The sequence below is a fragment of the Barbus barbus genome (genome assembly GCF_936440315.1).
Source record: "Barbus barbus genome assembly, chromosome: 20".
Classification (NCBI taxonomy): domain Eukaryota; kingdom Metazoa; phylum Chordata; class Actinopteri; order Cypriniformes; family Cyprinidae; genus Barbus; species Barbus barbus.
The window spans coordinates 8,838,362-8,982,540 of NC_136748.1; the positions used below are offsets into that span (position 1 = coordinate 8,838,362).

The window sequence follows — 144,179 nt, forward strand, 5'->3', positions numbered from 1 at the left end:
TTAACAACTTTTGGATACTGATCCAAAACTGGAGAAAGATCACCGTCCCACATGAGGATACGTCTGTGAACGTTCTGCTTCCCCCAAACGAGCCTTACCTCTTCAGATACGTGTGACAGTGAAATGGTAAAATGATGAGCTCTAATGAGCAGACTGAGGAAAGGGTGAGCAGAGGCTTTATCCAGCGTTCAGTGTTGACAGCACCGCTAATCCTCGCCACCTGCTCAAACACACAGACCTCCATAAACAGCAGCAGCAGCAGCGCTCACTCACACCCGCCCTGAGGCAGCCCTTCCCGCGGGAGCCTATCGCTGCTCCGCCGCGTCCCGCACTCGCTCCCGGCAAACGCTAATCGCCATGCAAAACAAATACTTCTCAAATGTTTGGAAAAGGCCGCGCTGTTTGCACCAGGGCCTAACAAAATAATTTTTACAAGCTATCCAGTTGTGATTAGGGCTGAGAGAATTGAATTTCCCTGGCAGTGATCATATTCATATTAGCCTAATTAATAGTGCTGTTTAACTTAGTCTGTTTGTCGTTGTAGAAACGGCACATTGTGGCTCAGTTCAGCTCTGAAGCGTTTCTATCTCGCTCGGCCTTTCCTGGCCGTGACGACCGCACACATCTTAAACACTGCTGGGCGGTTAAGCTTAGCAGTTTTCTCCCATTTTGTCTTTTAAGTCGCGGGAATAATTTTCCTCCTTTGGGAAGGCATTACCCTAAACCTTCATGGTTAAGAATACACGATGAGTCCTTGAGAAGGGTCTATTTTTTTAAGTCTGTTCCATGAAGAACATATATTCTATATAGGCTATTCTCCTTCATGCACTTCATTAATAATACACGTTCACTTAACACTATAGGTTGATATGGACTGGGAAATGAATAACATATTCATATGAAATCTCTGAATGTGACATTTTTGAAATCATGCTTTTATTCAAAATTGAAAATTAGACTGAAAATATTTATATACAAATTTAACTGATTACCAATTAAAACAATATTCCCAGAACACATGGCTGGGAAAATAAATGCAAAAATGGCAACATCTGCTCAAACCAAAGTAGTGAAATTATTTGAAATTCACCCATATGTTCACTTTATTATTTAATTATATTTTGGATCACGTTTAATCTCATTTATTAAGATATGATTTAGAAATGAAAATGTACTGCATAATAGTAACCTAATAACCCTCTGGCTTTGGAACCGACCTCAATAAAACAAGTCACATTGTTTCACATTTTATTTTTTGGAAATAATTGATTATAATGAGCAGCTTGTACACACGAATCAGCTCATATAGCATCATTTTGACATAATTCATTTTTGAAATCAGTACAGTATAACGGAATCAAGAATCAGACCATCTAACACCTAGGTCATTTATAGAGGTCAAAGATCTTGACCCCTGCCTCTTCATCAGAGGTTAAGGGTTAGAGTTCAACTCATATGACATTACTGCATTCAACACATCCCTGTCACATGAAAGTGGATTGGATTAATGGTGTGTGACTGGTGATAATACCCACATTTCTAATCACTGAGCTCCAGAAAATCTATACAGATGTCAGAATTAAAAAAGCCTAATTGAGAATCAGATCGTCAGTCCTTAAGAAAAACAACAACAGTGTCACCTGAGCCCTTAGAAACCTCATACAACTATCAATGCTGCTTGCCTCATGTATTTTTTTTTTTATTATGTTAATGCTATATCAGTATATGCAACTTTTAATTCAATTTTAGTAAGCAGTATGTTATAACAGATGCAATATTTTTCATTTGCATCTCCGAAATAACTGTTGTTCATGTATGAAGTTATATTTTAGCATCGGAAAGGTCAGCTTTGCAGTGCAGCATGAAAATGAAACCATTCTATTGTTTTTTGTTTTTTTTTGGTTGACAGAATTCAGCCTTAAACATCTCTAAATTAATGCACTCGTGTTTAAAACCATTGAAGATGGCATTTTTAAGAGTATGAAATGATTTTAGAACAAAATTCTCTTTCAAAGCATGGCAACATTTGTATTGTTCAGCTCAAAACAGTAATTGTCTTCTCTTTGAAGCCCTATGTGTGCACAAGAGCCTGAGTGAAATGAGCTGGACAAACTCACTGATCCAGAGCAGCGTGCAGAACCACCCCTTTCCTCCATGTAGAGCCACAGAGGATGGATTTGGCACAATCAAAATACAAGCAAATAAAAATGAGTCTCTTGACCACCCAAGTCCAGTGGCAGAATCATTCGAGTGGCCCACTTCAGTTCATCTATCGGAGATGATCATCCTCTCTCCATTAGACGCTCAAGACACAGGGGGAAAAAAAAAAAATGTACAAAACAGCCCTCTACCCTCATTATATATCCTTTTAAAATTATATCATAAACAAAATATGAGCAAAACACTACGCTCGCATTAAAACCTGCAGATAGAACAAATCGCGCAACTTAAAACTGAGCAACCTGGGAAGTGTTGGGCTTGGAAACAGTTGCTCTTTTGTTCATTTAACACAAAGTTTAATTTCCACACCAAATCATAGACAAAGACAATTCAAAAGCCACTCAAGATTGGCCACTTGTGTTTCTCGCAGCTCTGAACAGACGGCAGTTCTGTAGGCTGTGCGGTTATTGGGCAGCCCTGCCAGTCATTAGCTGAAATGCCGTCCCAGTCGGGCTGAGCGATAGTCTACTCTCAGTTGGACGAAAGCGTGGAGGAGGTTCTTGTCAAGGTTGGTCAGCTGCTCTCCAGAGCACACCTGTTTGAGGTTGTCCGGGGCAACAACCAGAAGGTTGCACAGAGCATGAAGCGTGTCGAAGAGCTGGAGCACAAGAGGAACCTGCGGAGGATTGTCATGCAGCTGTTAGTCTAACACTTTATACAGTATGCATATTATACTGCATATAGTTGGAGAAGTAAAAACGGTTGAAATTATCCATTTGCCAATGAAAATGGATAATTTTCCCATAAGTATTGACTTTCAGAGGTTGACTATTTCCTAAGCAAGACGTTTCATTACTGGTTGGATGCAGGGGAGAAACTGATTCAAATTATCTCATTATTGGTCATTTTAATTCTCTTTAATTTAAAAACAAACAAAGATTTTTCAGATTATTTGAAGAATAGAAAGTTCAAAAGAATAGCAATTATTTGAAACAGAAACCTTTTCTAACATTATAAAGTCTTTACTGTTACTTGATCAATGTAATGAATCCCTGCTAAATAAAACTATTTCTTTAATTAATTAATTAATTATTTTTTTTAAATCTAAAAGTATTAAATGAATGTTTGTGTAACACCAATTTACACAAAATATTAAGAAGCAAAATCTGTTTTCAGTAATTAATTGCATATATTTTTGGCCAATAACCAATGAACATTATAACCTCTTGGTGCTTGAAAGTTTGTGAACTCTTTAGAATTTTCTCTATTTCTGGATTAATAATGACCCAAAACATTCATTTTCACACAAATCCTGAAAGTAGACAAAGAGAACCCAATCAAACAAATGAGAAAAAAATAATATACTTTATAATATCTTAACATATCTTGAGTGGCAAAAGTATGTGAATCTTTGCTTTTAGTATATGGTGTGAATACTAAAAGCATCCTTTTCCGCCAATAACTGCAGCTAAACGTTTCTTGTAACTGCTGATCAGTCATAACAACGGCTTGTAGGAATTTTAGCCCATTCCAAAAACTTCACTCCCCATTTAGCGCGGCCACAGAGTTTAATAAATAAATTAAAAAAAGTTAGTGTTCATGCTGCCTTGAAATTTTAGGTTTAGTCAGTTCCAAGTTTTCACTAACTTCATATTTCAAGTTGACTAAGCTTAAATTTCAAGGCAGAAACAGTGAGACAGTTTTTTTGTTTGTATTTTGATGTGAGTCTAAATCGTTCGAATTCGTTTGTGCTCGATTTGTGCCGTTATACTGAACATATTCCCCCTAGGAATAACAAATATATGCTAATTCAGGGCACTCTCTGTCCATGCCAAGGCTCCGTTCGTTTGTACTAGATGCCATTAAAATGAACATTCTATTCATTTCTCCTCCGTAAAACATTACAAGTATCTGGATGAAAAGTGATGGCAGGCAAGCCGCTCGTCTGTCTAGTTTGCAAATCTGCTGGTTTACAACGTTTTTCTACATTGTATTGCCAGTGACTTCAAGCACCAAATCCAAAATTTTCATTTTCTCAGAACAAGCAACTTAATATCACATATTCATGTTCTTATTTGTTGCTATTTATTCTCATTTGTTACAAAAATGCAACATAGGACTAAATTAACTAGTGTATATTAAAGTAACAAATATCACTGATTCATAAATAATTTATACCAAGGTATAGCTTACCAACAAAACTATTTTTATCCTTTAAAAGCATGCAGGCTCTTTAAATGTAACAACGTTACTTTGTACATTTTTATATAGCTAGCAAGTAGTCTGACTTTACCATGTTTGAGCACTTTTTCTGCAGTCCGTTATGTCCTTTTTGTTTTCTTATGCAGTGCGATAAATAATCGTTTGTAAGGGGGACAGAAAAACTTTAACATAATATTATAATATAACAATATTAGCTGTTAAATGCAGTAATACCATGCAATTAGTTACATATAGCCTATAGATAATGGCATATTAAGTGCTTCTGTTTTCCCCCCTTTAAATGGGCCTATTTAAGAAGAATTTTTGTTACAACCAGGATCTCTTTTCACGGCACAAATAAACGCGGCATTTGGTGTGAAGACCGCCTGGAATTTAGGCTATAGGCCCTATATATAACCTAATTAATATTACTATTAAGGAATATTCGTGGGGAATTATAGGCCTAATGTTTAATATTCTAACGGCACAAATCGAGCACAAATGAATTAGAACGATTTGACTCACTGTAAAAAAAAAAATTAAAATAAAAAAAAAAACTGTCTCACTGTTTCAGCTTAATGCTGCCTTCAAATTTAAGCTTAGTCAACTTGAAATATGAAGTTAGTGAAAACTTGGAACTGACTAAACCTAAAATTTCAAGGCAGCACGAACACTACATTTTGTTTTTATTTATTAAACTCTGTGGCCGCGCTAAATGGGGAGTGAAGTTTTTGTTATAGGCTATTTAAGAAGAGGTCATGGTTATTGTTTCTTTTAACGGCACAAACCAGCACAAATCGAGCACAAACGAATGACACCAGTTTTGTGCGATTTAGATGAACTGGGGTGGAGAGTGACGTCATAGCTCCCAAAAATATTTTGGTTATATCTAAGGAAGGAAAATAGATACAGTGTTTGTTTTAACGGCACAAGCGAACTGCGCTGGTTTGGAGTGATTTGGGCAACATGGGGTGGAGAGTGATGTCACACGGTCAAAAAAGAATGTTTAATATCTCAAACACCAAACCAGCACCAACGTTCGATTTTGCAGCACAAATCAGCACAAACGAATGGCATAGTTTTGGTGATTATTTCTTTTTATGGGGTGCCAACTTCACGGAGGTCCATTCCTCAGTACAAAACCGCTTCAACTCTGTGATGTTGGTGGGTTTCCTCCTATGAACTGCTTGCTTCAGGTCCTTCCACAACATTTCAATTGGATTAAGGTCCGGACTTTGACTAAGCCATTCCAAAACATTAACTTTATTCTTCTTTAACCATTCTTTGGTGGAATGACTTGTGTGCTTGTGGTCGTTGTCTTGCTGCATGACCTATATTCTCTTGAGAATCAGTTCTTAAACAGATGTCCTGACGTTTTCCTTTAGAATTTAGTGGTATAATTCAGAAATAATTGTTCCATCAATGGCTTGCCATAGGCCACCCTGGCCCAGAAGCAGCAAAACAGGCACAAACCATGACACTACCACCACCATGTTTCACAGATGGTTTAAGATTTTTATGCTTGAATGCAGTCTTCTCTTTTCTCTAAATATAACGCTTCTCATTTAAACCAAAAAGTTCAATTTTGGTCTCATCTGTCCACAAAACATTTCTCCAATAACCCTATGGCTTGTCCACATAACCTTTAGCAAACGGCAGACGGGGAAGCAATGTTCTGTTTGGAGACTAGGGGCTTTCTCCTTGCAACTCTGTCATGCACACCATGGTTGTTCAGTGTTCTGCTGATGGTGGATGTCATTGGACATCAGCCAATGTGATAAAGACATTTAGTTGCTTAGAAGTTACCCTGGGTTTCTTTGCAACCTGCCAACCTCATGGACTATTACAAGTCTTGCTTTTAGAGTGATCATTGTTGGTCAACCACTCCTGGGGAGGGTAATAGTGGTCCTGAGTTTCCTCTTTTTGTACACAATCTGTCTGACTGTGGATTTGTGCAGTCCAAACACTTTAGAGATGGCTTTGTAACATTTTCTAGCCTGATGAGCAACAACAACTCTTTTTCTGAGGTCCTCAGAGATCTCCTTTGTTTGTGCCGTGATACACTTCCACAAACATGATCAGACTTTCATAGATCCCTGTTCTTTAAATAAAACATGGCATGTACTGACACCTGATAGTCACGTCACTGATTGAAAAAACCTCTGATAAGATGGACTCTAATTTCACCTTCAAATTCACTGCTAATCCTAGAGATTCACTTACTTTTGCCACTCACAGATATGTAATATTGGATCATTTTTCTAAATAAATAAATGACAAAGAAAATATTTTTGTCTCATTTGTTTGATTGGGTTCTCCTTGTATGCAATCATGTTTGAGCTTCCATTAGAACCAATAAGGTTGGTGCATGTCAAGCACTTACAGTTGAGCTTTACTGTATTTGATAAGCTCTATATGTGACCCTGGACCATAAAACCAGTCTTAAGTCGCTGGGGTATATTTGTAGCAATAGCCAAAAATACAGTGTATGGGTCAAAATTATTGATTTTTCTTTTATGCCAAAAATCATTAGGATATTAAGTAAAGATCATGTTCCATGAAGATATTTAGTAAATTTCCTATCGTAAATATCTAAATTTATTTTTGAATAGCAATATGCATGGCTAAGAACTTTAAAGGTGATTTTCTCAATATTTAGATTTGTTTTGCACCCTCAGATTCCAGATTTTTAAATCGTTGTATCTCAGCCAAATATTGTCCGATCCTAACAATCAATACATCAATTGAAAGCTTATTTGTTCAGATTCAGAAGATGTATAAACCGATGTCGGAAAATTGACCCTTATGACTGGTTTTGTTGTCCAGGGTAACATATATGTGCACTAATCAATGCTTATACGTGAATAAAAGCCTAAATTAAATCTTTCCAGATCTCCTATTCAAGTAATCCTGTTTCTTCAAGACTTTGATTAAACTGCAAGATTAAAATAATTTACTTTTGCAATGTCTTTATGAACCTTTTGAAGCATTCATTTTTTGGGGAAATGGACATGACAATTAAAATAAATAAATAAAATTACAATGCCATGAGGTTGCAAAAATAAGACCTTTGACCTCTCCTTACCTTGAAATCTTTGGCTGAGCGGCGGTATTCTGCCACATCACAGATGGCTAGCATACCACCCATGGAGCTGTAGCTGAACTGCTGCAGGTGCTCGTGGATCAGCCTATGGAACCGCACTCCCAGCTCAGTCAAAACCGTGTCCACATTTTTACCATCCATGGACCGCCGCACGCGTTCCACTTGCTTGCTCACATAGGCACACACCTTTGAGCACGCCTTGAAGAAAGAGCACAGGAAAGATGACATTAAACAGAAAAATCAGGCAGAATATGGCTACTAATACTAAAAATACTTCTAAAGTGCGTTAATGTTATTCAGAGAATCTTTTCATTGCACTAATATAAGATTAACAAGACAATTATTATAGAGTACAAGTTCTTACTGTAGTGTACTGTATCATGACATTGTTCTCGTCTTCTGGCTTGAAGTCTGTTTTCTTCTGTTCAGTTGCCAGAATGTGCTTCATCTGGCCTATCATGCAATTTAGTGTCCTAAAAACAAGGAAACATAAGAAAAGGTCACAGAAACTGCAGTTAACGGCAATGGTGAAGTCAAAGACGCACTTTGATTAAGACGAAGTTCCATTAAACAGTTTTCTGAAGTTTTGAACCAACCGATCAATCCCGGTGTCCAGCTTCACCTCCATCTGTTCGATCACCTCTTTCTTCTTGTGCAGGCACTCCGTCAGCTTAGGAGAGGAGCTACAGGGGTTAGAGTTCAAACACATGTAATGGTAAAGACACCAGAAAGTGGTTACAAAAACAAAGAGACAGAAGGTAGTGAAACAAAGTCGGTCAAACTTACCTAATAAGAGGCATAAGATGATCGTTAAACTGCTTGTCAAAGAGGTGAAAGATTGTGTTGGCCTGCTGAACCACATCCAAAAAGTAAAGGTTGGCATTTTTGGCATCCGCAGACGGGATGGCTGTGCAAGTCAAAAAAGAAAGTACTGGCATGTAAAAATCCATTTCAGATTCATTCATTTGCTTTCATGTGTTTGATTAGAGGTGGAACTAACGCTTCCTTCAAATCATGTAACAATGATCATATTTAACTCTTGAACAGAATCACAATGTTGTAGTGAAAATGAACTCTCATTGCCTCTTTTGACTTGATTTTTGTGAACGCAAAGCACTACGGTTCACTTACACGTAATAATAGTTTAGTACGTAAACCTATTGGCACACAGCTACACCGGAACACACTTGGGGATGAAGGAATCTTCTTCCTGTGGTCGCCATGTATAAAATAACCTCAACATAAACCATGTGACTCATGACTAGCTGACAGACTAAACTGAACTGCACAAACCAACCACTCTGTACATTTATTTTATTTTAAAACGTGTAAATAAATTACACATCTAATGAGTATCATTTGTTTTTTATTATGTTGCACATAATTGTGTCAATTTTACTTCAAACTCGTTAAACCAAGGCTGTAATAGCTTTGCATTTTTTTATGTTTTTCAGAACATTATAGTTTTTAATTTAGTGTTTATAGTAAGGGATAAAAGGGGGAAACGTGCATTTTGTGTAATGGACTGTATACAGTATCTAGACTCCCTTAATTTGTAAATAACAGTTCATAGAAATTTCAATGATTTCTCATGGTGTCATGGAGATCATTTGGTTAATATTTTTCTTTTCAGACTGATGCAATAATAAATCATTCAGACAATCTTGTGAACTTCTCTGGTAGGAACCACCCAACAAAACAATTTGCTTTCAAGCGAGTTTAGCTTTATATAAGAGCAATATCGATCTGATTAAATATGTTAGAACAGAGCATAACTAGAATAACCTACATTCACAAAATAAATTTCCATCACTTGACTATTTTATTAATTCCCATGACTTTTCCAGACCTGAAAATTCCGTGATATTTAGGTTTTTTTTCTAGATGGATGTTTTTAACCATTTTTTCCTTTAATTGCCCTGTGCCTTGTGTTTGGCTTTTCTTCATAATGGTAGCAATTCTCATAATTTTTGCAGCATTTTTTTTTTTTTATGAAAAGTTTTTTAAATGTCAATTTCAACCTTTTTCATTTAGTTTACAATCACAACCTTAATTTGGAAAAAACAGTAATTACATTACATTATTGTGCAACATTTTATTATGAACTGTTCTGTGTTTTAGATTGTGTCTAACGTACCTGACAGCCCAATCTCAAGGGCGTAGTCTATATGGTCCACACACAGATACTCCACCAAAAGCAAGAAAATGGAGAAGGCATTTTTTGGTAGATCTGCTGGGTCTGACAACTGCAACAATAACAGAAAGAGGGTCTATTATGCCTATGTTTGCAGCTCACAACTTCCAACAGAAACAAAAGCCCAGATATGTTTTTGTACTAAAGCAGTGCTTAAAATTCTTATACCTTGTTGCATCTCTCAAAGGCATGTCGGGTTTCCTGCAGCAGGTTGACTACAACCTCTTGTGAGAGCAAAGTCTCTCCATGTGTGTCAATACTGGGTCCCAAAGGCAAGTTAGTGCGTTGTCGGATCCTCTCTTTTAGCTCCTGGATGCTGTCAAAATGTGTAGAAGAGATGGCAGTAACAGTAAGAAATCTATCAAAGACATGTATTTGACAAAACACCTCTAAGCTTTCAGAGTAACTGGGAAAACCAAACAAACCTATAGTTTCTCACCTTCCAGTGCCTACAGGTCGTTTTTGGTGGTTCTTAGAGTCGTAATAGCGCTGAAGAATCATGCCACTGCGGCTTTGCAGATATTGTCGCTCCATGTCTATGTAGCTCTCCAGATAACAGGAGAATATATTCTTTATCAGTTTAGATAGAAACGTGTGCTTGTCTGAGCCCAAGTTAAAGTCTGAGAGTTTAGCAGCCAGTGCCGTTGTCCTAAAAACAAATGGGTTATAACACTTCAAAGCTGGTGTTCAGTAAAGCACATTCATTTCACATATATTTGAGACTTTGAACCATTTCAGACAAGACAAAAACAGTGTTTGATGAGCGCAAAGCCAACCATTTTAATAATTAATAATAATGAAAAACTGATTGATACCGTGTATAGAGGTCATAGAGGTTCTTGAGGTATTGCTCCACATCAGAGTTGCGGGTCTCATCTAGTCTTTCTTTGACATGAGCCTAAAATCATAAAACAGACGATCTGAGCCATTCCCACATGTATTTTTGTTAGCGCTCTTTAAGCACCAAATGTTTCTATTTACAACATGCTTTTTCAGCATTGATCATTATAGTCAACCAATCAACAAACTGTAAACAGGATGTAAATAAGAGATTTATTGTGCAGGTAGATAGCTTTTATAATCATAATGGGAGTTTTTGTGAGAATGCAGAGCTCACAGAGCTCGCGCTCAACTGAAGTGATGGTAACTGATGGGAAAATCTGATATGTCAAAATAGATCTATGCATCAAGTCTTGGAGTGTATAGGCAGATTAATTGAGCCGCCACCAGATTTTTGTGTGTTCTGAAGAAAAAAAAAGAGAAGTAGTACCCGTGTAAAACTCACAGCTGTAATGCTTAGATATTTGCTAGTGTTTGCTACTGTGTTCTGGTTAGTTGTTTATAGGCCCTCCCCAAGTTTGTATTATAACCTAGTCCCTAGATATAGCTTATGTCCCACGTTTAAATCTACAGATTATTTTTTTTTCTTCTTTAAATCGCCCACCAGGCAAAATTTCATTTGTTCACATCCCTTACATAAAGCATGAGCAACAGCTTTACCAAACATAGTTATACCATTTGTTCATGTGTCCAAGTGTTACGTACCTGTATCTTATTCTCAAAGATGCTCTGAATGAGTTTAGCCATAACAGTCTCTGGACTGCAGAAAACCTCCCCAACTTGTTTATTAACCCGCTGACACAGAATTGCAATGTCTTCAAATACATCCGTCCGCATGTACGCTCCCTACAAACACCAAAAGACACTGGTAGTACAAACACTGGGCCTAAGATAAAGTTTACTCTTGAGTCTTGGCAGATAAATAAAACACTAAATAGTCTCAGATTCAGTCTGGTACCTCTTGGCATTGCTTGATGTAGACATCCACACAGTGAGCATAACCCTGTAACAAATAAGATAAGAATAAGAAATAAGAAATTTCACATTATACAACAATGTCCAAAATAAAACTATTATGATCCTAAGGGCTCTTCACTGTATCTCCCAACAGACCTTAAAATGTAGCAGGACTGCTGCCACCTCACGCATGCGCCCAATCTCTCCCCTTCGCTGAGCTGCTGTGAACTCCTGGATCAACTGACGCTCAAGGTCATGATATTTACCTTTCATATAAACACAGGGCTTATGTTAACATTGCACATTTAGCCGATATGTAAATAACATTGTTGCCTTGTTTAGTCTACTACTGCTTACTTGCAATCTTGGCCTTGACATCAGAAAATCTGGAGAGATGCAACAAGGAAAACAAGCATGGGAAAGAGAGAGAAAAAAGGAGGTAATTTAAAACATTTTCTTTTTCCGCCCAAAACACTACAGATGATCAGTGAGAGAATATCAGAACAAAAATGTTTGAACTTTTGCTTAGATCTCAGACACAGTCAAAACAAACTATGTGAATGAAAAAGTTTTCGCCTGTTAAGTTTTGGCCAATGCATTACCACATGTGCTTGCTTTGAATTTTGCCTGTTGTATTTTCTTCAAGCTGAAGTTAAAATATTGCAAAAGGCAGATTGGAGAGGTATTTGGAAACCTGTTTGACGTAGAACTTGCACATTTCAGTGTGTGGTGCAGAACTTGCATATTTCAGATTTAAGCCCAAAGTATACTTTGATTTTTAGACGTACACTAGGGTTTACATACAGTGCACTTGCATAGAATTAGCCATCAAAACAGGACGCATATAATTATCATCCTTTTCAAATCTAAAATCAGCAAGCTTTTTTTTGGTGGGTTGCCGGGAAGTAATATGTTGATGGCGCAGTGGATAAGACACATGCCTTTGGTGTGAGAGACCCGGGTTCGAATCCACTGTGAGACACCAATGTGTCCCTGAGCAAGACACTTAACCCCCTAGTTGCTCCAGAGGCGTGCGACCTCTGACATATATAGCAATTGTAAGTCGCTTTGGATAAAAGCGTCAGCTAAATGAATAAATGTAAATGTAATATATGTGACCCTGGACCACAAAATCAGTCATAAGTGTCAATTTTTCAAAATTGAGATTTCTACACCATCTGAAAGCTGAATAAATAATCTTTCCATTGATGTATGGTTTGTTAGGACAGGACAATGTTTGGCTGAGATACAACTATTTGAATATCTGGAATCTGATGGTGCAAAAAAGTCAAAATACTGCGAAAATCACCTTTAAATTTGTCCAGATGAAGTTCTTAGCTATGCATATTACTGATCAAAAATGAAGTTTTGATATATTCACAGTAGGAAATTCACTAAATATCTTCATGGAACATGATCTTTACTTAATAGCCTAATGATTTTTGGCATAAAAGAAAAATTTATAATTTGGACCCATACAATGTATTTTTGGCTATTGCTACAAATATACCCCAGAGATTTAAGATTTGTTTTGTGGTCCAGGCTCACATATGCGCTGCTGGTTTTACTGCTGCCGAGTGAAGAGCGTCAGTGAATGAAATGTCACAGTTTTGCGTTTCGCTGTGAAAGTAGCTAGATTTATACTTTCAGTTCAAATGGAAAATGAGCGGTTTAAACTTATTTACCCAGCGGATTTTTTATTTTGGTCGTATCTGTGCACTTGCTCAACACTTATGTGCACCCTTGGGAATAGCAATAGAGGGCAAGTGATGTCAAGTGCTAGTGTGAGAGGGTTAAAAGATTCCTGCAACTTTATTCTAAACAAGTACTGAGACATTATTATTGGTTATAACTAGGGAAGTCAACGATTAATCATTTAAACGATTAAAGATGGTCGATTAAGCAATTTCATTTTGGGGTGCGTGCGGCTCATGAGCAAAACACGTGCAAGCGGCTGTGAGTGACAGTGATGGAGCTGGATCTTTTGCAAAAAATAATTCACTAATGTACTAATTACGCTATTAATGTGATCCAAACTTTAAAAGTACATTAAAATAGAAACAATACAAAGTTCTTCAACATGGAAAGCAATAGAAATTTAGTAACTGTCATGTTTAATTATAATTCCCCCAGATAATTGTTTCATATCGGGCACTGCACTTTGACATGGCTGCAGGACACGAACAGGACATAATTCATTCCTACAACTTCTTAATTCGTTCCTACGACTTATTAATTTGTGACCACGGCCCATGTTTCATTAATTTGTTCCATTGATAACCAATGATTTAACCACAAATGAATTAGGAACGTAAAAGTCGTAGGAATGAATTCTTAATCTATGGCCTCAAAATCTTTTATTTCCTCCCCGCCTGTTTACCACAGTACGAGAAGCGAAAACCGTGATTAAAAGTGAATGACAAGAAAATAAACCTGCAAAATTAGAGGATGAGATGGTGAGGATTTGGCAAAAGAAACATTAAATATTAGGCTATTAAATTTGTCATCAACCGGTAAAACAGAACACAAAGATTTGTACCTCACTTGTGTCATAATGCTCACGTAAAAATGTTTCATATGAGCAAGTGTGTTTTGTCATAGCACCGCCGGTGGTTGGAAGCGGTTCACTGACTTCGTGGCACAGCCCCACGCGCCATTGTTATATTTGGGATTATTTTATTTTAAATTACGATAATGTCAATTGCAAACATTGCGAATGTGTTATAAATACAACAATAATATAATCATTAAACTATATAAAGAGACGAATTCAGCAGATCATAATCACATCTATTAATTTTACAATCCTGCTACTAGCCTGTTATTTAGACTAAAAAATCCCTTTAATTCGGGTGAGGAAGCTCGCATTTTGAGTGGCATTTGCACATCCTGTCATGCCGGTGACAATATGCCACTGCAAAAGACGCATTTTGCAGTATTAATGTTAACGATTAATTGATCGTTAATTTAAATGACGATCGATCAAGGGAATGATCGAAAATTGACATCCCTAGTTATAACATCTGGAGAGAAACAGCACAGATACTGAACAAAGATGAAACTTTCTACTGTGCATGCCTTGAACGCCTGCATACTCTAGTACACTATCAAATGGAGTATACTTTGAAAGGTTATGTGTTTGCCTGTATGCATACACTAAGCATACACATTAAAAACCAAAGTATACTTTGGCTTTCAAAGGGGAAAAAAGGGGAAAGGGAAATGGTGTGTGGCCAAGTATGGTGATCCATACTCAGAATTTGTGCTCTGCATTTAACCCATCCAAGTGTACACACAGTAGTGAACACACACCCGGATCAGTGGACAGCCATTTATGCTGCGGCGCCCAGGGAGCAGTTGGGGGTTCGGTGCCTTGCTCAAGGGTCTCATCTCAGTCGTGGCATTGAAGGTGGAGAGAGTGTTGGTTATTCACTCCCCCCACCTACAATCCCTGCCGGACCCGAGACTCGAACCCACGACCTTCGGGTTACAAGTCCAACCCTCTATCCATTAGGCCACGATTTCAACATGTCATCAGTCACGGGGCATTTCAACATGTCATCAGTGCTGTTTATAATCTCTTGTACAGCAAAACAGGCCTAGAATCCATCAGCAGGTTGCTTACCTATCAAACGGCAGCTCCTGAGCGATCAGGTGCAACTTCTGAATGATGTCTGCAGCTTCTTTTATCTGTTTGGGATGAGAACAGACCATGGTGAGAGTGAGAAAACGGTCACTACAGGACAGGCACCTCAGCACACAAACAAAGGCCAGAGGCAGCTCCCTTAAATTGGGGGATCGGTTTACGGTAAATCTGTCCCTCTCGCGTATGTCCCTCACTCTGCTTGTCCACCATGAGGATGATAAGAGTTAGCTCAGCCCCGCACACCTGAACCTCATCATCATCAGACCTAAACCCCTGTCCGTCAGCCGCTGCCCAGCCAACACCTTATGCTCACTCATGACTATTAAGTCTAGGACTACGGCTAATCACTCGGTAAATCACCTCCCATAATCTGTCCCCATAGGCAGGTAGGCAAAAACAGGACCCTGACAAGAACCCCCCACCTCTCCCTTCAAGCCCGATGGACGAGGAGAAGAAAAAGGCGATCTGAAAGGCCCTGACGTCCACATATCCTCTGTTCCCACTCTCCTTTTCCTGCCTGCCTCAGCTAACATCATTATTGTGCTCCCGTGAGGTGGATCCATCCCTTTTCCGCTCTCCTCGCCTAGGTTTTTCCAAGTATCTGTCCCCCAGCTAAGATTAGCTAAATCCCATGTAAGTGATGTAGCCGTCTCCCAGCAGTAGGGGGTTTTACCGGCGCTTGTCTCCTCGCTGCCTGGGCCCGGCCCTCCCTTTCACAGGGATTAACCCAGCCTTCGTTCCTTCCATATTATATTGAAAAGTCTGGCGGGTATATTCCCACATGGCTCTCTGGAAGCATGTTGGTGGCCTTATGCTAATAGCATCAGAAGATGTAAGACTTGCCACCCAGGGTTGGTCACATCATTACCGAGTGACTTGAGAGATTAATTTATAAAGTGGCATTTCCAATTAAGATGGCATACATCAACATCTAAGCAGGCCATATATATTAGCCTCAGGCATCCATGCTGGCAGTATGCATCACTGTTGCGAACGAACAAAATTGTATCGGCTTTTGTTGCAACAGTTGCTTCGGTTACAACTTCAACATGGACCACTGTCTAGAAAGTCCAGTTTTCCCCAAAAATCTGAAATCTATAGACAACATGGATATACACCCACAGTTACTCAACTGAATCTGGCCTGTCATGGGTAGAGTTGCATCAGCTGTTCATGAGTTGTTACTTAAATTGGAACATAAAACCCATGTTAAGGGTTAAGTAACTACTAGCTAGTTTGCAACTATGTCTGTACATAATTTTGTTGCACCATTTAGTTCTTAAAGGGATAGTTCACCCAGAAATGATAATTTTGTCATCATTTACTCACCCTCATGTTGTTCCAAACCTGTATGAGTTTATTTCTTACATTGAGCATAAAAAGATATTTTGAAGAATGCTGGTAATCAAACAGTTGTTGGTCCCCATAGACTTTTACATTATTTTCCCCCTACTATGGAAGTCAATAGGGACCAACAACTGTTTGGTTCTTCAAAATTCAAAAGTATCTTCTTTTGTGTTCAACATAAGAAAGAAACTTATACAGGTTTGAAACAATATGAGGGTGAGAAAATGACAAAAACTTTCATTTTTGGGTGAACTATTCCTTTAAGGAAGAATGTAGCTAGTTTGCTGTAAGCTCTTTGTAAAGTAATGCAAAGTCGCATAATAACAGCATTTACCTTCAATGATCCAATAGCAGCCTTCAAATTGTGCATGAATCTCAGTTTATCCTGTTAAAGTTGATTTTAACTTCAATTTTTTACAAGCGTAATTAACAGTAAAAATAAGTTTCCATTGAAATATGATACTTAAGAGTTGTATATGTAAATAAATTCAAAAACTGTATATGTAAGGAGCAATAAATAAATACTAATATAAAGCATAAGTGGCATTTACTAAAATTGATTTTATTTGATATGCACAATGCACACATAGGTGTGGTGTTTAGATCAAGTCCATGTTGAAGAGTTACTAATTCACATAATGTTCTCTTAAAATGTAAAATAGTGTAAATGTCAACATTTTCATTTATGTCTAAGTGACTTGAAATAATGCAATTCCATCACTGTGTTTTATTCCAACCCTGATGTTTTCGTAAATATTTAATTTAAAAGCAAAATTATGCTAATATATTAGTGCATGTGTTATAACGTAGTGACCCTACACGTCGCAACTAACTTTCCCACAGCTGGTGCAACTGGCCCCTCATTTATTTATTTTTGTCCTCTGATATGCCTAGTTATGAATAAATAACCAGTTCATCAGCCAAAATGGAATAATCTCCCACAAATGATGACGAAAAAGAGAAGCAATACCATATAAACATTTTACAACACAATTAACTGTTGTACGTCTGACGCCACATGACAACTGAATTTACTCCGATCATGCACATGATTCTGAATGATGTAGCTACACTTGAAATTAATCTGACTTTTTTCCTCACAGAAAATCAATGAAAATATAGCCCCATATGGAATAGTAGCCCTTTGCATCATTTGTGGTTTGAATGTGGTCCTCTTGGCTTCTGAAGTTGAGTACTTAAGATGTAGTATTACTAGGCAGTCTTATCTAAATCTGACCTTGTCAGGATTGTTGAAGACATCACTGCGCAGTTCTCCATCCAGGAACTCGTTGAAGTATGTCATGAGTCTCTGAGCCTCCACTGCCCTCTGTCTTGGAGTATTAACACCTTCTAGCTGATCTCCCAGATGACACACCTTGGTGGCCACATAACTGATATGTTCATCCAACTCCTGGAAGTGCTGGAAGGCTACCTTTGAAATAAGCATAACAAGAAAGTGAAGGTTAAATGTGATACATTCATAGTCACGTGTAATATAATTCATGGTGAAGTAACACAAATGGCTAAAATAAGTGCAAAATGTAAAAGCCACTGACTTGGTTGCTCCTCTGAAGGTCTTGGACCTTGTGGGCAAACTCCTTGGCTTCACGGTGACATTGCTGCTCCAACTTCTCCACCTTCCTTTGAATTCTTTCATCCAGCTGTTTTAGCTCCTCAATGTGATTCACAAACTCTTCCAGCAACCTGGAACCAAAGACATGACATTAAAGAGCTGCAGGCAGCAAAGCACAATTTCTGTCTTGACAAGCATTTTAAATACTTTAAACTCATTAAAGGGAATAAAACACTACATGTTTGTAGCTTTTATTTATTTTTCCCCTGAAGTCCACTTAATGTCATTCTTGGTGTCTTTCAGCTAAAACCTAATTTAGTTTCACAACACCTCTGTAATGTATTCTTAAACTTGCAAGTGTACAGTTCATGCAATGCATGCATAGCCTACTTAATTATGCAACATTACAACTATCATATATTACTCCATAAGCTTTGCAAGTAGGCTTAAACATAACATATGTTTGCCTTGTAATGGATAATAATAAATGCTTGGTGTCAACACTTTATTTCTGAGTATGCATGGACAGTACAGTATAAGTATGCTGAAAAAGGTGGGTTGATAAATCTGGGCGGTCATATGTTAGTGCGGTGGCAGTTTTGACATAACCGTGATGGATTCTGAATTACCTATTTTTGAAGCTTGTTTAAAAGTTTGGGGACAGTTAGTTTTAATTTTTTTTAAATTAACTTGCATAATGCATTCACTTGATTAAAAGTGCACGTAAAGACTTTTATTCCATTTAAAATAAATACTGTACTTTTGAAGAGTAGCGTGTATGTACAGACCATATTGAACACTTATTTTAAAAGCACAAGGGAAGTCCTGTTTTCCATGTTACATTCCTTTCTGTGTGTATATGGTCTCAATATTAAAGGAATGGATGAGCTTAAATATTATCAACATGGCTATCAGTCGATTAAATTTATTAATCTAATTAATTATATGATGTGTCGATTAATTAATCGCAAATTAAATTTGACTGTGACAATACCCAGATAAATTAAAGCCATTATTGTGTTAAATGAGAAAGTATCAAGTAGACATTACAAATTGTATCTGTAGAAAGAAAGATTTTATTTGATTCAACAAAATTTATTACACAAACATTCAGGCTACAATGGCCTAACAAATTATGGAATATAAAAGAAGATATTTTGAAAAACATCTCAGTATTTTTTGTTCATACAATGAAAGTCACTGCAAAGCAAAACAGCTTTGTTACCAACAGTCTTCAAAATGCCTTCTTTTATCTTCCACAAAAGAAAGATTAGAAAAGACATGAAGGGACATGAGTAAATGATGACAGAATTAAAAATTTTGGGGGCAAACTATCCTTTTAATGTTTAAAAAAAAAAATGTTTATATGAAATTATACTCCAAATAAGAAACTGAATCTGCAAGCAGGTGGTGGTAAATGTCTTTATGAGTAATTAATTCGATTCGTTCAAACGGCCGATTTATTCAGGAATGAAGTAAACGGCTCACTTTATGAATAGCCTATTGAATCATTGGTTCACATGATTCGCTCAAATTGCGGATTCATTCAGAAACTAAACACCGCTGTGGTGCTTGGCGATGCACAACAATTCTGTTAAAGGGTTACTCCACCTCAATTTAAATTTTGTCATTAATCACTTACCCCCCCATGTTGTTCCAAACCTGTAAATGCTTCGTTCGTCTTCGGAACACAATTTAAGATATTTTGGATGAAAACCGGGAGGCTTGTGACTGTCCCATTGACTGCCAAGTAGATAACACTGTCGAGGCCCAGAAAAGTATGGAAAGCATCGTCAGGACAGTCCATCTGCAATCAGGGGTTCAACCGTAATTTTGAAAGGTACGAGAATACTTTTTGTATGAAAAAAAAACAAAAATAACGACTTTATTCAACAATTCGTCAGCGTAGTGCTATTTTGGAGAATATCCGCTGGACTGAAACTGCGTATGCAGTTGTAAAATAAAGTTGTCATTTTTGGGGTTTTTTTGCATACAAAAAGTATTCTCGTACCTTTCAAAATTACGGTTGAACCCCTGATGTCAGATGGACTATTCTTTCATACTTTTCTGGACCTTGACAGTGTTAATTGTTTGGCAGTCAATCGGACAGTCACAAGCCTCCCGGTTTTCATCCAAAATATCTTAAATGTTGCGAAGACGAACAAAGCTTTTACAGGTTTGGAACGACATGGGGGCAAGGGATTAATAACAATTTTCATTTTGGGGTGGAGTAACCCTTTAAGCACTCGTGTAATATTGCTCTCGCTGCTCTTGTGATATCGCTTATTCTATGACATAATATTAGACAAAAACATACAGGGGCATTTTTGCACCACTATCTAGAATTTTATGGTATAACTGCATTTATGGAGTTTTTACCCTGCATCATATTTGTCAACAGTCAACTGTATGAAATGTAAGATGACGTACAGATCAGAGGGCGGCGCCAGTGTGTTAACTGCGATACAATATTTCAATCGTGTTATTTTTTATAACTAATTAACGCATTAAACTAACAGCCCTAGTTATTAATCATTATATTTTACTGATTTACTACCATAGAGTAAAAAAATCTGGATTATTATTATTTCAATCGTGACAACTCTCGGAAGATTTTAGCATGGTGATGGATATGACAAAGTTAATGCATTTGATCTTGGCGGAATAGATCTGCTACATTGCTGCTGAATTGCTGCTGCTGTTGATTATAGCTGTAGTTGTAGATTATTGCTGCTGCTGGAAGCAAGTACAGGAATTTACTACTGCCAATGCATATGGCGATACTGTGCCATGAGTATTTAAGATATACTGCTGCTGCACAAATAGTATATAAAATAAGCTGTAGCAGATCTATACAGGTGGAGCTGGGGAAGGTGGAGGGCTTCAGAGATACTCTGAAAGCGTGCTGCAGGAATCTCAAGTGAATAGTACTAGCTAGCCAAATAAAGCAAGGCATTAAGCTCATTTGCTGCATATGCAGCATGAACCAATCAGCTTGTGCCAAGTCGTTTAACTCTCTGAATATCATCAGTTACGTTAACAACTCGTCAGCCTGCGCCATCTAGAGTTTCATGACTGAACTGTATTATTATTTCCCTCCAATTCAGAAATTTTAATGAAAAAAAAGAAAAAAAAAAAAAAACTATTATTAACTATTATGTACTATGTCTAGGTCACTACCCTAATAAGCAAATTTGAGACAATAAACAAGTCAATTCATTTAAACATATGGTCTTGCTTTCATAAGAATGATGTTCTTAACATACTCAAATAATGCTGGATAACATAAATCAATCAGATATGGGCTGCCAAATGCTCAGACAATTTGTGTTCATTTGCAAACTAATTGTTATGCAGACAATATAATTTATAATTTTCCCAAGTGGTCACACACTTTTGGATGCCACTGCGTGTTGAAATCTGTTCATATGGCCTACGTGGATACTAGTCACTTGCCAAGTTGCCAAAAGAAGGAGAATCGCTGACAACCAGAACTCTGGAGTCATTTCCATACATGAAAAGTACACTAGAGCGGAGGCTTCAGTGAGCGTTCCAAAGAACACTCTTTGTGTCCACAGAACACTGAAAAACGGCCCATTTCACAGTCTGATTTGCACGATGTAGGCTTATGTCCCAAATTAAGTTAGCTTGGCTAGCATGTAATCTGTGAGGAAATGTTATATAAAACCTGACCAATCATAGGAAAATGCCTGAAGCTCCGTTCCCAGATCCTGAAACCAGCTCAACGGCAGGGATCAGTATATGCTGGGCTGAGATTCATTTATCTTTCATGAATGCTTCCCCAAATAGATGCTGGAAAAATCTGAGAGACTGATCTCAAACTGTGAAGCGAAAAAGCATCCAGGGAGAGCATCTTATTTGTTAAGATCACATAAGCACTTACCTCGGCAGCAAATAAGCTAATGGCCTGTTACCATAAATTGTGGTTCTTGATAAAAAGTGTCTCTCTGCACTGTGCGTGTGCGCGTATATTTAGGAAACCTCACGCATGCAACCAAAAGCTTCGTCAGCTGCATTTCAAAGAACTTGTAGGACAGCAAAGTCAAAAGCTCCAACTCAGCAAGTTTGGATTCTCTGGGTGGTAGCAAAACATTCTGAAGTGATGAGTATATAATCTCATATCACCGTAATTCCCTAAACGCTGCTGGCAGCTTAAGTTCTTTTTCCTCTCCATCTTTTCCCCTCAAATTTGTTCTCTTCCATCATTTGTAAGTCAATGGTTTGCCCAGCTCACAACAGCCTCTTCATGGTCGGTTATTTGAGAGCTTGGTGTAAAATTTGGGGTGATGTTTCTGCTCTGGCAGTCAAAAGCACTTTTGCTGTGTCTGTGTGTGTGTTAAAGTAAACTTCTTGTCTTTTTTATGCTTTTGTCTCTGACAGTGAAATGACTATTATATCTGATAGTCAAACTTCAACAAAATGATATGTTGAGATTACATCCATACTATAAATTTATTAGAAAAGGAACTTCAAGTTTTTGGACATTTTTGAATTTCACTGCATTAGAAAACGAAATATCTGTGGCAAAACAAGTGGCATTTGCAAATAAATCATTTTATATGTTTTCTCTCAACTAACTTTACTAACTACGCTTCAGCAGATGTTTGAAGTCAGTTAAGTTCTCACAACCGGAGTTCATCATGTCCAACATTTGACAATCGCAATGTGTCCAAACTATTTGTCTTTATTTTAAACAAGATATCGTTTGTTTTATCCATTTAAACTTTTTATTTTACCTCATTTTTGTGCAATGTTTTGCTTAAAAAGGGTTTGTGGTATGCTATTTCTTTAAAATAATCTCTACAACAACAAGTTTAAGTGTGGTTTAGGCTTCTAAATATTTTCTTGGGCCAATTTATGTATAACTAGACCCAGAAAGAACAGAATATGTCTGCATATGTTTGCTTTACTTTAGAACAAATATGTCAAATTCATTTAAATAAAATGTGCTAAATAGAGCTATTAAGACTATTAGGATCTTGCCAGTCTCTAAAAGCATGAAATTTTCCTTAGCATTTTTAATAAATGAAAAATGCAGTGAATGTGCGGCACTTTGGGAATAACGGATGGTCCAATCCTACAGAAATCAGTGTTTAATGCGTATAAAGAAAAAATTTATATTTATATAATGCATACGCAGCACTAACACACTTATATAAACAGTCTTCTTAGGAATTTAAATAATGCAATAGTTGCAGAGCTGAAAATGAATACAATCTAAAAACTACACTACCAATCAAAAGCATATGCACAATTACTAATACTTTATTAATATTTCTTCCATATTTTAGAATAGTAAAGCACAATGAAAACTACGAGATCCCATCGTATTCACCTCTCTCTCAGTCGACTACAGTGTCTATCAAAATGGGTTTATAGCATTAAATAAAAATGTTAATTCAATCTTATATTTCAGCTTCTATGACGTAGCCAACATTACAACTCGGCACACTCATTACCAATTTCATGAGCTGCATCCTAAGAATCTTTTTGTACAGTATTGAAGGGGTTGCCATCTACACTGAGACCTTGTTTTCAGTTACTATCCCATACAACTCAACCATTTCAAGAAGAAAATCATGCATAAGCAGATGTTTGTTTATCTACTAAATTAATTTCAAATATTTAAACTTTAGATCAAAGGGTATTTAACATCAATGAAGCTAAACATGCATTAAAAAGTCAAGTTTTGTATGTTTATGACAATTATAAATCTTTTGAGACTCACTTTTTGGGGTCAAATGCCTCTGCACCTCCTTTGGAGCCTCCTCCAGGTGTTCTCCATGCCAGTCTCTCAATATACTCATCAGCATCAAACGGTTCCTGTTAAGATCACAAAAATAATAATGAATAAGCAGCAACATGTAATTGCTAATGGCATGCACAGATAAATAAGCTTTGATAAATGACCATCTGGACTGGTTTAGAGAATCGGAAGAGTTTGTATTAATAATTTTAAATGATAACTGCACAGATCGTCTGACAACACAACCCAGGACAGCTGAGAAGAGTATTTATGTGGTGTTTAGCTTCTCATGAGTGCTAGCGTTAACATTGCTGTCTGCATGCAGCAAGTCATTATACGTCGACACTGAACAATGTAAATACTGCACGCGAAAACTGACTTATATGAGTTATGAAAACAGCTTGAGCTGTAACGCAGACCGTGACATCTCCAGACAAAAACAGACCTAACGTTACCTCGAATAACTGAGCTGTTGTAACGTTAGCCATATTTCACAGCGCCAGAAAGCAAAAGATAAGTCCGCAAATACTCCCTAAAACGGCGTAGTCTCGAGACTATATTTTGCTCCTTGTTGTTTATATCTGTTCTGAAAACAATTGCTTCCTGCATCCAGCTGCCATGACCGGGCCGGAAATAGAAAGAAAGGATACGGGGTGAGGGCTATGCGTTTGAGAGCAGGTCTGAGATCAGCTTTGATATTCTACTCCAATGTCGTTTATAAACAGCGCAGTTTTTACGGCTGATCCTGCGTCAGCTCCGTCTCAGCGACCCGACCACGCCCAAAAATGTCACATGATCGTCGACAAACAGGAAGAACGAGCTGTCACATGGGAATAACATGACAGAGGCGAGTTCCTTTATTTTGCTTTCATTTCTTTAAACATGTTATGTTAAGATCTTTAGCTTATATCGGTCACACACTATCGAATTGTGAAAAAAAACAAAAACAAAAAAAAAACTAAATAATAAAAAAAACATTTTCGTCGTACCGAATGAGCTAATAATTGCATACTTCACTATATGTTTGGCATATTAGACTAGTCCCGGGACAGAAACAGCATCATGAGTATACGAGCACTATGGGTTGTCTCACAAGAGAAGGGTGAATCTGGAAAAGTGCTGTTTTCCAGGTAAGGACATTTTCTGTGAAGGAATTTTAGCGTATTGCATACTGTGAAGTATGTACTCTGATTACTCTATTTTAAGTAGCCTTTTAGAATATCATACTAGCATACTGCTATTACCTTTTCTGCATCTGTACCTTGTGCCTGCTGTACAAACACTATACAGTACAGATACAAATTTTCTGCATGGAATACTTGGATGATATACTACATTTGCCAAATTGTGGAGTATACAACTGCCAAATCATATGATAGAAATAGAAGAGTAGGATGCTATTATGAATTCAATCATAGCTGCATAATGCTTGTTTATTCAGTACAATGTATTACAGTTTACTAGTATGTAAGTACTCCACTCCGAACGTAGCTGATAAAACAGCATGCAATATGCAGCAATAAACATTGCAGTTGTATTCTACTCTGTTGTCATATTATGACCCTGGTCCTGTCCCAATACCCACACTTCGGTCTTTGCACTTATCTGCTTCCGTGACATATTTCCAGTGTTTGGCCCAAGTGTTTAGGTGTGCATGAAGACCACAAGTTTACACATTTTGAATACTTTGCACTTTAATATAAACTTCTCTTCAGTAGTTCCTATGTTACTGACGGCACACAGTGCAATTAAGATTTACTACCAAATTATATGTAATATGCAATTAAATCTTAAATCGGGTGATTTCAGGGCACATGAGTTCTTGAACATAATGAATGATGGGATATGCTTAAGGGCCGTTCCAAGAACGATAACGTTAAAGTTTTAACTATTGTTCAAATTCTATGAGAATAGGGAAGTCCACACCATAACTATAACAACAACTACTAACACACATTATATCAAATTTTCAGAACATTGTTTTTTTCCATTTGATGAATGATAAAAAAACATTTGACCGCTAGAATCAACCCGAATTTCAAAGCAGCAGATTACATAACTGGCGCATGCTTATTATAAACAGAATGTTATTTGTTGTGGATGCAAATATATTTATCGTTATAGTTATCATTATAGATATTGTTCTTGGTGTGAACGGCCCTTTTAACAGTAATATTGGTATTACTGGCATACCAATATTAGCATACAAATGGCCCTATAGCAGTAATTTTGGCACTGATGTGATATTGGTTAAAGTATTAGAGATGGAATTATTTGTGAAGTGCACTGAGCTTGGCATTTTTCCTGAGACAGTTTTGCGTGCTACTTCCAGTCTCATCTCACATGCACACACTCTTAAGCGGCCAAGACCGCAGGTGTGGGTATTGGGACAGGCCTATTATTACACTGTGGGTGGAGCCCACTGAAAGGCAAGTTGAACACATTGCATTGTGGGATACAGTACGTAGTAAGCAGTCTGGGTTTTCCATGAAAACAGAAAATGCAAGCTCTGCACAGCGTTTAATTGGAATGCTTTTCCCAGCATAGTCAATTTGTTATTTTACTTTTGTTATGTTTTTTAATTCAGGCGATTCCCAACAGTTGAGCTCCGTGCCAAATCCTTGGCTGGAACTCAGTATGTGGCCGTTCCGGAGGACCGCGTCATACCCAAGCTTCTGCTGACAGAGCTGGGCCTGGTGGATGCTGACAAACCTTATGTAGAAGTACGGGACGACTGCGCCCGTCAGCACCGCTCACCGGCTGTGGAGCTCCGTTTGGACGGCCCGGGTGGGAGAACCCTCTGGCCCTTGCTCACGGTCACTCAGGGAGCGTTAATCCTAGCCTGCCTTCCTCTAGTGGAAGCACCTCCTGAGCCTCGGCCACCTCTCCCCAGCCTGGCCTCGGTCTCTCAGGGCTTAGCTCTTTTGTCAGGCCTGCAGGATTTCCTTTGTGGCCCTGGAGGTAAACCAGAGCCTGATGTGCTGGCCTCCCGTTTGGCTGCTCTTCCCTCTGTGCTCCTACAGGTTTGTCCTTTGGGGAGGCCACTGGACACCCCTCCTCCTGCTGGATCAGTGCCTGCTGCTGTGGCTCCAAGCCCGGGGGGGGCTCAAAAGCAGCCAGCCTGGAAGGCAGGGGTCCATCGAGGCAGGGCGGTAGTAAGTGTGGCCCTTACCGAGAAGGTGAGGTCTATGCAGTACGGCAGGAGCAGTCAACAAGATATCTGGGATGTGTACGGCATGGTCATGTGCAAAGTTAGTCCCCACTGAACATATAGTTTGATTAGTGTTATACTGGGTTATAAACTTGTATCACATTTTTGACTTTGAATGTTTTTCAGTGTGAGGTTGAAGGTGTTCTACCCAATGTGACCGTCACCCTCACACTCCCACCCAACGGTTCGCCCCTGCAGGACATTCTTGTCCATCCCTGTGTGACGTCTCTGGATGCAAGCATTCTTACCGCCTGCAGTGTGGACGTGAATGATGGTTCCGCCTTTTCAGGGCCATACAAGTTCCCTTTTTCACCACCTCTGGAGCTTTTCAGACTCTGTAGCTACACCTCACAGGTAAAGCTTATTCTGGCAATAGTTTGTCTTTTCCATTCAAAAGTTTGGGTCTGTTTTCTATTTGAATATATTTTAAAATGTAATGTATTCCTGTAATGGCAAAAGCTGAATTTTCAGCATCATTACTCCAGTCTTCAGTGTCACATGATCCTTCAGAAATCATTCTAATATGCTGATTTGGTGCTTAAGATTTTTTTTTTTTTTGAATCGTCAACATTGATTTTTTTTTATTTTTTTTTTTTTGCATTTCTCTGATGAAAGGAAGGTTCAAAGAAGCAGCATTTGTTTGATTATACATGACTTGACTATCACTTCTAATCAATTTATACATCCTTGATTCCTTTCTGTATAAAAGTATTCATTTCAAAACAAAATTTCAATATTTCAATATTAAAACAATATTTCAAAAACAAAAACTGACACCAAACACCTGAACAACAGTGTGTGTATTTTACTTTAATTCTCTCTCATTATGGTACACACACACACACACACACACACACACACACACACTAAAGCTGTAATATCTTTAACTAACTTGGCCTTATAACTCTTTCTGAGGTACCTGTGCCACCAATTCTTGGCTCCTACCAGCTGAAGGCAGAGGAGAATCATCTGAAGGTTAATGTTGTCTTGAAGCTCCATGAAAGTGTCAAAAACAGCTTTGAGTACTGTGAGGCACACATTCCATTTTTCAACCAGTAAGTTACACAAATTTGTAGTAAAGAGCTTAATTTTGTATTGCAGATGTGTTGGGTAGTGTGCAGATATTAATCATGGCTCTTTAAGTAGTGGTCTGTCTTTAGCTGGTTCTGTATTGCTGTGCTTATAAATAGTACACTGGCTGTTGTAGTGTCCCTGTACATGCCTCTTCACAGGAATCTAATGGGAAGTGTGGAGGTCAAAGTGAGCTCAGGACAGCTTGAGGTGTCTAAAGAGAAGAACCTACTGGTTTGGGTCCTTGGTATGTCTGTTCATGATATTTCATTTTGATATTTTTATTTATTATTATGTATAATTATATTACTGACATTTGTCTTTTTACCTCCTCAGGTCAGAAGTTTCCAAAGTCCCGTGAAGCAACACTGGAGGGGACTGTTCATTTTTCAGGGACTGTTGCTGGACCGACAGACCCTCTGTGCACAGGACTCACTGCATATATAAAAGTGAGGATGAATTCAGCATCAACTGATTTGTTGTTTATATACAAATATATTAAGACATTTGTCACTGTATTCTTTCTAGCTTTATTTCCGTGTGCCAGATTTGACTCTGTCTGGTTGCTGTGTGGATCAACACTCAGTGCAGGTTTACTCATCTGCCAAACCACGCATTATCACAAGTGAGTGTTTCACTGACAGCCTTGTTATTGGTAACCAAAAATAAAACTATTAAAATCAGTTTTGTTCATTTAAATAAAATAAAATATAAATATTAGATGAAAAACGTAAATAGAAAAATGTCGCTTTGGCAACTAACTGAAATAAAATGAGCTTAAATTGAAGAACTAAAATGACTAAAACTAAAACTGAAATAAAAATATATAAATGCAAAATAGAAATATATTAGTGCTGTCAAACGATTAATCGCTTCCAAAATAAAAGTTTTTGTTTACATAATATATGAATGTGTACTGCGTTTATTTATTATGTATATATAAATTAGTGCTGTCAAACGATTAATCGCGATGAATTGTATCCAAAATAAACGTTCTTGTTCTTCATAATATATGTGTGTATAATGTCTATTTAAGATATTTAATATTTAAGAAAAATATGTTATGTTTATATATTAAATATATTTATATATAATATAAAAAAAAGAATATAAATGTATATACATGTAAATATTTTCAAAATATATACTGTATGTGTGTGTATTTATATATACATAATAAATATACACAGTCCACATACATATATTATGTAAACAAAAACTTTTATTTTGGATGCGATTAATCGTTTGACAGCACTAATATAAATACACACACATACAGTATATATTTTGAAAATATTTACATGTATAAACATTTATATATTTATATTTTATTTTAGATATAAATATATTTAATATATAAACAACATATTTTTCTTAAATATATATATGCATGTTTTTGTATTTATATATACATAATAAATATACACAGTACACACTCAAAAACCCCAAAACAAAAACTTTTATTTTGGATGTGATTAATCATTTGACAGCACTAAAATATATATAAAAAGCTAGTATGAAATATTCATAAATACTTTAATAGTATGTATAAAAATCTAAACTAACACTGATGATCGCATGTTGAAATAAGTACACAAAGGCTTATTGACATGAAAAAAAAATATTGAGTACATCAGCAATGAAAATGAACCTATATACCTTTTTTCCCCTCTTAGCACGAGAGCTGGTCTCCTCAGAATATTACATTTGGAACTCCACGGGTGACGCCCCGGTGTCCTCTGGACTCATGGTGCTGTGACGGCATCTCATTAATGCACATCGGCCTTAATAAATCATTGTAGATATTAAACAAGGATCAGGCACTGAATGATATTCTGTATGGAAATGCTGCTGTCATATAGTGTTAACTTACATTTACAGTCTGACTTTCATATATCGGTGTGCTTTTTCTGTCAAAATATGAAATCCTCAGTGTCTCAGAATGTGTCTTGAGTGCATACGCCTCCTTTATTTAGCTGGAAATGGGCTGATATATAATGAATGACTGGTCGGAGAGCCATATATAATATATTACTATTTTTCAGTCATACATATCCTGTTTAGTGATTAACTATGGTTTTTATACATTATAATAAGAAAGGTTTTTATCTGCACCATTTTTAGTCCAATGCTCTTTCATCTTCACTAATATGAAGTAATGAAGAATTAAAATTCAATTAACAGTTCTTTCAATTAGCTTCTGGGTCCCGAGTGTTTACTGGTGTTCAAGCTTTGGTTTTCCCTATTAGCTGTTCAGCTGGTTTATATAGAGGCTCCTTGAGCTCACTCACAAGAGGACTTTGGCCCTGTGTTTGTTTAATGAGGCTGAAAAGAGTGCATTTTTTTGGGAGAGAAGGAGAGAAGGCAATTGTTGAGGAGAAATACCAGACTGGTATCCAAAGAGGTTCTTAATTAGTTTCCAAAGTGACCCATAGAGGTCCCACTTAAGATTGTCTCGGTCTCTCTCCTGCCCAACAAAATCAGTTAATGGAGACTTAAAAATACCAGTCATCCAACTTACAACGAAAGGACCCTTTAATTCTGGTCTTTTATTGTTACAATGGGAAATCAGTTATGCAGCCTATGATGTTATAGGACGTATCTGCTTGGCTAAATGTAATAAACCTAACCAGGTGCATAAATTGTGTCACCTTAAATACATTGCGTGGTTCTGGGCAGAAAGCCATTTCTGCATAGATATAAATAGCAGCTGAGTTGCATTTGGCTGTCAATTACGGCTGAGAATTCCCATGGAGAAGACAGCAAGATGATGATGGTTCAGCTGGAGCCACATAAGAGCTCTCCACTGAAGCAAACCTTTGTCTGAGAGATTAATTGTCTGCCACGTCTACTGATTGCCTTGCTGCGTCTCTGTAAGAACAAGGCAGAGCTGCATTCTCACAAGGATTTCCTCCTTAGAGCACTGAGTGTGATCAATCTTATGGCTGAAGCAAGTTTCCAATAAGGTCCTCTTCATTTGCTCCATGCGTCTGTATTCAAAGAGCTTCTCAGAGAATTCCACACTTCCTCTTAGTCTGACTAGCTCCTGACCTGGTGACAATCGGGCCATTCCCCATCATACAGTAATTCTAAAGGAATGTGTTCACTATTCTTATTGGAATTTCTACAATAATTAGGAATCAGAATCTAAAAACAGATGGTTGATTATTTTATTTTAATATTTCGTCCTATTGGATATTATGTGGTCTTTATTGCATTGAAATGTCTTCCATCACAGTTGAAGAAATAACTATAATGTTTTTATTTTTAATAATTAAATTACTAATTTTGATTAAAAAAATATAATTGAGATATTGAGAACTTTGTGATCTAATATTGTTTTGTCATGTTGAAATTAGGGTTATGGTTAACTAAAACTATAAGACCAAAAAAAAAAAGGGAGAATAAAATAAATATAAACAAAATAAAATATAAAAAAAAATTCAAGATGACTCAGTGATTTATACTTTAACTTGATTTGTTAAATAAATAAACTACATAGGCATATAAAAAAACTAACAGCTAAACACAATTAAAACTCGCAAGATAGTTATTTTACTAAAAAAACACTCAAACCTAGTATAAAGTGACTTAGTAAAATATAATATTATCTCAATTAGCCTATAGCCTACTAAAATAATAACATTTACATAAGAAAAACATTCCCATTAAAATCTTTTTCTTCATTTTCTTCTTCTTGAGGATTTTTGAACAGGGTAATTCAAAAACAAAACATGTAAATGTTTACAATTTAATAGAATATTCTGTTCATTTTGTACCGTTATCTACTGAATTGGTCAACTGAACAGACAATACTATTTCATCATGCTGTAGTTATTAAAGAGTATTATTTCACATATATTTTCACATATTTTTCTGTAGCATACTATACATAAAGTATTTTTAAAGATCGCACACAATGAACACCCACGATGTGTCCTGGGGCAAAGTCCCCATAATTTGATGTATAGGTCCATCTAGTGGCTCTTCTTAGAAATAGATTTAATACATCCCAACTTACTTTTTCTTTCTTTCTTTCTTTCTTTCTTTCTTTCTTTCTTTCTTTCTTTCTTTCTTTCTTTCTTTCTTTCTTTCTTGCCAAAAAACATGGTTACTACTCTTTTACTACAATAAAACCATGGTTAATTTTCGTAAGGGAACAAATTGCTGGCTTGGTCGTGTGATGTCAACATACAGCGTCCATGAGTTGGTTGAGTGTCATTTTTGTCAACTAAACAAGGCTGAAATAAAAAAATTATGAAATAAAAGATCAGAATTTTTAGGAAAATTACAAAATGGCAACAGACTGAAATAAGTAAGTTTACACCTCAAGAAATACTAAAATAAAAACTAAAGCTAAATAGAAATATTAAAATAAGCATGCTAGCCTAATAAAATGACAACAGAATATGAAAATGACTAAAACTTAAACTAAAATGAAAAAGAAAACTGAAATAACAAATTGATAATTTATTCATGCTTTAAAAATAAATAAAAATAATGAATAAATACATAAAAAGTGCGCCTTTAATTTGTGTGAAAAGTGATTAAGGAAGTATAACCGATGTCTATCTATAAATTAAAAACTCATTTTCCCAGCATCCTTTATTGCAACGCGCCGACATGGTGTCGTAAATCATCCGCGCTGCTTTACGGCAGATAATAGGCCAGTGTGGAGTGAATTGAGTAATGGCAGGAACAGACACGAGATAGTCCACGAACTTCACGTTGTTTTTACATTTATCGGGTACCAGCAGCCTGACGCACGTCTGTGTTTGTCGTCGTTCGCTGTGAGAGGCTGATTCCGACCCCGTTTTTCTGTCATCATAGTAACTGTATGCAGTGGAATGGCTGAAGTGCCGACTGGGCCTAACGCACTGCCTTCATCCCCGAGCGAGATCACAGGACTGCCCGTGGACGGGTGCACCTTACTGGGCACCGATGAGGGACGGGACATCATCAGCCCCGGCCTGGGACACCAGCACGCCTGCGACCACAAGGCGATAGTCAAATCCAACCAGAACAACCTGCATCCTAATGCATCAGCCGCCCAGTTCCACACAGCCCAGCTGAACGGGGTCCAGTGCAACCACACTCACCTCCAGAACCACGTCCAACAACACCGGCCGCCCGACAATCAAAACGCCGCTTCCGATCACCGCTTGGACGGCATCGGCGAAACACAGAGCGATCACACGGAAAACAACAATTTCACGAGAAGTAAACGATGTAGTGATATATCACAGAGCCAGTTGCCGCCGAACAACGGGATAAACTGCACTGATAGCATGACGATCACGGAGAGCAGCTCTTGTGGACTGGAGAATGATGTAAGTAGCAGGACTGGTTCGGGGGATCAGGCTCGAGCGGCAGCGCTGGTGGACGGGGCTGAGTCAGGCCCAGGCCCGCAGCGCGCTGGAGTAGATCAGCAGGCGGCTGACAGCGCTCCGGTGGCGGGGATGTCGAGGCTAACGCTGGAGGAGCACGACGAGTCCATCCGATACGTGAGATACGAGTCTGAGCTCCAGATGCCCGATATCATCCGACTCATAACTAAAGACTTATCTGAGCCCTACTCCATATACACCTATAGGTACTTTATTCACAACTGGCCTCAGCTCTGCTTTCTGGTATGTATCCTGTATGTATCCTGTCATTCGGTTATTCTTGATGAAGAGATCAGTAGCAAAGCCTTCAAAATCATCTCTCAAATAACAAAATAGCCAACATTCGTGTATAAAATATTGCTGATTGATTAGCTTTTTCGTATCTCATGTGCATCCGAGAATAGTAGGGTATTACCATTGTTTTGGACACATGCCATGTTACCTTGACTGAAATAAACATGTTACTATAGTAAGTGTCCACAAAAAAGAAGTACAAATGTCTTTACCATGGACTGTCTCAAATACATTGTCATTATATAATCATTTCCAAGAACAATACACTGTTTATTTTTTACATTGAGAACGTATTTTTAAATGTTTGTCCATTTTTTTTCTCTAATGTCTTATTGATTTTAGTGATGACCTGCCTTTACTCCTTGTAATATTTAACCACATTGAACACACACAATTTACAATGGTTTTACTGTACAATTATGTTTCATACTAAACAAACTATTACGAGAAAGTAAATTTTGACGAGCACCTAAAATCAATCATAAATCATGCCAACTGATGGCATGATCTGCCATCAGTTAAGTTTCATCAATATTAGAGCCTCCAGCATCATCTCTGTTAATCAAAATTATAATATGGCCATGGTACAGTTATGTAATATCGTGGTCTAGTGATGTATAAAATTATACTGTTTGATTAACATCTTGGTATATCTCGTATTTAAATGATATTCCAATGTACATCAGAGAATAGCATGATATTACCATGGTATGTGTCCAAAACACGGCATGACCATGTTACCGTAACTGTAATAAACAGTCACGGTAACGGTATAAATATACATTTTGTTGCATGCTGTGCCTCAAAACATGACTAAATAACCATGTCAAAGAAAAAAAAACATTGTACTGTTTGTTTATTGTATTTGTATTGTATTTTTTCAAATGTCATATTGTTTAAAGTGATGGATTTAGTCCATGTTAAATGTAACCACATCATTAGACGCAGGATTCTACTGTAGTAACACTAAATATTATTTTATTGTATTTTTTGCAAAAATGTTTCATATTAAATCTGTTGAGGGTGAGGAAGTATACTTTCGTAAGAGATGAACCGATGACTACAAACAAGTGTCATGGTACTCCTCTGTTGTTGTTTTAACAAAGTGTACCATGCATTTTGGACCAATACTGTGGTAGGTTAATCATTCAGTACCGTAGTATTTCTTCAGTGCTTATTTTATGAGTGATTTTTTATTACATTGACAGAAGTCATTGTAGTTTAATAAAAAACATAGTTTGTTTCACAGAAACCATAGTTACATGAATCTAACCATGGTAATGGTTTTTCCTGTGGTTACTATGGCCTTCTTTAAAAATACTGTGGTGACTATGTCAGAACTATGATACAGTCAGGGGTGTTAAAGAGTATTTATATCTTTATGAACACAACAAGGTCAGGGTGGTGTAATTAACACACATTGAGCCTAATAATAGAGATATTTGTCGTTGTTTTGCTCATAGTTCACAGCCCACAAGAGTAACTGCAGTGTCTTTCTGTGATGTGTCACAGGCGATGGTTGAGAAGGACTGTGTCGGTGCCATTGTGTGTAAGCTAGACATGCATAAGAAGATGTTCCGTCGCGGATACATCGCCATGCTCGCTGTGGACTCCAAATTTCGCAGGAAAGGCATCGGTAAGAGCCATGCTAGCGTTGTAACCCTCATCTCAGAATGGCAACAGAAACAGATCTTTTTATAGGACACACATCTGCTTCAGCTCATGGATACATTTAGTGTCTTTGAACTGCTATGAATCAAGGGTTTGCCATTCTGTGTCAAAGGAGCCTGATCATTCCATGTGCTTTTTTCATATTGTAATATTTACCATGTTCATCAGGTATTTATAATACTTGGAATGTGTTATGAATTACTGTACTTATTCTTTGTTAGGCACCAACCTTGTGAAAAAGGCCATTTATGCTATGGTGGAGGGGGATTGTGATGAGGTAAGAGATTCATCTTGTGAAGATTTCACACTATGGGTGTGTTTGGAAAGGAACTACTACGTACTTCATACTACACGGTAGACTTAGAAGCATGGATTTTCCCAGACTAGATTGAAAATGCTTTTTTTCTGAATTTTGCTGAAATTGTTAATAGTATTTTAATATAAAAAAAAATTACCGTCATTTTAAAATAATAAATGAAATTTATAATCTAGTGCGGTCAAATCGATTAATTGCATCCCATATTATGTAAACACAAACTTTTATTTTGGATGCGATTAATCATTCAATTTGACAGCACTAATTCATAAATGCTTTAAACTGCCTTATGTTACATTATTGTCATTTGGATGTTTTTCACTTATCTCAGAAATAAATGCAATTCATTATTATATATGTAATTATGTAAGTATTATACCAATTTTAAGCAGCATAACTGTTTTCAACATTGATAATAAAAAGGTTTTTGAACACCTTGATCAGCATATTAGAATGATTTCTGAAGCATAATGTGACACTGAAGACTGGAGTAATGATGCTGAAAATTCAGTTTAGCCATCACTGGAATGAATTACATTTTAAAAACATGAAAAAAATAGGGTAAAGAAAATTCACATGCTATGCTCCAACTTGAGAGTATGTGGTAGTTTCAAATATGCCTTTCTTGTAAGAGTGTACTTCAAAACCTGTACTATGGCCATTTTGTTTACATGCTTTGTTCTTATCCTTAGGTGGTGCTAGAGACGGAAATCACCAACAAATCAGCCCTGAAACTCTATGAGAACCTGGGCTTTGTCAGGGACAAGCGGCTGTTTAGATATTATTTAAACGGAGTGGACGCACTTCGGCTCAAACTCTGGCTTCGCTAAATCAAACTACGGGGTCCCTCACCTCTTTCTCCATCCCTTTGGCCTACTCTTCCTCCGCCCCAGTCCTCTGGCTCAGATCACATGACTTCCCATCAATAGAAAGACACTCGACCTCTGCTGAGCCACAAAGGGCAAACTCTGAGGGAAAATTTCAACCAATCATAATAAAGTGTTTTAAGAACTTTTTGTGTGAAAGAAAGAGAGGTTATTGCAAAAAAGAAAAAAAAAGAAAGTCGGGTACTAATATGACACTGACACAGAAAAGGAAAAGGTGGTGGCTTCTATGCTCAGGTGTCAGTAGCCTGACGTAAGACCTCCGTGTGTTTGTGTCGGGCGGTGGAGATGGGCTGGGCCAAACATGTTGATGGCATCGGCGAAATGTATCATGCCTAAAGCAAACAATGCACCACACCTTTGTTGTTGTTGTTTTTTTGTTTTTTAACGAACAATCACAAACCGAAGGATGGAAATGTGTTTAAACCGACTCAGCTATTCAAGTTTTTCTAAAAGAGGGTGCACAGGAGCATTGCAGGTTGCAATTGTTTTGTAGCCTGCTGCTTTTGCATAGTTTTTTTTGTGCGTATGGGGGTCTGTGGTTTATTTTATGTGTTTAATTTTGTGTTTTGGAAAACACCGAGCAGAGCTTTGTCCACTTTAGAAGTTTGATCTATGGCAAACTAACACACAGATTGAGAAACACTTTAACCTGAATGCTGCGAAGCAGTACAGATAGCACCTCTGCTCTTTTAAGTTGGTCTTATTAGATCACAATATGCCATATTGGTTTATGGTTTATCTCACCATACAAGTTATGTCGATGCTTCTTCATGAGTGTTTAGTACAACTAAATTGAAATGAAAATGAGTTACTAAATGGGCCTAAAAGAAGAGTATTTCCTATTTTTTAGGACTTTTTTTTCCCCCAGAGTCATCATCATAGATTCTCCCTTTTCATGTCTGATACAGTGTTTGGATATTCAGATATTCTGACCTAGACAAATGAACCTCAAACGGACGCACTTCTCATTTTTGCACTGATTAGAAGGGGTGTAATTCCCTTGTCTGCCACTGTGTTAGTGGACCAGTAGGGGGCAGAATACAGATCTCACCAGCTCAGTTGCTCCAATGGACTCATGCAAATAGTTGCTTTAAAGTCATGAAACAGATTTATATGCAACATGATATTGTTTAGAGGTGTTTTAAAATTTAACGGAGGAAGTTTCTGGAGGGTGGCGATTTTATGGGTTTGTGTTTAACAGTAGTGTGCTGTGGCAGGTTGTACCATCACCACGTTGTATGTAAGTGTTTCTATGTCATTGCCAATAGACCCCCATTTTGCTTTGCTGCTGGCTCATGAGTTGTTCTTGGAAGAAAACCTTTTTGTTTTTTCAAGTTTGGAGTGGGAAACAAGTTTTTTTGATTTGCTAAATGTACATATGGAAGTTTGATTTGTCGTTTTTGATTGTCATTGAGAAAGTTCCCCATAGAGCTGCTGCTCTCAGTTGTGGAGACTATGGATGGGTTGCTTTATAAATTTGCGCTTAAAAACAGATATTTGCTGATGGATTTATGAGAAGAGGAATTTATGCTTTTTTAAAAAGAAATATTGCATTTTTTGTTTAGTTGCGTTTTTTTAAGCCCAAATTGTAGTACATCTCCCAGAAATGTAATGTCCCATCAATCCCCTTTGACGCATCAGACCGTGTGCTGTCTGTCAGTAAGGCTCAGGTGTTTGGTTTGTGTTCAATTCTCCTTTCACTTGTCAGGGGCTCCTTTCAAGGTCCCAGTGGTTATTATCAGCCAACTTGTCTTTGTTAGGACTTTATTCCTTTTGATTTGTGGACAGTCGATGATAAAATGGAAATGTGAGAGCCTTTGAGTAGTTCAGAACCATCAAAGTCAGTCTTTAGATTGCAGATGTAAATTTAGTCTGAAATCAAGGGATAGTTTAGATTCACCTCATCATTTACTCACCCTCATATTGTTCCAAACCTGTGCAGTTTTGTTTCCTGTAAAGATCTTTTGATAAATCAGGTGTTTTTGTCCATAGAGTTAAGAGTCGCTTGGGTTCAAAACAACATTGGATCCCACTTATTGTATGGACCAAAGCAGTTGAAACGTCCTTCATAATATGTTCTTTAATGTTCTGCTTCAAGAAGAAAGTCATACAGGTTCAGAACTACATTAGGGTGAGTAAATTATGGCAGTTTTCTTTTTTTGGTGAACTATCCTGTTAATAAAATTCAAAACCTTTCACAAGGTGCCAACCTTGACAGACAATAATGCATTTCTGGCTGTCGACCCTCACCATTCAGTGCTGCCCATGTTTTTGTATTGGATGAATACTAATTGTTTAAAATTGTGGTTGGCATGTTTTTTTGCACTGCCAATATCTGACTTTTATGGATTATATTACTGTAAGCTGTCCATCAAATGCTATGGCCATTTAAAAGCTTTAGACCGAACAGCTGGCAGGTTCTAGCTGTCTAAGATCTCATATTTAGATGATGTGGACACTAATCTGACTGGCTTCTGTTTTGGGGAATTATTCATTGATGGGACTAATTTTGAATCTGCACTTGTGGCTAATTCTCATCCCTGTAAACGCTGGAGTTTGTTGTAGTTAGTGTTACTCTTGTACTTTCAGCTGATTTGGACAAGTGAGACCTGCTCCACAAACATAGATCCATTTTGTTGGGGAAAGAGCAACTGTTTGCATGTTGAATACAATTTTCTCCACCCTTCTTTCTCCCACTTTCACCCTTGACAAAATGTCTTGCAAAAGTTTCTTTGTTTTCAAGTGGACAACAGACCTGGTTTAAAAATTATAAATAAATTATTTGATTTTTAAGCAAATGTTGTAGCTTGTTCTTTCTGAAAGGAGAAATGGGGACTTGACATTTATAATTAGTTGAATTTGTAATGTAATGATTTCCATTTGATTGATTGAATTATGTGGTTTAAGGTAAAGTGTGTAATTTATGTGTCAATCAAGCAGAATCTGTTTGTATCCAAACATAGTTTTTTTGTTTGTGGGCAGAACCACGTTTGGTTGAACAATAGTAGCCATGCAGGGGATGTTTTGAACTTGTTTGCAACATCATTTTTAAGATGATTTTTGATGCTGCTAGTAGTGCAGCAATTACAAACTTGACCTTTAAATCTTGCTTACTCCAGTAAAAAAAAAAAAAAAAGGTCATCGCAGCAAAAGTGGCAAAGTTTTACATTAGCTGTACTCAGATTTAGTATCTTTCGTTATTTATAGCATCAGAGGTACTTGATTATGCATGGATGTTTATTTGTAAGTACACTAATTTAAATCTGTTAAAATGAATGTTTGTTGTCAAGAGGACCACAGTGTTTAACATAACTGCACAAGACCAATTCACATGACAAGCTTATTTTTTATTCCTCAGACTACATCCACTCCTGTTTTACAGTTAAAATGCAAATGTAGCGCAATGATTTACATGCTCTGACTTTAAGGTCTTTAGACACCCGTTTGTTTTGCATAATCATTATACCACATCATGTGTAACAATTGTTTTATGCCAGTGTAAAGTTTATTTGTATTACTTTTTCATTAGTTGTTTGATGGTTAGCCACTTCAACCTTTGATTTTCCTGATGGTTTTATTTAAAAAATGCAAATCTTCCTGTTTTTAGGCTGGGGAAAAAAAGCATTGTGGAATGACTTTAACATATAATAATGATAATGATCTAATGACTTAAACTTCTGGGATTCTGGCTCTTGGAATAGTTGTACTGTCATTTCACAAGAAGGTCCCCAAGTTTGAGTCTCTTTTGAGTCAGCAGGACATTCTGTGTTGAGTTTGTTCTCCCCATGTTGGTGTGGGTTTCCTCTATTTTTGCATTTGATGTTGTTTGATAGGAATTGTTACTTACTATTGAGACTTTATTGCAATGATTTTAAATTCAGTTGAGATATCTGACATAATATGACATAACATTGACTTTTATATGAAGTCTTTAGAGCCATGGGCTGTTTTTAGATAAATCGAGGGGTTTGACCAACCATAGTTGAACAGAGGTTATTTATATATACAAATCATCCAAACACCTCATTTCTAGCCATTTCAAATATACATTTGATTAACATATAGCTAAATATTATTAAAACTGGAAAGAAATGAAAGATCCTTCTTTGATTGTCAAAATATTTCACAGAAAAGAACAAAATACAAACATAAAAGATATAGAGTAAAACAAAGTAGCCTAGAATAGTCAGTGTATTAAACCAAAAATGCAACAATAATAATAATAATAATAAAAAAATCAAGGAAAGGCCCTAATGAAGAAATCTGTTTCAAGATATTTTTTAAAAGTGCATAATGATAACTTTTGACAACGTTTAATTCAGGTGCAAAAATAATTCATCGTCATAAAATATTTCAACCCAAGTACACAATACATGTATGACCACATGAACTTTAAGAATCATATACTTTTTTTTTTTCTTTAGATAAATCGCTCAGAGGGGTTTGACCAAACGATTAGACAAACTAGTTTTTTTTTTCTTATATATATATAAATCATCCAAGCACCCGATTCCTAGCCATTTATAATATACATTTGATATGACTAAATATTATTAAATTGTAGAGAAATTCCAGGATCAGTTCCTTCTTCGCGTAGGCCTAGTATTTTCATCGGGGCAGTCGTAGAAAAATCTGATTGGTTGATAACTTTTGACGTTTAATCCAGGTGTGAAAATAATTCATATCTAGTGCAAGAGCACGGAGAGATGTGCGAGTGCACAGGACAAAGTTTGAGCGCGCACACGCACACTTAAGCGAGAGGAGAGACACGTTTTAAGTGCGCGCAAGGTTTTGTGCGAGAGCAAAGGAAATCCGCGTGCGAGCGGGGAGATTCGCGCTCGCGCATTATATTAATCTACTTTCGCTCTACAAAAATGCGCTCTCGACATTTGGCAGTAAAATAACGCCATACCTGAAGCGCTCAAACAGGCTCAAGCATCACCACAGAACAAGCTAATTTGTAAATTTGTAAAATCAGCAGCCCAGGTTACGCTCTCATTCCTGTTAAAGAACTATTCCAGATTAAATTCCTCCAATAGCTATAGCTAGAAATGTAACAATCAAAGTGTATCTGTAAAGCACTATTGACTTGCACTTGAATCCTGCAGACTCCACAGGAATTATAAGCAGGTATGGCCTGCTTGCTTGCTACAAGTTATAGTAGTTGTGATAGAGGTGTACGACTGTAATTACATTTCCCTATCATTTATGAACCGAAGGATGAGTTAATGTTGTCTGAGTAATAGATAACATACCACAGATGCAGTACAAATTAGATTGAAACATTCCTTCATGTGCACTTGTGCTTGCATCTTCTTAGACTAACTGTGCTTTTTGGAGTCTGCCTGTAAAGGCCTCTTGGTAATTTCCCATTCTTCCTGTAGATATATTTTCATGGAGGAACCAAAGGAATGTCCATACTTGTTTTCACTATGCCAAAGTAACATCATGTTTGCATTGCAATTCCTCTGCACAGTTCCTGTCACACCTCTGTCCAGATTTGTTCTGCTCCTTGGAGAATTCAGGCAATTCTTATGACAACATTCCTTCCCCAGACCTCTATATTTCTGGTCTTCTAATTCCATTTTCCATTAATTGTTTGTCACTCAGTGTGTCTCCCACGTTTGGCTCTGTCACCTGTGGACTTGGCTGCAACAGCTCCCTTACATCCAGAATCTGTCCTTCAGACTCATCCCAGAAGATGTTTTGTTGCATTGGCCTGGACACAAGACGAACCCTCTGTCCTCCTTCCATCTCATCTCCTTCCACTGTTACATAAGACAAGACTTCAATGAGGTTAAGTACTCAACCAAAATGGAAAGGTCCATTTGGGCAATTCAAAAATGGGTAAAACGATTGAACTAAGGGACTCACGATAAGAGGTGTACACCCTCTTCTGTTTCCCTTGACTTTCCCTAAAGCACCTCTGCTGAGCTTGCCGCTTCTTGGTTGCTTGGCAACTGAGCATCGTCTGTGCATGCAGGAGACCTTTCATGTTTCCCTGCGAAGGTTAAGAATGCTCGATTGATCCACCTAAGAATAGCCTCAATGTGTTAATGTAATTCCAAGTGGCATTTGTACGTAGTTGCTAAAATCTTGTCAGGACACTTCAAACATTTATGAAAGCCTCAGTAGTCAAGCCTTTGGTTTAGAGATTAAGAGACTGAGATATGGCTTCAGTGGATCAAATGTACAATTAAAGGGGTCATATGATGCGATTTCAAGTTTTCCTTTCTCTTTGGAGTGTTACAAGCTGATTGTGCATAGATAAGATCCCCGAAGTTGCAAAGACTAAAGTCTCAAAACCAAAGAGATATTCTTTATCAAAGTTAAGGCTCTGCCACTCCACCCTAAAACGGCTCATTTAAACACGCCCCCACATGTCTAAGTCATGATGTGGAAATATTTGCGTAAGGTGTGGTTTCAGTAACCGTAGTAGTGTGGATGCACTGTTTCAGCTGGCCAATCAGAGCAGACTGCACTTGTCGGAAGGAGGGACTTTGTAGAAAACGAAGCGTTTGAGAGAGGCGGGGCATAGAGGAACTACAATAATGTACAGTATTTGAAAAATAATGTGTTTTTTGAACATTAAAGCATGTCAACATATTCTGTTACACCAAATACACAAAATAATTATCTTTAAAAAAGCATCATATGACCCCTTTAAAATTGGAAAAGGTTAGTTTCAAATGATCTGAGAATGAGAATGAGTTGGTTGATGGTGCAAGATCTCTCCCAGTGCCTGGGATTTCCAGCGTGTGGAGAAGGGATCTACTCCTGGTCCCCTGTACCCTAATGATGGATCCCAGAGTTGAAGGTAACAAGGCTGCACCCCAACATACTTTCCACTCCAACAACACAGTAATCAGATCTATTGGGACCACAGGGCAAGGCTCATTGCTCACCAGCTGTCAGTCTTCTCCCTCTTTATCTACATGTTTTAGGCTTGAAAAACCATCACAAACTTGGTTCCTGAGTTGTCAGAGACTCCCTCTTTATCTGACTGCACCTCTATTTGCACGCTTTTCTATACAAAATGCAATATAAAGATCAGTGTTTCAATTACACCAATGTTCTTCAATGTGCTTGTAATTTGAGAATATTCTGCATGGGGGTCCTGAATTATTTTGCAATATCAGCTGGCTGTATATTAGGAGTTCTGAACTCTGGCTCTTGAGGTCCACTTTCCTGCAGAGTTTAGTTCTAATCCTAATCAAACACCTGAACAAGCTAATCACGGTCTTCAGGACTGCTTGAAAGTTACAGGCAGGTGAGTTTGATCAAGTTTGGCGCTAAACTGCATTAAAGTGGATCTCAAGGGCCAGAGTCGACAATCTCTGCTGTACATTATCCCTTACGTATATCTTCAAACTATACAACACTATCCCGTCAATTAATTTAACTGTAACTTTGAGAAGGTTCTTGCAAGAAGTTTTCTTTGAATGGGTTTGGTTTCATGAATATGTACCTGTAGTGTTTTGCTTGTGCCACAGTGCCCTCCCAGGCTGGGAGTGGAATAGCAGTGGACAGGCCCATCTCTCCATTCCCTGTCCTGACAAGAACAAAATTTATTATATTCATTAAAAGGAGAGGTATTAGCTATTCTCGGATTTACCCTCTTTAAAATCAACTTTAAAATGATCAATTCTTTCAAACAATTTAGTGAAAATGAAAGAACATATTGAAAAACCTCAGACTCAGTTTTGTATGTCTTGCATGCATGTTTGCCAGAATGCACATCAGCCCCTATAGCAAGGGTCGTTGGTTGCCATCCCTGTGAGTTGAATGCTCATAATTAGAATCAAAATTAAAATGAATGACTTGAAAGCAACTATACAGTACGTTCAGACCTTTGCTGGTTGTGGTGGATGAGACTTAATAATGCTGTGACCAGTTTTATTACAGACACTCTGAGATCCTGTTGGTGACATAACAAACTCACAACACAAGCATGAATAAAGTAATAAAAAACAAGGCCCATGATCATGCTATGTTGTTAAAAAATATTATAGTAAAAAACAAAAAGCTGAAGTGTATAATGTCTACTCCACTATAGCACCAAAATGAACTGCACAGTAAAAATGTAACTTTTAAACAGGTTTCCTGAAAGATTCTCCTATCTGCCATTGGTCAAACAAAATGGTAGTCCCACCCTAAACCCACATCATTGGCTGAGCCAATTTTGCTATGTCCGGCATAAAATGGCTTACCCAGGATAAATTCAGAATAGGATATTACCAGTACTCTTTCTCACAAGTTAAAAAAATATACTAGCATGCCATCCTGAATTCATGCACGGTCATATAATAATATTGTTCATAATTAAGGCCAATTGTAAAGTCTAATGATTACAGTACTCACCTGATTCTAAATGAACAGAATTAGGTATTTTGTGTCTTCCTGTCAAAGGAGGCAGGTGGTTGGTCTTCCTCTGTCCCACAATCCCTTTCTCTTGAATCTTTGTACCTTTAACAGCAGTGATCATCCATGGTGAGGATGGAAACAGTGAAGGCTCATCCTCCATTGGTTGACTATGAGATGGTGCAACTTGACAAATCTTTGGCCTGGAGTTGCTCTTCCCCATGGTGCATTTATACTCCCAGCCAAGGTAAGTTATATATCAAAATAGGTTCCTCAAGGAACTGCATTAAACTCCATTTCTTGACCTGCTTTCCAGGGTATAATCCAGGCCTAACTCCTCACTCCATCTGAATGTTGTATCCAGGGGTCCATACATATGTATGTACATATGGTTAAATATGTACTACTGAAGATGAGGCTATGCACTCTTCAGAAATGTCCACTTGCATCCGATCCGGTTAAATTGTTCGGTTACGTTTTGACTTAACCTAAACAAAGAGTATTCCCCCTTAGTTCTGCTTAACTGTACAAAATGAAACTCTTGCAAAGTTGTGTTGTGAAATGGCAGGTGCGTGCCCCACTCGCTTGCTTTATATTTCTTGGTTTTGGCGTAATGAGGCAAGTTTCCATGGTGACTGTCCCCACAGGTTACTTTATAACTGTGTGTTAATGCTTGGACGGCAGTGAGAGGGCCCGTCTCTTCACTGATTGCTCAGGCATACAACTGCTCAGGGAGCCAAGCTTGATGATTGACAGAATTAGTGACAGTTTTCTGTTTGTCTGATTACAGCAGGTATAACTTTATATTAGAGAAAACAAACCTAGCTGGGTTGCAGTTATTACACATCAATGCCATTATGCTCATTCATAGCATTTTCTTCTTTTAAATAAACAAAAACCGCTTGCTACAACCTCAGATTGATCCAGATCTTTATGACGAACAGGGATATCTAAAATGATGAAAAGAAACATGTTTTCTTAGAAAGCTTTGTATACCCATGTTAGATTAATACATATGAAAAATATTATACCCTTTTCACCCAAATTAGAATTTTGAACAAAAATGTCAATTGTGTAATCAAATCAATAACAGGCCTATAGTTTTCTTATCTTGATCTATTTAATATATGTGAGGGTATACAAAGTGACAAACATATATGGCCAAACCAATGTAAACAGTCATGGCCAAAAATATCAGCACCCCTGGTAAATATGATCAAAGAAGGCTGTGAAAATTAATCTGCATTGTTAATCTTTTTGATCTTTTATTTAAAATATTCACAAAAATCTATCCTTTCATTGGATAATAAGAATTTAAAATGGGGGGGAAGTATCATTATGAAATAAATGTTTTTCTCTAATACACATTGGCCACAATTAATTGCACCCTTTTATTCAATACTTTTTGAAACCTCCCTTTGCCAGTTTAACAGCTCTAATTTTTCTCCTATAATGTCTGATGAGTTTAGAGAACACCTGACAAGAGATCAGAGACCATTCCTTCATCCAGAATCACTCCAGATCCTTCAGATTCACAGCTCCATGACGGTGCTTCTTTTCTTCAGTTCACTTCACTCATTTTCTACAGGGTTCAGGTCAGAGGACTGGAATGGCCAGCAGAAGCTTTGTTTTGTGCTCAGTGACCCATTTTTGTGTTGTTTTTGAGGTTTGTGTTTGGATTATTGTACGGTTGGAAGATCCAAACATGGCTCATTATAAGATTTCTAACAGAGTCAGTCACTTATTGATTTTTTATCTGTTGGTATTTGATAGAATCCATGATGCCATGTGTCTAAACAAGATGTCCAGGACCTCCAGCAGAAATATAGGCCCACAACATCAAAAATACAGCAGAATATTTCATTGTACTCATGGGGTACTTTTTATCCCTGTGTTCACCAAACCCATCTTGAGTGTTTGCTGCTAAAAAGCTCATTTTTTAGTTTCATCTGACCATAGAAGCCAGTCCCATTTGAAGTTACAGTCGTGTCTGATAACTGAATATGCTGGAGTTTGTTTTAGGATGAGCTAGGAGATTTTTTCTTGAAACCCAAACAACATGTGGTGATGTAGGTGCTGTTTGACAATTAGTGTTTTCTGACCCCGAGACTCAACTGTTTTCTGCAATTCTCCAGCGGTGGTCCTTGGAGAGTCTTTAGCCTCTCAAACTCTCCTCCTCACCGTGCATTAGGACGATATAGACACACGTCCTCTTCAGGCAGATTCGTAACATTTTATGTTGATTGGAAATTCTTAATTATTGCCCTGATGGTGGAAATGGGAATTTTCTCTTTTCTTAAAGCCACCTCACTAATTTGTGAAACTCAATTATCTTTTGCAGCACATCAGAAATATATTCTTTGGTTTTTCTCATTGTGATGGATGATGATTAAGGGAATTTGGGCTTTGTTTTCCCTCCTATTTATATTTCTGTGAAACAGGAAGCCATGGCTGGATAATTTCATGTTCATAATTACCCTGGAGTGCTCAAAATTGTGAATATGAATGGGAATATACTTCAGAGATATTTTACTCATAAGAATTTCTAGGGGTGCCAATAATTGTGTCCAACGTGTATTTGAGAAAAACACTTATTTCATAATAATATTTCCCCCCATTTTAAATTCTTATTATCCAATGAAAGGTTAGATTTTTGTGATTTTTTTAAATAAAAGATCAAAAGGATTAACAATGCAGATTAATTTTCTCAGCCTTCTTTGAGCATATTCACCAAGGGTGCTGATATTTCTGGCCATGACTGTACTTTTGGCCAGTGTATTTTTTCAAGATAATATTTATGAATAATGAATGAATAATATTAATTACTGAAACATTACCCATTCAGAGGTATGTACTGTATATGTGTATATATAGTATATATTTAGTAAGTGTTTGTGTGTGCATTTAAATATCATCAAAGAATCTATATATTCATCAAAGAATAAAGAAAAACTAATTTCACAAATTAATTAATTATATCAGCACAGCTATTTTTATCATTGATAATAATAAGAAATGTTTCTTGAGCACAAAATACTGGTATTATTTCATATTAGAAATGCTGAAAATTAAGCTTTGCGATAACAGTTTGTATAATAGTGTAAATTTGCTGTGCCCTGAAAATAACTCAACACACAGCCATTAATGTCTAAACCGCTGGCCACAAAAGTGAGTACACCCCTAAGTGAAAATGTCCAAATTGGGCCCAATTAGCCATTTTCTCTCCCCGGTGTCATGTGACTCGTTAGTGTTACAAGGTCTCTGGTGTGAATGGGGAGCAGGTGTGTTAAATTTGGTGTTATTGCTCTCACTCTCTCATACTGGTCACTGGAAGTTCAACATGGCACCTCATGGCAAAGAGCTCTCTGAGGATCTGAAAAAAAGAATTGTTGCTCTACATAAAGATGGCATAGGCTACAAGAAGATTGCTAAGACCCTGAAACTGAGCTGCAGCACGGTGGCCAAGACCATACAGTGATTTAACCGGACAGGTTCCACTCAGAACAGGTCTCGCCATGGTCGACCAAATAAGTTGAGTGCACGTGCTCACATGAAAAGATATAATAAAATATTGACAAAAATGTGAGGGGTGTACTCACTTCTGTGAGATACTGTATATATATATATATATATATAGTGTTGCGATATATATTTATATTCATTATAATTATTTAAATGTATAGTAATATTTTACCATATTGTTGTTGTTGTTTTTCCATATAAACACAGCCTTAGTGAGCAGAAGAGACTTCATTATTAAAAAAAGCCTAAAAAAATCTTCCTGACACCAAACTTTTGAATAGGTCATAAAAAAATGACTGTAACTCTTTCTGTTGAACTGCGTCAGCATATGGACTGTTATCGCCACCTCCCAGGGTGAAGGAACTGGACCCCATAATGTGGATTTAAAGACTTCCTCTGTGCTCTTTTATACCTCCCCCTCCGTTACCCCTCACTTCCTTTTCTATGCTTCATTTGGTTTAATGGACTTCTCCAGAGGTCTGAAGATGTTCAGCCTGTCCACTCAGCTAATATCTCATTACATTTCCAAGAAAGCAAGGTCGTTATATGCATTCACACTGAGCGGCTGTCACGGGACTGTGAAGGTGTCCTATAGTGTGTTTATTGCAGGGAGAAATGAGGGAATGAAGGGTTTGTCTTTGACATTCAGTGTGTTTGTTTCATTTTTATGGTGTGTATCATGGTCAGAGCTGTGGCACAGTGGGCAGTGCACATTCTCAAAAAACCTGTAGAGCATTTATGCTCACATGGTGCAGGTTCAAATCCATTCTGTCCAGATACCATTCCTCCTCCACTTGCCTGTATTTTGTCTTGTACTATAGAAGGCAAATGTGATGAGGAAAAAAACCAAAAACTGCTGATACCATTCATATGATAAACTTATACTTCAATTTACAGCACTCAGATTAGAAAACTAGATTTATGATATAAAATAAAACTACTGACATTCATTGTTTTTAAGTGTAAAAAATATATATACTACTGTTCCGAAATGTTAGGGTCGGTTCTGAACGTTTTTGAAAGTCTCATATGCTGACCAAGGTTGTATTTATTACAATACATTAAAACTGTTTTCCATACTATGGAAGCCCATGTTTGCCACTGAATTAAAAATTAAAACAAGGTAACTGCAACTTCTTATCTCACAATTCAGAGTTTTATTTAAAGAAGTCTCTTTTGTGAGATAAGTTCTCAGAATTGCATTTTTTTCCCCACAATTGACCCTCTGCAGAGAATTTGATTGACAGGCGATCTGACCAATCATAATGCAGATTCTGCCATTTTTGTCCGACAAACAAACTAGTCGTGAGATTAAATTAACATCAGTGGACTTGAACTTGAAAAATGGTGTGTACTGGTGTCTCTGCGGTTGAACCAAGATACCTTCTGATGTTCATTCATGTTTATTTTGTGCTATAACTAGTAAAGAGGAAGAGATGAACGGTTGACATGCCGCTTGAAATCAGAGCCACATTAAACATTAAAGAGCCACAAAACTGATTTTTTTTTTGTTTGAATTTCTTGAAAAATTACCATTTGAAAGCTGAGTCTTTGTTTCATATCAAAAGTAAACTGCTCTGTCTTGTCTGTCGGAAAGTATCTTGTTTCAACACGGAAATATGTCAATATTTTTCAAGTTCAAGTCCACCAACGATAATCTACTCTCCTGTCTGGTTTGTTTGTCAAACAAAAATGATGGATTTAGAATCGGGAGATATAAACTAGCAACTGTAGGAAAATAGTCTCTTTGTTTCCTCAGAATCACCTTTATAACTTGCAATCGCAATTTCTCACAATTCAAGAAAAAAAATCAGAAATGCAGGTTTAAACCTCGCAATTTTTACTTTATTTCTCAGAATTGTGTTTAAATCTTGCAATTCTGACTTTTTTCTCAAAATTGCGTGATATAAACTGGCAGTAAACAGACTTTTTTAAAGTCTGAACTGTGAAAAGTCAGTTATTATTACTATTATTTTTTTTAATTAATTGGCGGAAACAGCTTCCATAATTTTCTATCTTAATATATTTTTCAAATGTAATTAATTTTTGTGATGCAAAGTTGAATTTTCAGCAGCCATTACTCTAAAATATTTATTTTATTTTTGTAACAGTGCGAAAGTCTTTCGTGTAGCTTTTAATCAATTTTAATCCATCCTTGCGGAATTTCTTTTTTTCAAAAGTTCTTTCACTTTTGAATGGCATTTTAAATTTATTGTAAAATATTCATATATGTTATTTGAAAGTATAGGAGAGTATAGAGTATCATGGTATGTGTTCCCATTTCTATCTCAAAGCTCATATTAGGTCGCTATTGAATAATGAAAAAAAAATAATAATAATTGTTTCTTCCAGAACATAATTGTCACACTACATTTAAGGTGTTGAACAAGTAAATAACAAGTGCTTTTCAAAGCAGATCTTTATTTTTGTCTTTTATATGAAAAGAAAAGAAAGGCTTATTCATTAAAGCATAATATATTTCTCCTACATGTATTACACTACTACGTACAATGCAAATAATCCTCATATTTCATATACATATATATCCAAACTCTGAATGCATTCATGTGTACAGTGAGCCGAACTGGCCCTGACAGAGTCTATATTCACAGAATACATTCCATGGGAAGGGGCTAGCGGAGGGGTGCAGGGGTGCAGGGTTTATCGTGCAGCGGGAGACGAAAGTCTAAAAGTCCATTTCTATGGAATGGATGCGTATCTTCCCATAGCGATTGCAGGGAAGAGAATGCTAGATCCCTTCTGTAAAATAAAAAATACTGTCAGTAAATATCCCTGTTTTAATGGGACACTCTTCTCAGAACACTCTAGGCTCCGCTGTCAGCTCTATTAAAGAGCAGGACAGCATGTTCTTATCTTTCTGTGTTCTGATTGGTTGATTTTGTGATTATTATTAAAGAAAAAAAACATCCTTTTCACTTTGCTTATTCTCTTTTGCCTTTCTAAAATACAAATACAATCAAACTGCCACATACAAAGGCTGCCACAGGGAGGATCACTGTTCATTCACAGGTCAAAGGTCATGCCATGGGTATGGACACGGCTCCGTTGGCTCTACTCCGGCTGCGTGTGTGGACGCTGGATTCTGTGAGCTCCTCGCCGTGATCCTCCGTCTTCTTGTCTGCCAGGGTGGTGAGGAAGCGCAGAGTGACCGTATCCCACTCCTCAGGGAGCAGCAGCAGCAGGAAGCCCAGGCAGATGATGCAGGTGGCAGCTAGACGCACCACGCTGAAGATGACCTCGTGCTTCAGAACATCGATAGCTGGAGAAAGAAGCAGATCTTTTTCTAGTTTAAAACACATATGCAAAGTTCTTAACTGTACAACTTGTATTCATGTCAGTTTCACATGGTTTTGAAAAACTTTAATATCATTTTTCAGAAATATCAAGTAAAAAGTAGATAAAAAAAAAAACTGCATTTGCAAATACAAAAATGAAATAAATTCAAAATCTTAAGAAAATTTATAATGATATTTCAACGATACTAAATACCATTTCAATAATTGAATACATTTAATTAGGCTTTGTTGTTGTTGTGGTATCAGAATAATTTTTTAAAAATCTAAATCTAATAAAACATGCTCATTATTGAAAAGGGGTATTCCTCTCATTGCATGAATGTATCATTGAATAAAATAACTAAGACAGGTGAGTTTCGTGTCATTGACACTTATTTTCATTGTAGTCTAAAATATTATTAAGGTGTTGCTATGTGGTTTCTAGGGTGTTCTGGGTGGTTACTAGGGAATTGTAAGGTGGTGCTTCAAAAGTGCCCACAATATTCTGGTCCCTAGAGACAGTAAATCTCAGATTTTTATGCCCATTATATCATCTTTCAGGCTGATTGCTTAACTAACAGAAGTCAATGCAAACTATAAAATTAATTATGCATAAATGAGAGATTAACCAGGCATGGGTATTACTTAATGTAATTTACAGTTGCAGGATTTCTTCTTTTGACAGTACAGTGTTTTGTCAGAAACTCTTATTAATTTTTTAGCTATACACAAGAGTGAGTTTCTATCATTTAAATATGACCTCGTGCCCAGACTGTCGAAATCTCTGTGGGAGAGAATTACTGACTCTGGCAAAGCAACCAATTAACTCCAGTCAAATACATTTCATTAATAAGGAAATGTTCAGCATTCGTTACTGTTATTTAAGAGGGAAAACTCTTTAGATGAATAGTAACTGCAATCCTGTGGCTGTTTGTTGACTTCAAAATAAATATGAATTTTAAATATTAACATCGGTGCTCATAAAGACAAAAATCAAGTTAATAGCCTTGGTTCCTCATTACTGGCTATGGAACTGTAAAATGGTTTATAATAATAACAATTACCTATAAATTTACATTCACACTCATGCAGTACAAATGCAGTACACAGGAAAACATTAGGAAAGTAGCATAAATCACAAATTAATCAATGTTCGTTGCAAGCGAATCATATGAGCTTTTCTGAAGAAAAGCCACACGTAATTTAACAAACTGACCTTGAAAGACTGTTTTTAAAGACAAGCACTCTCTTAAGGCAACCTCACCACCCCTTTGTCATGGTGCAGCTGTTTGCTTTGAGTGAAGAAACTCACTTAGGTTGAGTTTTTATATTTTATTTATTTATTTATTTATTCGAAGGCTAAGAGATCTGCTCTTTTGTACTTTTATGATGATTCTTATCCATATATATATATATTTCAAATAGTAATAGTCATTTTCAAGTACTAATGTCATACAGCATGGACTCACACACCTGCATTGCCTGGAACACTGAGTAACGTCCCAATGGATATGAGAATAGGATACGTGAGCACCACTCCTACATTGACCAGGATGTTAAATACTATGAGAGAGAGAGAGAGACAAAAACAGGAACTTTATGTTATGATTTGGTCATATAGCATCTTTTGTCATTCAATCCTCTCTAAGTGGCCAAATACACAGAGAACTTCACATGATTTGGACGAGTGACAAAAGTTAATGGATATCATATTATCCTTAAAACACCCTAGAGATACAGAGCTCCACTTCAGCTCAAATATACAGTAAAAATAAGTGGATCTGTTACTATTATGCTTTACATAGACTGATGCAGCACATATTGGATATCAAAGAAATGCTACTTCGAGGTGTAAACTGATGATTCTAACCAGATTTATCTCACTTGCTAAGCACTTAAAGCACTCTTGGAAGTGTATTTAAAGGTCGTATTTGATATACTACAGCACTAACTCACATCTGAACCAGCAGTGATCAAGTGGTAAACTGTCAGCATGATTTAACGCCAGTACTTGTGTACAAACTAAAGGCTTTATTTATTTATTCTTTTTTTCCCAGTTGGTTAGCATTTGCCATTTAATACTGTAGATGGCGCAACATTACGGTGCCAAAAACATATTTTTCTGTTTCCTTTTAAACATGTAACAGTAACACTTTAGGGTAAAACTTTATTTTAGGGTCTCTTAACTAGTTGCTTATTAGCATGCATATTACTAGAATATTAGTAGCAATTAAGCACATATTAATGCCTTATTCTGCATCCCTAATCCTACCCAATACCTAAACTTAACAACTACCTTACTAACTATTAATAAGCAGCAAATTAAGAGTTTGAGGCAAAAGTCATAGTTAATGGTTAGTTAATAGCGAAATTGGACCTTAAAATAAATTGTAACTCAAGTAACATATAGACCATTGTTCAAAATAGATTTTTTTAATTTTTGAGATGTCTCTTGTGCTCAAGAAAGTTGCATTTATTTAAGCAAATATACAGTATAATAGTAATATTGTGATGTATTCTTACAGTTTAAAATAACTATTTATATATATATATATATATATATATATTTTAAAATGTAATCTATTCCTGTGATGGCAACAATTATATAAAGCCATTATTCTAGTCCTCAGAGTCACACGATCCTTCAGAAATCGTTCTTGAAAATAATTGCTCTGCTTAATAATTTTTCTGAAAACTGTGATACACATTTTTCAGGATTCTTCGATGAAAAGAAAGTTAAAAAGAACCAGATTTATTAAAAAAAAAAAAAAAAAAAAAAACCATTATAAATGTCTTGCATGCTACTTTCGACCAATTCAATGCATATATTTCATTAAATTATTGTAGATGTTATATATTGTTTAAATTGGCTGAATATATTGGCTGAAGAATTCATTTCCATAATTTCACATTACCTAGCCAAAGGCCGGCAACCCCACAGAGGTAACCCCAGGGCAAAGAGGAGAGGGAACCCCAATGCTCCACTCTGGTGAAGTACAGGATGAGGGGAACGCAGGAGATGAAGATGAGATTGAAAAAGCCCATGGTGGAGAAGAAATGAGCTGCCTCGCCCAGATTAGCACTGCTGAGGAACATCTTAAACAGCACCTGAGTGGTTTTGCAGGAAAAGCATATCAATACTGAAGGAGTCTTAATGGTCATCAAGGATCTTCTGGAAATTGTTATTTTCAGCTGCACTCACCTTGTAGAGAGCAGAAGTGGAGGCGGAGCCGACTGCTAAAGCCACACCCATAAAGGAATCCCCATGAAAACCATCAGCATAAGCCATCATCACAATGCCTGTGATAGCCATAATGGCAGCCACAATCTATGAGGAAAGATTACAAAAGACAGAAAACAATAAGGTCTAATAACGATTAAATAACAAGAAATATCAGTGCGCATCAATTGCTTCATTTAATTTTTGAGGTGGATAGCTGAAAATAAAAACACGTTTTCAAGGAGTAATATGTAGATACTAAAGTTAAGCATAATATAGCTTCTGGCAAAGCAAAGCTTTTTACACAAGAAAAATAACAAATTCTCATTGACTCTCCATTTGTATCTGTTAGGTGTCACAAAATGAGTGCCGCATCACTTGTTCCTTCTCCATAACCATCAATCTGCTGTTTAAATCACTTTCATGAATCATTTGATATATCAACAGGTAGTGCTTTTTATGCAACTCATTTCAGCACATTCGCTGATACTAGATTCATTCATTTTAAGGCCTGTGAGTAAATGTAAAGGATGATATAATGTTAGCCAGTCACTGTCACAAAATACCCCCTGCCAGTGTGATCAGGACCCCAGAAAGATTTTAAAAAACCCCAAAGGGTTTATTTTGTGATATGGATTAGCTGATTATACATTATCCTGACAATTAAAAGCATACTTACCAAATAAAGTACAACAGCAAGCTATTTTTTAGTCAAAGGATGTGTGAATAATCAAAATTTTGTGCCATTAATGCCAAATAATGTGCCATTTCAAATTCCCTGATCACAGCAGCAAAGCTTTGAGAAGCTTCTTGTTAACCCAAATGAATGAAGTTTGAGATGTATACTTACATTTTTCTGAGAGTTAGTGAATGTACATACAAAAAGTACAAACCAATTATAACTTTTTATTCTAAGTGTCTCCAGATACAAAGCAAATTTCATGAAACTGGACAAATTATCTAAATGACAGGTTTATAAAAAGTAAGTTTAGGGACCCATTCCCACTATTAACTAATTGCTTATTATATCATATTACGGTACTAACATATTTTTTAATACTTACTGTATAAAGTACATATTCATGTCTTATTCTGGGTGACCATATAATAGATCCCTTAATCCGACCCCATACCTAAACTTAACAACTACCTTACTAATAAGCAGCAAATTAGAAGTTTAAGGAAAAAGTCATAGTTAACTGGTTCCCAAACTAAAGTGTGACCTAAATTTTCAACAGAAAAATGAAGAGAGAATGCAACACAAACTCGAGGATTATAATGTAATAATTTAGAGTTTATCCTACAAAGTTCCTGAGATATAAATATAAATGTAAACATTATAGTACCCGCTATGGTCAATTCTCATACATTTTGGTACAGAATTTCACTTGTATACAAAATGCTTTTTGATCGGCTGTTGGCACCCATTTGTGTTGATTCTGTAAGAATTTTAAAGCAAATATGTGACCTTGGACCACAAAACCAGTCATAAGGTTGATGTATGGTTTGTTAGGATATGACAATCTTTTGCGGAGATAAAACTATTTAAATATCTGGAATCTGAGGATGCAAAAAATCTAAATGCATGTTATTAATCACAAATTAAGTTAATATATTTACAGTAGAAAATTTACAAAATATCTTCATGGAACATGACCTTTACTTAATATCCTAATAATTTTTGGCATAAAAGAAACATCAGTAATTTTGACCCATACAATGTATTGTTGGCTATTGCTACAAATAAACCCATGCTACTTATGACTGTTTTTTTTTGGTCCAGGGTCACATATTATCATTTGTACCAAAGAAACTGTTCAACTTCAAACATAATCAAATGGTTGCTGAGGTAAAATGATTGTAAAATAAATGGACATGAAATACTGCAACTAGTTAAGTAATAATTAGGATTATATTCCATTTACCCGCACGCCCATGAAGCGATCTTTGAGGACAATCCACGACAAAAGGAAGACAAAGGCCTTGTGGCAGCAGTAGAGCGCTGAGACGTCTGTAGCGGTTAGTTTTCTCAGTGCTAACAGGTACAGGTAGTTAGTAAGCGTCCACAAGATGGAGAAAGGCGCCGTTCTCTTCAGAAACACCTTCAGAGACATTCCGTCCTCCCCAAACAACCGACTACATTCCCTACACAGTGAAAAGAGAAATAAAGGTTTTAGTTGTTTGCTTACTTTGATAATGCAATTAGGTTTAGTGGTGGACCTTCAAGCTTATTGTTTTTTTATTTCCCTAAAAAATTGTACATTGTACATTTGATTCATACGAAATTCATTCACAATCGCCAACTCGTAAAATGCTTTTTCATGAGATCGAGTTCTGTTCCTCATACTGAATTGTTAAATGTCACTTACATACAGACTAAAATCTCCTTTAAAAAAGGATCCAAAATCATCCAAATTAAATATAAAAGTGGTCCTTATGGCTAGTTGCTTTTATATAGACACACAATATATTTGTGTGTGGAATAAACACATTTATTTTTTTTGTTTCTTGAAAATCACACAAATTTCCTTGTTACATTCATGAAAGAAAAGCAATGTTCAATTTGTCTAATAGATCCATTCTGAATGAGTTGCTCATGAATGAACCTGAACTGTTTCTACTGACTCTTGCACTAAAGCAGAGTTTAACTCCCCAACCAAACCTGAAAAATCTAACCAAATTCTTCAGGATTACTGGTCCCACTTTATATAAGATGGCCTTAACTGCTATGCACTTATTTAAATGAATCATTTGATACAATGGACTTATTGTGTACATTCAAGTTTTTACATTGTATTTAGGTATTGAAAAATACCTGCATGTAATTACATCTGTAATTAATTTCTGCAATTACATTTATAATTATGCTGTTGACCCATTCCTTACACCTTAACCCACCCTTAAACCTACCCATACCACCAAACCTGTCCCTAAACTTACCTGTATCCCACCTCAATAGCAACAAACGTGTTTTGCAATACAATATGAACACAATAAGTACATTGTACTTTTTTTTTTTTTGATGTGAGTACATAGTAGTTAAAGCCACCTAATATAAAGTGGGACCGGTTTACTTGATATATATTTAGGGATATAGCTCAACTCTGCCCATTCCTGCTTTGGGGGAACTTTCTCTGTAATAAGTATACAGTATGTTGCATTGGATAAAAGTGTTAGCTAAAGACAAATGAGTAAATATTTAATTTTCACATGTTCACTGCTATTGTACTTGTAAAAAGTTTTGTAGTTCACATCTCATCATAATCCACCAGATTCATTCATTCTGACTTCACCTGAATTTCTGAATGGGCGTCTGTTTTTCTCTGGTGGTGGCCACGTGCCCAGAATAGTAGAGGGGGAAGAAGAGAATGTTCCAGTTGGTGCTGAACCATGTGATGAAAAAGGGACAGGAAAAGGATTTGAACGTGAGTTGGACCACCTGTGTGGTGCCTACCCAGGACGAGGAGACACACAGCACCACCAGCAAACCCCCCAGCACCTTGAGCACTGTGTTAGCGCAGGTCTGGTATGCAGTGCCATTTCCACTTGTTTCACTGACTGGAGTCTCTGCATGTGATTCTGAGCCCTCCTCTCCTGCAACACACAGATCAGTATTGCACCATTACAGCACACATTATATTTCCTTGCCTCATTACATTCCAGGTAATAAAATTGGATTATGAAATCCCTCGCGTTTATTTTTATTCTTCTTCTGCACACTTTTCTGCAGCTCCAACTATGTTTAGAGTACATATTCTACTCATAGGATGATAAAACTTAGTCTAAATACATGTTTGTATTCACGTTTGCTAAATACATTGTCATGGTTGCCCACTGTGGCAAAACGGAAAACTAGGAGAGGTGGGATAAACTCAAAGTAACAGTCTTTAATTTTTCAAGATGGGGTAACAAGGCAGGTAGAGACACACAGGAAACACAACATCGACGTGGCGACCAGGGCGCCCTGGAGGCTGGTGCAGGACAGGGACACAGGGAATATCTCCAGGGCGGAACAGACAGTTCAGGGCACCATGGCAGATCAGGGAGCTCAGGACGCCATGACGGATAAGGCAGTTCAGGAGGCCATGGCGGATCAGGGAGCTCAGGAGGCCATGGCGGATCAGGAAGTTCAGAAGGCTATGGCGGATCAGGCAGTTCAGGAGGCCATGGCGGATCAGGCAGTTCAGGAGGCCATGGTGGATCAGGCAGTACAGGAGGCCATGGCGGATCAGGCAGCTCAGGGCACCATGCTGGATCAGGCAGACTAGGGAGCCATGGCAGAACAGGAAGTTCAGGGGGCCATGGCGGAGCAGGCAGCTCAGGAGGCCATGGCTGGGCGGCCTCTGTGGCTTTGGCCTTATCCTTCGGCCCGGCCTCTACAGCCGGAGCCCTATAACCCCCCCAAAAAAAATCCATGGGGGAAAATCACGGTGTCTGAAGCCCTCTGTGGGTCTGACGTGGGAACTGTGGCCCTCCCTGGGCCATACGTAGGAACCACAGCAGTCTCTGGGCTGAACGTGGGAATAAGGGCCCTCTCTGGGCTAAACTTAGGAACAGGAGTCTTTTCGGGGCTAAACTCAGGAACTGGAGCCCTCTCTGGGCTAGATCCGGGGACTTGAGGCCTCATTGGGCTGGATTTGGGGACTGGAGCCCTTTCTGGGCTGGAGCCGGGGACTGGAGCCTTCTCGGGGCTAGACTTGAGAACAGAGGCCCTTTCTGGGCTAGACTCGGAATCTGAGGCCCTCTCGGGGCCGGACGTGAGCACAACCACCCTTCTTGGGCTGGACGTGGAGACAGGGGCCCTCTCAGGGTTAAACTCAGGAACCGCTTCTATAGAGGTAATAGGAGCGGCTTGGGAATGGCCTCCGTGGCCATGAAAAGAGAAGCAGCTAGCTTCAGAAGAGACTCTACGGACAGGAAAATACAGACAGGAATTTTCTCTTTGGACAAGACAAAACTTATAAGCACAGCTTTAGGGGACATGACTCGACTCTGGTCAGGGGCTGGAGCCATCTCTCGACTCTGGTCAGGGGCTGGAGCCTGCAATGGACTCTGGTCAGGGGCTGGAGCCGACATAGGAGCAGACTCAGGGGCTGGAGCTGACAGCCTTTTCCTCCTCAGATTTTTTCCTTGGTTAGGAGTGAGGGTGACAGCAGCTGTCAGCTGAGGGTTTAGGGGTACAGTGGCTGGTGGGCTTGAGTGAGCCACGGCCATCAGGCTTGACTAATGAACGGCCGGCGGACTTGCAGTACTTTCGCCGATTCTGCAGAATTCCCACTATTTCTCCCCGAACAGGAGGTCTCTGTGGGCTAGGACGGAGACGCGAATGGCGACTTCCATGCCGCAGGGAAAAAACCAAGTGAAAACAAAAAGACTTTCAAAAACAGAAAAACTAAATAAGGAGAAGGGGTGCGGCTTACTGTTTTGGTCCGGTATTCTGACACGGTTGCCCACTGTGGTGAAACGAAGAACTAGGAGACGTGGAATAAACTCAAAGTAACAGTCTTTAATTTTCCAAGACGGGTAACACAAGGCAGGTAGAGACACACAGGAAACACAACATCAACGTATAATACCGAGGAAACACAGGGCTAAAGTACACAGGACTAAACGAGATAATTAATAAAACACAGGTGGAACTGAATAAACTAAATGGGGACAGGAACAGGAACGGAACCAAATATGGGCATACACGAGGGAAAAATAGGTCATGGGGAGCACATGAGACAGAAAAACACAACACAAGACCTATAAGTGTGACTTACATCACCTTAAAATTATGAAAATGTATGTTAATGATGGAGCATCAAGCACAGTTGTAATTTTTCTAGGAGGGATTTGAACCTGTGTCCTTTCGCAAACACACACGGGAATAGACATAATTGTTTTTATACTGTACAAACTGTATTTTCTATCCTCTTTACTCTAAGCCTACCCTCAGAAAACTTTCTGCTATTTTATATTTTCAAAAAAACTTAATTATGTATGATTTTATAAGCTTGTATAAACTATGTATTCTAACCCCTAACCTTCACAGAAATCTTTCTGCATCAAGAGATTTTCGAAAAAACTTCATTTAGTATGATTTATAAGCTGTTTTCCTCACGGGGACCAAAAAACTAAAAATATATAAAAATCCCCCATAAGATGAAAAATACTATACTTGTGGGGACATTTGGTCACTTTGGAACTTTTCATTACCCCTTAGGACACACTTATAGTGCTATAAAAATGCAAGATAAAATAAACTGCTAAATATCTGTTCAGTAGTCTCCAAAAGATTACACAGTTTAGTAATTGTTTTGCTTCTCATTAAGTGATAAAAAGCAGTTGCAATTGTTGTACAAAATACACATACTCATCTTCGCACCAATAAAATGTGCAACACTATGTTTTACTACCAAATTAAAATGTAATATTTATAATATTTAATTCACTAATATTTCATGAGTTCTGCCATGATGGATTCTAACTTCGGTTTGTATGCTGTCCTGTTCTGGGGTGTGTTTCCCAAAAGCAAGATCCGTCATTACTAATAGAGTTCAATGGAATTAGCAACCATAGTTAGCTAACGATGCTTTTGGGTAACACACGCCTGGTCTCTTTAGGAACTGATGTTAAAATGGAGTAAAGAGAAAAAGTGAATTAATTCAACAGAAACTTTTGTAATATTGCTGAAAATAAAAATGAGCACAGGGTTAAGCTGCTGTGACAGCAACAAACTGAAGGGATTCCTGGAAATTCCTTCATTTGAGCACCATCAACTTAAAATGTGAGTCTTCACTTGAGTCTACATTATATTAAGCATGTCTTCAGTGTGAAACTTTAAAAGCAAACCTTACCTGCATATCCTTAAAGTCTGAAAATCTCCCATCAGGCTAACAGAGTAGGCTATTCAAAATCAAAAACAACTGCCAGCCTCATCTACTGAATTGTGACTGGTCTTTTCTTTCTTACCTAGTCCTCCTTCTACATTTGTTTTTACTTTGTTTCTAACTATAATTTACCTAATTTTTAAAAGCTGTTCCTTAGTTGCTTTCCAAGCACTACCATTTACATCAGGACATGCAAATACACTTGAACTCTGCTGTATTACTTTCTGTTCCTACCAGCGGTATAACAAAAATGTTCTGTTCCCGTCTTTTATTTGGTCAAATATTGGAACACAGCATTACAGACTATTTTTAGACAGGGTTAAGAAATGCTAATCATGTGCTTTGTTGATGTGTTTTATTCATGAGAAATTCAGCAACACTTCCTCGTGCGGCTGCCCCTGATGTTTCTCTGTGGTACGTATGGATGTATCGATCAGTAGCTGCGAGTGTCAGTTACCTGCAGGTGAAGCACTAAAGCCGGACAGTGTTTGAAATCTGCCTACGTCGCACAGACAAGTCTCTGTCAAAAATAGCTCCACAGGGTCATGGAGAAGCACAGAGACCATTCAGATATAGTGGTATTTACATGGAAAGTCGACACCACAGGGTCAGAATACATCCTGCTGTCATCAGTCATGACCTCCTTCATTGAAGCTGTACTGACAACATTACACCTCAGTATGCTGAAAACAGATAGATAGATAGATAGAAAGATAGAAAGATAGATAGATAGAGGAATGGTTGATGGGAGGTGAAGGGAGATTGAACAGAGGGGAAAAGCACTAGTATCACAAAGCCAAGATCTGTTATGCTGTAGACTCAGAGTGATCAATTTACACTAGGCCAGGAATAAAAGATGACATGCGCTGGCCCATGGCCAGTAGCATAGTGTGCTGGGTCAGCAAGCACATCTACACACACACACACAGAAAGTTTAGGAACAGAAAGTAAGTACAGCAGAGTTCAAGTGTATTTGCATGTCCTGATGTAAATACTAGTGCTTGGAAAGCAACTAAGGAACAGCTTTTAAAAAATTTGGTAAATTATAGTTAGAAACAAAGTAAAAACAAATGTAGAAGGAGGTAAGAAAGAAAGAAAAGACCAGTCACAATTCAGTAGATGAGGCTGGCAGTTGTTTTTGATTTTGAATAGCCTACTCTGTTAGCCTGATGGGAGATTTTCAGACTTTAAGGATGTGCAGGTAAGGTTTGCTTTTAAAGTTTCACACTGAAGACATGCTTAATATAATGTAGACTCAAGTGAAGACTCACAATATAAGTTGATGGTGCTCAAATGAAGGAATGTCCAGGAATCCCTTCAGGTTGTTGCTGTTGTTGTGGCAGCTTAACCCTGTGCTTATTTTTATTTTCAGCAATATTACAAAAGTTTCTGTTTAATTAATTCACTTGTTCTTTTTACTCCATTTTAACATGGGTTCCTAAAGAGACCAGGCGTGTGTCACACACACTCGCTCATGCTCACAATGCCACTTTGTTGTTGTGATCCTGCTATCAAGCCATGGATCTCAACCTGACTGAAATACAGGGAACTAGACTTTATAATGAAATTATGCTTTGAAGCACCAATATTATGTTTAAATGTTATGTGTAATTCACTGTGTTACTTGTGGTTTCTTTGTATTTATTTTAGAGTTAATGTTAATGTGGTTAATGTGGTTAATGTGTTTAGGTCAATAGCATAACGTGTTAAAATGGAGTCATATACAGTGGGGAAAAAAATGATTTGATCCCCTGCTGATTTTGTACGTTTGCCCACTGACAAAGAAATAATCAGTCGATAATTTTAATAGTAGGTTTATTTGAACAATGAGAGACAAAATAACCAAACAAATCCAGAAAAACACATTTCAAAAAGTTATAAATTAATTTTCATTTTAATGAGTCAAATAAGTATTTCATCCCCTATCAATCAGCAAGATTTCTGGCTCCCAGGTGTCTTTTATACAGGTAAGGAGCTGAGATTAGGAATACTCTCTTAAAATTAGGGCTCCTAATCTCAGTTTATTACCTGTATAAAAGACACCTGTCCACAGAAGCAATCAATCAATCAGATTCCAAACTCTTCACCATGGCCAAGACAAAAGAGCTGTCCAAGGATGTCAGGGACAAGATTGTAGACCTACACAAGGCTGGAATGGGCTACAAGACCATCACCAAGCAGCTTGGTGAGAAGGTGACAACAGTTGGTGCAATTATTCGCAAATGGAAGAAACACAAAATAACTGTCAATCTCCCTCGGACTGAGACTGGATGAAAGTGTTGTGGTCAGATGAGACCAAAATTGAGCTCTTTGGCATCAACTCAACTCACCATGTTTGGAGGAGGAGGAATGCTGCCTATGACCCCAAAAACACTATCCCCACTGTCAAACATGGAGGCGGAAACATTATGCTTTGGGGGTGTACCGCATCAAAGGGACGATGGATGGGGCCATGTACCGTCAGGGCCAGGGCATTGAAAATGGGTCGTGGATGGGTATTCCAGCATGACAATGGCCAAAAACACACAGCCAAGGCAACAAAGGAGTGACTCAACAAGAAGCACATTAAGATTCTGGAGTGGCCTAGCCAGTCTCCAGACCTTAATCCCATAGAAAATCTGTAGAAGGAGCTGAAGGTTCGAGTTGCCAAACGTCAGCCTCGAAACCTTAAAGACTTGGAGAGGATCTGCAAAGAGGAGTGGAACAAACTCCCTCCTGAGATGTGTGCAAATCTGGTGGCCAACTACAAGAAATGTCTGACCTCTGTGATTGCCAACAAGGGTTTTGCCACCAAGTACTAAGTCATGTTCTGTGAAGGGGTCAAAGACTTATTTGACTCATTAAAATATAAATCAATTTTTTGTAGAGATCGACCGATATATCGATTTACCGATATTTTTCCCGATATTTAAGCATTTTTCCATAATCGAATATCGGTTTTGTAATATCGGATTCCCCGATAAACACCGCCATCTTGTGGACGTTTTCAGAACTGCGCGCAGGATCGCAATTGCAGCGCATCTGAGGGGAGACGTGAGACAGCAACGGCGTGCAGGTACTTGATTTGCTGTAGTTAGTAAACTATTTAATATTACAGGCATTAATGCACAAATCAGATGTATTACATAAATTCCTGATATATAGTTTAAATGCAACTTGGCTCTAAGAAATATGATAAATAAGATACTCTGTCAAGCCCTGTCCCTATAAAGATAGGCTATAACTTTGCCTGAAATAACACAGCCATGAATTAGCACATGGTGGAAATAAAAGCGCTGAATTTAATTCTCTCTGTGGTCTATTAGTCTCGTGAAGTCGGAGTCACATAGATAATCCGTCAAGTCCTCTCCCAATAAAGACGTAACTTTGCATGAATTAAATAATACAGCCATGAATGATTGCATGTTGGAAAGAAAAGCATTGAATGTAAGTCTCTCTCTGTTGTCTATATGCTCATCATTAGTCTCGTGAAGCCGCTTTCATATTGCTGTTCACTCAGCGGGTTGATGCTCAAGAAATGCTCCAGCTCGGCCACCGCATGTAACTTTTAACAAGATTCACTTTTTTGAAGCACCCTAAATTGTATTAACACTTACTATATAACCATTATTTCGTTTATAAACATCTAAATTAATACAACTCTATGGAATTTAATTATTTATTATCTCCGCGATCGATCGCAGTTTGAGTAGCCTATAGTTCTGTGTAAAGGCATAGATAAACCGCGCTGTCAGCAGCATAATTTAGAGCATGCCAGTTGAGAAATGCAATAAAATACAATGCTTGTTATATTCCAATATTCCAGAGAATATTATTCAGTGAATTAACATTATCCAGTGAATTATTCTTCACTCTTTATCCTATTAAACAGCTTATAAACCTACTAAAACTGTAGTTAAAAATGAAGTTGATATGACTCCTTTCCTTTATTTTCTCCATTTGAAAACATTAGACTTTCTATGTTCATTTTGCTTACTGCTAATATTAGTATTGCTGCTAAAGCTTTTTATAAATAAAATGTTTTTTATTGTTGTAATACGAAGATTAAATTGAACATGACAGGGCTCTAGACTGCGACCAAAATGGTAATTGTTTGCGAGTTAAAATTTGACCTGGTCGCATTTGTACGAGTGCCAGGTCTGCGCTACTCCAAAGCGTCTGCTTCATACAGCGCGCGCTGCCAGCCGTAGCACATTATAGCAGGAGTCAGATTTCACTGATCACGTGAAGAGAGGTGCTCTCAGCACGAGCGCTTAGTGGGTAGAGCCTGGTTTATACCCGCCGCGTCAGCACGAGCGTGAAGGTGCGCGTCGCGGATGGAGCGCAACGGATGGATTTGTTTTCAAACTAAAGTAAAAGACCGCTTCTTAAACCAGAGAAGGTGAACGTGGTGGTATTCTTGTAGAAAAAACATGCAAGTCCTGTCAGCTACAGCCAGTTTAGTTTTACTTTTCTTTTTGTTTTCGTTTTGAGAAGCTTGTTATCTTTGCTGTTTACCTCAGGTTATGCTATGGAGGCTTTCCTTAATTAAAAAAAATATATATTAATATTTATTTGCTTTCTCAGAGTTTGCTAAACATTCTGTAATATACTAGGTATATAGTACAGCATGTGATGTGTTCTATGCCATGCCTCGTCTTATTCGTTTTTGTTGATAAATGCTATGTAAGAGTTTGTCATTGTCAACGTACTGTTTTATTGTTGCGCTTTTTAATTAAGAATAACAATGAATCCATCTTTTGTTTTAGTCTTAAAAAGTTAAAGGTGTATAGATAAGCAAAACAGACAATGATCTTTTCTTGTAAAATGTGACACCAAGATCGCAAATTTGAAAGTAAAAAGCGCACGAAAAAAGGAATTCCTGTTCACAAAATTTAAATCACAAATAATATACAGATGAAAAAGAACGAGTTGAATGTTGAAAACTTTCGTTACCATATAACTATAAACTATGATAAAAGTTCATCAGCATGCATTGATTAATCAAATGTTGTAGCAAAAACAAAAAACAAATTGCAACCAAATGATGTGCTCGTGCGCAAAAGTGAGATCAGTGGGAAGAATGAGTCTAGAGCCCTGCATGAAAGACTGTTAATTCTCAAAACATTTTTTGTTAAGATGACTGAAAGGAGGAAAAACCAAAGTGAAGTATGGACTTACTTCACGCAGTCATTTATTTACTTTATAACAGTAAATAAATATCGGTTCTGCATATCGGTTATCGGGCACATAGACATGCAAATAATTGGTATCGTATCGGTTATAAAAAAATCAATATCGGTCGATCACTAATTTTTTGTCGTTATTCTGTCTCTGACTTAAAATAAACCTACCATTAAAATGATTGACTGATCATTTCTTTGTCAGTGGGCAAACATACAAAATCAGCAGGGGAGCAAATATTTTTTTTCCCCCACTGTATGGTCCTATCCTCATAAAAGGTCAAGAAAACAAATCTTAAAAAAAAATTAGATATGCAATGACTTGAATACACTTTTCATATGATTTATGAGATGTCCTAATATCGTAAATGTAAAACAGGAAATTATTTCATAGAGAGAACCTCTGCCGACCCTCTTGATTGTTTGTCAAGCCAAGTCTCTTAAAGTGTATAATTTGTTGTTTTTATAACAAGACCTAGTTTACACAACACTGTTTTCAATTAAAAAATGGGAATGTTTTTTTTTTTTTGCATTTTGGCCTTTCATTTACATAACAAAAGTATTTTTGGGGCCTGAAAATGCAAACCGGTTTCAAAGGCCATGCTTACTGATGTTACAAAGTAAACCACAGAGAGTGCAACACTAAGCATCACATGCAACGCCGCTTCCTTCACAAACTACAATATCAAAACCAAGGTTATTTTGTCACCAGCACAAACTGTATAACTTTTTAATGTCTTGGGACATTTTTTTGTTTTTTAAATTCCAGACGAGCCCCCATAAAACGATACCATTATCATAATTTTTGTAAATACAAAAACGGGAAAACAGTGATGTCATGCACATATGTTCAGTTGTGTTTCTTCTGTTTTAGTACATTGTTGTTGTGTAAACCTACCCTTAGTTTACTCTGTGTAATAATAATAATTGATGATATTTGCAAACCACTTGCACAGGGTCTTGCACTGCTCTCCAAACTGAAAAATCATGGATTTGACCAACTGGTCTCTCAACGCAATTGACACCATCTTCTCGACGAGAAGCTTGGGTTCGGGGGAACCTGACTGCCCTGCCGGAACGTTCGCAGCTGGCTACACGATGGACGCATGGGAAAGGTGGCGGGTCGTGTGTCTGGCGGCTCTTTCCGTGGAGGACATTGAAGATATCTACCTATTCGGAACCATGATAACAGGTCTTCTGCTGATTGGATTAGGCTTTGCTCTGGGTTATCGAATAATTCAGGAAACGGGAACAGCTGTCAAAAGCCTCACAAGGCTGCCCGTCATGATTGAAGCAGTGGGCAGAGCGGTCAGCACTGAGACTATTAACCGCAATATGGATACCATCACGGAGAAGCTCAAGGCTTTACAAAGGAAAATTGATGGATTTGGAGACCAGAATGGACAAACTCGCCCCAAGACCAAACAATCGCAATCTTATCTTCTTTTGGCCCCCCTACACCAGCAGACAAGGTCGCTGTTGGGAAAAAACAACCCCGGGAAGAGCACTGCAGTGAGACGCTCTTGCGTTCCTCCCCCCTTCCACAGACACCTGCTGATTGTTGACTCTGTCTGGGTCCTGATCAAGGCTGTCTCCATGGCAACTTGCTGTGTCGCTATCACATTCTGTGGACTGAGACAACTTGATTTGAATGCCAGCGTGGCGGCTCTCCAGGCCTACAAATACACAAACTCTACATACATACACACACACATACGCACATATATACAGATATGCATTCACCTCCCCACCCCCGATCCCTCGCCTTCGCCGCTTTGTACCGCCAGTCTGACAAGCGGGTCAGTGACCAGCGCCGAGAATGGCTGCAGGACCGGATGGCTGCTTGCCGGAGCTGGATTACCTTCCCTGTTGCAAAGTCCTGTGTCTATGTTGTTTTGATTATGTGCTTTTGTTGCTGGGGTGTTTTTCCTGTTCTCACACTGTACTCCCAAAGGAGCATAGTCTGGGGGTTATTTTTTTTCTCCCCCCCTTCCTCATGTTATGTTATGCTGTATTTCTTCCTCAATTACCCTGTCTTCCTGTCCTGTCTACCCCCTTGTCATATTGTATGTATGTTGTGTATGTATGGACAGGTTGATGGCTAATTTCGCTGGTACTTGTGACTAGTGACAATAAAGGGCTACTACTAAACTAAAAATACCTTGATTATTTTAAATAATTAATAATTATAAAATTATTGGACACTCACATATTCAAGATGTAAAGAAAATATTTGACATTTTAAGAGTCATCAAATATAAAAATTGTATTATTTTTTAATACAATTTTTTTTACATAAATTACATAAAACATTTCATAAAAAATAATATACATGAATAACTTTTATTTATCATAGTCATTGACCTCTTTATATTCAACATTGCACTAATGTCTGATTTGATTGTAACTTTATAAAGGCTGGACATATTGGAAATGATGGTATGGTGTTCTTGTACTTTCCATGTGTTTGTCTAGTTGGCTTTTGACAATCTAAGAACTCTTACCGACAGCATTAGGGACGGCCTGCACTAACCAAAGTCCTTGGATACTTCAACAAACAATACAGAAGACCCTGACCTCACTTTGCATTACTGATTGTTGCTTCATATGACTTTCACCTTTCAAACAAAAAGGTATGCAAATTCAATTATGTTTAAAGAGCTGACAGTAAATGAAATCCTGCAAGAGCAATATTCTGCCCAGGAGAAGCCACAAAACTGAATTAATATAATAAATCTCATTTCACCTCAACACTTTATTAAATAACTTCTAATCTACAAAGCTACCCGACCTTCCAATACTACAAGCCAGTGTTCACACTAAACAAACATGAGCATGGCCACAGGTACCCTCAATAGTACTTTTATTGTATCTCACCCCTCACATTTTTGTAAATATTTTATTATATGTTTTCATGTGACAACACTGAAGAAATTACACTTTGCTACAATGTAAAGTAGTGAGTGTACAGCTTGTATAACAGTGTAAATTTGCTGTCCCCTCAAAATAACTAAACGCACAGCCATTAATGTCTAAACCGCTGGCCACAAAAGTGAGTACACCCCTAAGTGAAAATGTCCAAATTGGGCCCAAAGTGTCAATATTTTGTGTGGCTACCATTATTTTCCAGCACGGCCTTAACCCTCTTGGGCATGGAGTTCACCAGAGCTTCACAGGTTGCCACTGGAGTCCTCTTCCACTGCTCCATGACGACATCACGGAGCTGGTGGATTTTAGAGACCTTGCGCTCCTCCACCTTCCGTTTGAGGATACCCCACAGATACTCAATAGGGTTTAGGTCTGGAGACATGCTTGGCCAGTCCATCACCTTTACCCTCAGCTTCTTTAGCAAGGCAGTGGTTGTCTTGGAAGTGTGTTTGGGGCCGTTATCATGTTGGAATATTGCCCTGCGGCCCAGTCTCTGCTTCAGTATGTCACAGTACATGTTGGCATTCATGGTTCCCTCAATGAACTGTAGCTCCCCAGTGCCGGGCAGCACTCATGCAGCCCCAGACCATGACACTCCCACCACCATGCTTGACTGTAGGCAAGACACACTTGTCTTTGTACTCCTCACCTGGTTGCCGCCACACACGCTTGACACCATCTGAACCAAATAAGTTTATCTTGGTCTCATCAGACCACAGGGCATGGTTCCAGTAATCCATGTCATTAGTCGGCTTGTCTTCAGCAAACTGTTTGCGGGCTTTCTTGTGCATCATCTGTAGAAGAGGCTTCCTTCTGGGATGACAGCCATGCAGACCAATTTGATGCAGTGTGCGGCATATGGTCTTAGCACTGACAGGCTGACCCCCCACCCCTTCAACCTCTGCAGCAATGCTGGCAGCACTCATATGTCTATTTCCCAAACACAACCTCTGGATATGATGCTGAGCACGTGCACTCAACTTATTTGGTCGACCATGGCGAGGCCTGTTCTAAGTGGAACCTGTCCTGTTAAACCGCTGTATGGTCTTGGCCACCGTGCTGCAGCTCAGTTTCAGGGTCTTGGCAATCTTCTTGTAGCCTACGCCATCTTTATGTAGAGCAACAATTCTTTTTTTCAGATCCTCAGAGAGTTCTTTGCCATGAGGTGCCATGTTGAACTTTCAGTGACCAGTATGAGAGAGTAAGAGTGATAACACCAAATTTAACACACCTGCTCCCCATTCACACCAGAGACGTTGTAACATTAATGAGTCACATGACACCGGGGAGAGAAAATGGCTAATTGGGCCCAATTTGGACATTTTCACTTAGGGATGTACTCACTTTTGTGGCCAGCGGTTTAGACATTAATGGCTGTGTGTTGAGTTATTTTGAGGGGACAGCAAATTTACACTGTTATACAAGCTGTACACTCACTACTTTACATTGTAGCAAAGTGTCATTTCTTCAGTGTTGTCACATGAAAAGATATAATAAAATATTTACAAAAATGTGAGGGGTGTACTCACTTCTGTGAGATACTGTATATATGAAAGTGTTTATTAAGTGTTTATTTTAGGTGTACAAGTATATCACTGCTTTAATTTCACCACTTCAATTATACCTTTTTGCATTTCAAGTCAAGTCAAGTCAATATTATTTGTATAGCGCTTTTAACAATGCAAATTGTGTCAAAGCAGCTTTACATCGGCTTGATATAAAGCTGGGTGGCTTTATATCAGCTTTACAGTATTTAGACGGGGAAATAGTTTGTCGAAATAGTGTCATTCTCCTCTGGCCAGACAATATCAGCAGTTTAAATCTAGGCTAAAGCAGAATCAGATTGTGCAAAGGACTCATCTGGTTCCTGTGGTCTTGTCCCGATGGCCGTCTTGGAGACAAGGTCTTCACTCTCTGGGGCTCATCTAGGTGTCCTGGCTGTAGAGGTCATCTCTAGGTGCTGATCCATCATCTGATCTGGATACAGTCTGGATCTGGGTGGCTACGGTGACCTCGGAATAAGAAAGAAACAGACTAATATTAGCGTAGATGCCATTCTTCTACCGATGTAACAAGTACATCGGGTGTTTTGGGAAGTGTTCCCGGTTCCGGTTGAGCTAATTAATGCAGCGTAACAATCCTTTAACGGATTTGAATTATAGAAATGCAATAGTGTATTATGTGTTAGCCAGGTTAAAGAGATGGGTCTTTAATCTAGATTTAAACTGACAGAGTGTGACTGCTTCCCGAACAGTGTTGGGTAGATTGTTCCAGAGTTTGGGCACTAAATAGGAAAACGATCTCCTGCCCGCAGTTGATTTTGATATTCTAGGTATTATCAAATGGCCAGAGTTTTGAGATCGCAGCAGATGTGAAGGACTATAATGCGATAAGAGCTCACTCAAATACTGAGGTGCCAAACCATTCAGGGCCTTATAGGTAATTAGCAAGATCTTAAAATGTATACGATGTTTAATATGGAGTGTTGACAAAGCCGGGCTAATGTGGTCATACTTCCTGGTTCTAGTAAGAACTTTAGCTGCTGCATTTTGAACCAGCTGGAGTTTGTTTATTAAACGTGCAGAGCAACCACCCAATAAAGCATTGCAAAAATCTAGCATCGAGGTCATGAATGCATGAATTAATGTTTCTGCATTTGACATTGAGAGCATAGGTCGTAATTTAGATATATTTTTAAGATGGAAAAATGCAGTTTTACAAATGCTAGAAACATGTTGTTCGAAGGAAAGATTGCTATCAAAAAGTACGCCTAGGTTCCTAGCTGATGAAGAAATATTTACAGAGCAACCGTCATGTATTAGACGGGGATCTAGGTTATTACATGCAAAAGTTTTTGGTCCAATAATTAACACCTCTGTTTTTTCAGAATTTAGCAGTAAGAAATTGTTAGTCATCCTGTTTTTGATATCATTCCGTTAGTTTTGCAAATTGGCAAGTTTCATCAGGCTGCGAAGAAATATAGAGCTGGGTATCATCAGCATAACAGTGAATGCTAACACCAAGTTTTCTAATGATATTTCCCAAGGGTAACATGTAAAGCATAAAAAGTAAGGGGCCAAGTACTGAGTGTTGAGGTACTCCGTACTGCACTTGTGATTTACTACATACTCCACTTGTTCAATTTACTGCCACAAATTGATGGCAGTCAGATAAGTACAATTTGAACCATGCCAGTGCACTTCCCCTAATGCCAACATAATTTTCGGTAACACTTCATTTTATGGTCTCTTAACTAATAGCTTATTAGCATGCATATTACTAGAATATTAGCCATTTATTAGTACAAATTAAGCACATATTAATGTCTTATTCTACATGATCTAATTCTACATCCCTAATCCTACCTAATACCTAAACTTAACAACTACCATACTAACTATTAATAAGCAGCAAATTAGGAATTTATTGAGGGAAAAGTCGTCATTAATAGTGAATAAGTGTTCCCTATTCTAAAGTGTTACATAATTTTCTAGTCTATTTAAAAGAATGTTGTGGTCGATAGTGTCAAACGCGGCGCTAAGATCCAGTAGCACTAGTAGAGAGATACAACCACAATCAGATGATAGAAGCAGGTCGTTTGTAACTCTAATGAGAGCAGTCTCTGAACTTTCACTGAACTCTGACTTTCACTGAAATTTGTGTTAGTTAAACAGTTAAAATTAAATTAAATTGAAACTGAGAATAGAAGAATAGAAAATAATACATTTAAAATACAAATACATGTAGTCTCTCTATAAATATAAAGTTATAAAATGCATGTACTATATAATAATGCTATTAGAATCATTTAAAATAAAGATACTGCAGTCTGACTCAAACTTGCATTGTAATAATGCACAGTCCTTATTACATCAAGAGTAATAAGAAAAAAGTTATGACTTCTTGGAGTCAAAAAGTATGTCAGATATGAGCACCTTTGTCCTGTCTGATGCGGAGCAATTCCAGATTTTTTTTTTTTTGAGACAGTTGCAGCTAAAACCACAACTCAACTCGCATGATGTCATTTTTAAAGTGAAAAAAAACCTACCTGACAATTTTTAGACATTTTATACTGAAAAAAGGGCTCCCACAGTGTGCACCCACACTGACAGACTTTTTATATCCTGCAGATTGGCTGGATAGCTTAACAACCTGCAGAAACCAACAATACCAGGGAACCACAGGTCCAAGAAGCGGAGGCACAGAAATGTCACATCAACGGTAAATCCCTGGTTTACCGCCCCTACATATTTTCACTGCGCTGCACAAAATGGCTATTGTTATTTTACAGCAATGAGATTCATAAGCATAATTTTAGAAGAAGACATTTTGAACAGGAATTGGTAATATACACTGAATTATGAGCAGTTTGGTTGTTGACATATGTCAAGCAGTGCTGCTAAAACAATTTTTCTTATTATTTCTTAATTATTTTATCAGTTTCTATGACCTTGTTATATTTGTACTTTTTACTGTCAAAAAGCAAATTCTGTCACCCCATTTCAGTCAAAAAACAAAAAAATCAAATGGATGACATTTATAATGGTTTAATGGTGTTTTTGCATCCTTTTTATGCTTGAAAGCCTCAGAAAAGAAAAGGCTTTGATATAGATTTAAACTGAGGTAACAGCACCTAAAATTTATATTCTCACTTACATATTTCAACTTGAAATCTTGATGTAAAAAAAAAAAAACTGAAGGTTGATATCTTATAATGTCAAACTACTGTAAGCAGTCTATTTTTCATTTTAATCAGAACTTGTAGAAGTAGTAGTATTAGACAGCACCTTTCATTCATATGTATTTATGAATAAATCAAATAAAAACTAATTGGCATTTAGCTTGTTTGAGAAAAGCAACATTTGTATCAAAAAATTAAGTCAGATAATCAATGTAATCGATATAAATTAAGCATCAGCTATCAGTTATCGATGTAAATCCAGCTACAGCTTCAGGTTTGCATAACAGTACAACCAGGATGATTTAAAAACTGTGATTAGAAACATCACACAATCCCATAATGCAACAGTGCTGTATGCTACCTGCTGCTACAACTAGAGTCAGCACCAAAATAATGGTGAAAATAATCAGACATCTCTTGTGTGGTAAAACCACATCTTTTCAACAGTATCCCTGAGGATTGAACTGTTCTTTTAAATCTTAACTAAATACAAGCACACAGGCAAGAAACGGTACGATTAACACAATCTTAAATACAAAAACATTCATTTTAACCACAGTCATTTTCAGAAATACAGCATAAGGTTGTATGTTAACACTGTGAACTAACACAAATAAACAATGAATTGAATTTTTAGAGTTAACTAATTGTAAAGTGTTACCCCCGAAATACTCAGAAACCACAACAGCTGAAACCGGCATTGTACTTAAATAAACAATCAGTACATTGTTAAATAAAATGTAACTTAATATTGAAAGTGTGATATAAACTGCTGAGGTGAGATTACGGCTCCTTTTCTGCTTGGTTGCAAACACACAAACTTCTGGAAACGAACACACACATAAACACACACTCAACACATTTCACACCATACTAACTTACATCATCTTTGTTACATCTCTGCTCAAACACAGACTAGTTTAGCAATCTAAATCACCAAACAAACTTCAATCATTTTCATAAAAAAGTTAATTATAATACTAGTCTATAACTAGACTAGACTAGCTCAAGAACTTCAAAAGAACGTTTTCTCAGATTAGCAAATTTATGGGGACAAATTTGTACTTTATGTGTAATCAAAAACACACAAGCGTTGCATTTTACCTTCAGAGATAGGGCAGGTGAGCACCTGGGCGCTATAGGAGCTGAGAGGGGCCACTCGGGCCGAGTGTTTCTTCATCCTCTCCTCCTTCCTTGGGAGTCCTGAGCTTTTGGAAGTGTGTGTGTGCGTGTGTGTATGAGCGGCACGGCTCACCTCCTCCGACAAACCCACTTCATCCCCACGCGTATCTCTCCTGTCACTCCCACAGTCTCTTTCTGGTTCCTCTTGATATCTTTTACTCCTGCTGTTCTCTCTTTCTGCTAAGGGACAAACTTACTTCTCTATCTCTCTGGCTCACACACTCTCAGCGTGGCACATGAAATCGTACGGTCGTGCTCTAGTGTAGATGTTGCACTGTCATGCTGCTATCGTGCGTCTCCTAGGGAGACTGAGCTTCAAGTGTGTGTGGAATGCAATCATCCCCTTCATATCTCTCTCCCTCTATTTCTCTCTCTCCCTGTCCCCGCCTCTTCTCCTACTCAGAGTATCCTTTGCTGTGTTTGGAAGGTAACCAAGCAGCTCGGGCTAATTATGCTGCATAGGCCCCTCTCCCCTTTTTCTCTTTCTCCTCATCGTTCTTTTTGCTTTTCCAATCTGTAATTTTTTCAGTCAGTTCCATCTCTGCCATGTGAGATTGATGAGGCAGTATGAAAAAGATGAGTTATTTAGTAGAGTAAGAAAGTAGCTTTTTTCTCTTTCTTGCTCTCCCTCCTTGCTCAATCATGCTCTTTCCTTCTTTCATCAGCACTTGTGCTCCACTTGAAGGCCCTTCACTGCTTGCTTTAGCAGAAGTCTTGTCTTGCTGTCTGAGTCTTTGTAGCATTATGCTAATAAAACCGAGTACAGAGCCTTGGGGGACTCCATAAAAAGTCAGAAAATGATGTGCGTTCCTGGATGAAATGATACAATATCTCCTGTTAATCACTCAAAGTGTCAGGAAGAGGGAGTCTGGGAACTGTCCTTTTGTTTAAGTGGGAATTACTTTTAGGATAGTGATAGTTGATGATTACCATTTGGATAAAATTTAAATTCTGTAATCTTTTACTTGCCCTATTTGGTCTGTCTTCCTGTGGAACACAAATGAATGTTAATGCTATACTTCTCCATAATATTAAAGTCACAGTGACCATAATCACTATGACTTTCTTTTTTCCGTGGAATACAAAAGAACAAATTCTGCAGAATGTCAGAGCTGCTCTTTTACATGATATAACTGATCTGGGTTAATCAGAACTAAAACTAAAGGTACGCCTCAATTAGTGTATTTCAGTTTTTTTATGCATTGGTCTAAACAAATGAATTGTATGCAAAAATCAGACCGCATCTCGTACAAAAGACGATATTAAATATCAAAACATTAATAATTATGTTTATGTCAAAATTCTGACTTTAATCTCATAAATATAATTAATGAGAAAAAAATAATGCAATTTGCGTTGGTGTGAACAGGTAGATTTATTTTTGTTTTGTTTTTCGCACACTATGGAATGATTTTGTGGTCACTATATGCTTTTGCTTTAGGAAAAAGAGCAGCTTCAACATATAACAAAGTATCTCCTTTTATGTTCCTTAAAAAAGGTTTGAAATGTCATAAAGGATGCTTGTGAGAATTTATTTTGGTGAACTATTCCATAAAAGTTGCTTTATTGTGTGAGCTGTGCTGTGCTGCGATTTTAATGCACTAAAGGGAATCTTTATATCACAGACCGATTGAAGTATCGAGTACCCCTTTAGTAGGCCTGCCTGGTCAGAGCAGGGACCATTAAACCCTGTCTGCGGTTTTCATGGCCTTGCATTTAATACATCTCAATGATGCTTGTTCCAGTGGTCCCAGCCTTGAATTCGATTAGCGAAATACCCCCACACACCTACATCTGTTTCTTCCCATGTCACACAAGCTTACACAAAATAAAGATTTCTGCCTCTCATTCATTCACGTTGGCTTGATTTAACACCACACACACAAACACGTACTGCATTGTGGTCCACCGCATACTCCTGAACTCAAACGAAGCTAGTTTGCTTAGCCAGCTCTTATTATACTGGCAAATTTGAATCAGGTTTTTAAGAAGAGTCAGATTTCTAGGATGAGCTCAAAAAGTGTCAGCCAACAGCAGTTCTGGTTGTACTATGCCAGGAAATGTACCTCACTGCCACTGTGTTTATTTCCTCCCTGAACAAACCAGTTTGATTTTCAAGCCTCGACTCCTAATCTTAATGTTACAGAAAGCTTCCTACATTTTACATTACAAATGAATGTGTGTGTGTGTATGTGTGTATGTATGTATGTGTGTATGTGTTTGTATGTATATAGTATATATATATATATATATATATATATATATATATATATATATATATATATATATATATATATTGTGACGAGTCGGCTGCCTCCCCCCTGTCCATCATCACCACCCCGTCCCGTATTCGCCAGGCTCCCGACGGGAGTGGGTGTGTGAGAGAGGAGGGGCGCTGAACACCCAGGGCTGGCGGCGTGTGATGAGGTGCACCTGATGTGAATAGAGCCTCATCACCGCCGCTGTTTAAACGCCGAGCGCGCCTCTCCTCTGGAGACTGGTCTCAACCCCGTGCATGCACGCTGGTGTCCTCGTGGGTCCAGGAAGGGAGCGTCGAGGAGGACTGCCGCTCCCCGTTAGGCGGCTGACGGGCCAGGATGCCGGGCCGTCGAGTCCCACAGAGACGCCGGGACCATAGCAGATGGAAGGAGCCGCGCAAGAGACGCCGCCGCCACTAGCTCGCCCGGCCCCAAGAGGGGAGCGCGTGCGGCCACCGGACTCCGCCCCTTCCCTGGACCCTTCCCTGACGAACACTACCCTCCTTCACTAGCCCCGCGGCACAGCGAGGACACCAGGTTACCCATTCCTTTGGACACTTTATTTTCCCTGGACACTTTATTTTTCCCCTTTATTTGTTTAATAAAAACCTCTCCGAGGCGTGACGCCACACCCACTGTGTCTGTTGTTTGCTCCTCCAGCCACAATATATATTATAAGGGAAGTTGTGGCCTAATGGTTAGAGAGTCGGACTCGTAATCCAAAGGTTGCAGGTTCGAGTCTCGGGCCGGCAGGGATTGTAGGTGGGGGGAGTGAATGTCCAGTGCTCTCTCCACCCTCAATACCACGACTGAGGTGCCCTTGAGCAAGGCACCGAACCCCCAACTGCTCCCCGGGCGCCGCAGCATAAATGGCTGCCCACTGCTTCGGGTGTGTGTTCACGGTGTGTGTTCACGGTGTGTGTGTTCACTGCTGTGTGTGTGCACGTTGGATGGGTTAAATGCAGAGCACGAATTCTGAGTATGGGTTACCATACTTGGCCGTATGTCACTTCACTCCACTTTCACTTTATACAGTGACCTCCAAAAGTATTGGAACAGTAAGGCCAATTCATTTATTTATTGCTGTAGACTGTAAACATTTGGGTTTGACATCAAAAGATTTTTCATGTTACCAAAAGTATTGGAACATGTAACTGACAGGTGTGTTTTGTTGGCCTGGTGTGTCCTATTAACTGATTATTCAAACAATAAATAGCACTGAATGTCTGCGCTCAGTTTCAGATCCGTGCAGCCTGCATTTATAGTTAGTTAGACGTGTAACCAACATGAAAACCAGAGAGGTGTCTGTAGTGTTTAAGATATGCAGTATGATGTTTACGACAGTGACGTTTGACGTTATGACGCACGGGGGTACGCCTGCCGTATTACACTGTGTAAGAACAACAGAGCACTAGCATTAAGCCCGCGAGGGACGACGGCTGTCTGTGTAATAACTGTCAAGATATCACAGTAAAGTATACTGAATGCACACGTCTGTTTTCTTGTCAAATACTCAAACGAGAACATCACATTGGCGACGAGGATAAAAAAGAAAAAAAGATGTCACTGGGAAACACCGTCGCTCTACAAGCCTTCGATACCGAAACGGATCCGAGCTCAGTAGGACCACGCTGGACAAAATGGATGCAAAGGTTTGAAAACTATATTACAGCAGTGAACATTACCGGAGATGCAAGGCAGAAGGCATTATTACTACACTTGGCTGGAGAGTGCGTGCATGACATCTACGACACGTTAGCAGCAGAGGAAGATAAGTTTGCTGATGTTAAGCAGAAGTTAAGCACGTATTTTACGCCTAAAAAGAACGTCCAGTATCAAGTATATATATTCCGAAAGGCAGTACAGCAGCCGGGCGAGAACCTAGACACATACTGTACCAGACTACGCATGCTAGCAAAGAATTGTGAATTTGTCGACGTAAGCCATGAAATAAAAGCACAGCTGATCCAAAGCTGCAGTTCAACCAGGCTACGTAGAAGAGCGCTCAGAGAACCCGAAAACAGCCTGGATGACCTTCTCGAATACGGGAGAACTTTAGAACTGTCCGAGCAACAAGCAACCGGCATGGAGCAGAGTGTAGCTGCATCAGTGAATGCAGTGCTGCAGGATAGGCGAACAGCTGCCAGCCGACGCGCCGGGAGAGCAAAGCCTAACGTCCAGTGCAGGAATTGCGGTGGAAATTATCCACATGACGGAAACTGCCCAGCAAAAGGAAAAGACTGTAAAGCATGCGGGAAACTAAATCACTTCGCCAAGCAGTGCAGGACAAAACAAAAAACACCTGGAAGAGACTTTGAAATGAAACACAGAGACAACAGTAAGCAACACAAAACGCACAAGAAAGTGTATAACATCACCAGCACAACACAGAGTACCACACATGACTCGTCCAGTAGTGATGAAGCTTATGTATTTGCTGCCAGTGACAACAAGAATATCACTCAACCACGCACACACATTTGGCTTAATGGTGTAAAAATTGCAGCAATGATTGATTCCGGAGCTGCAGTGAACATTATTAGTGAATCAGTCCTCCGTACCCTGAGACCATGCCCACAGCTCAGCCCAGCTGATATAAAGATATTCCCATATGGCAACACTGAACCACTGCCCATAACCGGTGCATTCACATGTAGCACAGAGACAGATAATAAGAAAACCACAGCCGAGTTTTACGTAATGAAGGGTGATAGCTGCTCTCTGCTGGGCTACAACACAGCTAAAGAGCTAGGCCTCATCAAGATCATCAACACTGTGTCTGCTACAACCGGTCAAACAGTAGCTGACGAGTTGGTACAAAAACACCCAGAGCTGTTCGAGGGCATTGGCATGCTGAAAGACTTTCAGGTAAAGCTTCACATCAACACTGACATTCACCCAACCTGTCAGCCACATAGGCGAGTGCCTTTTCACATCCGACAGAAGGTCGAAGAGGAGCTGAAACGGCTTGAGGATGACGACGTCATCGAGACAGTCACAGGCCCTAAGCCATGGGTCTCCCCCATCGTTACACCACCCAAGCCAAAGGATCCGGACAAGGTTAGAGTCTGTGTCGACATGAGACAGGCCAACACCGCCATACAACGCGAACGCCACATCACTCCCACCATGGATGACGTAATTCACGAGTTGAATGGAGCTACAGTCTTCTCCAAGCTTGACCTGACTGCTGGTTACCATCAGCTAGAACTCCACCCCGACAGCAGGTACATCACGACCTTTACGACACATCTCGGGTTGAGACGATACAAGCGCCTGAATTTTGGGATATCTTCAGCAGCAGAGGTGTTCCAGAATGCGATCTGCCAGACGCTGCAGGGCATCACAGGAGTAAAGAATCTGAGTGATGACATCATTGTGTATGGTAAAACACAGAAAGACCATGACGACAGCCTCAGAGCTGTGTTCCAGAGACTGAAAGACAGAGGGCTCACACTCAACAAAAAGAAATGCGAGTTTAACAAAAGTAAACTTGAATTCTTCGGATTCATTTTTTCAGCTGGTGGAATCTCAGCAGACCCAAAAAAAATTGCTGCCATTCAGCAGGTGAGTGATCCACAAGACCAGACTGAAGTCAGGAGTCTGCTAGGAATGGCGAACTACAGTGCTCGTTTTATCAAAGACTTTGCTTCCATCTCTGCACCACTCCGTGAGCTGACCAGAAAAGACACACCATGGCACTGGACCCCTGAGCATGCCAGAGCACTACAGACGATCAAAGACAGCCTGACCAGCAACATGGTAATGTCATACTTTGATCCAGCCAAAGACACAGAGCTTGTGGTAGATGCTAGTCCAGTTGGTCTAGGCGCTGTTCTCTACCAAAAGGATGGAAAGGGAGAGAGGCATACCATTGCATACGCCAGCCGTGCTCTCAGCGACGTAGAAAGACGTTACTCACAAACGGAGAAGGAGGCACTGGCCATTGTGTGGAGCTGTGAACACTTTCACTTGTACCTGTATGGCAACCCGTTTATCCTTGTCACTGACCACAAAGCTCTAGAGGTCATATGGAACAACCCTCGTTCAAAACCACCTGCAAGGATCGAGAGATGGGGACTGAGACTACAGCCCTACAACGTCAGGGTAGAATACAGAAAAGGTGCAGACAACCCTGCTGATTACATCTCCCGTCACCCCATCCCGATACAGACGAGCGAAAGCACAAGAGCAGTGAAAGTGGCAGAGGAGTATGTCAACTTTGTAGCGGAGCATGCCACACCAAAAGCCATGACTCTCCAGGAGATAAAAGATGAAACACTAAAAGACCCAATCCTGCAAAAGGTTAGTGCCCACATCAGAGACAACACATGGCACAAAATTACAGGCGACACACAACATGCTGGAACACTGAAAAAGTACAGACAGATTAGTGGGGAGCTCACGGTGTCCCACACCGACGACATCATCCTGCGAGGTACGAGAATTGTCATCCCTGCATCCCTCGAGCACAGAGTGTTACAGCTAGCCCATGAAGGACACCAGGGCATTGTAAAGACTAAGACACTGCTCAGGTCAAAGGTCTGGTTTCCTAACATAGACCAGAAAGCAGAACTGACGGTCAAGAACTGTTTAGCATGTCAAGCCAACACGCCTATAACACAGTCCGAGCCACTGAGAATGTCTGAGTTGCCAGAAGCCCCCTGGTCTAACATCAGTGCAGATTTCTACGGGCCACTTCCAACTGGAGAATATCTACTAGTTGTCATAGACGAATATTCTCGCTACCCAGTTGTTGAAATTGTAAGATCTGTCTCAGCCAACACAGTCATCCCAATCATCGACAAAGTGTTCTCGATGTTTGGAATTCCCAGAGTTCTAAAAACAGACAACGGGCCCCCTTTTAACAGTGACCAGTTTTCTAAGTTTGCAGGCCATCTAGGCTTCCATCATCGGAAGATAACACCTCTCTGGCCTCAAGCAAATGCAACAGCAGAACGTTTCATGCGCACGCTTGGAAAAGCAATCCGTGTGGCAGAGACACAGATTACCCCGTGGAAACAGAGACTCAACACGTTTCTCCGCGAGTATCGCGCCACACCACACAGCACCACAGAAGCGTCACCTGCTGAATTGTTGTTTAAGCGCAAAATGCACACCAAGATCCCGTTAATCACCACCACCTGCGAATATAACAATGATCACATCATCAGGGAGCGGGACACTAATGCAAAAGCAAAGATGAAATCCAACTCAGACGCGCGCCGTCGTGCTAAGCCAATCACATTCACCCCTGGTGACAAGGTACTCTACCAACAACCCAGGCATAACAAACTCACTACCCCATACAACACCAAACCATACGCTGTGGCAGAGGTCAATGGCTCCATGGTCACAGCAACCAGAGATGGACATTCAATAACAAGGAATTCGTCTTTCTTCAAAAAAATAATCTCCAAGACAAAAGATGAGCCCACAGCTCTGGATGAGGAGGATGAGAGAATTGTTGATAATGAAGACACTGTTGCTGTGAAACCAAGGTATCCCTTTCGAGGTAACCGCCAGCGTCCATCATACCTCAAAGACTACGAGCTTGAGTGAAGAATACTTACACCCAATCCAGCAATAGATTAGTCTAAAGATTTCTGAATGACTGTTCTTTCTCTTTTCAAAACCATTTGCACAATGCATAAGTGTACTTCAGTGACTATGAAGTACTGTTGCACTTTGATACTGTTCATTCTAAGCACACTTGATAAGTTACCTGAATGTGTTTGTTCTAGCAAAGTTCTAAATTTTATGTTTACATTTGTACTGCCGAGCTACGTATGCAAAGTTATGTTGTTGTTACAGACGACAAGTAAATAAGTCACGTATGTCCAAAGTAGTGGATCTAGTGGTTAAAAAAAAAAAAAAAAAAAAAGAGTGATGTAGTGTTCAGGATATGCAGTATGATGTTTACGACAGTGACGTTTGACGTTATGACGCACGGGGGTACGCCTGCCGTATTACACTGTGTAAGAACAACAGAGCACTAGCATTAAGCCCGCGAGGGACGACGGCTGTCTGTGTAATAACTGTCAAGATATCACAGTAAAGTATACTGAATGCACACGTCTGTTTTCTTGTCAAATACTCAAACGAGAACATCACAGTGTCTATGGGTGAAAAACGAGCAATTGTGAAGCTGAGAGAAGATGAAAAATCATTCAAACCATTGCACAAACACTGGCAATAGCAAGTACAACCATTTGGAATTTCCTGAGGAACCACTGGTGTATTAAGTAACACACCTCAAACGGGTAGATCAAGGAAAACATCTGCAGTTGATGACAGAAACATTGTGACGTCTGTAAAGAAAGACCCTAAAACAACTGTTAGTGACATCAGCAACAACCTCCAGAGGGCAGGAGTGAAGGTATCACAATCTACTGTTCGCAGAAGACTTCATGAACACAAGTACAGAGGCTACACCAGAAGATGCAAACCACTCATTAGCAAGAAGAATAGGAGACGAGCCTCAAATTCTGGGACAAGGTTTTATGGACTGATTTTATGTACCAAAGTGATGGAATGACTAAAGTTTGGAGAAAGAAAGGATCTGCTCATGATCCCAAACATACAAGCTCATCTGAAACACAGTGTACACAGGTGTACATTATAGTACACATAACACAAGTAATGTAATGGCTTGGGCTTTCATCGCTTCTTCTGGGACAGGCTCGTTAATCTTCATTAATGATGTAACACATGATGGCAGCAGCAAAATTATCTCAGAAGTCTACAGAAATATTTTGCCTGACAATTTACAGAAAGCTGCAACCAAACTGATTGGGACATCATGCAGCAAGATAATGACCCAAAACATAGTGCCAAAACAACAAAGGAGTTCATCAGGGGCCAGAAGTGGAAGGTTTTAGACTGGCCAAGTCAATCTCCACACTTAAACCCTGTAGAGTATGCATTTTACCTGCTAAAGAAGAGACAAAACCCCCCAAAACTGAATAAGGCTGCGGTGAAAGCCTGGAAAAGCATCACAAAAGAAGAATGCAAAAGTTTGGTGATGTCAGTGGGTCACAGGCTTGATGCAGTTATTGAAAGCAAAGGATTTGCAACTAAATATGAAGTCTTTTTTACTTTAATCTGTTAATTCTATCTGTTCCAATATTTTTGGTAACATGAAAAATGGGTGGGTTCAAACAAAAGGTTCTATCTTTTAAGTTGTGTATCAGATCCAGATGAAAATACCTGTAAATAAAAGCTGAAATGTTAATCTCTCATCTCATATTCATCTTTTGATGTCAAACCCAAATGTTTACAGTCTACAGCAAAAATAAAGGAATTGGCCTCACTGTTCCAATACTTTTGGAGGGCACTGTATATACTGTATATACATATATATATATATGATTGAGTCATTTTACTCGTGTAGACCACTGGCTGGCACCCACAACCACATACACCCACATAACTACCATTAACTCAAGTGATTGTTCTTTTTCCTAACACTTGACCTACTGCTTCAATCTGACTTGAAAATAATTTGAAATACTCTACATTTTGATCCAGTATGGTTCAATTACTGACAAAAAGATCCAGACTGTGGGACAAAAGGACACTGAACAGACTATAAAGACAATAGTCCTTTAATGTATTTGGGCATTAAAGCTACCATTAAAATATCTGGATTTTGCTGCATTCTGTACATGCATCATTGCATCTAGAAACAAAATGATGCTGGACCTTTACTGCGTCTAACTTCACTTTTCTCATTTTTGTAATAACTGCTCCCAAGGTGATTTTTTATGGATATATGAAGTCAATTCCCCTTCGGTTCACACAGGTGACCTATCAGAGTAACAGCAGGTGTAGTACAACGAATTATGGTCATGTTCCACTAAGTTACACAACTCTAAAATGCCTAAATGCACCTCTATTCAAAAGTTTTAGGTTGGTAAAAAAATACAGTAATGTTGTAAAATATTTTTACAATTTAAAATAACTGCCTTCTTATTCAATCTATTTAAAAATGTAATTCATTCTTGTGATGTGAAGCTGAATTTTTGGCATCATTACTCCAGACTTCATTGTCACAGGATCCTTCAGAAATCATTATAATATGCTGATTTGATGCTCAGAACTATTTCTTATTATTATCAATGTCAAAATTATATTTTTGTGGAAACCATGATACATTTTATGTATAAAGAGTCTTTGATGAATAGAAAAGAACAGCATTTATTCATAAAAGATTTTATTTGTATCAGTGTAAAAGTCTTTACTGTTAATTTTGATCAATTTAATGCAGCCTTGCTGAAAAGTATTAATTTCTTTATAACTCAAAAAACATTTTGAACAGTGTTGTTAATTTTATAACTCAAAAGAAACTTACAGTGGAACTTGGTTATCAGTGCAATGACATTCAAACATTTTTATTTCTATCATAAAGGTCCAAATAGTTTTTAGATCCACTGTAATATAATTTAACATAAATGTTTTATTTGGACCATGAGTTGTTTCTTTACACATACACAGAAAGTGCTTCTTCAACCCTTTCCCTCTAGTCAATTGAGTTTGCATTCAATCACGTATATAAATATCTTTCCTGTGTGCACATATATACAGCTCTTCACAACCATAAAATATAAACCCCAGCCGTGCAAAGAAAGACAGAAATATTGAAAGACAGATTAATATTTCTGCAGTTGAAATATAAGCTTATATTACATATTCACACACACTAGATGATGGATTTTGTGTCAAGACTCCATATATTTGCTGATGCCAAGAAGAAAATTAATCCACAGCCTTTTTAATGACTTAACTTTTCTCTCGCTGATATATTATTAAAATACTGCAGACACTAAACTATAATCAACTCCTCCTGTACGGAAAATAAAAAAAGCAGAAATATGGACCTATTGAGTAGTGGATTTATTTTCAACCTCTTTTTCAAACGGACACCTGCCATTCGAGATGCCTGTTGTTTCATCCCTATGTCCCCCTCCTCTTGCATCCTGCCATAGCAACGCCTGGCCCTTGTGTTCCACCTTCGACGCTGCCATCACGGCCCCATTCAGAACCTTTGTCATTTAGATCAGTGCCATGTTCCTCCACCATTGTCCACAGACCTGCTGCGTCCTTTATGTGTGTCTATTAGCTGCGTTATACAAGACGAGAGTGAGATGAGAGGGGAATAGTGCACCCACACGCTACGAGTATTACATACACTTCATAACCAATTCGTCAAAACCCCATAAAGACTTACATTAGTGGAGGAGCTGTGCGATTTGCATAAATATGAACTTTGTTGTCTTAGAACCAAGATTACCATTCTGAAAATAAATTCTAAAGGTCAGGCTACAGCGGGTTGGACACAACCTGGTCTTTTCTGTTAACTAATACGGAAGCCCATTTCTGCTGCATAAAAAAAGAAAGTCATGCTTTGGTGAATCTAAATTATGACATAGAAAGTCATATGATATATCAAAATGAAATATAAGATACTAAGTCATAAGGAGATAAAAAGAGACAAAAAGTCAAAATTATGAGATACTAAGTCAATTACGTGATAAAATGTCAGAAAAGTCAAAATTATAAGATGTTAAGACATACTTTTGACATAATTGTATGTAATAATTTTGATTTATCTCAGAATTATGATTCAGTATCTCATAATTACACTGTAAAAATGGCATGATCATTAAGTCATGACAGCATGTTTTACATTACTTTAAATAATCAAAGTTAAGCAATTTTTACTTAAAAACATCAGTTGAATCTTGTAGAACTTTTTTTAAAGTCAGTTTAATGTAATTTAAGTTGAAATGACTTATACAGCTAAATTAATTATTAATTTAATGTATTTTTTTTTTTTTTTTACAGTTTATTGTAATTTTTTTCCAAATCATTTCTTATGTGGCAGAAATAGGCTTCCATAAGCACATTTTAACATCAACTAATTTATTGATAAAGTTTTCAGATAATTAGTTATCAAAACAGCTTGTGGTTTGAAGCAGCAAATTGGATGTGGAGGTCAATTTTCTGCTGGTTAGTTTGAGCAGTTAAGCCCTTCTGGTAGATGCTTTAACTAAAATGTTTTTGCAAATAATTGACATGAGCAAAGATTGCCATGTCCAAGTTTTTTTTTATTATTGAATGCCAAGTTGTTACTTTTAGAGCTGCACATGTTGGAATGCTAACAGTTAGCTTTCCTGTATAATAGATCTCTTTAGAACCACTGTAAAATAAGAAGAGTGACACCTTTTGGTCAGGAAAAAGGGTTGCAGCTCCTCTATGAACTCGAACCTTATGATTTGTTGTTGCCAGATAGTCATTCCCCAACCCTAATGCTAACCATATATGAACATTGGTAGCAGCAAATGTGTACACGATCAGTATTTACCCTGTAAATGTGTGTGTGTGTGTGTGTGTGTGATTCAGCATTCTGAGTAAGTGGGATTATGACTGTATCATCATGAATCAATGAAAGTGTGCAGAGATATTTGTCAAATGACCAGATGGGGGCAGCACAGGAGTGCACAGAAAGTATTAAAGTATTATATATTCTGGAAATTTGCTGATGCAGCATATAAACATGTTTCCTCCAATTACAAACAAGTCACAAATACAGATGAGAGATTTACTAAGGTTGAAAGGTTTTGTGATTATTATTATTATTATTATTATCCTAATCACAACAATTATAACTCCAATAAACCCTGTAGGAAATGTCTGAAAACATCAATGACTGTAAGAGAAGTCCAAAACTTTGGAAATGTCCCAGGCAAAGTGGGGTTTTGGGCAACATCAGCAGAAATCAATTTTATTTTGTGATGACTTTGCATTAATAAGGGACAACACAAATTATGCAAACATTTTATCAAATAAAAAATGAATGCACAGCATTGAAAATACTAGAGCTGCATATAATTAATCTCTAAACTGTGTTCTGATTGGTCTGTTGTGTTCTAACATTAATTGGCAATCAATCAGTAAAGCCATAAAGGGGTATTTGACCCAATAATCTAGAGAAAAGAACCCTTGGCCAATGTTATTTTAGTGATATTTAGTTTATTATATATATATATAATTTAATAAATTCACTATAAATCACCTAAAAAGTATTTGAAAAAGTTTCATGTAAAGGAACACTCCACTTAAAAAAAATTAAAAAATAAAAACATATATATATATATATAACAACTGTTTAACTCCCCTAGAGTTAAACAGTTGAGTTTTACCATTTTTGAATACATTCAGCCGATCTCCGGGTCTGGCGGTAGCACGTTTAGCTTAGCATAGATCATTGAATCGGATTAAACCATTAGCATCTTGCTCAAAGATGACCAAAGAGTCTCGATAATTTTCCTATTTAAAGCTTGATCCTTCTGTAGTTACATCGTGTACTAAGACTGACGGGAAAATGAAAAGTTGCGATTTTCTAGGCCGATATGGCTAGGAATTAAACTCTCATTCCGGCGTAATAATCAACTTTGTTGCCGTACCATGGGTTCAGCAGGCGCAGTGATATTACGCAGCGCCTGAAAGTAGTCCCCAGCTAGGTAACTAGATATGATATAGCTGGGGACTACTTTCAGACCCGGAGATCGGCTGAATGGATTCAAAAACGGTAAAACTCAACTGTTTAACTCTAGGGGAGTTGTAAAATGAGCCTATTTTCAAAAAAGTGGAGTGTTCTTTTAAGTTCTAACATAATTTGTTTTTAGTTGTAACTTGCTTCAACATCTACCTATTGTAACAACATTCAGACAAGTGTCTACATTAATGGTCTCAGATGTTGATATTTTTAGGATTTAAAAAAAAATGTATTTAAAAAATAAAGCTAATAAAAATGTCAAAAATATTAAAGAACATTTCTAATACTTTAAAATTAAAATTAAAAAGAAAATGTAATAGAAAAATATTAGTAAACTATAATAGCAAATCAATGATACTAAAAATAATGCTGACTTGAAGTGTGAACATTATTTTCTATTTGGGTTAATGATTCAGGAACGATTACTTACGTCAGCTGTCTGTTCTGAAGGCTGTAAAGCTCCCAAGTGAGACTACAGTTAACAGCGTCTCTCTGGCTAAGTAGATGAGAAGAGTCCCATTAGGCCTGTAGCTAAAAATAGCTCTCTAGGCGAGGTGGTCTGGGAAGAGATGAAGGGGGGCATTCGTGCGCTGCAGATAGAGCAACCACTGCAGATACGTTTAGATGATTGGGTCACATTGACTCTGCCATCTCTGTGTAAGAGAGCTCAGAAGACAACAGATGACACCAACAGATTGTTTCTGGCAAAGGCTTTGCTGGATGATTCTTTCTTGATCTTATTCAAGATGGGTTTGATGGCTTTTTCAGCTAATTAGCAAACAGTTGCAAAAGTTTCCAGAGTGTAAGCTTTTTGTAGGATCAGTGCAAGACAGCATATGCATGTTGTAAAGCTGCAGCAGATATTTCAGCCAGTCTGATCTGATGCAATTACATCCAGCTAGTAGGAAAGTAGCCTACCATCATGGGTTGGTTAGGAGCTGCTGAGGTTCAGTAGCTTCAAGTTATAATGTACATTATATCTTACATTTTACTTTTAGAATAGTCATGATGAACAGAACATGTAAGAATCAAACTTTTGGTCTAAGAGCATATTTTGTGCAATCAACCAAAAGCCAATGGAAAATTCTTCTGGGTTTTTTGTTGAGGGAGCCAAGGCGATGCTGATGCGCATTGGTTTACGAAAAACACAACCTGGTCTCATGGCATAAACGTACCTGGGTGCACTTTTTAGCGAAACTGTTTTTACGTACCTTACTATACTTTTCGAGAAATGTCTACTGAGTGGTGCTAAAACACGGGTTCAATACGTAAACCCTGGCACGTATTTATTACATTGATATAGGTACGTATTTGCACGTGACACCATTTTACACAGCGCTGGGAGATACAGTGAAGAAAGTAGTCGAATTCAGAAAAAATCTGAAAAAAGTCCCGCGAAATCCTAGAGGGACTGAAAAGGCGTCTGAGTTTTACTGCCTCTAGTGTTAATTTCATTTGCAGTGATATGTACTTATTGGTACGTATTTCGCGTCTCGCTAAAAAGTGCGCCCAGGTAGGTTTATGCCATGAGACCAGGTAGGAAAAACAGTATTTATTATTTAAACTAATATTTAACAAAGTAACAATGTCCAACAGCAAAATCTAATGGTAGGTAAAAGGAGCGCAGTGTCTCTTTTTGCATAATTTGCGCTCATTGCATTGAGCTTTTTGCATCAGTTATGCTCATAAAGGCCCTAAGTTGTGGAGTAAAACTCAAGTCACCATTCAAAGCAGCTTTAGGCTGTGTGTCCACCAAAGTGTTTTTAGCCAGTTGAAAATTCTAGGTGCTGTGCTGAAAACACCCAGATGTGAGCACTTGAGATCACTTCTGTGGCGCAGCGTTAGTTGAGGCACTTTGGGTGCTATCGTATTGAATATCCATTGAAGTAATATGGCAGAAGCATAGCAAATTCAATTTCTCCAAGCATGATTTTTCATAAGAGGGCCCCAAATTTTTAAGCGTGTCTTCTTGTGCTTTAACGGACAAATACACCATGCCAATTTGAACATTCAAGCGATTTTAACGCATTCTTGTGTAAGAAGACTTGAATTACAGCTCCATTCAGTGTGTTCTGTATGCACAGCACGCACACATAGAGCTGCGTCTCTGACAAAGCACAAGCTCTGAATGTTTTTTTCCACGTCTTCTTGCGCTTGAACTGACAAATACCCATATTGGCATGTATCCTCAGAAACAGTTGGTTATGTCTTGAGTGAACTTAAACAGTTGAGAAAGAAATCGGATGTGTATCAATACATTAGACCCGTGTATTGTAAAGTGACCATGTATAATTTCCCAGGTGATATCGGTGTCCTTAATGTTAATCCAAGATTCTAAAAACGCTCTTTTAATTTGTATCTTTGTTCTATGTATTTATTTGTGGTATTGCTTGTAATTTGTTCATTTGTTCTCATTTACTGACTGTTCACTTTAATAATATTTGAAATTTGTTAGGCTAGTTCTTTTTGCTGTCGTAGTGAAATTTGAATCGAGAGTTGTAAAATGTAACTGGTGTCTGAAATGTCATATAAGCTTATTTATTAGAAAAAAAGATAACGGGTCAAAAACAATAATAATAACATTTTAAGTAAAAATATGAACCACTAAAATTAAAGCTTAATTTTTTTTTGTCTTGAAATAAAAGTTACTTACATTAAACAATATAAATGTAAACTAATAGGTTATTTCAATTTCTGATTCAGTTTCTTTCAATTTCTTACTAAGTGTCATAAGAAAAAAATTTGGAAGAAGGGGGGCCAAATTTCTGCCTTGCATACCCTCTTAAAATTCTTCATGGCGCCCATGCATCCAGCCTAGTTAAAAGTGAGGAGAAAAATGTTAAATATAGATGAAACATCAGCAGTGCCTCCATAGCACTTATGATGGCTGGTTACCCTGTCAGTGGGGTAATAATATATGGTTTCTTTTCTCTAGATTATTGGGTCACACACACCTTTATAGCTTTACTGATTGATTGCCAATTAATGTTAGAACACAACAAACCAAGCAGAACACAGTTTAGAGATGATTTATCAATGGCTATTTTTCCATGTTGTGAAATCATTGTTTATGTAATACAGTGTTTACATATTTTGTGTTGTCCCTTATTAATGCAGAGTCATCACAAAATAATAAAGATTTATGATGATGTTGTCCAAAACCCCTTTTTGCCGGGTGCGTGTAGATATGCAGTGTAGATATGCACATACAGTGGGTACGGAAAGTATTCAGACCCCCTTAAATTTTTCACTCTTTGTTATATTGCAGCCTTGCAGAACTGGAGAGGATCTGCAAGGAGAAATGGCAGAGGATCCCCAAATCCAGGTGTGAAAAACTTGTTGCATCTTTCCCAAAAAGACTCATGGCTGTATTAGATCAAAAGGGTGCTTCTACTAAATACTGAGCAAAGGGTCTGAATACTTAGGACCATGTGATATTTCAGTTTTTCTTTTTTAATAAATCTGCAAAAATGTCAACAATTCTGTGTTTTTCTGTCAATATAGGGTGCTGTGTACATTAATGAGGAAAAAAAATTAACAAATGATTTTAGCAAATGGCTGCAATATAACAAAGAGTGAAAAATATAAGGGGGTCTGAATACTTTCCATACCCACTGTATATTACAGTAAGAGTGTCACCCACACAAATTTGCCAGTCCAATACATAGCATTATGGAAAAGAAAAGGTCCAACAAACACTAATGGCTGAGATGCTCTTGGGGATGACCTTCAGCTTCCATGTCCCAGTTAGAAAGCCTCCCCAAAAATGTGTTTTAGGTTCAAATTTACTGTAGGTCTGTCAATGGCTGCTTTTCACAATCCAATCAATCCCGCTCAAAATTTATTTTCGTTTAATACCATGTTTCATTTAGTAAACTTTGCCAATGAAGAGGTCGCAAACACTCTTTCATCTTGACTTAAAGTAAACTGTTGCATTCATTAATCATGAAAAGACTCAGGATTAAATATGCAATTGACGATACGGATTAGTGCGAAACTAACACTTGACTAGTTTTATAAAGCATCAATTTTGGGCTTTGACATCAATTACAGACAGAGAACACTCTTAAAAAATAAAGGTTCTTCACGATGCCATAGAAGAACCTTTTTATCTAAATGGTTCCATAAAGAACCTTTCTGTTTCACAAAAGGTACTTTGTGGCTAAAAAATATTCTCCAGATTATAAAAGGTATGAAAGAGATGGTTCTTTAAAGAACCTTTGACTGAATGGTTCTTTGTGGAACCAAAAATGGTTCTTCTATGGCATCGCTGTGAAGAACCTTTTGAAGCACCTTTATTTTTAAGAGTGCACAGACAGAGTTCTTTGGGATGGATGGTGATTACAACTAGTTCAGTTAAATAATAGTGCTTTCAGATTGTTCTTCTTGCCTGTCTATGACTGACACTTTAATTCACTGCATATACTGCTGAGTCAGGTCTTAAAACAGTGGTGAGCAAGGCAAAGTCTCAGAGGAAACATTTCAATGTGACACCTTCGCATTAAAAAAAAAAGTCTTCTAAAAACCTTTTTGGACTTTTAAAGAGATTTTTGGTTGAACACAGTAAAAAGCACTGCTACAAAAATGTTTTAGAAAATTGCCTTCTTTATTTGAAAAGCCATTTGAATAGATTGTCCCCATTGTTTTTTGCTTTAATTGGCATATCTGGCACAGACAATCATGTGTGATGTGCTTATGTAACAAAACGAGAGGCAAAGATGAATGCAGCGCCGAGTTAGTTACCATACCGTCCTCAGGGACTTCGAGACATCACACGCAAATGCATGCACACTACTGATATTCATTAGACATGATTCATACTTACACTTACACACTGCACCAGTGTAATAATGGCACACCTGAGACACGGGCTACACCGCTGCTCATGCACTGGCCATTGTGTGATATGTGTACTTACACTTGGCCACAAAAATAATAAAAATCATTCAAATCCTGCATGCTTTCAACAGCAGAACCTCACATCTGTCCTGTGCCAAGACTCTTTCGATTGCATAAAAATAGACTGAGGTATTGAAATTCAGGAATGGCACACAGACTATAATTAGGATCCAATCATCACTCTACTCCATTCACACTGTCATTTTAATAAGTGTTCAACAAATAAGTGTCTTTCAACCTGTGCATTTTGTCTAACCACACATCTTGCAATCTGTATGATTTCTTGTTTACTTGTAATTACTTTCATTGCATTTATGAGTGTGCTGTGCAGTATGATTTAGCTTTATTTATAAACAAATTAATAAAAGGTAATAAAAGGCCATATGTAGGCCATTTAGCCTACCACACACTTGACTTCATATACTTGCAAGATATTTATATTTGTTGACACTAAATTACTTCATTAATGGATCTGAATTGTCTATAAAGGGGCATATTATTATAATATCATCATCTTTTATATTATTTGTTACATTTTAAATAGTTTTAATCCAATTAATTCTTTATTTTCGATTTTTATTTCTTATATTTCTGTCGTATTCCTGTTATATTTAACATTATATTCTATAGCCTGCTGTTACATTCAAAACTTTAACAGAAAGTTCTGCCGACTGAATTCAGGCGTTGTTCAGATTTATGCATAAGCACATAACTTATGAACAAAGCACTCTACAAACAAAACGAGACAGTCCACACAGCATGTGTTTCCTTTACATGGATATTCATAGAGTCATCGTTCAAGGCCAACCGTGACACCGTTGCATTTGTTATTGCGTGTGTTTTTGAACACTTACTTCTGTGGCTGGAGTATCCGGACTTATAGCCGTAATAACCGGTGATTCGTAAAATCCGATCCTCAATGTCACGGACCCCGTTGGCCGTCACTACAGGCGCATCCCAGCTGTTGTTCACCTGCGGAGACGCCTTGCCCGGTAGGTGCGGACTCTTGCCCGGTAGGTGCTCCAGGCGAAAGCAGGGCTCCTCTCCTAAATTCTGGATCTCCGTGCTGCTCATTTTACCTCCGCACGGGCAAAACGGCACCTTTTAGGTTACAAGCGAAAACCATAAGAAACCCGCTGTTGGGAGCATCACCCGAGTCAAATTCCTGCACAAATCGCTTTGAGGAGTCGCTCAGGGTTGTGTGAAACTTCCAGCGCCTTTCATGCATCAGACAGCAGGGGGCGTCACGCTGCTCCGAACAGATGGCAGCAAGCACTGGAAGGTCCGATTCATTTTGATGAATCGGTTCGTTTTGGTGAACCGTTTCATATAAACGATTCACCAATTCGTTTCAGTTGTCGTCGTTTTATTTTTGTGGTAAAATGCATTTTTACATATCGTAGGCTATTTTTAACTTAGCAATGTGATTTGATTGTGTGATTTTACAAAATGCGGTTTTGTTTTTGGGATATATAACCCACTTCACACAGTTTTACTCCTGTGATTCACAAACGCGATTCGGTTCGAATGAATCAATAGAAAGAACCCGTTCAACAGAACGATTCGCTCAAGATTCGGATTTCACGGTAGAGTGGACGCAGTGGAGTGCCGTCGTTATTACAAAAGAGGAGACACGAGTGCATCGTGGTGGTGCAGTAATCATGTTACTATTGGGCTCCTCCCTGAAATATTTTAGCATGCGATGCACCTTTCAAGGCATTGCAGTGACAAGGCATATGATCTTAAGCATGTCATACTATTGCATGCCAACTAGTGGTATAGGAAATCTTAAAGACTTTGGTCTAACACAGAAAAGGTGGACATAAATAAGTGGATATGATAGTGACCAGGGTGGTAGGCTATATATTTTCAAGAAAATGCTTTGGAAAGGTTTTTAGTCTATAGTGTAAAACTGAGATAGACAAAGATATGGACCCAGACACATGCACGTCTGCAAGATGTCTGTTAAAGATTGTTTGATCTAGAAAGCATCTGCTGAGTACAAACATCTGACAGACGTCTGTAAGATGTCAGTTTTACATACATTCTAAATCATAAACATCTCAGCGACATCTGATAGACGTCTATTCGACATCTGAGGAAATGTCCTGTAAGACAGATGAGCAAACACTCTAAAAAGTGTCTTCCAGATGCAAATGCAGACGTTAAATAGACGTCTCCGTGATGTGTGTGTGCTTTCAGAGGATAGATAGATAGATAGATAGATAGATAGATAGATAGATAGATAGATAGATAGATAGATAGATAGATAGATAGATAGACAGACAGATAGATAGATAGATAGATAGATAGATAGATAGATAGATAGATAGATAGATAGATAGATAGATAGATAGATAGATAGATAGATAGATAGATAGATAGATAGATAGATAGATAGATAGATGGATGGATGGACAAATAGAAAAGTGAAGAGACAGCGTTTGTCCATTCTGTGCTTGAATTGCTTTCTCTATATTTTAGTGCACATATGTTATACTTTAATACTTCAGTGGCCTGCGGCTGTGTCTCTATTTATTGTTTTTCGTAAAATATTTATGAGGTTTTGAGAGTGAGAGTTTAGCTCTGAGATGGTGCCACAAGGCTATTTTGCCAGACAAAATTAGATTCAGCTAGCTTCACGGAATCTGCATTCGGGGATATTTTCTCCACTCCAGATTGTTAATGTGAGTGATACAATAATGACTAATTCATGCTTTAGCTATAATCACAGAGGCACAGTTGTCGTAAAAGTGTTATTGCATCCACTTAGCCACACAGTTTGGCCCTCTCCCATGCCAGTAAGTAAGAACACACTTTCAGATCTAGAGCAAAGCACTATAAAATGCCTCTGAATGCAAGTTTTGAGTTGCTGGTCTCAGCTTAGATCACCTCCGCTCAAAAACCAATGCTTCCAGCACAAAACATCCAGTGAAAGTGCTGAGGTTCAGGCCAAACCCAGTCCAATATCACAAGCCAAGTCTATTTCAGTGACTCCTCTATGGTTCTGCGGCAAATCCTTAGCACTTTGTGTGAAGTTGATCTCCGGCATAAGGAGGAGAATTTTCTTACTGTGCTCTCGGATTTTCTGTGAGAGATGGACACATGCTGAGTTTCATATGTGGCCCAATTACAGCGCCAGACTCTATAAGCTTTCCTTCCCTCACTCTTGGCTAAACCAATCTGCTCTGTGCGTTGTTTTGTTTCCTTTTGTTCTCCTTCCAGCCTGCTATGCCATTTCGGTCTCTTACCATTCTTCACACTTCTTATTGTTGTTTGGTGGCCAGAACAGAAAGTTATGACACTGAAACCCCAAACTTTCCAGCTAAGCTTGGTTTTTGTAGAGCCAAGGAAATAAAAAGTAATTTTCAGTAACACTTCATTTTTACAGTGTCCTTGTTATCACGTTGCATGTACTATAGTAATAACAGTAAATTATTCAGAATTACAAGCAACTAATCCTAAACCAAATGGATCACAACCCTATCTTGATCCACTTTCAACAGTGTTTCTCAGAAATTGCTTACTGCACCTTTAATTGATATTACTCCGTACTTAATTGTATACACTGGACACCTTAAAATACAGTGTAACCAAATTTTGGTAAAACAGAAAACATACAATGCAAAAACATTTATTTTAACATTTTTAATTTGAATCATTGTATTAGCGGCCGCTTTAAATATGGTTTTGAAAACCTTTTAATCCATGTTTTAAAAAAGATTTTTTCTAAAAATGTCTTATGGGTAAACCTTTGGGTAAAAATAACATATTTTATTTATGCCTTGAAACATATCGGTCTACACATCGTCATTTTCTAAATAGTTTTTAAATATCATTTTCAAGGTAGAATTTTTTGCTCACAAATATCATGAAATATTAAATATATAAATATCACCAGGTTTTTGAAGAGTCGTACCACATGACATTTGGCATTCTGGACTAACCTTGTTGCCATGTCATAAAAACACACATTAATGGGGTCTGTAGGGTCCTCTCTATGATTTGAATGCTTGTTTTTTCTTTTTTTGTTGCTTTGCTTTGTTTACACTTACCGGTCAAAACACATAATTTTGATTAGACAACAGTTTTCAAAAATTAATAATGCGTATTTCAAATATTAATAAAAAGCAGTGAAGCAGTATTGTAGTTTTGGAGAAACCTGCTTTTCATTATTTTTGCAGTACATTCGGAGTTTATGGAAATGACACACTTCGCTTTTAAGAACGTTTTTCAAGGCCTTTTGGTTTTGTCAAGCACATTTTGACAATACTTAGTATTCACAGACTGTAAGCATGTTTAAAGTAACAACTGTAAAATGAGTGAAGTAACAGCAGTAATCAGAAATAGTGGTTGTCCAGTCACTCCGTCTGTTTTGTAAGAGTGCTGTCAGACAGACTGCTTCAGCAACGAGCTCTTCGGCATGATAATAAGGGTTAGACGTAAATGACTGTCCTCTCTACTCTCCATGGATTCTCTGCCCAGAGGAGAGACATGGTTCACTCGATAAATCACTAGATGGCCAATGCCCCGTGAACGTATGGGTGTAAGGTATATTGTATTTTTTGGGGGGCAACAGAGTTGACCTGTTCTTTCGTCTCTTCTTTCTTTTTCCTGTTATGACTTTTTTTTGTCATTTGCCCTCTGAGGGAAGGACAAACAAAAATCATCATCAGAAACAGACCAGACAGACATTCAATGCATGACTGGAGCCTGAGATGTCTATCTGGCTGCCGCAGGAAGGATATTCTGTCAGAGAAAGAGAGAGAGACTATTGTAATGAGATACGGAAGTGACATTACATTGATTCCAACAAAATTAGTGAGAGAGAGACTAATTAGATAAGTCTGACATTACGCTTACATTTTCAATTTGATTTTGCTTGTCGGCATTCTTTTTCTTAGTCCATCAGATCGTAAGTAAATAGCCTCGCTAAGGCAAGCATCTCTACTGCTGTTGCTCATATGGTTAGGGATTTGTTCAAAGGCCCTCTCACACTTTCAAAAAAGTGCAAAAAGGGGTACGACAGCTTGTCACTGAGGTAGTGTACCTCAAAGGAACACCTCTGTACTTTCTTTATCCCCTAAAGGGTGCATATTAGTACTGTAAGAGTACATCTTACTACTCTAAGGTACTAATGTGCAATATTTAGGGATAAAAAAGGTACAAAGGTATCCCCTTTTTACCCCTAAAGGTACAGCTTTCTTCTGACAGTGCATTGGTAGTAACACATCTCTAATGTGTAACCATGCATTGTGCTACAGTAAAATATCAGTGCTGGTACTACTAGATCTCAGTGCTGCATTTCACATTGTCGATCATAATATACTTATAGAGAGACTGGAAAATTGGGTCAGGCTTTCTGGGATGGTTAAGGTCATACTTAGAAGGGAGAAGTTATTACATGAGTATAGGAGAGCATAAGTCTAAGTGGACGTCCATGACATGCGGAGTCCTGCAAGGCTGAGTTCTTGCACCGCTCTTGTTTAGCCTGTATATGCTCCCACTAAGTTAAATAATAAGAAAGAACCAAATTGCCTATCACAGCTATGCAGATGACACCCAGATTTACCTAGCCTTATCGCCAAATGACTACAGCCCCATTGACTCCCTCTGCCAATGCATTGATGAAATTAACAGTTGGATGTGCCAGAACTTTCTACAGTTAAACAAAGAGAAAACTGAAGTCATTGCATTTGGAAACAAAGATGAAATTCTCAAGGTGAATGCATGCCTTGTCTCTAAGGGTCAAACAACTAAAAATCAAGTCAAGAATCTTAGTGTGATTCTTGAGACAGACCTTAGTTTCAGTAGTCATGTCAAAGCAGTAACTAAATCAGCATACTATCATCTCAAAAACATTGCAAGAATTTGCTGACAAGACTTGGAGAAACTTGTTCATGCCTTAATCCCAAGCAGGGTGGACTATTGTAATGGTCTCCTCACCAGCCTTCCCAAGAAGGCCATTAGACAGCTGCAGCTCATCCAGAATGCTGCTGCCAGGATTCTGAATAGAACCAGAAAATCTGAGCATATCGCACCAGTCCTCAGATCCTTACACTGGCTTCCAGTTACATTTAGGATTGATTTTAAAGTACTTTTACTCGTTTATAAATAACTCAATGGCCTAGGACCTAAATACATTGCAGATATGCTCACCAAATATAAAACAGACCACTCGGGTAATTAGGATCGAGTCAGTTAGATATACCAAGGGTTTACACACAATAAGGGGAGTCCGCTTTTAGCTATTATGCCACCCACAGTTGGTATCAGCTTCCAGAAGAGATCAGATGTGCTAAAACATTAGCCACATTTAAATCCAGACTTAAAACTCATCTGTTTAGCTGTGCATTTGTTGAATGAGCAACAAACGCACTAAGGGAAGTCGTGGCCTAATGGTTAGAGAGTCGGACTCGTAATCCAAAAGTTGCGGGTTCGAGTCTCGGGCCGGCAGGGATTGTAGGTGGGAGGAGTGAATGTACAGCCCCCTCTCCACCCTCAATACCACGACTGAGGTACCCTTGAGCAAGTCACCGAACCCCCAACTGCTCCCCAGGCGCCGCAGCATAAATGGCTCCCCACTGCTCCGGGTGTGTGTTCTCAGTGTGTGTGTGTTCACTGCTGTGTGTGTGTCACGTTGGATGGGTTAAATGCAGAACACGAATTCCGAGTATGGGTCACCATACTTGGCCGTATGTCACTTCACTTTCACTTTTGTCCGAACTGACTGCACTGTATTTTATGTATAATAACTTTCTATCTTTAACTGTTTTAATTTAATTTTAAATTTTTAAATCATTTTAAACGTTTTTAAATTCATTGTTTGATTGTTGTGATTATTTTTATGAATATTTTATTTCATTTTATGTAAAGCACATTGAATTACCATTGTGTATGAAATGTGCTGTATAAATAACTTTCCTTGTCTTGCCATGCCTTGCCTTACAAACAAGACTGATACCTTAAATTAAACATCTTATTGAGGTTAGGTATGCTTTTACTTTGATTTGAAACATGATTTTTACCTGACAGATGATAAAAAGTTTTAGACACTTAGAACCTGCATACATGCTACTAAGTGGTCCAAGGTTGATACAGCCGGGGTGGAAGTGGGAGATAAGCGCTCACTTCTCTAGAAATGCCCAAACGGCGTGCATCTCAGATAGCCTCTGTCAACCAAAATCCAGCTCCTGGCCTTCCTGAGTGGCTCAGTTTCTAAGCCCGGCGGACCGCGTTTTAACTAACAGGAGAAGGGGTGAAGGCGGGTCTCTGGCGCCTTAAAACCAGTTGCTTCGGGCAGATGGGGCTCGTTAACCTTGATTGGTAGCCCATCTAGGAGAAGGTAAACTCAGATCCTAAACCTCCGCTGCCTTGCGGCTATACCCACCCATGGGAAGGCTAGGGGAGTAAACCCCGATTTCAAATCCGGAGATGGAGTCCCAAAGGCGGTCCGACGTTGTCTTCAACATCCTTCCGGCAACTCCTGCGACGCCGCTGGTGCCAAGCTGTATCGGCATTCGCCTTTCCCTTGGATCCACCAGCTGCGCGGAGAGGGGGAGTCTGCTGCATGGGCAACAGCTGATTCTCCATACTACCCTGCCCAGGCTTCGTAGTTTCCACTGGGGAGGACACTCCAGCGTCGCCACAAGGTGGCGGCACTGGAAACTACACCATCGTCTCACGTAGACGGAAGGATGCCGACGACGACGACATGCTACTAACCAATCAGAACACATCAGCAGGACTGTAGTGGGCGCACTTTGTCATAGGGCAAACAATATCTTTGGAAAAATGTGCCTGTACCAACATTTGTGCAAAATTCTTAAAACATACCTATACATAAAATTTCCTGCAGTTTCCAGCTGAAACTAAAACTATACTGGCAGTAAAACACTAACAACATTTATTCCATTTCACAAAATGCATTATTTTACAGAGCAGATTATCAATGAATAAAGACTATGTTCATCATTTTATGAAGATCTTTGCACAGTAATATGTTGCGACTTAGAAACATATACCATAGTGCATGATTTGTAAACTAATACGTTTTGATGTTTGCATCACATAACCAATTCCATATACAGCTCTGACATTATAAACTTGCTTGGTAGCTCACCTGGTACCGAATTGCACTTGCAAGGCGGAGGGTTTAGTATGAGTCCCGTGAAACATGAGTCATGAAAAAATAGCACAATGACTTGTATAGGACAATGACCTTGGAGCTTGGCATTGACATGTTACTTAGCTAACATGATACTCTAGTAAACTCAAACAATACATTCTGCAGCATAATCGATTAATCATATCAGCCAAGATTTTGCTAATTTATACACCATTGGCACTCAAATGTGTAACCATTGGCGTTAAACTTCAAATTTGAGTCCCAACATTGCCACTTATCAAATCACAAGCAAAAAATGAAAACAATTATTTTATATATAGATATACCTATCATTATTACCATGATTTTCTCCATTTTGTTTTAGCAGAAAAAGGCATAAAGCAGTTAAAAGGCACAGTGATTCTTTATAAAAAATATTGCTGACCCTTCTGTTCTGTAAGTCACACCATTAGATCACGACTCTGCTCAAATTATTAGCTCCATCAGCTCTAAATTTGCCCTTATTTTGCACTTAACTAAAACGCTCATGTGAGGAGATTAAAATTCAACTTTCATTGATTCCAGGAGCCAAAAGCATGTTCCTCGGTCAGGGCTATCATGGTTAATGAGGCAGGTGGCTGTTAAGGCTCTATATTTAGAACTGTCAGGACTATTGTATTGTATAAGCAATCTTTTTAGTCAAATGAATCGGGCAGACCTTTCTAATCAATCAGACTTCACATGATTTATGTAGAAAATATACATAGTCAAATAATTAATGAATGCAGTGGCGTGCTCTTGATTGTATTTAAATTTTCCATACGCATATGCATGCATAACATAGCATGCCTGCACAGCTCTAACGTCATGTGTATCGACTGTGAGGTTTTGATATCTGTCATACAGTACGGCTATCAAAGATTTCATGTACAGGGACACTTGAAGGAGAACTGAAACCTGAAGTCTCTTCTCTGTTCCTCAGACCTGATGGGTCACCTTCACGATCAGTATCTTCACAGCCACCTCCAGCTTCGAATAAGTATTCCATGTGCCCTAAAGATAACACTGTTATAGAGAGAATGGGAAGAGTTTTAGTCAGAGATTTTGCATCCATTGGAGGTATTTGCTAAGGCAAGCATCATCACTATTGCTCAAATGGTTAGTAATATTAACAAACCTGTTACCTAAAATCCTACTTTTCTTATTTTTCCTCTCTTGGCATTTATTTAACAGCCAGGTGACCAACAAAGGTCAGTTATAAAATGAGCTGGTGAATATTTTATGTGTGGCTACTTGCACACACACATAGTTGCAACGTATGGCTTTAATTAAATACAGCATGGTGTGATTGTAAAGAGCCATTGAGATAATGCCTCCAGGTGTGCCAGAGAACAGACAGTGGTATTTTGGGGTGTATTGATCCACACAGACAAGAGTTATGCATGGCTGATAAAGGGCAGTGAAACAAGAGGAATAAATGCCAAATCCTGATCAGCAGTTGGTGGTAATACTCATTGCTTTTTTAAAGTCAGCTCAACACCGACCCTATTTATCTTGATGCAGTTTTTGTCAGTTTAATTTTAATACAAATAATTATATATATATATATTTTTTTTAAAGTTAACAAATGTAATTGCACCCCCTGAATAACACATTCCATAAAACTAAAATGTGACACAAACATTTTTTTCTAACTTTTTTTAATAAATAAGCAAGCCCAGCCCAGATGACAAAAAGTAACGCAACATTGTAATGTATTTAGTGACTCACTCATCTACCATTTGTGGGACTTTTCTCAAAATATATTGAGAAATGTGGTTAATTTTGACTATTTAATTTTTAATTGATCGACAGCCTTCTGTACTTTATACACAATCCACTACCACGTTCAGTTCTGCTCCATCCTAATATGGAAGAATGGATAAAATAAGGTCTACAATTTTTTTATTGAATATCCTGTTTCACTCAGAAATATCACATTATGAAAATAAGATAGAAAAGTTGTTTCTGTCACAGCACGATTGCTGCAAAGGATAAAAAAGCTGGATAGGCACAGCAGTTATATTAATAAATAAATCAAAATAACAAAATACTCAGGTACCTCAGAAAGTTTCAGAAACGCAAACAGAACAGCTTGCAAACATAGAAAATAATAGATCTAACTGAATTTCAGAGCTGTGAACAGGGAAACAATAGGGGCTAAACAAAGATAATTAACATGAAACACATGAAACCATATTACAACAAATGAAAGGAAACATGAGCGAACACAAGAAACAGCGCAAAACTATACCTCAGTCCAACTCAAAACAGAACTTAAACACAGATGTGATGTTAAACTTTAATTGTAGCTTTAACACTAACATGAACCATTCCATATGCATTCCTATAACCAAACTAAGCGCTCTATGTTAGTTAGGTTGTAATGAATTCAAAGCAATTATTTAGCACTAGCAGGCTAAAATAAGAACATCAAGTAAAAGCTTAGATTGCTGCAAATTGATGGGGTTTCTTTCATTCAGAATACACAATGGTCATGACATGTGACATGGAAACACACACTGCTAAATGAGAACATCAGTCATCTATAGTTCATACGCCAGTTCATTAATAGCAAATGGATTATCTGTTGCTAAACTGGTGGGGTATCTGACCTTTCATTGCGCGTGCATCAGCATTCAGCAAACATCACAAGTAGCCTCTTATCACTAGTACAATGCAGATGTTTTTTTCTTAACAGCAAACCTGTATTTAGCTTCACAGTATCTGTAATGAAAAACGGCTTAGATCATTGCCAGCATTGTTTTGCAAATATGAAACAATGCAGGACTAGAGTAGCCTATATGTTACTCTAGACTAAAAAATCTCAAGGGTCTCTACCGTTTTCCCCTGAGCTTTGCTGCTTTAGTGTTATTGTGTTTAAATGGTACAGTATTTCCTATCTTCAGAAATATGTTAAGGACATTTCTATAGCACAAACAGCAGAGCATGGCACTAACAATGCACACAAAGGTCATGGGTTTGATTCCTATGGAAAGCTAGAACTTATAAAATAAGATAAAACAAGCTGCTTGGGATAAATGTGTCTGACAAAATGTAACTGTAAGAACAGGCTTTTCAATCCCTGAATTAAAATAAAATAACATTTAAAAATGTATAGTTGCATTAGGCTACAAACAAACAAATAAATGTATTTATATTTATGTATTTATTTATATATAAATAAATATATTTATTAGTGCTGGGCAATGAAAATCCAAAATAAATATTTTTGTGTACATAATATACAGTATGTGTGTGTGTACTAAATGCATGTATTTTAAGAAAAAAAATATGTTTATATATTAAATATATTTATATATTATATAAATTATTTGAATATAAATATACAAATAATTTTTTTTTTCTAAATATATACTGTATGTGCATGTTTTTATATATACATAATAAATATACACACAAAAATATTATATTAACAAAAACTTTTATTTTGGTTGTGATTAATTGTAATTAATCGTTGCCCAGAACTAATATTTATATTAAATTATCATATTTAAATGTTATGGTCATTCCTCGTATAAATGTAGTCTTATTTTTTATAAATGTATACTATTCCTAATGTTATAATTAGACAGTTTGTAGTCTCCTCTATCTCCTCAGTATCTCTGGGAGTTGTCTGTTTGCAATTATTGTTATGCTGTGTTACTCTCAGTTAATGCATCAAGAGTCCCGTCTCATGCCCTTTGGTGTGCTTTCATGCAAGTTTGCACCAGCTTTTAAATAGTGGGAGAGATTCTTTAAATTATACACATAACGACAAGTCCTCAGAGAGACAAGTGCTCTGCCTTCTCCTGTATATGTATCTCTCAATGAAGATTTCCAATGCTGTCCTCCATTTAAATAAAGTTAAAGAACATTGTGGAAATGTCTCAGAATCATGCATTATTCAAAGGCTTAGCCAATCGTCCTCATCTTTGACAGACATCAAAAACTGATGCTCCGCTTCATGGAGAGTGAAGGTCTGCATGAATGATCTGACAATTTTGCTAGACATAGAAAATAACCCACACCATAGATCATCTCCCCACTGTCTGATGCTAGTCTATGTATTAGCATAGCCATGCTAATAAAGCTGGTAACAGCCTAAAATGATGCCTACATATCTTGTTTAGGCAATTGTTTAATATTAACCAATAACCTGTATGGCCTAGATGATGTCATGACTCAAACAAGGTCAGATTTATTTTCATGTCTCAAGCAACAGTAGTATTAAAGTGTTAAGTATTAAACCAACAGATCAGCAGGGATTTGTGAGTTTTAGCTTAACATTAGAAGTGATCTTTAATTTGTCAAACCAGTCATGAAGTTCACATAGGTTGTCTTTTATTGCTGTGTACAGGTCAGCAATCTGGTGGACACAACAAGGATAGACTGTTTGACGAAACAGCTGTGATTCTAAACCTTTTAAGAATTCCTTTGGGGAGTTGAGTGAAAGGCTCTGAATGACTCTTTCCCTTCCTCAAAACTACAGGCACTCTAGTGCATGTTGCTTCTTAGTGTCTGCAGCTCTTCCAAGAGCAATATAAATCTTGCAAATGTAAATGGCTTGTACGAGCAACTTTATTTAGCCATTGTGTTCCATATGGGTCATCTCTCTCAAATGCTCAGTTCGTGTTTGAATAGACATTACAGAAATAGTTCACTCAAAATTTAAAATTCTGCCATCAATTATTCACCCTCACGTCATTCCAAACACAAACAATTACATGCATGTTTGAGCATACCATGAACAATGTTTACAATAAATAGGTTCATCATCAGTTTTGGGGTAACGCATTACAAGTAACATGAGTTATGTAATCAGATTACTTTTTCAAGTAACTAATAAAGTAACGCATTACTTTTTAATTTACAAGAAAATATCTGAGTTACGTTTTCAAATAAGTAATGCCAGTTCCACAGGTGGAAAGTAACGAATTACATTTACTCGCGTTACCGTAACTGAGTAGCTTTTTTGTGTACTTCTACTTTTTAAAGAAATTTTTTAAATCTGTAATTTTACTTAAGTATATTTTGGTTGAAGTATTGTACTTCGCTACATTTTAAAACATTTATTACAGAGTAAAAAAAATAATCGCTCCCTGGAAACTATTGCAGTAAATAATGGGCAGGAGAACAAACTGCTGCTAAAATCACAAGAAAGATGCAAACGGACAAGACAGGCGTTAGTGGTGCAGACCCAGCTTAAAACCAAACCCCATCATATTCAGCTGAAGTTGAACTCGAAGGAAATGAAGTGAACCCCTGGCCATGTTTATGCTCTATTATGCAGTGTAAGGTGTTTGCTTAGGGAGACCAAACTAGCAGCTTATAAAATCTCGACATCAACCCTTCGCAACTTTGCAAGCATGTAGAGGTAAGATAAATACCTGCATCATTGCATTGGTGGTTAAAATGAAGCTTTGGCAGTTTAGCAAAAGGTTTTGCACAAATTAGCCAAAAAGACAGTGGTGCAGGGTGTGCAATATATATCGTCTGCGACAATATCGTAATTGTTCTTTTAATGATGTGCGATTTGACATTATCAGCATAGCCAAAAACCAAACAAAACACTCCAACCGTGTGTGAAGTCTAGTAGATTAGATTAGACTAGTGTGTGCGCGCATTTAGAGTGTGTTCTTTCACTGCGTGATTAAACTCTGTTAAAATGCATTTAAAATTATCACAAAATTGAAGATATAGGGGCAGAAAATGTATATTTATATAATTTCATATAGTAAATCAATATCACACGAAGAGTGCCATTTTCCTCCAAAAATCAGCATGATTACATATAGATTTCTTTTACAACAGCTCAATAAACTATTTTTACTATTTTTTACCAGATGGTGCCATTTTTTCAGGTTTGTTCTATAAAGGGTCTATAAAGCAAATACTTGCTTTATTCCTGTTTTCTGCTTCTGCATATTGTAGAGCCAATTGGATAAATAATGCAGCTATAATTGTGTGGGTGTGTTGGTGTGGATGTCAGAGTGTGGTTTGTATGTGTGTCATAGAAAAAATTGTGTGTGTGTATGTGTGCATTCTTGTAAAAATTGAGAGAGAGAGAAACTCTACTGCAAATCACAAATCCAAGCACTATGTGCACCAGCAGAGTTTTGCTGGCATCTAATGGGGAAAATTTGGTACTGCGTCCAAACAAAATTTTACTGAAAGCTAATTTTTTGAGATATCAACCTCAAATTTGGAACACAACTTGTTTAGATTTATGGTTTTGATTTTCTATCAGGTTTAGAGTTCAACATGTTTCATATATAAAATATTCATAAAATAAAATATAAATAATTTTCATAAACTTAAACCTGTATAACTATTTTTTGGTTTCACTTTTTAAACTTCTTTTACTTCAACAATAATCTGCCATGGGTCTTCTTTAAAATGAGACCACACTTAAGTCTCTGCTCCCAAGCTTCCCATTTTTATGACCGTTTTTATCCACTATGGACCTAAGTGTAACTTTTTTTATTGATGCACAAGGGTTAATAATATAACAATGCGTGAAGCAAAGCTAACTTCCGAATCAGGCATCAATACGCGAAAACTTGCACTTTCCCCACGGCCCCTTATTTACAGTTCGCCAAAGCGATCTCTCCCGGCTTAATGAACATTACAACAGCTGTGCGGGGCAGTGCCTATTATATTAAGTGAAATAATGATGAGAAACATAATCAGCTTTGCCCTTTGTGGTAATACTGTTTTAGAATTTTTTGGGCAAGTCGTTAATCTCTGAATGTGTGAGAAAATCAAACACAAACTTAACCCCGCTGCGAAAGCACACGTTCAAGTTACACTTGAATGAATCGAGGTGAAATCCATAAAGGGAACGAATCCTCTCGCTAAATCCCCGATTGCACAATTCCTAGTACTAAGATGTTGGCGTTTGCCTGGCGAATTAATTAGCTAATGAGCAACGCAAAGCTGGTGATAATACTGAAGGACCTTATATATGAGTGCCGTGATAGGTGTCGCATCCCTATAGGTAGACGTGGATCAGTTGAGAGTCAGCTGATGCAAGCTTGAATATCGTGACCTGCCAGAACTAACGCTGACGCTAGATTTACCGTTCACCTTTTGCCAGTTACCTTTGGTCACTTTTGATGTCACACTGGTGACTAATGAATTGGGAATCTCACCAGAGAGCCCAATCCACTTTGAGTGTAAACTAAACGAGCCAATGCACATTGGCATGCGATACTGGTCGCAGCGGGAGTATAATTAGGGGTGGGTGGTCGGATCCTTCGTTGAGTGGGTGCACACTACAGGCTGCACTACCCCCTGTAAGCCTCAGCACAACTAAAAGAGCACTTCCTAAAAGAGCATTCACGTGTGCGTCTTTTTAAATACGACGTTGCGTCTCTGTAAAGACGATGTTGCGTCTTTCTATAGATGACGTATCACCCGTGCGTTTCTGGATGTGGTTGTTACCTGATACCGGTTGATGGTCACGATCACTGCCTCACGTGTCTGGGTGTTAAGCGTGCTGAGGTGGCCTTCATGGTTGAGTCACGTTCTCATTGCGGATGAGACTCCATTACCTCCAGAAGTTCCAGTGCCTCTGCCTAGATCCAGTTCTCTTCCCAGGGGAGGATTGCTTCAGGTAGTCGCCTGTGTGGTCTTAAAGTGACAGTAAGGACTTCCCCTCCGAGGAACCAACCTCCCAGGGGCCCTCACTCCACTTGCGCTCCGCAGCCAGTGGAGCAGCCCAGGGAACCTGCTGGGCCCTCTAAAAGGAGCGTACCAGCCGTATCCTCCACCGTGTCCTGAACCTTCGAGGCTGGATGCTTGGTTTCTCTAGGTGGATGGCGCTGGTTCTCTTTCTTCCCGAAAGTGCATGAAGAGCTCACCAGTTCATGGTGAGAGCCATTGTGGAGGCGGTCGCACAGGCCCCCCAGCCCGTCCAAGCAAACGGAAAGGTAAGAGCTGAGACGGGTTACCCAGGGATGGAGGAGGTTGCTCTTCGGGAGATGGTGATTCCACCAGGAGGAGATTCTTTTGTGTTGTTCTCCTTTTTGCCAAAGTCTCAACACAAGAGCAGTTTCCTCTATCTCTGGGTTCCAAGAGGGCATGGAGAGTTGTGGACGGGCCAAACCTGGATCACACTCATCCTCCTCTGTCTCCAGCACGCAGCACTAGGTGGTTCGAGAGCGCTATCAAAGGCCATACTCATGCAGCCTCTGCCCAACCGTGGAACCAGGTAAGCGTTGCACCACACACTCAAACCCCGCTTCAGTCTACCCACATAAAAAAGCCGCCCTAGCCGGGTCCCTGCGTTTCACCTCGTTGCCCTACTGTGGGTAAGTTGGTGGTTCCACTGGTCATGCTTGCACGGTTTCTGGGAGCGGTTTATTTGTTAATCTAGCCACTGTGCTAAATAAGAACCTTGGATTGTTTTGGTTATTATCTATGAGTTTGCGGATATGCTCTGCCCTGGCAGCTTTTAGAGCCTGTCTATAGCTGGACATACTGTTTTACCACGCAATTCTAAAAACTTCTAAGTTAGTTTTTCTCCATTTGTGCTCAAGATTACGAGTTTCTTTCTTGAGAGAATGGGTATAACTGTTGTACCATGGCGCAGTATGTTTTTCTCTAACCTTTTTTAATTTGATGGGGGCAACAGCTTCTAATGTATTAGAGAAGATAGTGCCCATGTTGCTAATCATTTTGTCTAGTTCATGTGTATTTATGGGTACAGAGAGCAGTTGAGATAAATCAGGCAGGTTATTTGTGAATCTGTCTTTGGTGACTGGAACAATAGTGCTGCCCGGACGATAACGCGGAGCCATATAATTAATATCAGTAATACACAGCATGCACGATACAAGGAAATTATCAGTAACATCATCACTTTGAGGTACGATATCTATATCGGTAAGATCAATTCCATGCGATATAATTAAATCTAGCGTATGATTAAAACAATGAGTGGGCCCGGTGACGTTTTGCTTGACTCCAAAAGAGTTTATTAGGTCAGTTAATGCAAGTTTACATAAGACTCTTATGGATCAAGCAGTCCGGCTGGATAATCGCCTGAGGGAGAGAAGCCTGAACCGCCCTTCTGTTTCCACAATGTCTGCTAGTCCAGCTCTTGCTCAAATGCTACCAGTGACCCAAGATTCTTTGGAACCCATGCAATTGGGTAGGAATAGGCTTTCTCTGTCAGAACAAGACCGACGCATGAGAGAGCGCTGTTGTTTATATAGTGGATTGTATGGTTGTTTTCGCTCCAACTGTCCAGTTCCTTCCCATCACACTCACTTGGGGTGAGCAAAAACACCTACTCCAGGCATTGATTGATTCTGGTGCTGCCAGGAATTTCATGGATATTTCCCTTGCCAAAAGCCTCCAGATCCCTACTAATTCCCTTCCTGCCCCCTAACTGTAACAGCCTTGGATGGAAGACTGTTAGCTCCAGGGAAAATAATCCACCTCACCTCTCTCCTTTTTCTCATCACTTACCAGCACCAGGAGAGAATGTGTTTTCACCTTTTCCAGACTCCAGAGTTCCCTGTTATCCTTGGTCACCCATGGCTCCTCCAGCATAACCCACATTTTGACTGGTCCACTGGTACTGTCCTCAGTTGGGGTCCTTCCTGTCAGACTACATGCTTGGTCCAGAACTCCCCTGATCCTGCTCTCGAGTCCCAGGAACCACTAGATCTGTCTCAAGTCCCTGCTCAGTACCACCATCTGAAAGCAGTGTTCACCAAAAGGAGGGCCACCTCCTTACCTCCTCATTGCCCCTATGACTGCACCATAGAGCTACTCCCAGGAACTTGTCCCCCCAGAGGTCATATATTCTCTTTGTCTCCCCCCGAACGAAATGCTATGGACAAATACATTAACAAAGCCCTTGCGGCAGGTATCATCCAACCATCCACTTCCCCTGCTGGAGTTGGATTCTTTTTCGTTGGGAAGAAGGATGGCGGACTTTGGCCATGTATTGATTACAGGGGCCTTAATAAGATCATTATTCGAAACCATTGCCACTAATGGCCACTGCCTTCGTAATTCAGCAAGAAGCCTCCATCTTCACTAAGCTCGATTTGCACAATACCTACCATCTCATGCGCATCAGACAAGGAGATGAATGGAAGACCGCCTTCAACACGCCCACTGGCACTATGGATATTTAGTTATGCCCTTTGGTCTCACTAATGCTCCTGCAGAATTTCAAGCTCTCATCAATGATGTTCTCAGAGACATGCTCAACCAATTTGTGTTTTTCTACTTAGATGATATCCTCATCTTCTCAAGTTCCCTCCAAGAGCATGTAAATCATGTCAGTAAAGTTCTCAGATGCCTTCTTGATAACCATTTTTGTGTTAAACCCGAGAAATGTGAATTTCATGTGACCGAAGTTCAGTTCCTGGGGTTCATCATCAAGCCTGGCCAGATACAAATGGACCCTCAAAAGGTTCAAGCAGTTGTGGATTGACCCTCCCCCTCGTCGGTAAAAGATGTACAGCGATTCCTTGGCTTTGCCAATTTTTATCACAAGTTCATCCTGAACTTTAGTACTGAGGCGGATCCTTTATCTGCCCTCACCAAGGGGAACACAACCAGCTTTTATTGGGGACCTGAAGTAGAGTTGGTCTTTAGCAACTATAATGGACTGGACAAAATATGATTTGTCAAAATAGATGTGCATTAAGGCTAAAGCACCCTAGCTTATTTCAGAGGCACCCCCAGTGATTTGATTCTCGGACAGAGCAGCCTTCTGGAGTGCCTCAGTGGGACTCGAAGCACAGTTGTGGAGTTGTCGCTCATTTATTCACTCCACTGCCTCTTCCCTCTATCTATCTATCTATCTATATATATATATATATATATATATATATATATATATATATATATATATATATATATTAGGGCTGCCAAAGTTAACTGAAAACTTAAAGTTAACGTTAACAACGCGTTAACGCAAATTAATTTTAACGGCACTAATTTTATTAATGTGCGATTAACACAGCGCGCATTTTCTTTTTGACCCACGGCCTAACCCATTGTTGGAGAAATGGAAATGCACAGTGTTGCCAACTTAGCGACTTTGCAGACCCCTTTAGCGACTTTTTTTCCTTCAAAAAACCACTGCACGAGGTCTTGCTTTCCCAACGCGCACCTCTCTCTCTCTCTCTCACTCTCTCTCTCTCTCTACATTGTTCAGAGAGTGGCGGAGAGGAGCAGCGCTTTCAGTTAAACACAGATATTATGTTGCTTCTCTAATTTTACATGCAAGTATAGCCAAAATCAAAGCACAGCTATTATTTTTATCTTATGTGTATTTGACTTTATCAGACGACGACTCGATTATCAGGATTTTTGGGCAGATTAACATATTGGAAGGGAGAGCTGCATATGTGGTCGCGTTTCAGTCACTATTTCAAATGCATTACGTTGCCTGATAACAGAAACAGTAAAATATATAAATGAAAACAGTTTTATTGAGAATTTAGCTGCATCAAAATACAGTATGTGGGCACAGAGAGGCAAACAAATCTAATAAATAAAATAATAAATGTACATTTTGCATGCTCAGAAGAAGTGAGCTGTCCTGTTGTACAAAAATGTAAACAGGCTTGTGTAAGTAAATTGCTCAGTGCAAAGAAAGAGAAGTAATGGGAACCTGGTATTTCTTTTTTCATGTGTCTAATAGACATTAACCAGTTCTTTGAAAAAAATCTATGACCTTTGAAACATGTCTAGTCCTCATGCTCTATGTTGAGTATGGTTTCAATAAAGCATCCATATTTGTCCATGCCCATGTTGATTAGAGTATTAAAAACTTGAAAAGTATTAATTTACGGTACATTTAGAACAAATAAAAATGTGCGATTAAGTTGCGATTAATCACGAGTTAACTCATCACAATCATGCGATTAATCGTGATTAAATACTTTAATTGATTGACAGTCCTAAATATATATATATATATATATATATATATATATATATATATATATATATATATATATATATATATATATATATATGTTGCGTTAATTTAAAAAGAAAAAAATAGGGTCGCTCTCACTGATGTAGGGGATCGAGAGTTACTGGCAATTAAGCTAGTGCTTGAAGAGTGGAAGCATTGGCTTGGGGGAGGGGGGCAAACACCCATTCCAAGGCCAACTCAACCCCCGTCAGGCACGTCCTTATTCTTCAACCGATTCCAGTTCATTTTATCCTACCGCCCTGGCTCTAAGGACCTAAAACCTGAGGCTTTGTCCCGAGTATATGTAAACGCTCCTCAGGAAGATTCTATTGCATTGATTATTCCCAGTTCCAAGATAATTGCTCCTATCAGGCAGGATCTGGAAAAAAAATGTAAAACAAGTCCAAGCCCATGAATCTGACCCAGGAGGGGGGTCAACCCAATGTCTGCTTGTCCCAAAAGCTGTCCGCTCCCAGATCCTCCAGTGGGGACACTTCTCTCGTCTCACTTGTCATCCTGGTACTTCTCGCACTCTTGAGTTCCTCCAAAGACGATTTTGGTGGCTAACTATCAAGGAGGATGTGACAACATTTGTAAACGCATGTCCCACGTGCAAACAAAGTAAAATCTCTCACCGTTCACCTCAGGGGCTATTGCACCCTCTCTCCATACCTCATAGACCTCTCATCTTTCCATGGATTTTATACCACTATCAGGGTCATAGTTGATAGATTCTCCAAGGCCACCCGATTTATTCCTCTGCCCAAACTACCCACCGCTAAAGAAACTGCTGAATTGGTTATAAACCTCATCTTTTGAGCCTTTGGCATCCCACAAGATATTGTCTCTGATCGAGGACCCCAATTTTCCTTCTGATTCTGGCGGGCATTTTGTCAATCTCTAGGAGCTTCAGTGAGTCTATCTTCTGGGTTCCACCTGGAGTCCAATGGGCAAAGGGAAAGGCTTAACCAAGATCTTGAGACGACATTGAGGTGTATGGCAGCTAGCAACTCATCCACTTGGTCTCTCGTCATCATGTGGGCAGAATACGCTCACAAAACCCTTCGCTCCTCTGCTAAACGCATGTCCCCCTTTCAAGTGCCAGTTTGGGTACACCCCTCCACTATTACCTGAGCAAGAAGAGGAGGTTCCCTCTACTCAACAGTTCGTAAAACGCTGCCGCCAGACATGAAAAAAGTCCCGCCTCAAGCTCCTTAAGGTCTCTCAGCAGTACTAGCACCAGGCTAAGATCCACAATTCGTTGGTCATTTACGTGACGTCTCCGTTCCCTCCTTCAGGGATCGAGGGTTACATACGTAACCGAGACGTTACTTTGTTTTCCCATTTATTTACTGACAGCTCTCATGTCCCCATATTGAGAGAAATTGTGAATAAATGCAAAGACGTTGTGTGCGCTGTGTAAACATCATGATTTCTGTAGTATTAGACTAAATGTGAACACGCATTTACTCATCTCTTGCCAAAAACAGATACAGTATTCCTCAAAGTCAATAAAAACAGTGCAATGCAAACTCAAAATATGATGCAAACCTGCAATAATTAAATGTTAAATAATGTAATATTTAAAAAAATCCCATTTTATTAACCAATGTCTTTGCTGCTGCCCTTCAATGACCCAATTCAACCATATTAATGAACAAAAATTAATTTAGATAAACATATTTGTGTTTCTTTTTTTAATTGCTGAGGAGTATTGAGCTTTCTTCTTCTGCATCCTTTTCTTCAGGCAATCCAGAATGGTAGCACAACCGAAAGGTTTAAGCAAAGCCGACATATTTCCTTATGCTTTATTCACTTCACTTTTGGTGTGAAAGGGCTTTTACATTTGCCAAAAATTTCACTTTTCATATTAAAATTAAACCAGCAAGCCCAGCACAGATGAGAAAAAGTAATGTAACACGTTACTTTCCATAAAAAGTAACTAAGTGACGCAATTGGTTACTTTTTTTTTACTAATTGTGTAAAATTTACACAATTAGTTTTGAAATTTTTTTTTTAAAACTAGTGCTCTCTCCACCCTCAATACCATGACAGAGGTGAGAGCCTTGAGCAAGACGCCGATCCCCCAACTGCTCCCCGGGTGCAGCAGCATTGGCTGCACACTGCTCCAGGTGTGTGTTCACGGTGTGTTTGTGTGTTCCAAGTATGGGTCACCATACTTGGCCACACGTCACTTCACTTCACTTTAGGGAGTAATGTAATATTGTAATGCATTACTTTTAAAAGTAACTTTCCCCAACAATGTCCATCAAATAAAGTGATCATGTCTTATCAGAAAACTTGGATTAAGCAGATTGATTCATATGGATTACTTTTTGAAGCTTTAATGTTTGGGGAACTTTCAATGGAGGAACAGATTTTAATATTAATATCTTAAATTCTGGGATGTATCAATCAGTTTTGAGTTTTAATAAATGAATAATGGGTTTTGAGATTGCATTCACATTAAAAACTTTTTTTTTGGTCACTATGTGCTTTCAGTTCTATAGAAAAGAGCATCTTAGAAATTCAAATTATCTCCTTTTGCATTTCATGGAGGAAAGACTGTTATTCAGGTTTTAAATAATGTTAAATATACATTAATTTTTCCATTCTTTGTCTTACTCAGATTCAAGTTTTTTTTTTCACTCTCTACACCTCATACTACTGTACAATATACAATCATGTTAAGACCACAAATGAGCCTCATTTCACACATGTTGGCAGATGCATTGTTGGAAGGTAAGAGGACAGCATTCAGAGTTAGTGTTCTGTGCACAAATTGTATCGGAATTATGAAGTTTAATCCCATGGATCAGATTTGTACAAGGAGGGTTACGTGATGCCAGGGCCGGCGCTCCGCACACGCACATCACGCACTGCGCGTAGGGCACCAAGTGCTTGGGGGGGGGCACCAAAAAATCTGGGTCGTGAAAATATCATCACAATATAGGCTACTAGTATAAATAACAAATAAAATATTTCTAGCATGTTAATATACAAAAGCAATACAAAAGTAATATAGGCCTAGACCAAATTAGTCGAGAAAAAGGTGAATCTCTGTGCCAGTCTCCCTCTGGTGCCCCCCCTTCCCCACCTCCCAGTGGTCTGTTCAATTATGCTTCAATCAATTTCAAATTTGGCCGACACCGACCTCAGATATGGCCTCGAAAAGGCACCAAGAGTCGGGGGCGGAAAAAAGAAAAAAGAAGAGACAGCGGGATGATGCTCGCGCGTCGCTTGCAGGTAAGACAATGTTTTAAATAAAAATGTTAGTTTTGTGCGTGTAGTATGCATGTCCAGGGGCGTCGGCGCGTCCGCGTCGCTTGTAGTGCAAAAGATCCGGGGCTTTAGCCCTGCATGTTGAGTCTTTTATTTTAACGGGGTCCGGGGGTTTCTCCCCCGGGAAATTTTGAAACTTGGGCTGTTAAAGATGCAGTTTGTTTGAGAAGGAAAGGAAGGCCAATCGTTGGGGTCCTCATCGTCATATTTGAATGACAAATAAAGCTAATTTTCCCCCTAGGTAGGCTATACGTTACAGATGTGTGTGCATATAGCTATTAGTGCAGAACGTTCCCTATTGTAATTTCTTCGCTTCAATATAATGCCTATCTGCCTCTTGGTAAGGTGAACTTTAGAAAAACCCTGCAACTGAACGTGATGTGATTTTGCCAAATTAGACCGCTTAGATAAAGTTTTTTCGTTGTTCTATGCGGTCATTTTCAAGAGGTTCGGCCAAGGGCGACATCTTTTGGTGAAACTGAAATTAGAAAAAAAAAAACCACAATCTCAGTGTTTGTATATTTTCATATTCACAGAGTTGTCAAATTATTAGGGCTGGGAAAAGATTAATCTCGATTAATCGCATCCAAAATAAAAGTTTGTGTCTACATGATATATGTGCGTGTACTGTGTATAATTATTTTGTATATAGAAATTATATATACAAAATAATTATACAAAATTATATATACAAAATAATTATACAAATTTTTTTTTTCAAAGCTGAAACTCATCAAAACGTACCTGCGTTCATCAATGGGGCAGGAACGTTTAAGTGGTCTGGCTGTCATCAGCATCAATGGGGACGTGGCTCAGAAACTGTCATATGATGACCTGATAGCTGATTTTGCAGCTAGGAAATGTAGGCGTGTGCCTCTGTAGGGCCTCTGACAACTGATGGTAGTGAAAATGTTTAATATAGTTCTATAGAATAGCAGAATGGTCTCTTTATAGAGATGTAGTGCCTCTGTTGAGTAAATTCTACTGTGCAGTTATGTATGGTTATTTGCAGTTTAAAATGTGCACTTTAAAATTCATACTTCATAAAATTCATACACTTATACTGTTATTTGCACTTTAAACTTTTTTTGCACTTTTAACTTTCTGTGTTTACATTGTTCTGTTCCAATTATTTATTTGCAGCAGTTATTTTGGAAGTAAAGAGAACCTAACTAAGAAATTCTGAATGGTAGTTATTTCTTTGGTGGTGGTGTGGGGGGGTGGGGGGGGGGGTGGGGGGGGGGCACCGCCAAGCGTTTGTGCTTAGGGCACCCAAATGGCTAGCGCCGGCCCTGCGTGATGCTGTTGTTGGCTGCTGTCTCCTCAGTGAATGGTTAGGCACACGTTTCGTTGGAAGGTATAAGGAGTTCTAGCACAGGGTAACATATTTAGAAGTCTCTGGGGTCAATCCGAACACCCCCTGCCTCTCCCACTACTGGAATGATGGATGAGGGGGCACTAGAAGAAAAGATAACGGAGGTGGAGAAAGACAATCCAAGAAAATCCAGAATTAGTAACAGCAAATGGGCATCTTGGAAGGTAATGGTTCTAAAGAAAGGATAGATCTGATGAGATGATGCCAATGTGTTGCCAAACTCAAATGAGTTTTAAATTCTAACTTGTTTTTATGTCTATAATGCTAAACTGTAAGCCTCTAATTCACTGTAACCAAGCGTTATTGTTTGTGGAATGGAGAGTTGTAGTGAACATGAAATGGGATTTGTAACCCATTTTACTTTCATAATGTGACATTTCTGGGTGAAACAAAGAACCCAAGTTCATTAAAAAAAAAAAAAAAAAACCTGGTGACTTTACTGTATAACATTGCTTCTTGCATGTTTCAAGACACTTTCAAATTAAAATATAAAGTGAGCGATGCTGTTCAGTTTTTATCTGAAATGGATGAAACTTGAATCTGGCAAATTATTGTTACGTTGGTGGTTGTACGTTGCAGCAGTTCAGAAATTAAATGTCCTTTGAGTTAAGTTAATCACATTTGAAAAAATGTATCGCCTACAACAAACTCTAGCTAGATGAGTAAATTTTGTGATCAAACTTAAGGCTGGCTTGAGAAAGCCTAGCCTGAAATTTTGAAGCTGTTGTAAAAGCTTTAATTTTGAAAGTTTAGATCGCTTAGATAGATGTTGCATAGCATATTTCTAGCATGATTTACCATGCTGTTAGCATTATTAACATGTTGCTAGTATGGTTCTAGAATGACTAGCCTGTTGCTAACATGTTAATAGCATGATTAGCATGTTGTTAGCATGTTACTTGCATGTTTTTAGCATGATTAATATGTTGTTAGCATGTTGCTAGCATAGCATGTTGTTAGCATGTTGCTACCATGTTTTTCATGTTTCTAGCATGATTAGCATGTTGCTACCATGTTTCATGTTAGCATATTGCTATTGCTATCCTGTTTTAACATGTCGCTAACATGTTGTTAGCATGTTGCAAAAATGTTTTATTTTGGCATACTGCACGTTGCTATCATGCTTTAGCATGTTGCTAGCGTGATTTAACATTGCTATCATGTTTTAGCTTGTTGCTAGCATGATTTAACATATAGAATTAGCATGTTGTCCTAGGATAGTCATTAAACTTTGCTTGTGACAGACAGCTAAACACTCAACAAGTGTTATTGCACAAACGTTTTGAGTCTTTGGGACTTTTTCATCATCCGATTAATGAAAACCATAAGTCCGATATGGCAATCCGAGTCTGAATGTCTGACCCAGGTTTGGTGGTGGTAGCTTCAAAAATCTAAGAGGAGATACAGTCCAAATTTAGTCTCAGAAGAAGAAGAAGAAGAAAAAGAACCTTAAATAGTTGTTCAGTAGTTTGGCTTTCTCAAGCTCCAAATATACGTTCCTATGAGTTTTCATAATTAGTTTTGTTTTACTCTAAGAAATCGAATTTGACTCAATTTCAAAAGCACATTCTTTCCCCAACTTGTATGACCTTGAGATCCACTATTTTCCTGGAGGAAAAATCATTTTTTAGTCATATTTTAATGTTAAGAAATGGAAAAGTGTGTGCATATTTCAGGATAACTGCTTATGAGCCCATTAGACTGTCGTGAGTTCTGACAGCTGTGGTATTTTTATAGCTCTGGAACTTCGGCCCTTAGAATGATTGTAAGGTAAGGCACATTCACATCCAACACTCACTCCAACACTAGAAAAGCACTGAACTGATTTACATATGTAGTAGATGATGCTTATAAAAGTAATAGCAATAGATATATATCATTTCTCAGACAATAAATAATATTTTAACAAATCTGCTTCACTGCTTATTAATATTAACTGCTTTTTAAGTCCATCCAACCAAAAGCATGTGGGAACATAAAGGGAATAAAAAAAACATAAAACATAAGGTTGTCATAGAGAGGACCTCTGATAAACTTTATGATTGTGTACCTCTTAAAATATAGATAGCTACAGATAATTAGAATTTTTAGGTTAGTTCAGACTGTAAAATATTATGTGGTATGACAACCAAAAATGCATTAAGGTTTATGAATTGGTAAATGCATGGTATATACATACATAGTATATAAATATGGTTCTTGAAAATGGTATAGAAGTTTTTCAAAATCATAAAAAAATGGTGTAGGATTTACTTTGAAACAATTTTCATTCAGAAACTGCTAGTAAATTTAGCAAGTAATTACTAAGAAACAGCAAGTAACATTGAATTAAATGTTAATTAATACAAAGACTGAAATAGCATTTTCTTGTACAAGAAAGTGTTTATAGAATTTCAAATGATTTTTTCCTTTGTGCACTGTAAAAAAAAAATCTCTAAAAATATTGCAGAATGTATTGTATTTAAATAAAGGATTTATTTCATTTGTATTACTTTCTACAGTTTTTTTTTTTTTACCTTTATTTTCTTAATTTTACATTTCATTGCATCGTGTTTTGGGGTTAACAGCAATGTCCGTAAAATCTATGGATAATATCCTGGCAGAAAATGTCAGTTTTCCATTTTATTTACTTATTTATTTATTTATGCATTTGCTTGTTTGTTTGTTTAGCAGTGTGAACAAACTTTCTTGCAAATAATTTACAAATAGAAATTCTCAATATCGTTCACATAGCTTTATTTAGGGTTGTCGGTTCGAATCTTCCAGTGGTTGATTATACACAAATACTCTGGGAATGTGTCTGTGTGACAGCTTGGCCAATTGTACCATTTGGAACCTCATCTGAGACATGTACACTCGCTGTAAATCTCACTATCACTGTAGAACCTCCTCAGTTAGTTAATTAACTAATTGAACATTCAAGACCATTGATTTAGACCACACCACTCTTTCAAGTACACACTTCCTTCTACAAAGCCAGGAGGGACATTCGTCAGGCAATTCTCCTATTATCTCAGCCAAAAAGGCAGACAGAGCCCAGGTGCTGGGAGCAGGGCAATTCATTCTGTTCTCTTTCCAATCATACTTTATGACAGCTCTTCTGGGAGATTTGCCATCTTATCAGTCTGTTGTTACTGTGGGCTCTGATGGTGAAGCAAATAATGTGAGTGAGAGTGCTTCTTTCAGTAATATCCACCTCCAGCACTTAGGGGATTACATTATGAGAAATAATGAGTCGAACACATATCACACGCTTAAATGTCATCACATTTACATTAAATGCTCTTCTTCCAATAACACATAATGGAGCTGAGGTCATAAAGATATTTTTAACATAAACAGAGCAACTGCAAAGAGGATGTGTTTTGCATATTTTTCCCAAAGGCTCATAATTAGCAAATAGCAATATCTAACTTGATATGGGTTGTAAACATGACAGTCATTTATCCTTTATTGAATATGTCATTGTAATTGTTTTTTGCAATCACAAAATAAGATATTTGTTTTTGGTAAGTTAATTGTCAGACTATATAATAATAATAATGATACTTTTTTTTTAGATTTATTGGTCAACATGCAATCTTGATCCTATTTATTTTTGAATGCAAATTCCTGATCTTATTGTGCAAGACTCATCAGTGCATATTACATAAATGAAATATCCCTCTAACTCTAGCACTCTTTATTCAAATTTTATTTTATCTGTCTTTTTATTTAAAAAAATAATAAAAATAAATAATAATAATAATTATCTGTACTGCGTTAGGCTAACCAAGACCTGTAATAGCACTTGCACGTTGTTGCTCATTTGTTGGTTTTGATTGCTTCTTATGTCCTCATTTGTAAGTCGCTTTGGATAAAAGCGTCTGCCAAATGACTAAATAAATAAATAAATATTATTACAAAGGAAAATCAGTCTCTGTAATCTTTGATATGTTGCCTTTTGCATATAATGTTTATTTAATGTTCACAAATGCAAAATTCGCCTTGACAAAATTCGACATGACTTAATTGGTCTTTTATTAATTCTGTGTAAATATAGATTTTTGTTTTGATTTGTCTTCCTTAGCATGCACTCTATTTAACTGTTTATATCCATCTTTACATTTACAGTTAGATGTCATTTATGATCATTTTTATGACCTGCATAATGCTCTCTGATGCAATAATAACTCAGGATGTTTTCTGTTTATTCCGCATCAGTGGAGCATGTGCTGCACCCTTGGTGAGCTCTCTTCATGCCCTTGGTCATATATGCCTGGACTTGAATGACCCCTTGAGACTGCTGTGCCTATTTTGATCAGCATCTCTGGATTCACTCTTAGAGCATTTGCCATTTTGCTCAGCTCTGCTTATTATGTGTCTCTTCACCAAGCAGGAGGGAAGGACTGAAAAGATGGAAAAAGAAAGAGGCTGTTCTCACATGTGAAAAGGTGCAAGTAGAGTGTGATTGTGTTCACGCATGAGGCTTTTAACCCTATAAAACCCACTGTATCAAACCATGAAGGTTTTTTTATTATCAACACGATCAAAACTGTTCTGAAAAACCTACACAGTACTATATGCCTACTCTCACATGACTGATAGTTCATACTTATTAGCAAGTAAATCCTTAGTACACTGTAAAAAAAAAAAAGAAAAGTTGAGCCAACTTAAAATTTTAAGGCAACCAGCTTCAGCAGACTTTTGAGTTTTCTCAACTTGTTGTTTTAGGTTTATACAACAAAAAGTTGAGAATCTCCTACAAAATTAAGTTGAGAGAACTCAAAAATCTGCTGAAGATCTGCAAAAATCTGCTTTTTTTACAGTGTAGTATCATCCTATAAACATAGACTTTTAGGATGTGGTAATATAATATAATATAATATATAATAATATAATGGAAGTCAATGGGAACCATAAACTGCTTGAATACCCACATTCTTCAAAATATGTTATTTTGTGCTTATCGGAAAGAAAGAAATTCATACAGATTTGAAATAAATTTGAAGCAAATTTACTGTAAACAGTATCCAAACAGCAAGACAATGAGTAAATCTAAGAAACACAGGCAATAATTAAAAACACGGGAAAAACAGACAAGACTAAGACAATTTAAGAGAGGCTCCGTGAAGTAGCTATCACAGTGACAGATGCTAAACAATCCTCAGCCATCTAGAAGAAGTCCAAGGCCTATAAAGGGTGTCTGATGAGATTCAGGTGTGTGTGTGCAATCAGTGCAGTGGATGATGGGAAATGTAGTCCAGGGTATAGTGTAACAGTCTGTGTAGTGTGAGAGTCCTTGTGGTGAGCGGATGACCTCTGGTGGTGAGTGAACGGAAGTTCATAGACCGGATTCGTGACAGACATAGAGTGATGACTGATATCTGCATTTTATGTAAGTAGTCTGCTATGCTATTAGAAAGATCTCATTACATTACATTAGAGTTCAATACTATATCATACTGTATCAACCATAAAACCTGATGTATCAAATGATACTAAATAAAACACATAAGCACACTTTTATATATATATGTGTTTTACATTTGGTCTAAAGGTTTAATAAACTGTTTTTGTTTTCTGTTTTTTTTCCATAAGTTGGGCTTTACAGGGTTAATGAAACCTTCTTGTGTCACAGGGCTCGTTGTGTGTATAAATCAGAATCCGCCTGAGTCAGCAACAAATACGCTGTGTGCTTCTTCCCTGGTCCATGTCACAGAGAGCCGTGATCTGATGTGATCTCCATCTGCTCACAAATTTATGCATGTTCATTGGGCAAAAGCCATCAAATCAACTGTCTGTTTCCCGGCTGTCCATTTGTCGACAGCGTAATTGCAGAAGAAGGACATTAACTGCCATTGCAAAGGAAATATGAACACGATTGCTTGTATACGTTCTCAAAACAACCTACTCAGCCTTCAGTGGTGACATCTGTCCAATTTTTATCCATCTTATTGTATAATACATCCAGCCGGCGCTGACACTAATATCTAAAGTATAATAAAAAGCTTACATTGAGTCCATAGAACGCACGGGAGGTTTTGTATGCATTGCTTTTCCTGCATTTTATTTTCACCAGTCCTGAGACTTTAGCTGATCTACCCTTGCTGTTAATGTCTTCGGGGTTTATAAATTCCCTTGCTAATCAATGTGCCTTCTTGGCTTGATGATAGACTGGTTAATCTAATATTGAACCCTGCATTCTCCTGGCTTTGTCCCCAACAATTATATCAATAGATTTTTATCCTCCTGTCTCATTTGCTCATCTCTCCATGCCACTAATTGTTTTCTCGTATACCCTTCTATGGCTTTTCATGTTATTTCTTTTTTAGTCACATAAATACTGTTAAGTTTTAAATAGATTTTTCTCTATGCTCATGTATGAAATTAAACACTGCCGTGCTTCAGTATGACTTGAATGGAGACCCTGCTCTCGGTGGACCCCGACGCACTATTCACAACCCCATCTCGCTGCCTCATTTATTGATCGCTTCTTCCCACAAGCAATGCATGTCTCAGCGCAACACACAGCGTCTCTCCAATTCACGATGGGGATAATTTAACTCGTTTGTCATTGGCCGACCTCCTTCCTTCCCTGCTTGCCAAAACAGGCATGCTGGGAATAGTGAGGAATGGATGTGTGCAGATTAATCTGTCGCAAAAGCATGGATTGTTATGAAATTGCTACTTATTGACCTTTACTCTTGTCCTTCACAGAAAGATCAGGCCGCAATTGATGATGATTGATGGCCTGTCGATTATTGATTTCTGTCATGCCTCGCTGGAATAACGATTTAAGATTGATCTTGTGGTTCTGCCATTTCATATATACTTAACTTTGTAGACTCACATCATGTTTTTCCTCAAAGGTTTCTCTCTCCTCTTTTTTTATTTTCTTACGGTGCATTTAAAGGATTGATGTGACCTTCATGTTATTGGACTTCAGTCGATTTCCAGGTCACAGAGTGTAAGATGGCGGAGCAAAGAAGGTTAGAAGTGTCAGTCAGAGAACAATAATTGTTGGTGTTGCTCTGTGCATTTTCACTGTGCAGTTGCCTATACATTAACCAAGAATGATTTTTCCTGTGTTTACACAGATTTCTATGACCAATGTGAATCGCAAAATGACTGTAAGCAATTACTAAACATTGTCAAATGCTTATTTTCCAAATACATTGATTTCATGTATTATTGCTTCTGACAGTGGCCAGTTAATTACACTCAGGGTGCACCGGGAGAATTACCGGTGGCCTGGCAGCCAGTTTGGCTTACTGCCCTAATTTAAATTTTTTTAATATTGCTGCAGTTTTTTTGTTGCCTGTCGAATGTACTAAAGTGATTATTTCCGAATTCGCCATTCAATAATAAATCATGAATCGGTTAGTCTTGACTTGACTTGATTTGTCTATTGTTGTCCGTGGTTTCAGAATTTGTTGTGGGTGTATGGGATGGCCTGGATGAGTGTGAGATTTCCCGGCCTGAAATTTTGTCCCAGTCCGCCCCTGCTCACACTTGTGTGGTGCGGCATTACTGTGGGATCCAATATAGTCATCACAGCATCGTCTTTTAGTTTCAATCTTTCTGAAAATCCCATGCTGAATTGTGCTTTGTTTGTAAATGAATCTGCGGGAAAATGAAGGGAACAAAGGACCTAATGCTGCCATCAGAAGGAAGGCAATGCAATCCATCTTCTGAAGTCTACTGAAGATATAGATATTCATACATGCATATAACTACAGTCGCAGTGCAGATTGTGTGTTCACGGGTCGGCTTTGACATTACAATTTGGCGGGCAGCTGATCATCTAGCTATACATATCTATGGTTTTGGCTGATTGGCTTCAATATAAGCTGTTTTTAGACTAACGAGAAAGTTTTGAGTTTTGAAACTCACAGGATGTTATTATAGTATAATGACCTCTTATATGTCAAAAGATCAATGGAATTTGGATTTCTCAGTTCATTTCTTAGCAGTATCATCTCAATACCGAGCATAACTATATTGTGGCAGAGATAAAGAGAGTAATATTCAGCAGGTCATATGATCTTAATGTGGCAGCAACCATGAAAATAAAACAGCTTTTATTAGGCTATTCAGATGACTGGAGTCTTCCTCTTATGAGAGTGCATTATATAAAAATATTTTAAAAATACTGTAATTTCTTTATGTATAATATATTTACAATGATGATCGTTTGTGTAAATAGCGTCATTTATTTATTGTATTTCTGAGCTCTTAGTTATGAGAGGTTTGTTTTCATGACTAGTCAAGATATGCATGCAGTGTACTGTAGGTCAGTTCATGAGACGCCTTGTGTTTCTGTGCTTCATAATGAGAGTTCATGCATAATTATGTAATTGCTGTTATTGAACATGAACCAGCATAGATCTCCTCAGTGATTTAGAAGTAAACAACTTGTGTTGAAGCCTGATAAATATTCATTTATACAAAATCTTTAAGATAATATAATACAATCATGCTTGAGTACAGAACATGGGAGTCATTAGACTTTTTACTGGGAGTGATAAATCAACAGTGCAAAAAAAGCTAAACAAATTTTAAGAAATATGAGATAAAGTAATGTGAAATAAATCATTGATTTTTCTAAAATAACATTGTCTAACAGTGAAACTAGCAGATAGCTTCAGAGGGATAAAGTGTCTCTTTTGCCTCCCATCTCATTGAGTTCTCATGGTAGAAACATCATCTAGAAACATCTGGTGCAGAATAAGATAATGGATGAGAACTTGGTGTATTATGCGCAAGCAAAACTGAGCAAATGTGCCATAAGCATTACTTTGCTGCCCTCCAGTGGGTATCAACAGCATGAAGTAGTGGTGGTCCTGAAACAACACAAGCCTGGAATGATGTTTATCAAACGCACAGAAACAAATGTAAATTGAAATTCATCCTGATGCCGACTTAAGATCATAAATGAAGCAACAAATATTGAATTTCCTAATTAGGATTGTATAATTAGTACTTGTTATGATTGGTTTGCTTTTATAAAGAGCTTCAAAGAATAACGGTCTTTCTAAAGTGCACAGTAACTGCATTTACAGATGCATATGCATTTTCATGCATCCATTCCTGATTAGACATTAATTCTTTGACATATTATTTAATCTAACTTTTAGAGATATTTTTCAAGAGCAACATCTTTCAGGCAATTTCACTTCCCTTAGTAGGTTGTGTAGATAGGGGTCCCTGACATTTTAACCCAGATTGATGGTAAAAGTTGCGAAACATTTGTCTCTTTTAGCTGCGATTCAGCTAAAAGCTTTTTTGGAGAGGTTTGGAGGGTGTTGAGCTCAGCTAGAAATGTTTTATCCTTACTGAAAATCTAAATAACTTGAAAAGAATGCACTATATGTTCTGTTGTAGACATTATTCAAATGCCAAATTATTCTATTTACAATGAAAATATCAAATAGGGATTTTCTCCGAAGAGATCTTGAATAATATATAGACCTATGATGACAGTGATAGTTAATAATAATAATAGCTAAACAACAGGAAGAGAAATTAAGTGACCATCCGTCCTGTGGCACGGTATAATGTATTTTTTATTTATTTAGTATGTCCTGATTCTTTGTATAAAGGTAAACTACATAACCTTTGGCTTTCTTCCAGAATCCAATTTGATACCTCAAATTATAACTATTATTAAAAGCTTACCATTATCAATAAGAGTAAGTTCTTTTGTAGTTCACCTAAGTTTTATATTCAGGTAAATTGTTGCTACTGACAAATTGCTTTGCCTGTAATATAATCAAACCACTGCATTATAATATCAATTTTGTTCTGTACTGTAGACACAGATGTCTTTTCCTCCACTTCTTCGAGCCCACAGGACAATTGAGTTATGTAACTCCATTACCCGTCTTCACAGCTCGTACCCACCTGGTTGCCTGCTACAGTCATCAGCCAGAGCCTAAACCCTGGGGCTCCATAAAAACCAGCCGTTAGGTTGGGAAAGTCCTTCACCAGAGTTTCTCTTCAGCTGTTTGGGGAAACGGGAGCACCAGGGAGCTCACATCGCTGAAGCTCACCAGCATCATACTGTTAGAACAGATGGATACTGGAGGATGAGGTTGAGTGTAATCTCACCTAAACCAGTGGTTATTAACTGATTTTACTCAAGACCCAGACTGTGCAGTACTTGGACTCATCCCAAAAAAAGCGCCAAAATTGTTTATGATATAAAAGTAAAAGAGCCTAAAATCAAATGTTGAATTTGAAAATATCACTATCAAATACAAAGACCCACCTATATTCTAAATTATTTACATATTTATTTTCTAAACATGTCTTGAATTTCAATAGTTTTTATGGTCTCTGTTATCAATAATTCACCATATAAATCATGTGGTTGACACAAACCATGTTTTTCCGTTTTGCAATTGGACCTGAATTTAATGTGGGTCTTACTGTATGTTCTTTGAGTAGGTTAGTTCATGGTTTTTAAGGGTGAGGCAGTTCAATCAACCGATCTATGTTGGCATCTGACCCTTTTATAACAGAACAGAAACCCATTTTTGGATCACTACCTATCAGTTGAAAACTTTAACCACACCTTAAATCTGAGACTACTGTCATTAAAAGCTCATTCAAAATTAATTGCTGGAACAACAAACCATTATTTTTTTAAACTGAATTCTTTATGCATTTTTCTGCTGTGATGGTCATGAAGGACACTAAGTTATTTAGGAAAGAATATTTGTAATTATATTTTAGAAGGATGTGGAATTTTGACTAAATATGCAGCTAAACTTATAGTTCCTCTGAGAGGAAAAGCTAAGATTTTGATTGATCTTGATTGGATTCCTGCACCCCATATGCATTTAAATCCAGGTTGCCAGAACGATGTTATGGGGATTGAGTTGATTTGTTTCTCATGAGTTGGCAATTTGTCAGCTTTTTAAAGCCTGAATTTTGATTATTACATATTTTTCCAGATCACATTCAGACTTACACTACAGATGAACCTAAAACTCTCCAACAGTTGTGCCTTGATTTAATGGGAAGATTCTGTGTGTAAATCAGTACGCAAACTTGTACTACCATAATTTAAACTTGTGCGTGAGAAAAGTGTAAAGATTGCAGCATGAAAGAAAAGAACCATCCAGTGTGCATCTGGAAAAACATCCACGCAGCAAAAAATCCTTTTCTTGTTGCTGTTTTCCAGAAAAAAAGCATACTTACAACAAAATACATTTTAATTTTAATTAAATAGTTCACCCCAAAATATATACAGTATCTCACATAAGTGAGTACACCCCTCACATTTTTGTAAATATTTTATTATATCTTTTCATGTGACAACACTGAAGAAAGGACACTTTGCTACAATGTAAAGTAGTGAGTGTACAGCTTGTATAACAGGGTAACTTTGCTGTCCCCTCAAAATAACTCAACACATAGCCATTAATGTCTAAACCGCTGGCCACAAAAGTGAGTACACCCCTAAGTGAAAATGTCCAAATTGGGCCCAAAGTGTCAATATTTTGTGTGGCCACCATTATTTTCCAGCACGGCCTTAACCCTCTTGGGCATGGAGTTCACCAGAGCTTCACAGGTTGCCACTGGAGTCCTCTTCCACTCCTCCATGATGACATCACAGAGCTGGTGGATGTTAGAGACCTTGCGCTCCTCCACCTTCTGTTTGAGGATGCCCCACAGATGCTCAATAGGGTTTAGGTCTGGAGACATGCTTGGCCAGTCCATCACCTTTACCCTCAGCTTCTACTAGCAAGGCAGTGGTCATCTTGGAGGTGTGTTTGGGGTCGTTATCGTGTTGGAATACTGCCCTGCGGGAGTATGTCACAGTACATGTTGGCATTCATGGTTCCCTCAATGAACTGTAGCTCCCTAGTGTTGGCAGCACTCATGCAGCCCCAGACCATGACACTCCCACCACCATGCTTGACTGTAGGCAAGACACACTTGTTTTTGTACTCCTCACCTGGTTGCCGCCACACACGCTTGACACCATCTGAACCAAATAAGTTTATCTTGGTCTCATCAGACCACAGGACATGGTTCCAGTAATCCATGTCCTTAGTCTGCTTGTTTTCAGCAAACTGTTTGCGGGCTTTCTTGTGCATCATCTTTAGAAGAGGCTTCCTTCTGGGACAACAGCCATGCAGAAACAATTTGATGCAGTGTGCGGCATATGGTCTGAGCACTGACAGCCCCCCCACCCCTTCAACCTCTGCAGCAATGCTGGCACCACTCATATGTCTATTTCCCAAACACAACCTCTGGATATGACGCTGAGCACGTGCACTTAATTTCTTTGGTCGACCATGGCGAGGCCTGTTCTGAGTGGAACCTGTCCTGTTAAACCGCTGTATGGTCGTGGCCACCGTGCTGCAGCTCAGTTTCAGGGTCTTGGCAATCTTCTTGTAGCCTACGCCATCTTTATGTAGAGCAACAATTCTTTTTTTCAGATCCTCAGAGAGTTCTTTGCCCATTCACCTGCTCCTCATTCACACCTGAGACCTTGTAACACTAACGAGTCACATGCCACCGGGGAGAGAAAATGGCTAATTGGGCCCAATTTTTCACTTAGGGGTGTACTCACTTTTGTGGCCAGCGGTTTAGACATTAATGGCTGTGTGTTGAGTTATTTTGAGGGGACAGCAAATTTACACTGTTATACAAGCTGTACACTCACTACTTTACATTGTAGCAAAGTGTAATTTCTTCAGTGTTGTCACATGAAAAGATATAATAAAATGACTAATTATAAAATTTCTAATTTAATTAAATTAAATTAGAAGTGTACTCACTTCTGTGAGATATTGTAAATAAAGCCAGTCTCTAAGTATAGTGACAATGAATAAGCACCAAAAATTATCAAAAATGTTTTCCATAAAACTTTTCAGTTCCTTTGAAGCTCTGTAGTTTGTCAGTTCGTTTGTCATTTTGAAGCTTGAACAAACAAAAGACCAAACAATCCATCCTTTTCATCAACATTAATTGGCTTTGGTAAATATTAGTCTATTTGTCACTATTATAGACAAATCCATCCCTCGCAGCAAGTAAAAGATGGTCACATGATTTACTTGCAGAAAAAGAAAGCTGCAATGTCTGTAAACCTTTAAAACGAATGAACGATGATGATAGTGATGTGTTACAAGGGCAGAGCATTCAGCAGGGCAGAGGGTCATTCAGTTTAAACAAAGAGTTCTGAGTAGTCTAGCGCTTAAAGTTTAAGAGAAGAAATAATTCACCCAGCATTAGCCAGTATTGTTCATTCTTCTCTGCCCTTGTCTTGTTTATGATGAGCAAATATCTGGTTTGGATGAGCGTTTTGAAAAATGTGTCTTGTGAATAGTCGCATCTGCCCTGACATTTCCAAGCATGCCTCTGTTTCCTCTATTCCTGGTAATGAAAAGGTAAATCTGTAAAATTGAAGGAACGTTGCCTTCTAAGACAAACATGACCAAGTCAACTGTCATTCACATTGTTACTTGTTAGCAAGCTGTTTGAGTTCTGGTGGATGCCTCTTTAAGTGTGCACTTTTTATTCACTTTTGCTACGAACTCGAGTCTGTTTGACGTCAGAGTTTGGTTTGTTTGGTTGATGTCTGAAGTCATCCACTTGAGTCCACTCTAAGGTACAGTTCTTCTGGACTCCAGTACAGTTAAAAACTAACTAACCCACATAAGTGAAGCCACAAGTAAGACACAAACCCTAATTGAAATTCTTTGATGACTGCTGTGTAAACATGGCTTTAAGGTCCAAATAGATCTAAAGTATTCATAAGAGTGAGAAGTGTCAACATCTTCTGGTCCTGAGGTTCTTGACCTCTGTTAAGCCAGGCTCACACTGTGCGATTTTTAATAATCTTTTGCGATTGCTGCTTGTCACACTGTACGAACATGATCCCCATGTCAGACTGTAGGATCTCAGTTGTCTTAATGTCAGACTGTACGACAGTCAGTCAAGACGCGACAAAAACGGACGTACTCAAGAAGACTTGTCTGGAGTTTTACGTCATCAATACGTGACCCGCGTTCTCTCGCTATAATGGTAGCTAGCAAAACACAGCAACGTGTAGCGTTAGTTTTATTAATTACATGCCTTGATGTTAAAAAAAAAACGAAAAAGACGACGTGTGTGGAGCAAGTCATGGCTGGGCAAAAGAGGACTTTATAGACTTCCAGTTCTACAGAGCGAACTTGAGGTAATTTTGTTATTCGAGTTTAAACATCCTGCCCCTTAATAAATAAACTTTAAGTAAACTTGACGTTGTACATATATTGTTTTTTACAAATAATGAATGGTTTGAAGTTGTTGCGCTATTTGCGTCATCAAGTTCAGTGCTCCTATTGGTTCTTGGTTTGACGGTCGTCGTAGGAGATGTCACACTGCAGGAAACTTGAGGAAAGTGTCTGAAATCTTCTGACACTGCCAGAATTTAATCGGAGGAAAAAATGTATCGCAACGGCCATTAATCGGCTGTCGGTGAACATGTCAAACCAGCGATCTAGACAACCGATTTTAGCCTAGGATTATAGGAATCTTTTAGGATGTTAGGATTTTCAAAATTTGTCTCAGACGAACAAATCGTGGCCAAAATCGCACAGTGTGAGCCGGGCTTTAGATGAAAATAGCTGTTTGAAGTTTCCATAAACTGTCTGGATTGATTTCTGCTTTGTTTTGCCAGAAACAAGTTTACATGCAAACAAATCTCCAGCAGTCAAAACAAGTGCACATTTTTCTTTGAAGAATAGCTTCATTTCATACGCTTCAGACCTTCATTTTCAGAGCTTCATTTCATACATTTCAGAACTCACCTCAGATATTGAGGTTTATTCTGATTAGGTAACAATTCAACCAAAGGACCTGCTACTCTTTACCCCTTTTCTATGGTGTTCTGAGTGTTACAATACGTTGCTATGTGTTTTTTAGGTGATTTTTGGATATTTGGGTGATTGCTGAGTAGTTGTTTACTCAAGTCACCCCTGAGTCTATAGGCCCTAGATATGGTTTGTGTCCATACTTCAATGTAAAACTGTAGAATATTTGGCCGTTGTTAATGTTTTCATCCACTAGGTTCATCCTCAACCTTTTTTAATCCAATGTCCTTCTTTCCAAGACCTTTTTTTAAGGCCCCTCTCTCTAATCTGATGTGTATGTAGGTTATCTCTGGTACATCTGTTGTCATAAAAATAAATGAACTCTTAAGCATATGCTGTCAGATTAATGCTGTAATCTTTATTTTTTATAATTGTATTAATATTGCAGTTAGGATTATGTTAGTATAACTAAATTTAACTAATAGTAAAACTTATTGAGTCCCTCAGGAAATTTGCAGAGGCCCCCTGGTGGGCCCTCTAGTTGAGAACCACTGTAATAGAGAAAAATATAAGTCTGATCGCCTTGTTTTATGCTGACTATGTCACTGAATTTACAATCTTTTTTAATAGGCATTTCATGGAATAAGCAGCATTTTCATAACAAAACAAGTGTTATTAATGTCACATATGCAATGCTAAACTCCCTTGAGCAATGTTTTTGACATTTCTCATTGTATATAATTGAATTTCCCATGGCAACAGTTCAAGATATTTTCCAGCTGTTCATTGTACATGTGCTGATTTGTCTGTTCAACAGGCCAAACCAACCTAATATTTCTCATGTGTTTGCATGTTAAACAGCTACTGTGCTTCTGCAACTACTTTATTTTTCTCATGCAGTCGATTTCCTGCTGCTGATCAGCTGACGTCCGCCACATGGGCACAATTTAGCCTTAGGCTGGGAGAATCAAGCTAATGATTGCAAGAATGTAATTGCCGCTCCTTATCACTCTAATCCTTTGCAAGTATAAAGAGCGAGAGAACAAGAGAGAATTTAATGTGGAATTGAATAGTGTATAAAACGAGAGCACTGGAAGAGTAATGGAGGTGAAGAGACGGCAAAAACAAAAGCAGCTGGTTCCGTGGGGGAGAGAGTAAAGGGAGAGCGACAATGTACAAACATCGGTGTTCTTGTTAAGGAGGCATTTCCTTGAGTGCCTGCACACTCTCCGGCTCCCGACTGTTTATCCCACAAAGATAACAGCAAAGGAAGAGCAAAGTTCCACAAGCTTGCAGCCAGCACTTCAACGGTAGTCCAATTTGTCACTACTAATGTCTTAAGATGGCTTAGTTGGATTTGAGGGCCATGGAGGGGGATTGTGTGCCTGTTGGGACTTATTGGGTTATCTCTACACTGGAAATGCAGGAAGTCACGACACAGTGAGGTCCTAGCACCAGGCTGCTGGGAAGAGCAGCCACTGTCATAAATGTGCATGACAAGAGAAAATGAGATGAGATATTGGGGGGAGGGGGGACGTGTTGTAAGATTTCTCTCCCTGGGAACATTCATCTTTGTAGTTGTGGTGTTATGACCAGCTCATCTCCTTAGTACATACATCATCATCACACCCACATCAACAACATTCAATGCTTCCAGTTGAAGGCCTGTGCACACCAGGTATGACGTGCTCCACTGAATTGCTCTATTGCTCCAGAGCTAGGTTAAAACTACAGGTGAGTAACAATACCTTGGCCAATTTAGGTTGCAGGTGTGGAAGTAAAACAAAGGGTGATACGAGTGCAAGTTTGACAATATAGCAAAGTGCCTGCAAGCTCTGATAAAGTCCCTTTTTCCCTGATTAAATGATATTAACGGCAATCATACTCTGACCCTGTGATACAGTATATTAAAGGGATATATCGTTCACCCAAAAATTCTGTCATTAATTACTCACCCTCATGTTGTTCCAAATCCGTAAGACCTTCGTTCATCTTCTGAACACAAATTAAGATATTTTTATGAAATCTAAGAGCTTTCCAACAGCAACCAACAGCAACAAAGCTACTACATACAAGACCCAGAAAGGTAGTAACGACATCGATAAAATAGTCCATGTGACATTAGCATGCATCGTGGTACTCTTGTGAATAGTGGCAGAGACTGACACAGAAGAGAAGTATTGTTGAATGAAGTCGTTATTTTTGTTTTCTTTGCGAACAAAAAGTATTCTTGTAGCTTCATAAAATTCCGGTTGAACCACTGATGTCACATGGACTATTTTAATGATGTCCTTACTACCTTTCTGGGCCTTGAATGTGTCAGTTGCGTTGGTGTCTATGCAGGGTCAGAAAGCTCTCGGATTTCATCAAAAATATCTTAATATGTGTTTCGAAGATGAATGAAGGTCTTACAGTTTTGGAACGACATGACAGTGATTAATTAATGACAGAATGTCAATTTCTAGGTGAACTATCCCTTTAATGGTGAACTACTGTAGATTTTTACAGTTTGCATGAAGCTGTTGGTGGTGGTATCCAGTGTGAAGCTACTGTTTGTGTTCGCTAGGGTGTTTCTAAGTAGTTGTTGTGAATGATTGCTAGGTAGATTCTTGCTTGCCCAAATCAAAAGATCCTAACCCGAATTGTGTTTTTTTATGATATTCCGGCCTGTAGATATAGCTTTTCCTTTTTCAGGCTGAGTGTGTCCGATTTTGCATACTTCGTCACTATTCTACACCATTTTAGTAGTACGCTATAGGTAGTATGAGTAACAACCCTGAAAAGCATAGTACACTATGAGTACCACAGATGATATACTTTTTTATAGCCATTAGTAACATATAGGTGTAGTTGAAACATGCTGGGCTTATCTGCTTACCTGTAAGCATCATCAATAAGGTTTTATATTGTTATCTTTTAATATCACTCTCATAGTACATTAAGGCACAATAAGTACTTTGAAATGTCTTCTTGATTAAAATTCTTCATCGGGTGCTGTTTATGGATTGCAACAAGTACCCACGTTTTTTTTTTTTTTTTTTTGAGAGGTGATATAAGTATTCATAGCTTGAAACAGATGGACAATTGACAGGCTTGTGCTGCAGTTCTATAGAGGTTTTACCCTCCATTTCTCCACACCAGACATGAGACTGAAAACTATGAATAAGATTTATATATATATATATATACCTATTTTAACATCTGGATGAATGAAAGCTGTAGGATGGCTTTGCAATATCTTTCATTCATGAGTTAGTTACATACCCAAGTTGGTACTTTGGCTAGCGGTTTATTATCCGTAACAATAGTGATGCAAGTTTTAGCAAGCAAGCCTGTCTGACTACTGTAGCTAATTACTCTAATCTAAAATATCCCAATATGAATGCTGCCCTTGTTTGTTCTGTATTGAAGATTGCGTATGATAAAGTTTTAGCAGCTTGCCCACAGATCACAGATGCCCATGAGCACTCGTGTTTGACGTAAACTGTTATCATTCTCAGATTGGTATCATACTCTGTTCATTATTTATTTTCCTAACTTTACATTCACATACACATTTAAGTGCCAAATGGTGCATGTCTTGTTCCTATAAAACATACATAACCCACTTATCTGAAATGATTAGCTGTTTCCAATATGCTATGGCTGGCTTAACCTCTGATGGTCAAGATATGTGGTGATTTTTGCTACACAAAGCTTTGTTGTTTTGCTACCAAAAAAGTAAGCTTATCTCTTCGTTAGATCGGAAGTTATTCACTTTAAAACTTTTTCTATGACATATGGGAATTTCTCGGAAAACATTTAGGATAAAAATAAACTCATTTATTTTCCTTGCAGAGCTGGGAATGATTGAATATTGCACAAGTCTATAAAGTAGTAGGAACAATGGTAACACTTTATTTTATGGTCTCTTAACTAGTTGCTTATTAGCATGCATATTACTGGAATATTAGCCATTTATTAGTAGCAATTAAGCACATATCAATGCCTTATTCTACATGACCTTATTCTACATCCCTAATCCTACCCAATACCTAAACTTAACAACTACCTTACTAACTATTAATAAGCAGCAAATTAGGAATTTATTGAGGGAAAAGTCTTAGTTAATAGCGAATAAGTGTTCCCTATTCTAAAGTATTACCGGAACAATTTATGGTTTTGTTTGAATTAATGTGCAGGCAGCCACTGAAGTTCACTTTGTCTCAAAGAGCTTCCCTCATCCTTGGAAGTGCCCTGATTTGTGCTTTCCAGATCGGTCTCCTATGATGGGCCATTCACTGTATGCAGCCTTTCCTTTCCATATCTGACAATCTTGCTATTAAGAGAGGAACTTTGCCTTTTAGAGAGTGCCAGAAATACTGGTTCAAAAGTGTAGCGCTTACTGTTTCCTTTGGCCAGCATTTAAGTGCCTTCACCTAAGCCAGTCAAAAAACAGGTAATGGGGGTTAAGGTTGATGTGATGTCAGAACTCTATATTCACGCTTTATCTTTGCCAATGCATCATGCTTCATTAAAGTTCAGTTTAGCTAAAACCATTATTAGAGATCTGGTGATATTCTACTTAAGATAACTACATCAAATATTGCTTTTAGAAGAACTGTGTGTGTAAGGAAGGAGAAGTGACCTTCTGAATGACCTTTCCCAAAACTTTCATTCCCAACAAGTTAAGCTAACTCAAACCATTTGATGAAACTTATTACCTTAAACCATTTAAGTTTTTTAAAACTAACAATTATGAGTGCTCTGAACTTATTTCAGTTGAGTTCACTAAAAGAAGATATACCCGACAAGTCACGGTAACTCAAACCGTTTGAGTAAACCGATTGCCTTAAAAACCCATGTTAGGTTAACTCAAACCGTTTGAGGAAACTTATTACCTTAAACCATTTAAGTTTCTTAAAACTAACAATTATGAGTACTCTGAACTTATTTCAGTTGAGTTCACTAAGTAATTAAGTGATTAATTAAGTGCTGATTGAGCATTAGTGATGAACACCTGCTGTCAACAACCAGAATCACTGAAGAAAAGAGAAACACAAGAACAACTAACTGAAATCAACTGAAATAAAATACATTAAATCTCAAGATCTAAACAACCCCACAAACAGCATCACCAGCTCCACTTATTAATAACCAGACTGACTTTATTTCTGTCAGACATCTACAGACGATCTTATTGAGAATTAACTAAGGTTTAGATGTTGATTTATTTTCATTTGAAGTAACCATGTTAGAGATCAGTGTCTGCTTTAGTTGGGCTCTTGACCCTTAAGTGTCTGTTTCTCTGGCTGTTGTAAGCAAGTGTTCCTCAAGCAGATTTGCTGCAACTCAAAAGCCCAGAAAAATTGATTAGTAGTTTATTGTTGCATATTAATAATGACAATCATCTATTACTGAAATGATTTCATTGAGAGTGAACATAGACTGATTGTGTGTCTAATCTCTGCTTAAATGAATGTTGTATTGACTGTAGTGAAAATGATTCTGAAAGCAACCGGTTTTGTGGCAGTCTGTTAATAAAAAGGACTTTCCAATCAGGTTGTCCACATAACAGTTTTAATCTATGGGATCAGCCCGACTCACACAGACAATAAGAATCAGCTTATGGACCTCAACAATGGTGAGCATTTAAAAATAAAATAATAATCATGTTGCAATGCATGCTGGGTACTAGCATAGGACAAAACTCATCAGTGGCTCCCAGCATGCATTGCTGCATGATTTTTTTTTATTTAATGGTCACCATTGTTGAGGTTCACAAACTGATTCTTGATGTCTGTGTGAGCCTAGCTGCTACCATAGATTAAAACTTTTTTTGTGGATAAACTGTTTGGAAAGTATTTATGTTAACTGACCGTCACAGAACCACTGGCTCTTAGAATCATTTATCTTCACTATATCACTATAATCAATGCAACATCCATTTAATCAGAGATTAGACACACATTGAGTCTATGCTCACTCTAAATGAGATCAGTTCACTAACAAATAATTCTCATTACAAATATACAGCAACCAACTACTGATCATTTCCTCTGGGCTTTTGAGTTTCAACAAATATGTTCGAGGAACACATAGTTACAACAACCCAAAAAAAAAAAAACACCTAACACAAATGTGAAGAGCACAACTAAAGCAGACACTGATCTCAAACATGGTTACTTCAAATGAAAATAAATCAACTTCTAAACCTTAGTTAATTCGCAATAAGATCTTCTGTAGATGTCTCAGTCTGGTTATTAATAAGTGGAGCTGGTGATGTGGTTTGTGGGGTTGTTTAATCAGATTTTGAGAGATTTAATGCATTTTATTTTAGTTGATTTCATCTAAGGCGATGGTGTTTCTCTTTTCTTCAGTGATTCTGTTTGTTAACAGCAGGTGTTCATCACTAATGCTCAAACAGCACTTAATTAATCACTTAATTACTTAACTGCAAGTTTTAACACTTACATGGTTTAAACCAAGGGGAATTTGTTTACTCAAATGGTTTGTTACCCTAACTTGTTGGGTTTTGCAGTGCAGTGAACAGTGTTATCTAAAAGTTAGGTGAAACTGTTCTGACTGCACTTATAACATGGAACAATTCCATGCTCTCTTGCTCCTTCTGACGCAGATGTGAGCCAGATGTTTTGCCAAGAAGTTTCCCAATGCATCCAAGTTCTCCTGGTTTAGGATCCCAGTCCCCCAGCTCATTGTAAGGGAGTGATGTGGTTTCAAGGTCCAACTGAAATATCCTCTGGTTTGCCTTGTATTATCGAATCTTTGCCACTGTGTGAACTCGTGGGATTAAACAGAATCAAAGCTTGGCAGTTTGTTTGTTCAAGTCATTCTAAAGTACATCTCTATTATTATCTGGAAGCTTTATAGATCTGGTTTATTTTCCCATACATGCAAAAACATATTTGGGTCCCTAATTTAAAAATGTATGAACGTCATTATATGGATAACAAAATATGAAACCAAGTGGCATCTACAATAACATGATACTCGGCATGTAACTTCCACATTATTCAAATTAGAGGTGAACCTCCATTGATTTTCATTTGTTTATTTCAATATTTCTGTATTACATTTTTCCCCTCAATCATGCAAATGTGATTCTCTTATCAAGTAACATTTTTCTTTTCAAAAGTACTACATAAGTAGCACAAAACACCCATATAATACTTTCCAGTTGTGACTAATATCTCATCCCTTTATACACAAACATACACAAATAGAAAACTTCCCGCCATATTTGTTATAGTACTGCATGGGGATTTCCTGTTCCCTCTACCAGCCCCTTGTTTACAGACAGCTTGTCCAGCAGCCCTGTGACCATTCAGAAAGAGCAAACCCACAGATATGTTTACATTGAGGTCATTGCCAAGAGTATTAGCCCAAAGACCTCAACAAAAGGAGCCACAGAGCTACTGTCCACAAGAGTCCACACAGAATTGGAGGTAGTGTTGAAAAGTAGATGCTTGAAGAGGTGGTGATATTTGGAGCACTGGAGGGTTCAAGAGGCCATTAGAAGGTAGACTCCACACACTACACTACTTACCAGATCCCCCGACATAAATTTTCAAAACCCCTCTTTTAGGAATATCACAGTTCGCCTCCAACAAAAACAATAGTCAGAAACATAATTGGCTAAGGTTAAACACAGAGATTTTTTTTTTTACCTAGAGTCTGCCAGAGTATATTCAACAGGGAATTGTCAAAAACAGAGCATTTCACCAAATTGCCTTGTTTTTTGTTGCTCCATGAGAAAGTACAGGAGCTGTTGGATGCAGTCCATGAAGTTTGCTGTTCCACCTCACCATCAGCGCTGCGTGCCTCCCACGGAAAGGCAGGTGCTCTGGTCATGTGACAAGGTTTATGGGGACTTTGGGCCTTCCCATGGTGCTTGTGTTCTTTCGGTGTACCCCAGGGAATGAGGAGGCTGAGGGACTTGTTTCAGGAGGGGGCCTGAGAGACTGAGATAGACCGAGATAGTGAGAGAGGCAGTCAGATACAGGGAAGAGGGGAATTGAAAGTAAATGTGTAGGGGTGAATGAAGGAAAAAGGGTAAAGGACAGCCAGCAACCAAAAGAGAGAGGGACATGCTTTGACGTCAACACAAGTTGACAATTGACAAAGTGAGGGAAGTTAACTGGGAGTGAGATAAAGAAGTATATGGAGGGAGAGACAGAGACATCTGCTTCTCATCTGGTATGGGAAAATCCCCCAAATCCGGGAGGATTAGGCTGGGATCCCTCGACCGAGGTTGCCCAGTCAGTTGGAGATTCTCAGATTGTTAATCAGGCCTGAAATATGCTTCTAGTGTCTGTGCATTCAGTCTATATTCAAGAATAATTATAAACCAGGTATTTCCAGAGCTGTGCTTACCTTACCAATGCAAGAGTCCCCTTTAAAATGCCAGGTTGTCCTGGGTGGTTGCCAGGGCATTGTTATGTAATTCCTAATGTGTAGCTGGTTGGTTTTGCACTGATGCTCACGAGCCCAAGTCAACAGGGCCCATTCTTAGGTGTCTCTGATATTTTAACTTTTGATATTGCCTGGATTCCTTCTTCAATGTAGGTGCATGGTAGTATTTCACACTTTTTATGGTCCACTAGGCTTAACGCTATAGTGTGATCACTTAGAAAAGTAATAGCACACCTCTTCTCAACAAGCTGCTTGATTCTAGTTACCATTCATATCCAGCCAAGGCCACTTTCCTGCAGAGTTTAGATCCAACACACCTGTTTATTACAGCTGGAGCCAAACTCTGCTTCAAGGTGGCCCTGCAGAAGCTGGATTGGTCGCCGCTGACTTAATAAAAGGTAGGGTTAATCAATTTGGTTCCTGGAGTGCCACAGCGTTTAGTTCTAATGCTGCATTCCATTTACCTCTTAAATCGGAGCTGGGGATAGCGTCGCATCCAAGTGGACCTTATTCCAGTAGAGAAATCAGAAAACCAAGATGGACACGTCCATTGTTGGCAATACCATTTGATTAAAAGTACATAAAAAGCAGTATTTTGCAAACATAACGCCCCTATCATATCCACTAGTGCTGCGTGCACAACTGAATTTATTGAGACATAGACAAATATAAATGCTCATAAACACTATATTACTCAGTCTCTCCAGGATTTTACGGGACTTTTGTCTGATTTTTGAGGCCTAAAATGACTGATTTTGCTGCGGCTTTTCTCAAAATTTGCAGTGCCTATATATATATATATTTATATATATATATATATATATATAGGGAGTGGAAATGGCTAATAAGCCTACAAGCTAAACCTATAGGTTTCTGCAGCCATATAGTGGTCATTTTAATGTCCTTTTTATTTTTAAATAAGTGTTTGCTTTCCTACATTATGAAACTTTTAGTTTTATAAATGGAGGCAACCTATGAAGGATGAACAAATAATGTCGTCACATTAAAAATAACTTTCAAATTTGATACCTAAAGCTTTGAAGTGCTGGGAAAAGTTGTGTGAAGCATTTAAAAACACTCGAAAACATTAGACCATTTCTGCCATAGGCTGTTCCTGTAGTTATGTTAAATCCATGGTGAATAGTGGAGATTTGTGTTTATTGAACAATGTTTTTCCTGGTTTCCACATCGTGATTGAGAGCATCCCGCGCGGCTCCGGCCTGAGCAGATAAATGGTCTGCGATGAGTAGCCCAAACAAGTAGCATGGATTTGTTCCGCTTTCGGATCGTTTGTCCAATGTAGCTCTTGTAAATCAGGCATGATGAGAACGTAAGGCTGTTCATTACATTTTTCAAACTGAGAAACAACCTTTCTTTGACTGAATGCACATTGCGATTACGTCACGGGACGCATCTAAGCCCAAAATCTGTGGAAAATTGCGAAAATTGTGGAGTTTGCTTGATTTTGCAATAAATTCAGTGATCGCAGAATCGCAAAATCCTGGAGGGACTGATTAGCCATATTGGATTCTGAAGTTGGAGTTGTTGCGATTCCTCCAAGATTCCAAGTCAGAACTCCGACTTGGGATGGAGTTCCATTTAAAAGTTCCTACTGGGAACTCGGAATTTCCAACTTCAGAAAATAAATG

At 38.1% G+C, this 144,179-nt stretch overlaps 4 protein-coding genes across 6 annotated transcripts; 2 read left to right on the forward strand and 2 right to left on the reverse strand.

Moving 5' to 3' along the window:
* Positions 1-926: 926 nt before the first annotated feature.
* On the reverse strand, positions 927-24,424 carry LOC306885877 (exocyst complex component 5-like). Of its 2 annotated transcripts, none has more exons than XM_079442670.1 (18): positions 24,245-24,424; positions 23,772-23,866; positions 18,002-18,153; positions 17,687-17,877; positions 15,082-15,146; positions 11,814-11,842; positions 11,613-11,722; positions 11,458-11,502; positions 11,205-11,345; positions 10,475-10,557; positions 10,099-10,308; positions 9,828-9,975; positions 9,603-9,711; positions 8,252-8,372; positions 8,062-8,148; positions 7,830-7,938; positions 7,448-7,663; positions 927-2,836 (listed from the first exon to the last, which is right to left on the reverse strand). In XM_079442670.1, the coding sequence occupies exons 1-18, from the start codon at positions 24,275-24,277 to the stop codon at positions 2,648-2,650; spliced, it is 2,133 nt and encodes a 710-aa protein (XP_079298796.1). In that variant the 5' UTR covers positions 24,278-24,424; the 3' UTR covers positions 927-2,647. The 2 variants fall into 2 exon arrangements, with proteins under 2 accessions (XP_079298796.1, XP_079298797.1); XM_079442671.1 differs by having other exon boundaries at positions 1,243-2,836; positions 17,687-17,881; positions 18,006-18,153; positions 24,245-24,401.
* A 158-nt stretch (positions 24,425-24,582) lies between these two features.
* LOC306886373 (AP-5 complex subunit mu-1-like) lies at positions 24,583-30,711 on the forward strand. Of its 2 annotated transcripts, none has more exons than XM_079443421.1 (8): positions 24,583-24,919; positions 26,377-27,040; positions 27,127-27,354; positions 27,916-28,055; positions 28,233-28,318; positions 28,408-28,520; positions 28,600-28,696; positions 29,748-30,711. In XM_079443421.1, exons 1-8 carry the CDS (start codon positions 24,852-24,854, stop codon positions 29,828-29,830), a joined length of 1,479 nt encoding a protein of 492 aa, XP_079299547.1. In that variant the 5' UTR covers positions 24,583-24,851; the 3' UTR covers positions 29,831-30,711. The 2 variants fall into 2 exon arrangements, with proteins under 2 accessions (XP_079299547.1, XP_079299548.1); XM_079443422.1 differs by having other exon boundaries at positions 27,949-28,055; positions 29,748-30,710.
* A 2,012-nt stretch (positions 30,712-32,723) lies between these two features.
* Positions 32,724-39,421, forward strand: LOC306886374 (uncharacterized protein). Its single transcript, XM_079443423.1, has 4 exons — positions 32,724-33,701; positions 35,265-35,388; positions 35,645-35,700; positions 36,432-39,421. Exons 1-4 carry the CDS (start codon positions 32,919-32,921, stop codon positions 36,567-36,569), a joined length of 1,101 nt encoding a protein of 366 aa, XP_079299549.1. The 5' UTR covers positions 32,724-32,918; the 3' UTR covers positions 36,570-39,421.
* Positions 39,422-50,917: 11,496 nt separating this feature from the next.
* LOC306885902 (solute carrier family 35 member F4-like) lies at positions 50,918-95,806 on the reverse strand. Its single transcript, XM_079442708.1, has 7 exons — positions 95,425-95,806; positions 58,319-58,619; positions 56,951-57,170; positions 55,008-55,133; positions 54,721-54,913; positions 53,279-53,368; positions 50,918-51,789 (listed from the first exon to the last, which is right to left on the reverse strand). Exons 1-7 carry the CDS (start codon positions 95,642-95,644, stop codon positions 51,548-51,550), a joined length of 1,392 nt encoding a protein of 463 aa, XP_079298834.1. The 5' UTR covers positions 95,645-95,806; the 3' UTR covers positions 50,918-51,547.
* Between the last annotated feature and the right edge of the window lie 48,373 nt (positions 95,807-144,179).

What these genes read in the sequence shown, in the direction of transcription:
- LOC306885902 (XM_079442708.1), bottom strand. Translation starts at nt 95,644, where the DNA reads ATGAGCAGCACGGAGATCCAGAATTTAGGAGAGGAGCCCTGCTTTCGC. An exon ending in CGGATACTCCAGCCACAGAA is followed by an intron (nt 58,620 to 95,424) that starts GTAAGTGTTCAA and finishes TGTGTGTTGCAG; the next exon opens with GAGAGGAGGGCTCAGAATCA. An exon ending in GGTTGCCGGCCTTTGGCTAG is followed by an intron (nt 53,369 to 54,720) that starts GTAATGTGAAAT and finishes TCTCTCTCATAG; the next exon opens with TATTTAACATCCTGGTCAAT.
- LOC306886374 (XM_079443423.1), top strand. Translation starts at nt 32,919, where the DNA reads ATGGCTGAAGTGCCGACTGGGCCTAACGCACTGCCTTCATCCCCGAGC. An exon ending in GGCCTCAGCTCTGCTTTCTG is followed by an intron (nt 33,702 to 35,264) that starts GTATGTATCCTG and finishes GATGTGTCACAG; the next exon opens with GCGATGGTTGAGAAGGACTG. An exon ending in TGGAGGGGGATTGTGATGAG is followed by an intron (nt 35,701 to 36,431) that starts GTAAGAGATTCA and finishes TCTTATCCTTAG; the next exon opens with GTGGTGCTAGAGACGGAAAT.
- LOC306886373 (XM_079443421.1), top strand. Translation starts at nt 24,852, where the DNA reads ATGAGTATACGAGCACTATGGGTTGTCTCACAAGAGAAGGGTGAATCT. An exon ending in GACTCACTGCATATATAAAA is followed by an intron (nt 28,521 to 28,599) that starts GTGAGGATGAAT and finishes TATTCTTTCTAG; the next exon opens with CTTTATTTCCGTGTGCCAGA. An exon ending in CAAACCACGCATTATCACAA is followed by an intron (nt 28,697 to 29,747) that starts GTGAGTGTTTCA and finishes TTCCCCTCTTAG; the next exon opens with CACGAGAGCTGGTCTCCTCA.
- LOC306885877 (XM_079442670.1), bottom strand. Translation starts at nt 24,277, where the DNA reads ATGGCTAACGTTACAACAGCTCAGTTATTCGAG. An exon ending in CAGGAGCTGCCGTTTGATAG is followed by an intron (nt 11,843 to 15,081) that starts GTAAGCAACCTG and finishes GCATCTCTCCAG; the next exon opens with ATTTTCTGATGTCAAGGCCA. An exon ending in CAGTCCTGCTACATTTTAAG is followed by an intron (nt 11,503 to 11,612) that starts GTCTGTTGGGAG and finishes TATTTGTTACAG; the next exon opens with GGTTATGCTCACTGTGTGGA.